Source organism: Furipterus horrens, unplaced genomic scaffold (assembly GCF_987537825.1).
Source record: "Furipterus horrens unplaced genomic scaffold, mFurHor1.1.pri manual_scaffold_2, whole genome shotgun sequence".
Taxonomy (NCBI): Eukaryota; Metazoa; Chordata; class Mammalia; order Chiroptera; family Furipteridae; genus Furipterus; species Furipterus horrens.
Window position 1 is genome coordinate 90,441,740 of NW_028327172.1, and position 143,174 is coordinate 90,584,913.

The 143,174-nt window shown below is 47.2% G+C and overlaps 1 protein-coding gene and 2 long non-coding RNA genes across 4 annotated transcripts; 2 read left to right on the plus strand and 1 right to left on the minus strand.

The window, feature by feature from the left end:
• Nucleotides 1-21,656: 21,656 nt before the first annotated feature.
• Nucleotides 21,657-81,650, minus strand: NECTIN1 (nectin cell adhesion molecule 1). Of its 2 annotated transcripts, XM_090266116.1 has the most exons (7): nucleotides 80,681-81,650; nucleotides 34,604-34,954; nucleotides 33,783-34,085; nucleotides 33,263-33,380; nucleotides 31,694-31,845; nucleotides 27,834-28,108; nucleotides 22,748-22,940 (listed from the first exon to the last, which is right to left on the minus strand). In XM_090266116.1, the coding sequence occupies exons 1-7, from the start codon at nucleotides 80,757-80,759 to the stop codon at nucleotides 22,818-22,820; spliced, it is 1,401 nt and encodes a 466-aa protein (XP_090122242.1). In that variant the 5' UTR covers nucleotides 80,760-81,650; the 3' UTR covers nucleotides 22,748-22,817. The 2 variants fall into 2 exon arrangements, with proteins under 2 accessions (XP_090122241.1, XP_090122242.1); XM_090266115.1 differs by lacking the exon at nucleotides 27,834-28,108 and having other exon boundaries at nucleotides 21,657-22,940; nucleotides 80,681-81,644.
• LOC150019077 (uncharacterized) lies at nucleotides 81,225-88,913 on the plus strand. The gene is made up of 3 exons (XR_016509031.1): nucleotides 81,225-81,885; nucleotides 85,661-88,631; nucleotides 88,760-88,913. It is a non-coding gene; the product is annotated as an uncharacterized LOC150019077 (long non-coding RNA).
• Nucleotides 88,914-91,913: 3,000 nt separating this feature from the next.
• LOC150019078 (uncharacterized) lies at nucleotides 91,914-107,635 on the plus strand. Its single transcript, XR_016509236.1, has 3 exons — nucleotides 91,914-92,036; nucleotides 102,891-103,149; nucleotides 107,337-107,635. It is a non-coding gene; the product is annotated as an uncharacterized LOC150019078 (long non-coding RNA).
• The last annotated feature ends 35,539 nt before the right edge of the window (nucleotides 107,636-143,174 follow it).

Below are 143,174 nucleotides of genomic sequence, written 5' to 3' on the forward strand. Positions count from 1 at the left end.
AGGAAAATCCACACAAAACCAGTGGTAAAGGGAAGGAAACCGGGGGTTCAAATCAGTGATTTGGAAAATAAGGAAGAAAAAAACAGTCAGCCAGTGCAGAATGAGGAAGCAAGAATTGAAAAAAAAAATGAGAAAAACTTCCCAAATTTTGCGAAGGAGATGGACATACAGGTCCAGAAAGCACGGAGGGTCCTGGGCGAGTTGGACCCAGAGGGGACCACACCAGGACGTATCATGACTGAGATGTCGAAGGTGAAAAATAAAGAGAGAGTCCTGAGGGCAGCAAGAGAGAGGCGGAGAGTTGCCTACAGGGGGGTGCCTATAGGACTATCAGCTGATTTCTAAGAGGGCAGTTTGCAGGCAGGAAGCGACTGGCAAGCAGTATTCAATGTGATGAAAGGCAACCTGCAACCAGGATCACTCTATCCAGCAAGGCTATCATTTGAAATGGAAGAGCAAATGAAGTGCTTTCCAGACAAGGTGAAGCTAAAGGAGTTCATCATCACCAAGCCATTATTATATGAAATGTCAAAGGGACTTACTTAAGAAAAAGAAGATCAAAACTATGAACACTAAAATGGTAACACTCACAAGTACCAACAACTGAATCTAAAAAATAAGAACAAAATCCAACTAAGCAAATCAGAATAGGAACAGAATCATAGGTGTGGGGATCATTTGGGAGGGGGGAGGGGAAAATGGAGAAATGGTGCAGGGATTAAGAAGTATAATCGGTTGGTACAAAATAGACAGGAGGGTGTTAAGAATAATATAGGAAAGGGTGAAGCTAAAGAACTTATATGCATGACCCATGGATGTGAAATAAGGGGGGTAGGATTGCTGGAGGGAAGGTGGGTACTGGGCTTAGGGGAGCAAAGGGGAAAACAATTGGGACTACTGTAACAACATTATCAATAAAATATACTTAAAAAAGAAAAAGAAAAAAAAAAAAAGAACAGATTTGATTTAGACCATAATCCCACTTGAAATCTTCTAAGAGAGATTTGCAGCCCTCAGAGAAGTGTCTGAGCTCTGAGGCTGTGAGGCCCTTTACAACCTGGGCCCTGCTCACTCTGAAGGGAGTGGTCCGTGCCTACCCCTGCTTGCCAGAGCACTTACTATTCCTGTCGATGAGTGGCACAGTGGGCACTGGAATCTACACCTGTGTGAAGCTTCTTGATCATTCCGCAGGGTGTTCTTAGTTCTCGTCTTTCATACAACATGGAGCCACCATTCCCCTCACCCTTCCCAGACTCATTCTTACCTACGCCCACCCCATCCTTGTTGCTTTGTCTCTGAGCTTTCCCTTGACAGCTGTGAGGAGGGGGCCCAGGGCAGTCCCCAGCTGGCGCTCTGGCATTGACCTCCAAATGTTCTCTGGTACACCAGGACAAATCCATTCCCCCAGCCCCAACTTCATAGGCTTTAGGGTTTGTCCAGGGCTGAGGGAGCTGGAAATCAGTGTGTGAGGGGGTGAGCCCCCTGTGAGCACCTCCTGTGAGCCAGGGTGGCTGCTGGGTTGGGCTTGCTCATGTTGGTCTTACTCTACTGAGAAGGCTCAGAGAGGTAAAGTCAGTTGTCCCACAGCCATAAATGCCATAGCTGGAATTGGATCCAGGTCGATTCCTAAAGTCCGTCTTTTCCTTACTCTGGCAGGAGGGCCTGGTCTCTGCATCCCAGGAGCGGTCTTCAGGCAGAGGCTGCATCTCTCCTGGCTCAGGTCTGCCCCAAGGATGGCCTTTGACCTACTCCCTCCTGCCTCTTTCCAGGGTCACACCAGCAACACTCCTTAAGCCTCAGGGCTCTCACCTGTCACATGGTGACAACACAACTGACTTTCCCCTCCTAAAGACTGAGAAAGCGAATTCCCTAGTTAGGAGGTTAACACAGACCTGGGCTCCAGTCCTGGGGGCAGGAGGGCTGCAGGCAGCAAGGACTTGAGTTGGGCACTCTGGGCCAACTCTCCTCTCTCCAGAAGGTCTGAAGGCAGAGTCCAGCAGACTCACTGGGTATGCTTCATCTCCAACTCCTAGATGGAAGCAGGGCTCCCAAAACCCATTTTAATCCTGTTATATCTAAATCCATATGTGAGAACTCAGGACCTGATCCACAAGTGATAGAGAGCTTCTTACTGCAAAGGCCAGAGCAGCCCTGAGGCTGGAGCTTTGGACAGTGAAGGGCAGTGGGGCCACTGGCACAGTCCTCTGTGTTTGGGGATCAGTAGTGGTGTTCCCGTAGTCCTGTGGCCTCAGCATCAGGACTGAGTCCTCAGCTTGTCCTCCAAGGCCCTGAATGTGCTCCCAGCCCAACCCTCGTCCCTTCCTGTGAGCGTCTGATTGTGTGTTCAGGCTTGCTCCAGCTCTTTAAAATCTGTCTCTCTTATTATTATTATTATTATTATTTTTTAGGACTCTCAGAGGGGTGGTTGAAGCACCAGCACATTTAGGGGTGTGGCAATCTGTTCTCCCCTGGCCCAGGAGTGAACTTAACCCTCTCTTTCTCAGTTAAGTCTATACCAGAGGGGACTCTTGCAGGTGCTTTCCTCTGACCCAGGATGGTGAGGGGAGCCCATCAAGAGTCACTGAGGAGTCACAGAGCTCTTTTCCTCAGCTGAACGCAACCAGCCAGAGACTACCTGGCCAGATGGCTCAAACTTGGCCAAGCCACTACCTTCTTTTTCCTTTGGGCTTCAGAGCTAGGAGGCCTGACTCTAGGAGCTAAAGCTGCTGGGAGCCTCAGACGGCCTCTTCCCTGGAGTGGGCTCCTGGTCAGTCCCTCAGCCCTGGGCTGATTGCATTTCAGCCTTGTATCTTTTCTGGTATATTAGTATTAAGTGCAAAAAGCCTTCTCTCTTTGGCTACAGAATTTGCTCTTGTTCTAAACTCAGGTGGAGGTCACTTTGTAGTCACCTTCTTCAGTCCTGGATGGAGGCTGGAGGCTCTGGGCTCTGCAGCCTGCCCTCTTTTCTCTCTTGTCCTGACTTCCATTTTATCTGGCAGGAGCAGACAAAAATTATAGAAAATGCTTAGCACAGTGCCTGGCACATAATTAACATGTAATAAATGGTTGCTATTTTTGTTATTAGTTTCTTAATAAAAGCAAACTGATAGTAGTGGTGATGTTGGTGCTTCTCCCCTCCCTGGAAGCTTGGTTCCTTCATTGCCTGTGGCCACATTAATATAATATCAATTATATCTTACATGTACTTTCACTTAAATTGCCTCATTTGATGCTTCCACCCATTTGCTCTGTTGGCAGATGGGTAACTGGAGGCTCAGAGAGGTGTATGAATGCTCAAGGTCACACAGTCACTGATGGTGTAAGTGAGACAGGAACCCAGAGAGCAAGAGCCTTAGTGCAGAGCTCTGAGCGGCTTTGATGAGGATCCCATCTGGATCCATTTTCATGCTCCCTGCTGCCTGCATTTCTCAGTTTATCTTCAGAGGAAGACAGGCCAGACTGCTCTGGAATTTGCCACTTACTTGGCTGTATAAGCTTGCAAAGTCACTCAAACCCTCTGGGCCTTGAGTGTCTTCATCTGTGAAATGGGAATAACAAGAAGACTGTTGTTAGGTGTAAATGAGGTAATGCATGTTAGAGTCCTTAGCACAGTGTCTGTGCCCAGTCAGTGCTTAGTAAGCATTGGTTCTAGAAGGGCAGGGCCATGTCTGCTCCCTGGGCAAATCCTGGGCTGCAGGGCTGGGACCCTGCTCTAATCCTTCCTACTGGCCGATCTCGTCCCTGTCCTCAGTTTTCCTTAGACTCTCCTGGTCATGATCCACAAATAAATCCCAGCTTGTTTAGGCCTACACGGTCATCAGGACCATGGGTCAAGGCGTGTGTGTGTGTGTGTGATTTTGTGACACTCCTTGGGGAAGTTAAGGTCAGTCACTCCCCAATTTGCATATAGTGGCCCACAATCTGGAAGTCTCTCCCCAGTGTCCCTAGGCTCCCAGCCTCTCCCACCTAGGCCTTTATACCCTGAGTTGTCATTATGAGGGAGAAGGAACATGATGGAGCCTGGCTTTCCCCCCACCGCCTCACCGCAGTGTTTGTGCTCCAGTCCCTCCTAGGTCAGCCCCAGCTGGAGGGAGTTACTGGGATTTCATGCACATTCTTGAGCAGAAAGGGACTATCTCCTTATTGGAGACACTACCAGGCAGGAACCTGGCCCCCAGCCCTCTCTGAGGGAGAGAGATGAGCAAGGATATTGCCCAGCCAGGTGGAGAAAGCTGGGGGGCACAGGGAAGCCATTTATCTGTCACCCACTGTGGGCTGGGCATTCCCTCTTCCTTCACCCTGACAGCTCCTAACTCTCTTCTATCCATCACTTTTTATAAAGGGTTGCTTTGAAGGGGAAAAGGACCAAATCTGAGCAGATATATAATGCAGTGAGAAAAATAATGACCTTGATTCTCCATCCTAGCAGTGTGACTGTAACTGTTCTGAGCCTGTTTTTTTCTCTGTAAAATGGTAGAAATAGGTGTGATGATGCATGTAGAGTGCCTGGAACAGAGTGGTCTCTATAAATCACAGTAACAACAGTGGTAGTATTCTAACATTAGTACTATTATTAGTACCATTATTACCAGTACGGCATCGGTGTAGGGGGAGATTCTTTCCTTTGTCTGGATGGTAGTGGTGGTTCCAGCAGCATGTGTATAGCTCCAGATTCTCCCAGCAAATTAAGATCTTTCTTCCTCACCCACCACTGCTGTCTCTGGAGCTACTGTCCAGCATCCAGCAGGAGAGCTGGGCATAACAAGGGGGCTCAGGCTCTGTCCCTGAAGAAACCAAATCTTACTGGCTTGGGGTCAGTGTTGCCTGAGGTCTCAGCCAGTTCTCTTGAGCACCTTCCCACTCTCAGCTGCTGGGCACTGCATAGAGACTCTCTGCACTGATAGAGCCCCTGTTGTCCCCTGGGAATTCCAGTGGGTCTAGGTGGCCATGAGGGAGACTTCTCTCTCTCTAACCTGGTAGGGGATCTTGCCTGCCTTCCTGGGACTGGGGTGCAAGGCTGGACGGTATGAAGGCAGATTACAACAGCATTAAAGCAGTCTAGTTTGACCGTGCCTCACTGTTGCATGGGGGTGTCAGCACTACACTTGGAGCAGAAAGAGGTGAAGTCAAGGCCAGCTGGGACAATCCCTAGGCATCTGAGAGTTGGACAGAAGGCTGCAATAGCCAGTGGATTCAAGAGTCAGCTGCCCTCACAGAGCATGGTCTGGAGCTGGTTGGGTATAGGTGGTGGGTGGAAGGAGGAAGGAACAACCTAATATCCCTATCCCCTACTCCAACATACACACTACCCAAATCTGAGGAACAGCCTGCCCTCTGAGCCACTTTCCTCCCTATTTGGGGGGCCCATCATTCTCTTCTAGTCTGGGTGGTGACCAAGCAAACCCTCACCCACCCCACACACCCTGGGACTTCTGCTGCATGGTTTAAGGAGTGGCCTGGGGAGGGACTGCCCTTAGAGCCTTTTCAGGCTCTTTTCCTGGTCCTCCCTCAGCAGGCTCTGGCTTTGAGGGGTTCTCAGTCCCCTTGTTCTCACCCCACCCTTGCCAGCCTGAACTTCTTGCCACAACAGTTACTACCCATAGTGACAAGCCATTCCTCTACTTTATTTCATCTGGGACAAGACGAGCATTTTTCAGAAGAAACATTGCTAGACAAATAAGAACAGAAAATATAAAAACACAGGAGTGGCCAAATTCACAGAGAACTTAGTTCTTCTCCTAATATAATTTACCATCCAGCCATAGACTTGCTAGAAATCTCTGAAGATCAGCACTGCTGGCAGAAAGCTTGGGCTTCCCTGGAAGGAAGTGAGGTTCCTGTCATTGGAAGTATTCTAGCAAGGCCTTAAAGTATTCTTGGTGGGGAATGACCTTGAAAGGTCATTACATAATGAAGATCCTTTACACTGAAACAGAACTTCAGGGTTGAGAAAGAGCTTTCATTTGTTTTCTTGGTTTTTGTTATAATCCTAGGAAACAGGCAGAGCGTAAATTAATATAACTATTTTATAGATGAGAAAACTGAGACTCAAGAGAGAAGTGCCTTTTCCAAAATCACCTGGAGGTAGTGACCACATTTGCTGGGGTTCACATTCTACACCCCCTGGGGCATAGCTGCTCCAAGTTAGAGAATCTACAGTTCTTTCCTTACTGAATACTGGGTGGGGAATATCCCACCAACTTGTCTCTTCTAGGTTGGCCCACACTTGCAGGGTACTTAGAAGGTGACAGAGGGGATTGTGGAGTTAATGGGCCCTCAGCAGGTTGTGTGGAAGTATCACTTTCCCACAGGGACACATTAGCAAGATAGACTCCTGGGGTTAGGCAGGGGAGGGACCTGAAAAGGCTAGAATTCCTAAAGCAGAGGCCAGAAACTGAGAGGGTGTTTGTCTCCTTGGGAATAATGGATGTTGATGTCTGTCTGTTGTTGGTCAGGGGACCCTCTGCCATCCTAGGTCCCCAGACCATTGTCTTTCCCTGTAGAAAGCCCCCTCCCCAATCAAGTATATATTGAGAGTTACCCCAGCAGGTCTGGAGTTATCAAAGTGGGAGGAGATATGAAAATTCTTATGTTAAAATGCAATTGATGTCAATGGGGTTTCTCTGGGCCTTGACAAAGTGGAAGCAAATCCACCCTCAGGAGGAACTCTGGTTCTAACATGGGATGTGTTGTTGTAGGTTAGGGAGTAGAAGCCTCAAGATATCTGGAGGACTTCAGGGCCTGGACACATTTAGGGGAGTGAGGAGGCATGAGCCTGTGTCTTGGGATAATGGTAATAATAATTCCTACATCCCAGGACTGAGGTGAAGATTTAATATTCTAAAGTACTTTGAATAGTGCCTGGTACTTAGTGTGTGATATTGTAAGTCTTAGCTATTATTAAAAGATCCTAGGCCACTTTGTAGTTTTCAAACATTGTATAAATGTGACTCTTGCTGTTGTTAGCCTTTTTGGGATCGTTTCCCCATTTGAGGGGTGGGGCAAATGATCTTTGAGGGTCTAATGGTCTGTAATTATGAAACAGGCAGATGAAAGTCTTGCTTGAGATATCTATTTCTCCTGTAGGGGCAAAAGAATAAGGTACAGGGGGTGACGCCTAAGGGTCCTAACTTTGGAAGGGATGACCAGATCTCTGGGAGGTAATGGCAGAAAACACCCAAGAGGAGGCACAGATTTTGGAGGGCAAACTTTCCCAATCAGGGAGGTCCCGTGTGCTTTTTATCCAGAGTACCAACCAGCTGGGTGCTGGGGTATCTCTTGAAAGAGCTGCATATAAGGGATCTACACCTTTCATTAATCAAAACCCCAGATCTACCTAAAGTGAACTTCTCCAGAGGAAAACCCTGGAGATAGATAGCAGCCACCATCTTGGGGGGTCTGGCCTCCCCCCACCATAGTCCTCCGTAAGTGAGCTGTCGGAAGAGACAGGGGGAGCCCACTCCCATCATGGTTTTCCTAGTTGGGACCCCTTCTCTGCCTAGCTCATATGGGGGCTTGGCTTGGACCTTTGCTCTGTTAGCAGGGCAGATCCTTCACTTCTCCGCAGAGGAGAGCAATGTGGGTTGTTCTCACCAGTAAGGAGGTGAGAACAGCCTGACTAGCTGCTGCCCACCCTCATGCAACACTCTTACTGCTGCAGCAAGCCAGAATCTCCTGGAAGCTGCCCTTTGCTACTATCACCACAGGCACCTGGTCTCAGGATCAGTTGCAGTAGACTGAGGTGATGGAATGGGGCATGGTGCTTCATCACTGTCAGTGATGCCGGGGAAGAGCTCCAAGGACCTGCCTGCTACCCAGCTCCACTTTGTCTTTGGGAGCAGCTCAGGACAGGCCTATAGGCTGCCTCTCCCAGAAGGTCCATCTGGAATCACAGAGGCTCAAGGTCACTGGATGAGAAGTGGCAGAGCAGATCCAAACCTAGCCTTTTGATTCCTAGTGCAGACTTCTTTTGATCATGTTACCTGCTTACCTGTGGTCCAGCCCTGACCACCAGCCATTCCCCTCCCACCCATTATAGTCATCAGTGAAAACGCCATCTGGGTGCAGTTCGCTGTCCCTTGCCCTTCTTGTGAAACCTTAGGAAATCTGCATTGTTGAGGAATCAGTCTTGAGAACAGGAAAGGTTTCCCAGCTAAACTTACCTAGTGTGGTCATTGTGACACCTCAGCCCCTCATTGCAGCCACAGGGCATTACTCGGTGTTTTGTGTTAGAATTCCTGTTTCTTGATTGCCAATTCTTCTCCCCTGCTACTCTGGGCCTCATCCAGAACAAATACCATCCTCCCCCTCCTCTGGCTCTACCCATCCTGTCCTCGCCTCCCTAGTGCCTCCTTGGGACCTGGGACAGGGGCCTGTCCCCAGAAGACCACAGGTGGCTGACTGGACACTAACCCCTCCTCCAGGGAATGCACGACAATGGGGTTTCAAACTTCTTTCTTTCTCCTTCCTTCCATTCTTTCTTTCTTCTTTCTTTCTTTCTTTCTTTCTTTCTTTCTTTCTTTCTTTCTTTCTTTCTTTCTTTCTTTCGTTCTTTCTTTCTTCTTTTTCTTCTTTATTTCCTTCTTCCTTTCTGGTCTAGGACCCTTAGAAAACCTCAAATACCTGATAGTTATATGAAAAAGTGCTCAACATCCGTAGTCATCAGGGAAGTGCTGATTATGAGATGCCATGATGCCTTTTCCAGATGGCTGAAACTCAAAGGGTAGGTGATATCAAATGTGAGCAAGGAGGTGGAGTGACCACAACTCTCACACACCCTTGGTAGAGGCATACATTGACAGTCACTTTGGAAAACTGGCTGCATCTACTAATCCTAATTTCACTTTTGGGTGTATACTAAATAGTAATGAATATGATGTGCCCCAAAGTTACATACAAGAAAGTTTGTGTCCTTTATTCATAATTGTCCCAAATTGGAAACCATACCTTTCATTAATGCCAGAACATTGTGACATATTCAAATTTGGAAAATTACACAGCAAGATAAAACATGGAGACATCTCAGGCATGATACTGCGTGAAAGAAGTAAGTGTACAATTCATACAACTCCATTTCTGTGAAGTTCCAGAGCGGGGTACAGCCTGGAAGGGAGCTTGAGAGGGCCTCTGTGCCTTGATTGGGGCTGAGGACATGAGTGTACACATGGAGCTGTACCCTGAAGATTTGTACACTTTACTGTTTGTATTCTTTGATAATATTTTAGTTAAAAATAACAAAGTATTAAAGCCTTACACAATATCCTGGGAAATAGAAACAGACTCAGACAAAGAGCAGGCTGACAACCTCAGGTTGGAGGGGTGTAGAGGGATTGAGCAAAAAAAGAAAAAGGACTCATGATGATTGCAGGGGGCAGCGGGAGGAGGTTGGAGGAGGGTAGAAGTGGAAGAAGGTATCAGGGGGATAACTGGTAACGGAAAAAATATAACAAAAAGTTATGTCTCAAAAACAATAACAACAGCGACAACAACAAAAGTAAAATAAAACAGATAAAATTTGTAACACTTCTTGCTTTCCGCCTCTGGAGGCTCCTGAGGCATTTCTGCAGATGCAACGGGGATATGTTGGAAGCCTTCACTCTGGAGTACACATGGCCTCATGTTCCCAAAGCTGGCCCAATCCCAACATGGGGGTGGCCTAGTGCAGGGATTCCCCACAAAGGCCATGCCCTTGAGGGACACATTCCAGCTCCTCCGCGCCTGTGTGGGATGATGCAAACCAGGGAGACAGAAGCTAAGGGGATGGTGGTCACACATAACCAGAAAGGCGCAGAGCTGGGACCCTACTTGGGGATTTTTTCAGAATAGCTGATGTCATTTCCATGATTGGTACTGTCTGGCTGCTGCAGTTTGCTGTTTAGGCCAGATAGACAGTGATGAAAATAACAGTAAGAGATGATATTATCCTAGCTTAACTTGACTGAACAATCACTCGGTTCTAGGCATTGTGTTAAGTACTTTACAAAAGGATGATTCTCCTTTAATTCCTAGAGCAGCCCTCTGTGGTAGATGTCACCATTATCTTCTTTACAATAACCTCTATAATACCACTATCTTTATTCATCCCAGCAGTCTAGGACTGAGAAATAATGCTCAGGGAAGGCAAGCAACTTGCCTCAGGTCCACACAGCTTGTAAGTGATAGACCCAGGGATTAAATCAAGGTCAGTAGGAACCCAAAACCTTGTCTTTTTTCTTTTACCAGGTTTTTAATAAATGTCTGTTGTGAACTAAACTAAGATTCAGCACCTAAAAGGGCCACAACAGGCTGAAATGCTGACCCTGATCATTAAGACAAATAGCCAGGTATAGGGTGAGAGAGATCTGCTTAGAGGTAGCACACATGAAGAAGACTCATCCATCCATTTCTCCATCCACGCATCCACTCCTTCCTCCAACCCCAAAATTTAACCACATGACGGAACCCCTCCGTGTTCCATGCCATTACCATGAGGTCAGCTGGGTTGGCCACTCCCACAATGTAAGAGGAAGAAGGTCAGGTTCAGGGAGGACAAGCAGATAATCTTCCATCCCTCCATATCTCCCATTTCCATCCCCTGATCATTGGTTTCAGTTACAGGGAACAGTATTTTATCCCTGGTCCTCAAAAAGAGAGGGAACTGTAATGTGGTTTTTTTTTTCAGAATAGCTGAATTAACTGGGATTTTTTTCCCTAAAAAGACTTTTTTAAAGCAGTTTTAGGTTCACAGCAAAGTGGAGTGCAAGATACAGATAGTTTCCACATAGCCACCACCCCACGTATGTACAGCCTCCTCTACTACCAAAATTTTACACCAGAGTGGTAATTTGTTACAATCAGTGAACCTCTATTGATATATTATGACCACGTAAAAAAATTTTTTTATTTAGTTGTTTGTTTACTTATTTATTTTTAGAGAGAGGGGAAAGGAGAGAGGGAGAGAAACATCACTGTGTGGTTGCCTCTCACTCGCGCCCCCAACTGGGGACCTGATGTGCAACCTAGTCATGTGCCCTGACTGGGAATTGAACCAGCGACACTTGGCTCGGAGGTCGACGCTCAATCCACGGAGCCACAGCAGCCAGGGTTGTGACAAGGATTTTTGATGTAGGTTTGAGAGCTTGCTCTCTGCTGGTAATTGTGATAATGCTTTTTCCACAGCTACTGGTCAGCTGAGCCAAGACTTGAACCCAGGTTTGCCTGACTTCCAAGTCCAGGCTCCTAACAGATGTGTTGCTAAGTGGCCTGATGACTGGAACAGAGGAATAATCATATTAAAAAGAGGTTTGGCTAGGAGTAACCATCTCTAAATATCAAAAAGATTGTCCTAGAAAGGCCAGACCATGTAGCTTTACAGGAATACCTAGACCAATGGGTAAAACTCAAGAGGAGGGAAATTTTGTTTGAATAGAGGAGTTACCCGACGATGGTAGGGCTTAACTCAGGAAGTAGTGAGCTGCCCATCACCAGAGGCAGTTGGGATGCTTGGAGGGAAGCTTTGCCTTAGGGAAGGTTGGGCCTTATTATCAGCAAGGCCTCTTGATGCTCGCTTTGATAAATTAAATTTGGTTCAACATTTCTTGAGTACCCACTCTGTGCCCATCCTGGGCTAAGTGCTTGAGATGAATAAGACACAATCCCAGCTCTCAAGGGGCTTATAGACTAGGGTGGAAGGCAGCTGGCGTGGTTCCATTACTTGCTGACTCTTCTTATCCATGGAGTCTTTCTTAGGGCTGAGGGGGTCCCAGGAATGTTGTAAAAAGAAGCTGGCCACTAACTGAAAGGAGTTGGGTGTGAATCAGCCATCCCCCAAAAGATCTTTGCTCTCTGCCCTGGTTAGTATAACTCAGTGGATTGAACACCAGCTTGCAAACTGAAAGGTCACTGATGTTTCTCTCCTTCTTTCTCTCTCTCCCTTCCCCTCTAAAAAATAAATAAAGACCTTAAGAAAAAATCTTTGCTCCCTGTGTACTACTAGAACACCTTCTTCAGGGAAGGCTCTCTAGGGGTTAGTCCTTAGGCAGAGAGGGAAGAGCTTACAGGGCACACGCCTGCCCCCTCCTCTCTGATTCTCTCAGAGGGCCCTCCCTCATTTGCTTAAAAGGGCTCTAAGGGGATAGTCACTGCCTTTCATAAAGCACATTCACTTCTTTCAAGGTGGCGAAACTATGGAGTGAGACTTTCCATTTGGGGAGAGCTGCAGGACTGCCTGCCTCGGCTTTTAACTCAGAATCTCACTTTCCCTTCCGGCAGGTGCCAGAGACCAAGAGCCCAGAAATGTCTAAAACCAGAAGGCCAGCTTCATTAGAATTGCAAGTATGGCTCCAGCCTGGTTTCCTGCTTGCCTTCAGGTTTTGGCTTCCATTGCAGTCACTATCAGCTAAGATCTTACATCTCAGAGGTGATGACGATGGTGTTATTGAAAATGATTGATGATCAAGACAATTAGTAGCATACTTAGCACCCAAGCTATCTGTGCATTAACTCTCCACATCAGCCAACCATGAACCCCTCAGTCCCAGCTTCCTATATCAGGATCTGCCTCTTCCTCCTGGCAGGGACTCTGAATCTGGCTATTAGAATCTCCTGGGTAGCTTGTGGAAAATACACCTGCTTGGGCCCCAATCTCAGAGGCTCTGGCTCCACTGCCCTATTTGATGTTTTAAATACCCACGTGATTCTGGTGTATGCCATGGTTTAGCTGTCTGGCCCAGTGGGGTCTGTGCTGTGTGTTGATGGTACCCAGAAGCAAGACTATTCCTGTGCCCTTCCTAGGGAGGGGCTCAAGGTGAACTTGAGTACAACAGGGCCAGAGGAGCCGGCTTACATGAGGCCTCAGACAATGGACTGTGTGTGTTCACGTACTGCATACACAGCAGAAAGAGTGGTTGGCAGAGGGAACGGAGGCAGGAGGGCAGTGCCTGCAGTTGCCCCTCAGGGAGTTGGTGGTGCGGATGGAAGTGGGAATTGGCCTGGCTCTGCCATCAAACCTGTAAACCAGGGGATAAAATAGGGCTTGGGAGACACAGAATATAGTACCAAGGTGGATCCCGTGGACTGCTCCCCAGAAGTGTCCAGCTGTGGGAATAGGCAGAGGTGGTTCCAGTAGTACGGTCTCCAGCTTTCACAGAGGCCTCTTGTCCTCCACCCACCTCCCTTCCATTCTTCAAAACCATCACAGATGCCACCTGTGATAATATGACTTACATAGAAAGTATGTGTTTGATCTTTGTCCTGGTTCCTGACACAGAGCTCCTAAAACCCTAGGAATTTACTAAGCAATAATAGCATAAAGGAGTCTTTTTTTTTAAAGTATACTTTATTGATTATGTTGTTACAGTAGTCCCAATTTTTTGCTCTTTGCTCCCCTCTGCCCAGTACCCCCCTTCCCTCCAGCAATCCCATGCCACTTAGTTCATGTCCATGGGTTGAGCATAAAAGTTCTTTGGCTTCACCCTTTCCTATATTATTCTTAACATCCCCCTGTCTACTTTGTACCAACCGATTATGCTTCTTAGTCCCTGCACCTTTTCCCCATTTCTCCCCCTCCCGCCTCCCAGCTGATAACCCTCCAAATGATTCCCATACCTATGATTCTGTTCCTGTTCTGCTTTACTTAGTTGGATTTTGTTTTTATTTTTTAGATTCAGTTGTTGGTACTTGTGAGTTTGTTACCATTTTAGTGTTCATAGTTTTGATCTTCTTTTTCTTAAGTAAGTCCCTTTGACATTTCATATAATAATGGCTTGGTGATGATGAATTCCTTTAGCTTCACCTTGTCTGGGAAGCACTTCATCTGCCCTTCCATTCCAAATGATAGCTTTGCTGGATAGAGTAATCTTGGTTGTAGGTTGCTTTTCATCACATTGAATACTGCTTGCCAGTCGCTTCCTGCCTGCAAAGTGTCCTCTGAGAAATCAGCTGATAGTCCCATAGGCACCCCCTGTAGGCAACTCTCTGCCTCTCTCTTGCTGCCCCCAGGACTCTCTTTATCTTTCACCTTAGGCATCTCAATCATGATGCGTCCTGGTGTAGTCCCCTCTGGGTCCAGCTCGCCTGGGACCCTCTGTGCTTCCCTGACCTGTATGTCCATCTCCTTCACAAAATTTGGGAAGTTTTCCTCATTGTTTTTCAATTCTTGCTTCCTCATTCTGTACTGGTTGACTGTTTTTTTCTTCCTTATGTTTCAAATCATTGATTTGAACCCTGGTTTCCTTCCCTTCACCATTGGTTTTGTGTGGATTTTCCTTCGTTTCACCTAGCATAGCCTTCACTTCTTCTCTTAGGTATTTGCCATACTCAAGCATATCTGTCAAGCCTGTGAGCATCTTTATCACCAGTGTTTTGAATTCTTCATATGTTAGGTTGTCTGTCGCCTCATCTGTTAAGTTGGCTATCTCCTCCTCGCTTGGTTCTCCCACTAGAACCTTGATCCATTCCCTTTTGGGCCATACTTCTCTGTCTCCTCATCTGACAGGCTCCTGTGTTTGTTTGCCTCCACATCCCAGGTAGAGCTGTCGGTCCTGTTACGTTGTAAGGGGCGGATCCTTAGGGATTCATCACTACAGGGTGACCTGTTTCACCACGTTGTGGCACTGTATGTGAGGGAGGGGTCCGAGAGGGAACAATGCGGCCAGCCCAGCACTCGCCCCTTTTCCAGGCACCTCTCCCACTTCTGCACTGGACTGGTGCCCCTCTAGTTGCTGCCCTGGCTGTTGTTCCCAGAGTGGGTGGGTCTGTGGATGTTCTGGGACCATGGGGGCCTTTCAAACAAGTGGACTCTGCTGACACCCGCAGTTTCTGTCTCCACTCCAATCTCCACTGGTTTGCACAGTCAGAAGCAATGAGGGTTGATTTTACCTGGTGCCTGGATCGTGAGCTGCAACGTCTGGTGAGGAGCTGAGAACGCTTCCCAGGTGTCCCTCCTGACATTTTAAAATGTGTGACTGCACTTTCTGCCAGCTTGCTGCTGCTGCCGCCGCTGCTGCTACTGCTTCCACCACCACATGGTGTCCTCTCTGCCTCTCTTACCTGCCTGGATGAGTATTTCTTCTTTATATCTTTGTTTGTTGGAGTTCCATGCAGTTTGATTTTCTGGAACTTCCGGTTGTTTCCAGTTTTGAGGTAGTTGTACTACTTCTTAGTTGTGGAGGGAGATGCAGCATGTCTGTCTACTCCTCCATCTTGGCCAGAAGTCTCTAAAGGAGTCTTGATAGTCATAAGAAATCCCTTTCAACCACATCTGAGTTTATGTAAATGAGGTGAGTTCTGGAAGCACCTTAGGCTGAAAATTGGTTGCCAGGGGAGTCTACAATTAAAAAGAAACTATGCACCCCAATGTTCATAGCAGCATTATTTGCAATAGGCAAGTGCTGGAAACAGCCTAAGTGCCCATCAGTAAATGAGTGGATCAAAAAACTGTGGTACATTTACACAATGGAATACTATGCAGCAGAAGGAAAGAACTCCTACCTTTTGCAACAGCATGGATGAAACTGGAGAATATTATGTTATGTGAAATAAGCCAGGTAGCAAAAGACAAATACCATATGATCTCACCTATAAGAGGAACTTAATGAACAAAACGAACAAATGAGTAAAATAGAACCTGAGACATGGAAATAAGAACAAACTGACAGTGACCAAAGGGGAGGGGGCAAGAGGAGAAGGGGGGCAGAATGGGAAGGATCTAATCAAGGAACAAACATAAAGGACCAATGGACATGGACAGCAGGGTGTTGGTTGACTATGTGAGAGGGGAGTGGGCAGGGCAGGGGAGAGCAACAGGAGGAAAATTGGGACAACTGTAATTGAACAAAAAAAAAAAGAAGATTGAAACTTTCAGCCCCACCACTAACATCCAGTGACTGGAGATTGATTTCAATTATCGATGACCAATTATTTAATCAGTCATACCTATATAATGAAACCCTCATATAAGCCCAAAAGGTCATAGTTTGGAGGCGATTGGGTGAACACATAGTGGTGCTGTGAGGGTGGTGTGCTCAGAAAAGGCACGGAAGCCCCACAGCCCTTCTCACATACCTTGCCCTATGCATCTCTTCCATCTAGTGAATAAACTGGTTACCTAAATTCTGTGAGGCACTCTAGCAAATTAATCAAACTCAAGGAGGAGGTTGTGGGGACCTGATTTATAGCCAGCCAGTCAGAAGCACCTGGACTTGTGACTGACATCTGAAGTGGGGGCAGTTTTGTGGGACTGAGCCCTTAGCCTGTGGCATCTGATGCTATCTGCAGATAGTGTAGAAATTGAGCCAAATGCTTGGCTATGTGGAAAAAAGCCACACATTGAAATTGGTGTAAGCAAAACAGCATTTTCAAGGAAGTCTTCTTCTCACCCCTAACCCTGACTCTGTGGCTTTGACAAGGTCAGTTCTGCCCATGGGGTTTGCACTTCTCTTTGCGTGGACTGAAACTTGTGTCGGATATACTGTCCCTAAGGAGTTAGGCTGGTGCCACCCCTCTCCCCTAGATTCCTGCCCCTCCTACTGCTCTCAGGACATGGTCCTGCCCTTGAGCATGTTTAGAATATGCTTTCTGATGGTCTGATTGCCAAACCTTAGTTTCCTCTCCAGGCTTCAGTTCATAAGCCAAATGAGCATGTTGGACTAGGATGATCTCTTTTAGAACTAATACAAGATGCTAAATTCTCAATTGGCCTGGAATACTCCTAACTTACCTCTGGTATGAAGAGCTCCTATACATTCTTCAAAGCCCAGGGGAAGTGTCATCCTATCCATCAAACCTCTCAGACCTTCCCAAACAAAAGTAGCTATTCCTGTTCTGTGCTACCATAGTGCTTTACGCACAGCTCTCTGCTTTAGCCCATGCCCAGCATGGCACTGGCTGTTTTGGAATTTGAGACTCCTGGAGGATCTGAGCTCTTTAAAAGTAGAGACTGGGTGGGACTGTCACAGTATCACATAGTGCCTGGTCCAGGGTGATCAAATGAATGAATGAATGCATAAGTGGATAAATGTATACCTCAATTCATCAAGTTCATTCCCTTAACCGTCTGCAACCAGAGTGGGTAAGCTAAGGAGGATGGGAGAGGAGCTTCCATGGTATATAGAGAGAAGAGCTCTGACCACCCGCTGTCTTAGTCCTGGGCCCACAGCTGAGGTAGGGTGATGGTGAGCACACCCCAGGTGGGTCTTGTCTCCAGACCATCCAGCATTCAGTCCTCTGCTCTGTTGAGTGTTGGTTGGGTGGTGGGGTGGGGACAAGATTTAAGATTTGAGTGGAAGGAGCCTAACTAGCAGGAAGTTCTTCCTAAGCTTACTTCAGCTAGAAGCTAGGTGTGCTCTGGACTCCTGGTGTCCTGAGGCAAGGGGCCAGGCCTGGATTTTCCAGCCCAGAGAGGCTGTGCCTGGGGCTAATTGGCTTGCCCTCTTTCCACTTCAGGAGAAAGTCTTAGTTAATTTTCTGGACTGCTCTAGTTAAATGCCAATTAGGACCTTCTGTCCACTGCTCTCTTCCAATATATTAATAATATAGTTAGCACGTATTGCCTGTGCAAATTAAAAATTAACTTGCCTAGAAAACTGAGGAAGTAACCACTTAACCAATTTGCATCTCATTCAAGTATCAACATCTAACCACAGTCTAGGGTGCTGGATTTGGCCTTCCAGTGAGGGGCCCTGCCAGCTGCCAACAGCTGCTGTCTTCTTCCCCATGCTTGATTTCACCTGCCCGGGGCTCTACCTCCTGTCCCAATCCTGGGTGTAGAGGATATGGCCTTGCCCCAGACTGGGAAGAAGGGCTTTCTGCCAAGCAGCCACCTGGGCTTCCAATACCCCCACCCTCTTTTCTCAGGGGTGCATAGTGTGAATTTCAGTGAAAGGAAATGCTACTGGGATGGGTGGGAGGGAGCAGTCACGGAAGCCCCTGCCACTCCCACCCCAGAATTGATTTTTCCTGCATTCCAGCCCAGGAGATGGGAAGCAGATGGTGCAGGAGTGAGGAGGGGGTAGGTAACTAAGGAACTGCAAAGGCTTCCCTGCAACTAGTCCCTTGGAGAGAGGGGAGCTGGGTCTTAAAGAGAGCTTGCAGGAGATGGGGCCTGGCAGTATCCTCAAAACAGATGTAAGGATAAGCTCCCATCTCTTACCTGTCCCAAGGAATCTAATGTAATAGGTGTGATACTGCTGGTTTTCTTCTCCAAAAGCCACAGGAGGAAGAAGCAGGACAGTGGGGAGTAGGGGAGTAGAGCGAGAAGAGGAAATGAGGTGGCCTCAGTGGGATCTCTGCAGCTCTGGGGCAGGAGGGGCCTAAACTTAGGAGGGCAGAGGTTTCCAGAGAGCACAGGGCCCTCTCTCTCCACTGTCAGCCCCTGACCTCTCAGGTCAGGCATCCTTAAAGGCCTCCCTGCCTATCCCCGAACAGGCCAAGTTCTCCAAGTGCTGCTATCCAGTCTTCGTTTGTGTGGAAGATGATTCAATGGCAACCATGAGTTGTGGGTGAGGACTCAGGCTGGACCCGTACATTCTCCCTTGAGGCTCTTGCAAGATCGTGGGTTGGGGGTCCTGCAGGGGTTTGCATTACTGGCCCAGAACCATGGAGTGTGGACACGGGGGTGGAGGCTCCCTTCCCTTCACTATGGTGCTGGGAAGGTCTCTAGGTCTGCTCTGCCCCCACTCCCGTGGCTTCGGAGAAGCAAGGGCACAGCCACTTCAGGGAGATAAAAGAAGTGACACAAGACAAGCAGCACTGTTTTAAACATTTATTATAAAAAAGTACATTTTTTTCCTCAGTACATTTTTCAACCCATTACTTTTTTAAAATTTTTTAACACAAGTAAAAGAGGGTGATGTAAACACCCCCGGGTCAGAACCAGGAAAATCTGCTGGGCCATCTCTAGGACCAAAGGCAAACATGGGGATGAAGAAACCGAAGTAAAGTATGTGCCCCACATTCAGAGGGAAGGGTAGCAGCTTCTCCTGGATTTTTTCATTTATACAAAAAGAAAACAATTTTTTTCCGGCCAAGAGTCCCATTCCTCACAGCAGTAGTGGTAAGAGCAGTAGCACCAGTGGGCAGGGTTCCTCTGGCCTTACACTTGGTCAGTGGCAGCACAGGCCTGCTTTGCAGGCACCTGTGGGAAAAGCGTGTCATGCTGTGGGTGTGTGGGGCCTGGGAGCAACCCGCCTGCTGCCCACCAGGGGAGCGTTACTGGTGGCCGTCAAGGCTTTGGAGGACTCAGATGAGCTGTCACACCCACCTAACACCATTCTTGGTTCTTCTGCTTGGACGATGGCAGAATTATTGCACCAGTAATTTGGGCACATGGTAGGGGGCTGGCAGAGTACATGTCTAGGAGAAACAACTCCTGTGAGTCTGTCTTATGGTCAAGCACTGGGAAATCATTCTCTGTCCTCAAGAGCTTTAGCAGGACCAGCCCATTGCCCTGCCATGCCTGAGTGCATGAGTGTGCTGTTCAAGGCGATGCCCCACGTGCTCATGGGCCTGGCCTCAGGTGACTGCACATGCATTCCTGTGCTGCTGCCTTTCAGATTCTTCTGATGGGAGGGACTTAGAAGGTTCTGTTGCACATTAGGACAACATCAACATCTTAAGGAAATAGGGGTCTAGATAGAGTAGGAGCTGGGCAAGGACAAGGAGGGCAAGAGGAGGCAGGATGACAACTGGGAAGCTCTTGGCACAATGAATACCAAGTTTATTTCTTTTTCAGCAAGGGCAGAAGCTTAGCTTGTGCTGGTGTCATGGAAAATGTCCTATTCGTTATGCTGGGCACACCTTCCCTTTGCCAGAGGCTGTGTCTGTGGGCCCAGCAGCAGTGCCCGCCTGCCCGCAAACTTGGGGCCCAGGAAACCCCGTCTCTCTGGCCCAGATGCTGACCCCTGCCGCATGCCCACTCTCGGCCCTGGGGAGCAGCTTCCCTGCTGGCAATGCTGCAGCTGGGTTTCTGGCTAGGCTAGGGCTCCCACGTGGCCCGTGCACAATTTGTGCTTTGCTTGGGGGTATATGTGTGGAGGTGTCGTAGGCGGACTCAGTGCTTTGGCTGGACCTGGGGCCTCCTAAGTCCACAAGAAAGTGAGAAATAGGAGTTGGCAGTGCAGGGTCAGGCCAACATAGGAGGGATTCTTTCAGCCTTACGGTTTCAAGGGGACAGAGAATGGCTCTATCAGGTAGGCCCTTGGGATTTCCTCCTGCCTGGGGGCAAGGAGACCAGGCACAGGAGTCAAGAGTGGCATGAGGTGGGATGGGGCAGTGATATAACATGGAAAAAGGTCTTCTGCCCTGGGGGGACACTAATAATACTGAGAGAAGCAGCCCAGCTCCTCTACCCCTCCTCTGCCCTGTGGCTAGAAAGACCTCAGAATTTTCTCTCCCAACTCCACTCCATCCAGTACCCTCAATGCCAAGAGGGGAGATGGCCCCAGGGCTGGCATGGATTCAGAATTCTGCTACGTGGCTACTGGGTGGCCTGGGTTGGTGCTAGGGCAATGGGGGCCAGGTGAGGGTGGGTCACCTGATCGGTGAGCAGAGATGCAGCTGGCTTGTGGGTCCAACAGCAGCACCAGAAGGGGAGAAATGGGGCAAGGGATGGAGCTGGGAGCTATCTTGGGAAGCCTATGACAGGGCAGGCTAGTGTCCATGGTGCACAGAGTGGCCTAATCCTCCCCTCAACAGCTGCCATCCTATAGAGCTCCTGACACCTTGGGCTGATTTAACCAGACTCCTAATGGGCAGGCATGAATCAGCCTCTCCCAGCCCAGGGTCTTTCTTATCTAGAGTGCCAGGAGTGGGGAGTGGGGGGCAATGAGTGAGCAGTTGGAGGAACTGAGGCACTGAGCTAGGGGAACTGAGATGGCTGGGAGGGGCCTTCCTCCATTGTAGAGAAGGGAAGACTGAGTCTTGGGTGACTGACAGGAACTCAGAAGCCTATTCAAGGGGGGAAATCTACAACTCAAAGGAAAAGCTTCTCTAAGGTGCCCCTCACCCAGAACAAAGACCAGGGATAGCTGAGGGGAAGTAGAAAGTGGTGAGCAGGAGCAAATAGGAGCTTCTGACTCAGTATCCCTGGCTCCCCTGCTCTCTTTGCACTTTCTGGCCTTCATGAGTGAGGTGCTACCTACACCCTTCAGAGTCTGTGACTGTATTGGCAGAGCTTCCACCACAGGACTTCTTCCCCATGTCCTCCACCTGGGTACTTGCTCACCTCTTAACTCCTGGAGGTATTTCCCTTCTGGGACCTCAGCCCTGGCCGCCCAAGAGAATCAAGAGTTGCTAGCATTGGATAGACAAGAAAAATCCAAGAAACTTCCATGCTGTAAGAACCAGTTTAGGCCCAGCCTGAGATCCTAGGTGGAGGCATTGGGGGCCTAGTCTCAGCTGTCCTGAAAGCTTCTGAAGGCTGCCGCACTGTTAGCTGGGAAGGGGGAAGAAGTGGAGCAGAAAGGGGCAAGTCTTGGGCAGTGTCCAGCCTGGATAAGGTATGTGACCCCTGGGGGTGTGCAGAAGCAGACAGGAGTGGTGCGTGTGTAAGTGTGCACATGTGTGTTTTGGGAGAGGTGTGTGGGAAGTGTGGGCCAGAGTCCACCTGGAGTCCTACCCTGTGGGAGCAAACTGGGGTAAAGAGGGGGGTCATGTAGGACATTACTCTCTGTAGGACGAGGAAAAAAAAAAGTAAAACCAACTTCACTAAGAAAACACACTGACGAAGGCCCCAGGTGGGACCTCAACTCTATTCACCTTGATTTACCCAGACAACCCTGGGCACTTCAGATGAGATCAGGTGTGTTCAGGGTGGTATGGCCGTAGGTCAACCCTGGGCACTTCAGAGAGGCCACACCTTGCACCCTACTTCTTGGGTGCAGCTGCTGTCTAGACCGGGGTTCAAACTTCCGGCTGCGTCAGCTCTGTGGGGGGTGTTGAGTTCCCTTTTCCTGGGAACAAAGGAGCAGCAACTGCAGGTAAGGCTTTTCCTCTGGGAAGCCCTGCAGCCTCCTGCCCCCAGTGGAGAAAACAGAGAGAAATTCCAGTGTTGGGTAGGGTAGGGCTGGCTCCCCAAACCCTGAAGGGACAGATGCCTAGGTATACAAGACAAGAATTGTCTCCCTGCACAGAGGGCAGGAGGCTGCAGTTGGAGAGGAGAGGTACAGGAACATGAAAGCCACAGTAAGCACAACACTATGTGGAGAACTGGGGACTGGGAGGAAATCAAAACAAAGCAAGTGGTATCTGCCCAGGGCTCTCTGGATCCCAGGGAGCAAGGGGCTGGCTTTGGGCAGCTGGGTGAGTCTCTGTCAGTTCGTGGAAAATTAGGTGGTGAGGGGCAGGTGGGGGACAGGCAGGGAGTATGTGGGTAGGGGCTGGAGTGAAGGGGTGAAGTCAGAGGCTCTGGAGAGGGGACTACACGTACCATTCCTTCTTGGAAATAAAAGACCCATCGTTCTGAGAAACCATGTTCTCAGCCAAGTCCAGCTGCTCAGGGTCATACTGGTAGCCCAGAGTCCGGTCCCCATAACTGTCCTGACGGGCTTCTGCCTCATCCACTGTGAAGTAGGGCCGTTTGGCATCCTCGTCGTATTTGGGGTGAGTGACTCCCACCTTGCGTTCGCCCCTTCCACTACCCTCCTCCTCCTCTTCCTCCTCATAGCTGCTGCCTCCTAGTGGGCCGGCCTTCTTCTCATCATCTGAGTCATCAGGGTACTGCAGATTCTGGGCCATGGGTGGGTGGTGCTGGGGGATGCCCGCCTTGCTGTAGCCATTGCCATACACGTGCTTCTTTGTACTATAGTCACCCTTGAAAGTGTGACGGCGCCGGCGCAGGGCCATCACAATCCCGCCAACCACAATAAGCACCAGCAGGATGCTCCCTGCCACGCCCCCAATGATGGCCGTGGGTACTGGCCCGGCCCGCCGCCCATGTTCAGGAGGAGATGGGGTGTAGGGGAATTCTGGGGGACGAAAAGAGATGGAGGGACAGTGTCAGTGTCTGCTCAGTGGCAGTGAGTGAGGGAGGCAGGGGAGGGAATGGCCAGGAGGTAAACCCATGGGCAGCTCCAGTTCCTCCACAACCCTCCCCTCCAGGGGCCCAATGTGTGTGAGTATTGGCAGCTGCAGTGAGAGAAGATAGGCAGAGACAGTTGCACAGCCCCAAAGCCCCCATACTGGCTTTGTCCTTAGATGTGCCAGCTCAGATCATCCTCACTAGAAGTGGAGAGAGGCACAGGCGCCACCTCATCCTTGACCTGGTGTTCACTAGATGCAGTCACTACCATGACACCCTGTGAAGTAAGTATGCTACGAATTTCCACTTAACATACAGTGAGCAGAGGCTTAGAGAGGATAAATAACTTGCCCAAGGCCATTAACCAATGATGCAATGTTGGTTCTTTTGCACGTCAAGCATTCGCAAATGTCACTACTGCCTCTGCCCCATACCTGCTGGTTACTGGGTGCCACCTGATTTCATCTGTTCCTAGGGTACCAGAAAGGGCACAGGTTCCTAGATGCTGACCCCATAGACCCCTGTGGGTGCCAGAAACCAGGGCTGTGGGTGTTGGTTGTGGTCTGGCCCTGCAGGGCAAGGTGGGGGCCAGGGGTGCCTCCAGCATGGCCCATGAGCATAAGATGCTTAGAATGGATGTGTAGAAATGGGGTATGAGAGCACAGAAGTATATAATAAAGATGACATGCATACACAGAGGGCATATGCACAGCACATACCCCTCGTGCTCACAGTGAGTCCATATGCCTGTGCTAATGTGATGAATGTGTGTGTACAAATATGTTCATACTGAGGACAGAGTGGAAACAAAAGGCAGGCAAGATGAAAAGAAAAAGGAAGTGGGAGAAAGGGAAGAGAAGGCTAGTTGGGTGACTTTCTTTGCCAGTGGGACCAGACGAGAAGCCAAAGGGAGCCAAGGTGAGGCTGAGGGAGGTGGTTCCCACCAGCACCACAGGGTGGCACTGGAGACCACAGCTATCCTCGGTCAGGAGGAGCTGATGGGCAGGTTCAGGGCAAACCTGGAGACTCAGCGCCCATGCTCTCATCCCTTTTCTTCAGGCTAAAGTAAAGGGTTGATTTGGACATCTCTTCAGCCTCTGGGAATTGGTTTATGCCAGCTCACTCCCTGATTCAGCCTCACTCAGTCCACAGAACTCCTGCTTCTCCTATGAGACATTCCCTTTTCCCAGAGGTGGGCCGGCCCATGTGTGGAGGGTATGCGGTGTTATCTGCAGCAGGGCAGAGACTCTACAAGAAAAGAATAAAGGCCTTCCAGTTCAGGCTGGAAGGGCTAATGAAAACACGGGCCAAGGAAGGGGAAGCTATTTGCCCAGGCACACGACTGAGCTGGGGCTACCCAGACACTCGTGTTCCTGGCTTCTCCACATACTTGGCAGAGAGAAGCTCAACCACTTGTTGCCACTGTATCTTTAGTGCAGCACCCCAAGGGGCTGCCAAATAAATATTTGTTGAATATTTGTCCTCACTGCCTACTTCCAGAGCAGTATCCCTGGGACGTCAAGGCTCCTCTGGTTCACCAGGTCTCATCTGTTTACTGCCTTTAAAAGGGATTCAGCCCTGCTCCCCAAGAGGTGGGAGTTGCTTCCATAAGGGGAACCCGAGAGGGAGCTGGCCTCTTCTGTAATTTCCACCTGCCTGTTACCTCTTCAATTCTCATCCCATATTGGAATGCTCTCTTCTCTCTTCACCTGCTCCATCCATTCACCACCCACCCACCCAATCAGCAAACAAGTACTGAGCATCTACTTTGCTAATTGTCACAGGATACAAGAAACTCACGGCCTAGTTGGGGAATCAAAGTACATTCTTAGAGACAAAGCCATCCGTATGCAGATATCCAGGGCATTGGCAGAGAAGTACCTCAGGAGTGAAGTAGAAGAGAGCATGGGGTCTAGAGTTAGAAAAGGCTTCCTTTGCCTTATAATATAAGAATTCTCTGACCTTGGCTTTCCTCTCTGAGTGTCTGTCTTTGGATGCATTGCTGGGCCTGTGGTCTGCTCCAGCCACCTGGCTGAAGACTCCATCAGTAGACCTTCAGCCCTTACTGTCTGCTTTCTTTCCTAGTGACAGATTCAGTTCAGGGTCACGAGTTACCTTTTTCCTGCTAGCTTTTCAAAATCTGGGACTTTATCTCCAAAGAACTCTCAGGAAATATTTCCCAAACTCTGGCCCATGGAACCTCAAACCACTGGCTTAAACATCAACAAAAATACTGGGGTTAAACACTTTGGAAAATGTTGGTTTAGACAAAGAATCAGACCCTTCATTTTTTTTATGATTATAAACTCTAATAGAACATGCAGGATGCAGAGTTCCCCAACCTACTGGAGCATGAGCTCCACCCTTCCTAACTCAAGGGCTGTTCTCAGGACTAGCATTTGGGTACATACTTTGGAAATTCTTCTTTAGCATTTAGACTTTTCTTCACTATCTCAACCCATCTGTGTCCACCTGCTTCACCATCTTCCCTCCAAACCCTCTCCATTCAACACCATAATTCCGACCACCATTTTTCCTGCTCTACCAGCTTGGAACCTCATTTATCTTTGACTTTTCCTATTCAACATCTTACACTTTATAATGTCAGATTTTAGTGTTGTAGATTCCTGAATCTCCCACCCCATTCACTCTCTGCCCCTCTTTAGCTATTCCATCCACAATCACCAGGCTCATTTTTCATTCTGTAGTCACTACCACTCCCTTTCTCAAGACTAGTAATGACTTCCTTACTACCTGTTACACATGCTAGTCTGGTCTTCAAAGCTTCCATCATGTAACTTGATCTTGGGCTTGGTTGACACCCTGTTCTTGCTGTCGATCTTGCCAGGAGCACTCTTCCACCCGCTGCCTATTATAATCCTCCAGCCCCTCTCTGTGCAGCCTTCTCTTCTCCAGCTCACACTTATCTTTTCTCTCTACAATTTTTTGTATTAATGGTCTGCACCTCTCATTCTGGTATAAACAATAGTTAAGTCTATTCCATTAGTCATACACTGACATATTATAGTAAAGCCTGTGATATCACACCGTGCAATAAATGCAAATTAGCCAGGATTGGCTACAGTCCTTCTGCCAGTGTTCAAATAGCTAAGGTTCTTCTCTTCTGCAGGAATGTATGGGATTGATTCAAGTTTGTGTGTTACAATTGCAAATAATGTGAATTCCACTACATTTACTTTCATGCTTTCTGTGATGGCAGAGACCCAATGAAAAATAAAGCTCTCCTACATTTTACTAGACTAGATTGAATTTCTTGGACCCCACTAATCACAATATGGTAGAGTTTAGAGTATTATCTGTTTCATGAGAGTGGCTGGTGTCCCAAACTAGTCTGTACATTTGAATTCAAAGTAAATCTAGAACCTGACTACTTCTTACCATCACCACACCCAGTTCCAAGCCACCACTATCTCTCACCTGGATTATTGCAATAGCCACCTATTTACCCTGATTCCACTCATTTCCTCTATAGACTGTTTTTTAACACAACAGCAACAGAGATCCTGTTAAATCTGGGGAGCTTGAATGCTCCACATAATCAGTGCCTCTGCCTTTCACCTCTGACTTCATCTCCTGCTCTTCTCCACCCCACGTATGCTTAGGGCCTTTGCAGTGGCTGTTCTGCAACCCTGTAAGGCTCTTCCCACAGGTGTCCCATACTCACTCCTTCAGTGCTGGGCACAAGTGTCCCATTCTCATTGAGGCCCTCCCTGACTACCCTATTTAAAGTTGCAGTTCATGAACCTCCAACCCCAACACTTGGGACCCGTTTATGATGCTCTTCTTCTTTCCCCCATAACAGCTTCAAAATAACTATATAATTTTTCAAATGTATTTTATCTATTGCTTGCTGTCTGTCTTCCTGTGCTAAAACGTAGGCTCCATAGGGACAGGGACTTTTCTGGTTCAATGATTTGTCCCCACACACCTAGATTGCCTGGCATGTGGCTAGAGTTCAAGAATTGGTTGAATAAACTGTTTAAAGGCAAAGTTATATTATATAGGTGAGCCTTGCCCTAGGCAGAGCAAATATTCTGGAGACACTCAAGTGCATTGGGAACCTCATTTCATTGGAGCAGGTGACAGGAGAGGGAGAGTGGTGGCTTGGGGATAGATGATACTGGGTCTCTTTCCCTTCTAGGCCCTTCCAACTTTTTTTTCTAGTCTTAATGAGGTTTACTCTACCTAGAGTAGCTAGGGAGCTTTTTGGACCAAAGGGAACCCTCATTGCTTTGGCTACTTTAGGACCAGGCAGGCCGGTGTAGAGGAAGAAGAATGGCTAAGATGACCTTCCAGCATTGCAGACTTCAGACTGAAGATACTTAGTGAAGGTTCAGGAGAAAGTAGTAGATATAGGGATCTAATTAATTCGTAAGCAGAAGGGGCTGTTTGATGTGGAATGGAGAACCCACCCCTTCCTGCTATGTCCCTCCAGATGTCTCATTCAGCCAGTAGCTGCTGCCTCTGTGCCAGGAGCTGCAGCTGGGAGGTGAGAAGAGAGCTGAGGAGCGGGCTCACTTGTGCTCGCTGGCAGCAGTGCCTGTGTCCTTCATATCCTCTCACAAAGGGGGCAGCTTGGCACCCATTTCTGAAGGCTTGCAGCCTCCCCTCTGAGGCAGTAGGGACTCTGCATTCCTGAGGAAGGTGGATGGTTGTGGGGGTTTGGATGTATTTGAGATAGTGTGAAGGGTTAAGAGTTTGCAGTCTGGATCTAGGATCTAGAGAAGGCTTGGGGTCAGAAAGAAATGTTTGGACTTGCTCCTAAAAGCAACACAGGCAGGCATCAGAAGATTAGGCTAGGAAGCTGCGAGAATCACACCTCCTGGAGGTCTGCAGCGTGGTGGGCCACGGGGAGGGTGGGAAGTCCTTTTTCCCCTTGCAGCTGCAGTAGGTGTGTATCTATCAGACCAGCAGACAGGGCCTCATCGAGCTGGTGGAGAACTGTGTACCCCCGAGGTGGAGGTGCTGCTGCCTCCTCACAGACTCTCCGGTGCACTGCAGTTTCCCAGCCTGGAGAAAGGCACATGTGCTCACTGCACAGCCACGGACTCCCATGTGTGCACTTAGCATGCAGATGGCCATTCACATGTGTGCCTGTGGGTACACATTCACTCGCTCAGAGGCACATACTCATACTCAGGACCAGGCACACACACTTGCAGCCTCACACCACCCCTCCCTTCTAGATGGACCTTGAAGCCCTACAAACCCTTGGTCTGAAGAACTCCTGGCCTAATGGGTACACTCTCTTACCTTCACCAGAAATGGGAATTGGGATCAATATCCTACCCGCCAGTGGCCTCCCTGCCCAGCTCTGGGAGTGATTTGGATGCTCTCCTCTTGACATCCCCAGTCCCAGGGTAATAGATGCTGCCTAATTTGGCCTCTTTAGTCTGGTCAAAACTATACCTTGAGCACCCCTCCCCACCCTCAGCATTACCCCCACAGGGAGCGTGAAGAAGAGCTCACTAGTTTATTTTGTGATTGTTTGGCCAACCCCATGAAATTGCTCCTCAGCAGGAAAGCCCAGACCCTGTGGAAATTCTGGTGAGTTTATCTCCTTTGCTGTCATCCGCATGGCCACAGCCCAGGCCTCTTATTTCTCACTAGGAAATACCTCACTGTACAGTCCCTAACTGGTCCCCAGGTGCCATCCACAAAGCCTCCCATGTGCTTGGTCTGAACCACCTGCCCTGCCACACTGCTTCTCTGCAGGAGCCCTTCAGAGGCTCTGCTGGGCCAACAGAGAGAAAGCCCTACTCCTTCCATTTCCTCTCACACACTTCCCCTGCCTGGGAACCCCACCCTCCACCACTGCCTACTCACTCACCCTTGCAGGAACAACTCAAATAACACCTGCCCCAGGATCTGAGACCTGGAGAAGCCTGTGCGAAGTGTGTCTGTGCAGGTGGTGCAGCAGCCATGGCCATGCATGGCCTATACCTGCATGCATCTGTGACACATTTCCCTCTGCACACCCTTTCCTGTCCCTGCCCCAACTTTTCTTCATTTTCCTCTCCATAGGCACCTAGGCCAAAGCTATTACCTGAATGGATGGACAGAATGAAAATTTAAATTTCCACTTATCTGTCTTGCTCAGGCATTCCTTCAGACCAGTGAGGCTCAGAGCATAGGGCATGGTTGTGCCCCTCAGAGTGGGCCCCCAGAGAATGTGACAGGTGCTAGTCAATGTGGGGTGAAGGCTGGTGGAGTTGGCTGCTGCTTGGAGATTGCCTGTGAGCACAAGAACAAACAGCTCTGAAAAGGCTTGAGCTGCCTGGCTGAGTTCTCCTGATGGGACTGTCAGACCTTTTCTCAGGACAGCCAGCTAAACAGCTCCTGGGCCCATCAATGATTCAGTGTATGTGATGCTTCCATGGCTCTTGCCTAACGGGGCTGCCAACAGCAGAGTCCCCTTATGCAAGGCCCTTCTCAACACCCATGTGTGTGTCTTTAGTCAGCACCTTTGTCCCACTCTGTCCCTCTAGGGAGCACAGGAGGGCATGCTGTGTACCCTGGGGAGCCCCAGCCTACCTGCCCATAAGGCCGGACCACCTGCCCATATGACTCCCAAGGAATTGGCTACCTCTCTTCTCTTCTCTGTAGCCAAGACCTGGGAAGTGCACCCTTGCCTTCCTCCTTGCTTCTAGATCTGGTGTGACTTTCTGATGAGTATCCTGCACTCACAGTCATCCTTATCCTCCTGAGCTTTTGGAAAAGGGAGGCCTGGCCTTCCTGCCCCAGCCTTGTCTCTGGCGCTGAGCAGTACCATAAGCCCCATAAGACAAGCAGGGCCTCTGACCTCTGGCCAGTCCACTCATGCTGGGGATTAGGGTAAGTGGAAGGACATTGCTCCTGGGTTTCCTGGCCTCCTTCTCTGATTTTCTAATCAGCAGTTTCCCTGGAGAGCCTGGATGATGGAGGGGATGCAGTTTGTATTCGTGGTATGGGTGGTCCACCACTGAAGGAGAGGTATCCCCATGTAGGGACTACCTGCCATGTGCCAGGCAGTGGAATATGGATTTGGTGTGATCATAAAAAACATGATTATCTCCATATTACAAACTAGGAAGCAGAGGCTCAGAGACGTGAAGGACTTGTTCAAGGCCACACAGCCAAGAAGAACCAGTATGTGAACACACTCAGGTCAAATCTGCACTATCCCTAATATGACACGCCTCCCTCTGGGGTGGTCATGCTCTCTTATCACTACTCCTCATCCTTGTCTTCCCCCACAAACCCAGAGCGAGAGTTCAGGCATCTATGAGGCTCATACTGAGCTTTGTTCAAATGCTCTCCAGGAAGGGTGAAGTGTATGACTCTGGCCTTCCTTTCCTTGACATCCTTTGGGAACAATAAACCCTAGCCTGGTGGAGGGGCTGCCTCAGCTTTCCCCAGGTTCTGCCTCTAATACTTCATTTCTGTTAAGCAGCCTGAAGGCCAAGGGAAGAGAGCTGAAGAAAAGAGCAAGTGACAAGTGGCTCCACAATCCCCCACTTCCCAGAGAGGTGAAAGAATCACCCTGAGGCTAATTAAGTGTAACTGCTGGATAGCTTTGGGCTGCTCCTTCTGCAGCTGTGTAAAAATACCCACAAATGAGATCTCATATTCCTAGGACAGGCCTCAGGGTTTGCCCAAGCCCTGCACTTGGAGCCCAGTAACCTCTGCCCAACTTCCTTTCCTGAGCCTGACCCAACTCCCTGAGGCCACCTCCTGTACATGAAACTCACCCTCTGATGTCACTTCCTATCATGTTAACAGCAACATGATGTCACTCTCTGATCACTTTCTCATGCTGCACCTAGCTTAGGTACAATGTTAAAGACACTCCCTCTTCCGGTTGAGAAGTTGTGATGACAGTTTATCCCTCTATTGGCTTGTTTTGATCTTTCCCTTAATGACAGAAGTCAAGGTAATCATAGAATATGGGCTATTTATTGGCAGACAGGTCTGTGCTAAGTACCTGGCCTATATTATGTATAATTCTGACCCTTTAAGGTACCTCATAACATCCCCCTTTTACAGATGACATCTTGTTCAGAGTCCCACCTGCTTGACATTGAAGTCTCCTGCTTATCCCATGTGAAGTCTCCTCCAGAACATCCTAGCCTATGTCCTCTCTTTGCCCTGAAAGATGAGTGGCTGAACCTCCTCATCTGCACTGACAGGGAGAAAAATGCAGGGAAAACAGCAATTCAGTGGCAAGGCACACTAACCGCTATGGCCTGGGCTATATGCTTGCTTTCCCTCCAGCATCCCTGCTGAGGCAAGCCTGCTTCCCTAGTCCATGAGGGTTTCCCGAGCTGCAGAAACAGAGCTTGGAGGAGATGAACTCCACCTGCAAACCCACACCCACCAAGCTAGTATCACATGTAGCTTCTATTGGTAGCTTCTATTGGCAGACCCGTGGGCAGGCTCTAACATCCCCACCACCAACAACATTGCTGTAAATAGCACTTACTTCCTCCCCTTGACTGGGAGGTTACCCTGACTGTCTCACACACAGCCTTAAACAGAAGAAGGACAAAGGCAAAGCCAGACCAATGGCCAGAATTTAAGAATGAGAGAAGCAGGAAAAGGAGACACAAGCTTCCTGCAACAGAACAATCAAAGGTGGGGGACAATGGCTATGGAGGAAGCAGTGAGTGGGGAGAGGCACGGAAAAATATAGCTTCCTACCTGTAATATTGATCTCCACCTGGCTTGAGCGGGTGCCAATGGGGTTTGTGGCCTCGCAGATGTAGGTCCCTGTTAGGCTGTAGTTGATAGGTCCCCTGAAGAAGAGGGTTCTGTTCTGGGCCTCCACGCCCTTAGGGAGAGAGCCATTCAACCTTCAGGGATTGGGAAACAAGGCAGAGGATTATGACTCTCCTGTGTCACCCACCTGGCTCCAAGCCCTCCAGCCACCCTTCTTCTGAGTTAATAGGTAGGGTCTACCTTGGAAGGAGTAAAGACAATAACAAGAACACTAATTTCTTGGATTTGGCAGTTTTATATTATTCAGCATTTCACACTTGGTCATCACAACACCAAAATGTAGACTGAACAGGCAGATAACAGATGAGGAACCTGAGGTTCAAGGCCAAGGAAACACAGCTAGTAAGCGGCAGAACTGGAGCTTTATCCAAACCTTTGAACTCCTGGGACAGTGCTCTTTCTAATACTCATGGTTCCTGATTGTTGATGCTTTGTTTTTTGGGCAGCTAGTGAACAGTACAGATGTCAGGGTTCTAACCCCAGTTTGACTGAAGCTGGACCAGTGGGGCCATGGCCTACAAATCTGTATTTTAAAAAGGTAATGAAATGTGATCCACGCTTAGGAATTGTTTGGTTTCACTATCTTAATGTCCTTGTTGGGCATGTCACAGGCCTTTTTCATGTTGGGAGCATCCTGAAGTTTCTAGAGCATAGGGAACTTTCTTCCTTCCTCCTGATCCCCAATGCCCCAAAACAATTATTTTGTGGGATTTAGTAAGTAGGAGCTGAAATTTGCAAGAAGGCCCTGCCCATTCACACCTTCAGAAGCACTTTTGATTCCAGAAAGTAGGGAGTAATAGCCAGAGTATCCTGTGCCCTCTACTTCCTGGAAAAGAGTGTAGATATCATCTGGACAGCTGTCTTCTGACCACCCATGTTAATCTTCTTGGCTTCACTTATACCCCTGTCTCTCTGTGTGCTCCATCCAGCCCTTCTCTGGGAAGAACATTGGTTCAAGCCATAAGTGCTGACTGGAAGGGAGATAGAACCCTTCAAGGACCAGGCCTAAAAAGCCAAGAATGGGATTATGGGACATGGAATGAGTGCTCTGTGAACACAGGTATTCTGGGCTGACTGCAGCCTCCTTCCTGAGAATCCAGGGGTGTTGATAAGACGGAAAAGGAACAAAGAAAAACCTAAAATGCTTCAGAAAGCCAGCTTTCCTAGGGACACCTTGATGAAATAAATTCTGGGGGTTGGTCAGATTGAATGACCAACAGAAAATGACAAAATTATTAGGGACCAGAAGGGAGGCAGATCACAAGGTAAGCCCCCTCTGGCAGAATGGTTTGTCCCACTGACCCTGATGCTATCAAACACGAGGGTGTATGTGTGTGTGGGGTCCCTCATGGCCCCTCCCCATCTCACTGAGAAACCTCAGCCTAGATCCCAGTTTCCTCCCTGCTTAAGGCTACTGGAGGTTGGGTGGGTGGACATCTCTGTGACCAGCAAGAGTACCTTGCAAGTACCAGCCAGTCCCACAGCACTTACGTGGTCCAGTGGTACCCGGTAGCTGGGGGGTTAGCATCAGCTTTGCAGATGAGCTTCACATCCATCCGCTGCAGGTACCAATTCCCATCAAATCCCTCGATGGTCACCTCGGGTTCATCTATGAGGCAAAGGATAATGTTTGAAAAAAATGAGGCCAGGAGAGCAGGATTTAGAGGCAAGGGAATCTCAGACAGCAAAGGGATGAAATTGGCAGTGGAATGGAAACAGCTAAAAGAGGGGAAGACAGAGAGGGATGGTGAAAATAACAGAAGCAACAAAGGGAACAAGGAAAGAAGAGAGAAAGGATGAACAAAGAAGGTGATGGGGAAGAGAGGAGGGAAGGACAAAGCACCCCCAGAAAGAGAAAGGGAGGAGGAAGAAAAAGAGGGGAGAAGGAAGGATAGAGTGACAGGAGATGAGAAGCAAAGGAGAAGGGAGACAGGTGAGAGTGGGGCCCTGGGGAGGGACAGTGTCTGGCCTAGGAGGTCCACCCGCCTGCTCCTCCATGGCCCCTGCTCACACTGCACGTTGATGGTGATGCTTTCCCGGAAGCGGTCCATGTGGTAGTTGACTATGCAGGCCAGGGACTGCTGATGGGCTTCCCGGTTGGGCACCAGGCGGTAGCGGCTGATGACAGTCACTGTGCCATTGCGGTTCCGGATCTCCTGGTACTCTGCCTCACCCTTCAACCGTGTTTCCCAGGACAGCACACTGGCTGGCTTTCCATTGGCTGAGGTGCAGGTGGCCACCAGGACCTTATCATCATGACCCTTCTTGGCTCGAAGGACTGCCTGGGTACCCTCTATCCAGTTGGTGGGTTTGGCTGTGGGACACCAAAGAGATCCATGGGACTGTCTCTACTGCCTGGTCAAAGACGCACAGGCCTTACTTCCGGTTACCATGATCACCCCTATCAGCTGTGCTTCACCAAAGACCCTCCTAGCACTCCTCACGTAACAACCACTCTCCTGCTCTACTGTTTGCATCCCCTTTTGGCAAGTGCAGGACTTCTTGGAGTCTTCTCATGATCAGGGCAAATGGCTCAAGCAGCCCTTTTCTTCACCATGCTTCAGTATGCCTTCTGGCCACCCAGATTGTCCCATAGTGGGGCTACAACCTGAATACCGATCTTCAGTTCTGTGCACAGGTAAGGACCTCCCCCCTAAACCCTAGTGAACTATGGGGTAGTCTGGCCAGAGGAACTGAAAGTGCCATGCTGGAGCTTTGGGGGCATGCCAACAGGAGAGTGCCAGGGGCCACTGAAACACACACTGAGGATGGCCAAACCCCCAGGCCATAGGCCTCGGTACAAGCAGGGATGGAGGGGTTGGGTCAGCTTACCCATCACAGTGAGATTAAGCTGGCTCTCTCGATTGCCAGCAGGGAAGGTGGCAAACTCACAGATGTAGACACCCTCATCCTCCAGTTCTAGGTGGGAGAGGCGGATGGTGCCATCAGTAAAGGAGGGCCGCAGGAACTCCACACGCTCACGGTAGGGAGCCAGCACGGAGACACCCATGGCTGGGTTGTAGATGGCCACGTTCTGCTTGGAGCCATTGGTGGCTTTCTGCCATGTGACCTGGGTGATCTTCACTCCGGGCAATGGGTTGGCGAAGCTGCAGTGCAGCACCACATCTGTGCCGATGAAACCATACATGGAGTCGTTCACCTGGACCACCTGGGTGTGGGCACCTGGTCAAGTGAGATGGCAGGGAAAGGTCAGCAACAGGTATAAGCCCCCTCCCAAACTCCCTGGGCACTGGTCTTGTATTTTCTAGCAGTCATTGTTCTTTTTATTCTGATTATAAAAAGGATAATTGCTTATTTTAAGAACACTCTGGGCAATACTGAAAAATACTAAGAAGAAAATGACAACAACCCATGATCCCATCACTCAGAAATATCACTGATATTCTTGTAGGAAATATTCTTTTACTTTTATCTCTATACCTACACAACCACCTACTTAAGTTTTTTTTTTTTAAACAAAATCAGAACCATACTCTATATATTGTTCCATATGCTGCCTTTCACCTGGTGGCATATCATCGGTGTTGCTACATGGCAAAAAGTATGTGTCCATCCCATTTTTAATGAGAGGGTGGAATGTACTGCTTTTGACCACAGCCCCAGCTGAAGGAGCCACCAGCTGCTTCACTTTCCTGGGCCTCCTAATTCCCTCTTCTGACAAATGGGGTGGATAATCCAGTGGTCTCTACCTCATAGGGTTGCTAGGAGGACCAAATGATATGATGGATGAGAAAGTGTATCAGGAGGCAGAAAACAATGGGGGAGCACAAGGGCCCACAGTGGCTGTCATGTGCCACCACTGCTCTCTTCTCCCTCACAGCTAAGTCCTGTGCCCTGGGGTGCACTGGTTTGACCCCTCTTACCCAGTCAGGAAGAAAGAAATAGGCACCACACTGAGAACATGCCAGGTTTCTGTGTTTCCCTCCCGCCTTTCTCCCATTTATCAGCACTTGAATTATATTAATAAGCAATTCAGCCCCAGCTGCCAAGGAGCACAGAGCCAATAGATGTAGGACTTCCTGGCTCTTACTCATGCAGTTCCCTAGAAGGCCCTTCCCTTCCTCCACCCTTCCTCCATCGATGAATAGTCAACTCAGGCCACCTACTCTTAGAAGCTTCCCTGATCCTCCCACCTGTATTAACCCAACCACCTTCATCACAGCTCTTTTCTGCCTTGGAATATGGATGTTCACACCTCTGACTCTTCCACCAGTTCAGGCCGGTATATCTCTGTATCCTCAGTGCCCAGTCCAGCCTCTGCTCAGTAAATACGTTTTAAAAATATTTACAAATCACGATGGAAGCAGTGAGAGTGGAGATTTGCAAGGAGAAGGGAATGATCAGTGGAACTAAATATATTCCTTATATTTATTCCTTATCCCTACCAGTTGTTATATCCCATGCCTTTTGTTTGAGCTTCCTTAACCCTGAACCTGGCTTAGCCTCCTTAGCTTGGGGCAGCCATCTTCTCTAATGGGTAGCTTCAGCTCTCTGGTCATTTGTACACATCATGTTCTGGCATCCTTACTTCACTCAGTCAATTTAGGAAGTGCCATCAATAATATCAGTGCCAGGCCCTGTACTGACCGGAGTGCCATCAATAGTATCAGTGCCAGGCCCTGTACTGACCCAGAGGCAAAGGAATGGTCTAAGTGGCTCCCCAAGGGAGTCTGGGGTTCAAGAGTAGAAAGCTGGAGCTCGCCCATGCCTCTGCATGGTGGGGACATCGGAGCAGAGCACCTCTGAGGGTTCCAAAGCCCATGGTCAGTGAAGCAGGCTGTGCCCCACCCCTCTCCTTAAGATGGTATAGGCCAGTTCTCTTTAGGTCACTGTGGTATTTCTTGTGCTTGACACATAGTAGGTACTCAAGAAATGCTTCCTGAATAAATATCTTTTTGGTCCTTCCAAGCCAGGCCCTTGCCCTGCTCTGAAAAATTCTTTGATGCTTTCCCTTCTCCATGCCTCCTCATATCCACACAGCTCTTACAGGTGCCCCTGGGGTACTCATAACCCCTCCCTACAGCCGTCTGCTGGCTGGGCTGTGGGGTCTGACATGTCCCTGAGCAGATGCACTGCAGGCTGGTGAGAACACGAGGGAGGAGCACCCACCAGAAAGTGAGGAAGGCTGGGTTTTAGCTGGCCAAGAACCTCAACCAGGCACTTCCCCCTCTGAGCTCTATTTTCCTTCTTCATGACAAAGCAGGCTTAACACTCCAATCTCAGTGGCCCTAGCTGTTTGAGTCCCTGAACTGCAACCCTGTACAGCTGTGGCTCTGCCCCAGATACAGTCTTACAGTGAGGTCAGTGGGCCAGATAGCCCAGTACTCCAGCAGATACGCAGCTAAGCCCTAGGCTCTCCCAGCAAAATAAGTGGGTGCTCCCTATACACTGCCCCTAGCCTCCACTCATCAAGCTTGCCCAGCAGCTAAGATAATGTGGTTATAATTGGGGTACTTTCACCACACAAAGCCAAGAACAGGAAAAGATAGTTGGGAGGGCTTGGGTCATGGGTGCAGGAGAGATGTGGGTACCAGGAACTATATTGGGATTGGTGTCAGAGCATGGTGGGGCTTGCAGTGGGACAAGGCCACCCTGTCTGTTGTGACCCCATCTCCTCTCCTCTCCCTGCAAGTGTGGGGGACAGGCAGGGCCCAGTGCCTTGCACATAGGCTGACATTCTTTGTGGCACCTTCAGCAGTGACCTCACCTTTCAGAGCTGTGAGTACCAGGAGATGACCGATAGCAGCCTGGGCATAGGGTAGGGAGGGCACTGCCAGGGGCTCAGGCGCCCCAGAGATCACATCTCATCCACTAATGCCTCACCAGGCAGAGGTGGCCCTCCCCACCCCCATGTCTGTTTTAGGGTGAGGCTTCTCTCTGGTGTAGCTCTCCCAGAAACAACCCCAGGGTGGGGCAGGGAGGAAAGTGCCTGGTGGGCCTGCTCACTGCATACAAAGCAACTTCTCTGGCCATCTGCCCCAGTGACAGGTGGGCAGGGCACAGTGAGGTGAGAGGACCTCTATTAAGGAGCAAGCAGATTCATTTTGGTGCTGACTCTGTGCCCACAGCCACTGTTAGTTAGTAGGGCCTGGGGATGTGACCCTGGGGTTGGGCATAAGGAAGCTCTTGAGTATGGACACTGGGATCAGTAGGAGTAGGGATCAAGAGTTATGGAACTGGGAGAGGCTGGGAAGACTGACAAGGTCTGAAGACCCTCTCTTACACCCTCCATGCTTAGGAACCCAGAACCCAAGCTTCTGGCTTGGGGCTTCCTGTCTTGGTCCAATGATGCAGGGTCAGGGAGAATGTTCCTCGTTTTTTACATTGGGCAGATTGGGAGGCTTTCAGAGAGGGAGGCAGACCCCTGGTGATTCTGACAGGCATGGTCAGAATGCTACTCAATGAGGGAACAGGGCTCACCACTGACAAGGGAGAGACAGGCTGATGGGGGCAGGAATCCAGAAACAAAACCCTCCTCTATGCAGAAAGATGTGACCAGTAAGCCTCATCTGGAAGCCTGGGAGAAGGGGTGGGAATTGAGGGAGGCCACCATCACAGTCCCTTTTCCACAGTGGTCCAAGCCTCTCCACCAGCCACTCTGGCTCTGACAACCAGAAAACTGATGCCAAAGCTCCCCCTACCTGCTGATGGGCTGTTCAGTCACCATACCTTTCAGGCAGTATGGTGGGATTGTGAAGAACCAAATAGTGTGGCTTTGCATTCTCCCTCTGCCACTTGCAAACTGTGAAACATTGGGCAAATGACTTAAGCTTTTTGTGCTTCAGTTTGCACTGAGATTGCACGTCTATAAAATGGGAATTATAACAACACATACTCTGTAAAATTGTAACGATTAAGTAAGTGAGTACATGTGAAACTTAGAGAAACACCATTTAGCAAAACTAAATGCTCAGTAAATGTTAGTTCCTGTCATCATCACCACCGTCATTGTCATCATCATCCTTTACTGTGACCATCACCATCATCATTACCAATACCATTATCATTATTATCCATCATTGTCATCATCACCATCACCATCATCACAATCATCTCTCCTCTGTGAAGCAGTAGGTTTCCCTTCCTGGAACTTCATTCAACAAATATTTATTGAGTACCTACCCAGTACTAGGTACTGTACTGGGTGCTCCTAGGACCCCTCTTCAGGGAAGCCCTTCCTGATTCTCATCCCTTCCTACTCAGCTGATATCTATATATATATATCCCAAACACACATAACATGAATTGGTACCCTGTTACTTTTTGTTTCTTGGCATGTGTGTCTAGTGTTCTCTGTTGTGTTATCTATCCTCTGTCTCCCAGCAGATTGCAAGTTCCTGTGGGGGAGCGAAGAAGCAAACTTGGCTTTGGGTTGAGTAGATCATGTCACAGCTGAAACTGGCAGGGTCCAGAGAGTGGAGAGGACCCTGCAGACTTTCCATGGTTCCCCAGGCAGTCAGGGCTGGTCCACACAGGGTACCATGTCTCCTTGCCCACAGGCTCCCTTTTACATGAGGAGCAGAGGGTGTCCCAGATGTGGGAATGGGATGACTAAAATGTAGCTCAGTGAATCATGCAATCCATCATTTTATCTCCAGGGTCCAGAGGGGTTGTGTCACTTGCCCAGACACACAACAGTAGCACCCAGCCCTGTTTTCTTCCCATTTTCCCATAAAAACAGACTCAGTTTCTCAATCTAACACCCCATGACCTCATTCTGGGTGGTATCCCTCCTGGAATGTAATTTCAGTGCCTCCATCATTCCTTTGGAGAAAAGGCAGATACTAGTTACAATACTGCACCCAATTCCAGTGATTGGGTGTCAGGTGGTGGGGTAGAAACAGGGACTTTTGAGAGCCCAGGTTGTGAAATACCTGCAAGAGTCTGCTATGTTCAGAGCAGAAAGGAGCCAGAGAGGTGGGAAGTGAAAGGTAGAGAGAGCCATGGGAACCCATGCCCTTGGCAGAGGGGTTCTTGCATCCTGGGAATATCAAAGAATGAATCTCTTCATTTCCTGACCTTAGGTATTGACGACTTTATTCTCCTTAACCATCCTGAGCTCCAGTATCTGGAACTCAGCCCTGGGGGCCTGTGCACAGGGCCTCAGTTTCCCCACTAGAACATGGGTAGGGCAGTTTGAGCAGCTTTCATGGCTTCCCAGAAGTGCTGAGCCAACAGGGCAGGCAATGGGCTGGCCCTCTGAGACGTCATGGACCTGCAAAGGCCTGAGCTCAGCAACAAAACACAAAGGCTCCTCAGTTGTGGCCAACAAACCTGCTCCCCAAGGCCCTGCCTGCCTGCCCTGCCCACCATGGAGCTAATCCCAGGCTGGGGCCATGAGGTTCCCACGCAGTAGGGTGCAGCCCAGAGTGTGGGGGGCAGTGCTCTGTTTCCCATAGCCACCTTGAGCGGTTTCTCTTCCCGCCCTTTGAAACCTCAAACCCCTCTTCCTGGCCAAGCAGGCTAGGAATGGGCCTGTGTGGGTGGGTGGAAGGGAGGACCCAGTGGATAGTGGGGGACTCAGGGATTTTTGGCATGTACCACTTCTTGTGCCCCACTCCTTTCCTGAGACTCTGCCTGGGTGCCCTCAGTTTGGTGGGCAGAAGTGGCAGGCCTGGCCTGGAGAAAAGTGAAAGTGCATTTGGGGAGGGGCACTGGGCTCCCCAACAAGGGCCTCTCTGAAACCAAAATCCTTTGGCATGGCATCCATCTCTAGGGCTTTCCAAGGAAATCTGCATAAAGGACGAGGATATCAGGTGAGAAACCAGCCAAGTGGTAAGTGGAAATGACTCACCATTGGGGGCGGGGGGTGGGGGCTCTCCAGCTGAAAACACAGTGACCTAAAGGTCCCTCCTCCCAGTGCAGCATCTTCACAAATGTCAATTCCTAGAACTGGCCAGTGAGGACAATGGTGAGGTCAGGAGGGAATCACCTTTCTAGGGTCCCCTCCTCTGAGAAGGTTTTGCCAGTCAATGTCGCTGGAATACAACTGTTCTGCCAGCAAGACCCACATGAGCAGGGCTCTAACTAAAGTCCTTTGAACTTGTCCTTTCTTATCTTTACACCCCAGGCATTATCAGGGAGCTCCCCAAGTGACCATGCCGCATCTCCAGCTTCCTCTGTGCACACAGGATGGCATCCAAGGTGACCAAGGTCAGAGTGAAGGAACAGAGGCATCAGCTGACTCGGTTCTTGTCCTGCACTGGGGGCTGGGGCATGAGGGTCAAGTCTGGGATGTGTGCCCCTGCCCCGTGCCACTGCTAACCCCGTGGGACTGCTTCCCTTGCCTCTTGCAATCAGGGCTTTGCTTTCTCTCTGAAACCAGTGCCTGCTAGACAACTCCAGGTGTCCTGGGGCCCTGAATCCCTTCCACTCCACCTTACCAGCAGAGGTGATAACATCCCATAAACCCACAGTCATGGACTAATTGCTACTGTCCAAACCCAGGCACCTCTGGCCCTCAGTTGGGGTCACAGAAACTGCTGATGTTTTTCTCTCGGCTGATACCCCTACCTCTAATCCCCACATGGAGCTGCTTAATGATGGGCTGTGGGAATGGCACCTGGTGCCTTAGGCGGGTGAGCATAGTGCGTGGGAGAGGAAGGGGTGCGGCAGCCTGGGAAAAGCCCCAAGAAAGAGCCAGAGTGGGAGTCCAGCATCTTCCAGACAGGCTGGGCTGGCCCTGCTCCCCGACAGCACAGAAGCCTCAGGGTGGTGGTGGCAGTGGGGGCTTCTTTGGCAAGTCCCATCTCTCTCTGAAACCTGGCAGGACCAGTTGAGGGAGAGATGAATCGGGGGTGGGGTGGGGGTGGGGGGCTGGGTTTTGCCTTCTCTCCCGGAGGAGCAAGTGGCCAGAGACACCTGGACTGCTCTCCTACAAGCCTATTTCACACTGACTACCCCATCCCCAAGGCCCAGGGCAGCGCTCATCATCAGCAGCCCAACTCTACCCACACTCCTCCAAGTTAACCTCTTGACGCTGCCTCTTTCCATTTCTGGCCTTCAGGCTCCACCTCTTGGTCCTCTTTGGGCTGCTTATCCTTGAACCTGCCACCTTTCCTCTGGCTAGGTGGTGGGGAAGAAGGGTGCCTACTGCATGTTGGGAAAGGCGAGCTCTGGTTCCCACCACTTGGTCATTTTCTTCTCTACGGACTTAGGCAAGGCAATTTCTCCTCTTTGGACTGTTTCCTTTTTTGCAAAATGCAAGTGTTGGAATATACTTTGGATGTTAACTGTCCAGCTGTCTCTGCCCTGGCTCTGCCTCTTCCCTGGATCAGCCTCTGGAACTTCTCTACCTCTGTCTGTGCCCAGCAACTCCAGGAAGACCTTCCAGATTTAGTGGTATGCCAGGAAAGTCCAGGCTGCACAATGGCAAAACTGGGATACACAGGACTCTTTCATAGCCACACCGTCACCAAGTGCAGCTGATGTTAGCTCCTAAATGCTTTTGGATTCATCTTTGTTCTCCATCTCCACTAGCCCCAATCCAGACTCCTCTTAAGTCCCCTCCCAGCAGCTCAGCCCCCCTCCCACTAGCAGTCTCACTTCCTTATTTTCTCAACATTCCTGGGCTGGGACTCTACCCCAGTTAAGTCAATCTGAGTCCCTTTCCTTTGAACCTTAGCACCCACCACCTCATCCCTCCCACCCTCTTCCTTCCTCCCTCCCCGTAGCTTGCCCCTGGTGCAGGCCACAATCATTTCTTACCTAGTCTACTGTAGTATAATGCCAAATGTACATACTAGCATCCAGCCCTGCTGCTCTAACCCATTCTCCACTCTCTAAAGTAGAAATCATTCTCTATCCCAAATTCTTCCATAGCTTTTTGCAGCCCTCAGGATCAAGTTCAAAGTCCTTTTGGGTTCTGGTCCTCATCTAGGGTATCCCAGCCTCCAGCCACCTCCTCCCTCTGCTCTCTCTCCTGCCACATGGAACAGTGCCATAACTCCCTATGCTAAAAACACATACCTTGTCACCTGCCCCAGCCCTCATCATCTGTCTTGAATGACCTCAATTTCTGGCATTCCTAGAACTCCCCATCCCCCCATGAGTTAGGTGTTCCTGCACCCTGAGGGCCCCGTACATCTGTCATAGCATTTTTCCTGCTGAGGAGAAAGTCCAGGTCTTTAGCCTAGTGCCTGGCATGTAGTAAGCATAAGAGGGTACTAAGTGGTTAGAGGAGAAGGCTGTAAGCCAACTGGGGTCCTGGGCCAGGGATAACCATTTCTCAGGTGTAACTGAGGCTTCCTGGAAATTGCATATTAGCCATGAGGCATGTCCTATACAGGAGGACACAGCACAGTGTGGGCAGGTTGGGTAGGATGTCAGAGACAGAAGGTGAGGCCTTGCATCTATATGGAAGGAAAGAAGGCCAGGATCAGGTCTTCTGATCTATGTACCTTTTACCAGGAGGGGCCTGTTGAATCACCCCAGTGCTCAGCTCTGTCAACTGCCTGTCCAGTTTCAGGCAGCTGCCTGTATGACAGTGAGGGGTGGGGTGGGGTGGGGGCTGGGCCTCTGCAGGAGAGGAAGGTGGTCAGGTTGGGGGGTATATGGTACCTGCTTCAAGGAAAGCTCATTCTAAGACAAAAGGGTTGAGTGGAAAACTAATAGGGAAGGGGTTAAGAGGAATATGGTAGTGGTGAATAAAATAATTCATCCATGAGCACTGAATTTGATTCAGATAGACCAGGGCTTGCACCTGCTAGTTAGTAGCAAGCTTCAACAATCTCTCTGTGCCTCAGTTTTCTCATGTATAATATGGGGTCAATTATAGTACTATCTCCTAGGGTTAATATAAGAATTAAATGAGATAATTCATATAAGCTTTTAGCATAGTGCTCAGCACATAGTTAGACTACGCAAGTAGCTAGCTGTATTACTGTTATTACTATAGTTATGAGGAAAGAAGTTGCCTAGGAATCAGGTAAGCTGTTCTCCATCCTGGCTCTACCGGTACTCTGTGGTCTTGAGCAAGTCCCTGGTACGTCCCAAGGCCACTTTCCCAGAGCAGAGGCCCTCAACCATGGCACTGTTGGTATCTGGGCTGGATAATTCTTGTTGGGCTGTCCTGTGCATTTTGGGATGTGTAGCAGCATCACTGGCCTCTGTCTACTCCATGCCAATAGCACCCTCTCTCAGTTGTGACAACAAAATGTCTATAGACATTGTCCAATGTTCCCTGGGGGGCAAAAGTGTCTCCAGTTATGACCCTTGACCTAGAGGAAGGGGATGAAGCTCAGGCAGGGTTCTGGAGTGCATAATGGATGGGGGGGGGGGGCAGACATGAGCAAGCTGGGTACAGGAGGGCAGTGGGAAGTGAGGCTGAGGTGCATTTGAGGGGGAAGAGGGTTTAGAGGTGGATTCAGGTCACAGGTACAGGCCTTTCTGTCTGGAGCACCTGCTCTGGGCTCTGTAGGAGGAGGGGCGGTGAGGTGTATGTGTGGGGAAGACTAGCAGAGGGGACAGGAGGACCTGGGGAGTTTGGACTGATGCTATTTCCATGCATTATGGAGTGGCATGCATGTCCTCAGAGAAAGCAGAACATGGGGAAGGGGGTGTAGGGGAAGAGACGCAGAAAGGGAGACACAAAGTGCAAGTGTGGCTAGAACCCTTCGAACCCTTAGGAAGGCAGGAGGCTGCGAAGACAAGGGGGGCTGTGTTTCTAAGAGCGGAAATGAGGTCAGGCAGCATCTTCCTTCGGCTGGCAAACTGCTATCTTTTTGGAAGGATTTTCACCTCCTTTGGTTCCTGCTTAAGTGAAAGCCACAACATGTGTTCTCTGAATTAGTGGAGCATTTGTGCTTAATTAGTGGCAAATTCTTTCATATTAAAGTCATTAAGTTTTGCGTTTGCTCTTTTCATTCCAGGCCTGGCTCACCTCTCTTTCCTTTTAATGCAGGTGGCAGACTGCAGGCCTTACACACGCACACCAGCCCCTCCCTGTGGCATTCGAACCCTACAGCCCTAGCCCTTGCTCCTGCCCTAGACTGGTATTTGTTGCTCTTAGCACCTCTGTCCAAGCCCCAGTTTCCTCTGCCTAGGGGCTCCTTCTAGGCAAGGTCTGCTAGTCAGACTTCTTCCTGTCAGGAGGGACTCTAGGGCTGGACTGGGAGGAATCGACCATGCAGGCTTTAGGGTGTGGGCTGGGGCACAGCTGCAGATGAGACAATGGAGAGAAGGCAGCTCTACAGCTCAGGATGCCATGGCCACATAGCTCAACAAAGTGGTAGGCCCAAGTGCTTGACTGTACTGCCAGTGTGGTGTTGAGAGTCTCTGGAGAGGTACTGGGATGGGATGGCAGAGATTGCCTCTTCACCCCACCCTCCAAGAAGGCCTTGGTCTCTCACCAGCCCCAAGTGCTGAAATTTAGTGACCTCTGTGAAGATGCTTTAGGACCACAGCACAATGGTGACCCTTGAACTCTTGGACAGAGAAGTGGGATCAGTGATTCGGCCTAAGGCAATCTGTCCTACCTTCTACCTGCTTCTGAAGCAGCTTAAGAAGGAAAAGGTGCCTGCTGCAGGCACCAAAACTGCTATTTTGATTCTGTAGAGGACTCAATGGTTTGGACCTGATGAGCGATACTACATATAGTCAAACTGCAGTCCAAGGTTGAGTTAGACATATGATTCCCAGGTAGGGCTGAAATGGCCAGGTCTTTCCTGAACCCCTCACTGTACACACACATGATGCAAGACCTGAACCAGACCTGGGGATTAGCTCCTGGAACTCTCTGCGGACTTGGCCAGGGGCAGTGCAATGGGGTGCTCTGAGGCCTGTACAGGGGCCTCCTCTGGCCATGGACTCATGAGGTGCTTGGAAAGGGAGCAGTGATGCACAGCCTCTCCTTGGTGAAGTCCCTCCCAAAATGTCTTAGTTGCCTCAGCCTGGTTTCAGAGTCCAGGAGTTCAGCCTTCCTTTCCACACCTCCTGGTTCAGGGCTGTTTTATTCCCCAAAAGTATGAGCTCTACACCTGCACTTCAGTGGGAGGGTAGCAGTCTTTATGCACTCTGGGCAGCATTAAACCCCTCTAACAGGCAGGGTAGAGCAAGCACACAAGAGGAAGAGGCAAGAAACAGGGAACTGGCAAAGGTTGGGGTCACATTTTCACTATGATTGGTTTTCCTCAGCTGGTGTCGCCCCAAGAGCCTCCTCTAAAGGGTCTCCAGCAGGGGGCCTGGAAGTGGGCCAGGAAAGCAGATTCCCCAGGCTCCAGAGATAAGGGGATCGGGCCTGCTGTGGTACAGAGAAGAGGCAAACCCTTGGTCCTTATTGTCCCTTGGCTGATGGGAGAACCCAAACCCCACAAAGGAGAGAACTTCTGATGTCTCTGAAATTCAGGCTGATATCTAGGTAGCATCTGAGTGGGGCCCGGGGTGGAATGGATCACAAGATGAGACAGAGGTGAGTGGAACTTAGGGAAAAGGGAAGGGAAAGTCTTTCAATAGTCCTATCACATTCAGAACCCACCTCCTTGCAAAGACCCACATTCAGCCTGCTTTGGCTTGGTACCACCAGACCCACGAATTCTCTGCCCTGGTCCGAGGCCCAAGTGAAAAACAAACATTTCTCCTCCAGATATAAGCAACAGGTGCTGGATCCCACAAACTCCTCAACCTTTCTGGACACACCCCAATGTTAACCCTGAAAAGCATCCTCCCCAACCACCAATGTAAACCCCAGTACTAACTTCAGCCCAGTCTCAATGTCAATATCAACCTAGACCACAAGACCTGGATTATGACCCTAATCCTAAGGCTAATATCTTCCTGGTTTTAACCACTAGGTTAAAGGTCCATGTGTGGCTATCATTTCAACCCTAATCTCAACTCCAGGTTTCAACTCAGCCGCAGCTTGGTGGCACCCAGAAGGAAGGCAGTCACGGCTCACAGTTTTCTTTCTACCTAACAGTCCTCTCCTTGTGATGGCCAGAGGAGATGAGGTCTTCAAATGGGGCCTCACGTTGTTTTGCAAGGAGACTGGTTGACCCTGAAAGCCAACCCTGTGGGGTGTGGGCTGCCTGACTGGGGGCAATAGGCTTCCCATGTTCTCTTGCTCCCTCCCCTTGTCACCCCATAGCAGGGCCTTGTGAACACATCCAGTCCCTGAAAAGCCCTACTTGGGCTGGCCCTTCCCCCAGTACCCAGTAGGCCGAACAGGGTATGGGAGGGCACATGCATTCTAGTCTGTCCTGCTGCTAATTTCAGCTTCAGTGCTTACTAGTGATAGGACCCAGAAACAAGCCGCACGACCTTTCCGAAAACCAGCCTTTTCACCTGTAAAATGGGCTGAGATCAGCCACCTCATTTGTTGGGGTGAGGAAGAGTGAGAAGGCATCTGTATAGTGATCTCCATGGTTTTGGGGTCTCCTAGGACACCTCCTGCAAGGCCTCACTGTGCTCTCAACACCTAGCTGCCATCTTCCCTTCCCCTCCTCTCCCTTTCTCAGCAGAACTGAGATCATCACCCTCTCCTTGACAAAATGCTGAGAGAAGCAAGTTTCTGCCACTGTCACAGCCTGTCCTCTTTCTGTCCCACCAGGCAGAAGCATGTGAGTTGAGAGGACCCAAGAGGCAGAAGGTGAAAACCCCAGGCCGCAGGTCACTTTCCCAGCCCTGCCTCCTGTCTCCCAGTTTCCCCTGCCATTGGCAGTGTCGAGAGTTGCCAGGGTGGGGTCTTTTCCAACCTCCCCACCCCCTCCTCCCCGCCATCCCTCTGCCCAACATGAATCTGTCAGGAGCCTCGCCCAGCCTTGCTTCCAGCTCAAACTTGTTGGGTTTCAGGAGTCACTGGGTAGGGGCCTGGCGTGCTGGGACCTGCTTCTTGCCCGGCCTTGCAGAAATAGCAAGCACGTAGGCAGCAGGGCACGATGCCCAGCTGCAGGGACGCAGCCCATTCTCTGGAGCCACCTGCTTCCTTCCCTTCCACTCCGTCCCTCTCAGTCCCATTCCTGTGCCCTCCTTGCCCTGCCCACCACATTGCCCAGAGTGACCTCTGAAAGCCCAGGAGTGGCTGGTGGTGGGGATGTGTGAGTAGGGGGAAGGGTGGGGAGAATAGCAGGCCCCATGTTCTTTGAAGTCTGGGAAGGGTGTTGCTTGCTTCACCACAGCATTGGGCTGATCCCCTTAGCAGCAAAAGCCAGGGCCCTCACTTGCTCCTCTCCCTTCCTATGAAAAAACATAAGGAAGGATGATATCCCCTGCTGGCCCCTGCTAAGGGATGGCAAGAACTTAGCTGTGCCAGGTCCAGGTCTGAATGTTTACATACATTAGCACAGTTAATTCTCACAACTGCAGGGACTCCAGTACCATTACTATCTCCATCTTGGAGATGAGGAAACAGAGAGGTCAAGCAATCTGCCCAAGGTCACACAGTATGTGAAGCTGATTGCACACAGGGCAGCCTGGCTCCAGAGGCTATAATCTCCACGACTACACCTGTTGCCCCTGCCTCTCCTGGGGAGATGAGTGGCTGACACATACCACCAGGTCCCAGAATCGTGGGGAGAGTGCACACCTACATGGACCCTTGCCATGCTGATGAGGCCAGGAAGGGTCCTTTGTAGGAGAGCAGATCATTCCCAGCCCCTGTCCCCACCTGACATCCTGGTTCTAGGTGAGGCTGAGACCCCCAACCTACTCCTGCAGGACTACAGGAGCAGCTGGCCCAGGGGGACAGTACTGCTTACTCCAAAAACACAAAACCTGCATTTTTCCCTTGCCCTCTTTCCCTCCTGGTCCAGGAGTTAGGAAACTTGATTTCTAGTCCAAAATCTGCCATTCTGGCTGTGCCTCTGTCCCATTTTGCCCCTGGGACTCCGCCTGTGAAATGCTGGTGCTCACATCTTTTCCTATTGCCTCTGCGGCTATGGGGCTGGAAGAATCAGGTATACTTAGATACTATGGAAACTGCAAAGGGATAATGAGGGATACCATTGATTAAGCACCAATGGTATATCAGTTATTTACATATATCTCAGTCTTCACAACCATCCCATGAGGGAAGTCCCCTCAGCTGCAGATCCGGAGAGGTGACTGCCAAACTCTGTCCTTTCCTAAGGCCCCAGAAATGTGAAGTTCTGTTATCCGTTTCCTTCTCATTTTTCATACTGCTTCTCTCGCCGGGTATGTACCGCCCCTACCCTAGCCCAGCTCTGCCACACCCACTCTGGGCAATTAGCTGCCCTGAAGCCCAGGAATGGGACAGCAGGGGCTAATGAGAAGTCTGTAGACTCTTCACTATCCCGCTCCCCAGAATAAAACCTGGAGGTCTGGAGGGGGTACTTTGGCTTGGCCCTTCCGGCAAGGTGAGCAGGGCACTCTGACACACCTCTCAGCCAGCTTCACTAGTAGTCTTCTCACCAGAGGCTGCTGGGATAGCAGGTCAAATTAGCTTAATGAGTGAGGCCCTCAGCTTTAATTGGGGCCCATGGCTTTGCAGTGCTGTTTCCTTTCATTGTAAATGCTGGGAACTGTGAGTTTTCTTTCTCTGGCTTCTGCTCATTTTCACCCTGGCTAAGGGCTCCTTGCTCAGAAAGACCCCTGCAAATGCTTATAATTGGGTTTAATTACTGGGGTAATTAATGATTCTATTGGAAAACTGAAATGTTGTGGGTGAATTTTATATATAAACAGATAGGAAACTCAAAGGGACAGAGAGCGCACAGTGAAAGCCAGGAAGAGCTTGGGGTAGGAGGAAGGCCAGGCTGAGAACCTTTCAGCTACCCCAGTCACAGGTGAAGAGAAGGAGGTGCTGAGAAAAGTAACAGATCCAAGGCTCCCATGAAGTTGGTGGGAATGGGGACTAAGTAGCTGGTAGAGCTGGGGCAGAAACAGACCCTGGCTGAGTGAAGCCTTCTGAGTCTTTGGAGGGCAGGTTGGTGTCCCATGCCCAGTGCTCAGAGACTAAGACTGACCTAGATCAAGGGAAAGATGGGCAGCACCCCACTTGGCCTCAGTATCCCAGGCTGGGCCCCTTGTAAGTATGATCAGGAGGAGCTCTGGAGTTCACCTCTGCTTGCTCTGTGGGGTGGAGGTGGATGAGGGAGGGAAGCCTGAAAAAGCAGGTCAGAGCAAACACTCCCACGTGCCTCACCCCCACTGAGTGTGGGCAGACCGGAGCCTGCAGGACCAGAACCCAGGCTCCCTGTCCTGACATGTCCTAAAGAACAGCCTGAGTGGAAAGAGAGGGCATGAGTCAGGGCTGGGTGAGGGGGTAGTGAAGGGGAGGACAGAGAGGGACAGGCAGGGGGCTGAGAGGTCTGTCCTGCCTCAGAGGCCATGGGGACTGTGGCTGGCAGAAACAGGGAAAGAGGGTGGGATCCCAGGGTCAGAATGAAGCAGTGTTGGCTCAAGGACTCTTTGGCCCAAGGCCCATGCCTCCCTGGTTACATGCTCACACAGGGCCTGGAAGCAGGGCTGTTGGCTGTAGGTAGGGGCAAGGTGGGAAGCAACATCTAGCCTCCATTGTCTGGAGCAGAATCTCACTGAGGCCTGATAAGTGAGACAGTAGCAGCACGTCCCCCTGACAATGAGCTACAATCAACAGGCCTGGAAAGCCAAGATGTGTGTGTTTGGGGTGAGGAGGTGGCTGCATTTATCTCCCATCTCCCAACTCCCTCCTTGCCTCCCATCAGGCCTACAACTCTGGGTGCTGTCCATCATGGTCAGAGGCTGGCCTGGGGTGGGGCAGTGCCCATGCCTTCTTACCCATGGTGGATGTGGGGGTAGGGAGGTCAGGATGAGGATTAGGGCAGGGAGATTCTTTGAACCCAAGAAACACTGGTGGGAACTGGTTTTGATTCACGGCAGAAAAAGTGTGTGTGGGGGGGGGGATGGCTCGGGCTTGTGCTTTATATTTTTCTTTTATGAGATGTGAACTCAAGCAATTAAAATATACATTTTATTTTACACACTCTACCCTGCTGTGTCCCTTCATCCAGCTCTAATGCCATCAGAATGGTTGGCATTTCACAGCAATTTTTTATCTTCAAAGTGACAGATTGAGTGTGCCCCTAAATTCTTATAAGGCTCAGACCTTTCCTTTTAGGCTCCCTCATCCCTAAAAATAAATAGTGGGGGATAGCATTTGTGCTTTCTGCCTCCTAGAATTCTAACAGCAAGTTATTTTATTTCTACCAATTATTGATTAAACAGCTCCTATTTAACAGGCATAGGATGTGTCTCCCATTAGGATTTATGTCATTTTTACTCCCATCCTTTGGAGCAAGTATTGATATTCCCATTTTAAAGAGGAGGAAACTGAGGTTCAGTGGCTAAGGACATTGCCAAGTTGCATAGCTAAAAAGTGGTAAGTCCAGAACTTGAGCTTCAGTATTCTGGTTTCTGTGCGCCTGTACTCACTTTCAAAATGAGACTACCTTCTGTTTTTCTCTCTGCTTAATTTGAACCGCTCCTAAAACCAGATTCCAGCTCTCTAAGCAGACAGTGCCTAATTCTCTGGCTGACTTTCGTAGGTTGTCCGCAGATTTGCTGAAGTGAATAGGATGCATTTCCCCAGAGGATAGGGTGAGTATTAGAAGCTGAAGCCCTTGGTGACCTGCCCAGTTCAGCTCTCCTCCCAGCCCTGTTCTGGAAGCCGAAAAGGGAAAGGAAGTAAATACTGGGGTTTTGGAGTGGTTGAGCTCTCACCACGGAGCCAACTGGTGCCTCAACAGGTAGCTGGAGACCATGCCTGCTCAGGCCCTGTCCTGCCTGACATGCTGCCCCAGGCACCAGTTGCTAAGGACACCCAAATGGACTTGGACAAGCAAGCATGTCCTTAGAAAGGTGACATCCATGCTCGATCCTCTGGGCTAGGTGGCAACAGTAGAGTGCAGTCATGCGCAGCCAGATTTGGGGACCTGAGCCTCTAAACTGCCCAACAAGAGGTTTGAGAGAGAGGGACTGTCATACACTACCCTCTGCCTCTAAGCAAGGTTTTACTCCAAACAACTCCACCCAGGTCACTACATAAATCTATACTTCTTTCAAGATCTTTGTAATAGGAGATTCTACCATTTTCCCTGGGAAATTGCTAAAATATTCTACACCCTTCACTGAGAAGTTCTTCCTGATGTCTGCCTTAAATTCTTGTTGCAATGGAAGTACACTCTGTCCTGTGGTATGCTTAGGCTTGTTGGATCAGGTACCAGAGCTAGAGATCAGAAAAGTCCTCCTCTTAAAGAGAGAACAGGGTGGGTAAGGAAGTGAACTTGGCTGGCAGATAGACCTGGGCTGAGCAATTCCACTCACTGGCAGTAAGTCCCAGTGAGCCTCAGTTTCCTTATCTGTAAAGTAGACTTAGTATTTTATCACGAAATGGCTATAAGAATGTGATAAAATAATGTATGTCCATGTTTAGTGTGACATAGGGTGATTGCTTAGGAGGTAGCAGCTGGTATGTAGGTACTTAGAGGTCGTCGACAGAGCCAACAAGCTGAGACCATCCTTTAAGGTGGGAATAGGCCCTTTCCTACACACTAAAATGGGCTCCAGGCTCTCCCCCAAAGGCCAAGGTTACCATTTGTGTGGATTCTAGAAGCTGCCCTGTCTTCTCATGCAGAAGGATGGGTAGCCTCAAGTTTCCATAATATGTCTCAGAGAGCCTGATTGTGCTCCCCCCCCTGGACACACATACATCAGCACCCTTTTGTCTGGCTTAGTCCTGGAGTCCTACAGCAAGTGCACTGGGGACCAGGCAGAACTTTACCAAGTGCTGGGCTGTGCTCTCTGCAGAGTCTCCACCAGCTGGCCTCCTGGGTGTGTGTGAGCACAGACCTGTATGCACAATGTGAGCCCCCAAGATGCAGAAAAAAAAACAAAAACAAAAAAAACCAGAGGTGCCACAGGTCTGATGTGGGCTGAGGGACTTCCACTAACTTCCTTCCTCGGTTCTGGGAGTCTAAGAAAGTTCTGAGTGTCCTCACAGGAACTCTGGACTCATTCCCACACCTACCAGCAGATGATAATGACTATGTCAGCTCCTCCCTCTCCCTGCATCTTTCTCCCTGCCAACCCAGGCCAGCCACACCCAGCTCTGTCAGTGCCCATCCCCGACACCTGAAGAGCAGAGGCCCCATCCTAGCTGCTCGCCACACCCCTGCACTTTGGCACTTCAGGCCAACAACTCTCCCTTCTCCTTCGTTACCCACAAATGTGTGATGGAAAGTTGCAGAAACTTGAGGTAGGGCCTTTTGAAAGACACTGGATGGACTCACTGGCATTGGCTCACCTACCTCCTAGGTCCTCAACATGATCTTTCAGAGCAGGCATTAGGAGACAGCTAAGGAAACTGAGGCTCAGTGGCACTGAGGACTGCCACAGTCAGTTGGTGGAGCCAGAATGAAAACCCAGATCTGCCAACTGGCTTACCACCCCTCTTCAAGGCCCCTGGAATAAGGAGACTGCTTTTCAGGTCCATGAAGATAGGAAAGCCCAGAGCCTGTCTGGATCTCTGCTCCCCTCTGTAGAGTTGGAATTACAAGCACCACCACATGAGCACTAGCAGGCTTGTGAGGTCATCGAATGAAACAAGCTGTGAAGAGAACTGTGGTGCTGGAGAAGTGCCCAGTGCTACAAGTTCATGATCTGAGTGTATGAACAGTACTATATATCCCATGGGGTGGGGGTGAGACCCCTCCTGAAAGCTTTTCAGAGAGGCCTGGAGGGGGTAGGGGGAATGACCTTGCCCCTGGACTGGGGCCTGTGGTCTGGGCCTACTGGGAATGTGTCCTATTCTCTGAGGACATTGCACTGTCTAATTGCCACCAGCCTCTCAGTCTGTTCTTGGCTCTGAGGGTCCCTGATGTGACAAATTGTTTGGTATGATGAACTTACCAAGCACCAACACCTACTTCATGAAAGGGGCTTGGGAGACCCAGTTGCTAATCCTGGTACTGCCATGAATCAGTGAAACAAGCATTGTGACTTTCTCTTTCTAGGCCTCAGTTTCCTCATTTAAAATATAGGAGATGGTAATATGATGCTTCCTGCAGGTTCCCTCCAGCTTGGCCAGTCTGGGAGTTGCTGCTCTGCAGCCAGCCCCCAAAAGGCTGCAGGTGCAGAAGGCAATAAGATCTCAAGACATCAGGGAGATGCTGCTGGGGTCAAGAGTGCTTACCTCCAGGTCCTCCTAGGGGTCCGGGAGCTGCAGGTGGGCAGAAATGGACTCTCTGAGATACTATCATGTCACAGCAGGATAGAGAATACACTGAATTCTGCAGCTCTCTGAGGCCTACAAATAATGTGTGGTTGATTCTCAAGGGCTTGTCATGTGCCTGGCGTGGAAAGGCGTTTCTTAGAGCTGGTCATCAACCTGTTCTGGGGCAGGGGTGGGGTTGTGGGAGGTGTGCAGAAGGGAAAGTACCAACTCTAGTCAATGAATCCAGGTTCTTGCCCAAGTCAAGTGGCTGTCTGCAGAAGCACCCAGACTTTGGTAGCTGAGAGAGGCTCCTCGGCTGGAGACCTGAACTCACAGCCAGGAAGTAAGGTATCTGTTAGTAACTGAGACTCTGGCAGTGAATCAGGTCTCTGCAGAACCAATGCATAGAGGTAGAGTGGGACAGGCCCAGGCCAGGGAGCAGAGTGCCTGCCGAGTAGTGTTCTGATCCTGCCTCTACAGCGATTCTCTGTGTGGTCTCAGAATGGACCTAATCACTCTGTGCTTCCATTTTGGTACCTGTGCAATGGGACTACCAATGACTGCTTTTTAACACCTCCTGAGATTATTATTAGGATCAAACCAAAATGACCTTGTGATTATGAAAGGAACTCTTAAGACCTTTACAGTGCTTTACTTAAGTTTTATCTCCCAAAGTCAAGTCCCAAAGAGCTGCAGGCAGGTTGCTTTACATTCTCCCAACATCCCTGGATGAAGCAGGCACTATCTTGTCTTCACTGATGGAGTGGTGGAAGCTCAGAGAGGTGAAGTAGCTGAGACTTGGCACTAGAGGTTTTCTGGGGCTCCACCCTCAAGATGTGTCATCCACGATGGGACCTGGCACCTCATTAAGTGCAGAGGTGACTTTGTGGGGTCTCTCTCAGCTTGCAGTCCCTAGAATGAGACTCTGAAGCCCAGTGTCTGGCTTTTTCCAGACTCTTCCCTTCCTCCTGCTCAGAGGGAGATCTGAAGAGGAGATAAATCTGGAGGAGATGTTAATTAGTTCTGACAAATTAATAGAGAGTGCCTAATTTATTCTCTAGATCTAATTTCCTTCCCCATTTTTCCCCCTGCCCAACAAACTGCAGCTAGGGAAATGGAGGGGAAAGGTGGTGGTGGTGGGTCAGTCAGGAGACAGGTTCAGCTCACATCCATGTGCCTTCTCCTCGCTGGCTACCTATACCCACTCAACCCTGCCACTACTTCTGGAAGCCAACCCTAGACATTGAGTTGTCAAATCACTCCCAATTATCTCCCTGTGTGCCTGCTGGCTCCAGGGGTGACAGTTGTAGCAAGCTGGTATTGAGTCATTCTGTCACAAGCCTGCCCTGCTCTGAGAAAATGCAATTTAATGAAGGTTGGTGTTAGGGCTGGGGCAGATAGGGTCCCAGGAAGACGGCGGGACCAACTGATAGTCTCCTCTTTCTATGAGACAGTGCCTTCCATTTGTCTAATATTATTTCACCTTCAGTGCCAAGGTGCAACCCAGCAAAAGGGGTCATCCCATACCTCACCCTGCTTCCATTCACCTCTTCTGCAGCTCTGAGCAACCAAGACATGGATCTTTCTCCAGGAGTGTCCCTACCTCCCTTGGCTGCCTGTTTTAATAGCATACGGTCATGACAGCTGGGAAATTCTTCGCGCTGTTTAATCTCGATCCCTTTTGCCAAAGAGCAAGTGCATTTCCCTGCTTTTTGATACAGAGCCTGGGAAAGGGTAAGCTACCACCAGATGCCATCCAGGCCAATTCAGGGCTCAGGGGAGAGGCATCTGTGTATGGCCACACCAGCTCTGCTGTTGGAACACAGTGTAGCTTCCCTTTTGATTTTGGCTGGGCTGGGCCTGGATCTGTCACTTGCCCCCCTCCTGGTCCAACACCCTCAGGAGCATTTGCTGAAGCCTACATTCTCTCTAGCTATATGGCAGAGAGGCTTTGGCTCCAGGCTCCTGGATTCAAACCCCAGTTCTGTCACTTGTTAGCTGTGTGACTTCAGACTTTCTGTACCTGTTTTCTCATATATAAAAATGAAGCGGTAGCAGTAACTTCCTTATAGATTGTTGAGAATACTAAGTGAATCTCTATAAGCAAAGCACTGAGAGCAGGACCTGTAGCAGTAGAAGTGCTCAGTAAACATTAAGATTGGGATACTGCTGGCTACCATGCCTTTCTGACCCCCAACAGCACCTGTGTCTTCTGTTGATGCAGGGCCTGAATATGAGCTCTTCCCTTTTCTTTTTCCCCTTCCTCCAGTACCCCCTTATCCTTCAGGGGCCCTAGACTATGTTTAACCTCATTGCTGCATGTTCCCACCAGGCCATCTCCTTTGACCCATAATAACTTGTTCGATGTCTGTCCCTCACAAGACCACAGGTCCATGAGAACACAAATGGCACCTGCCTGCTCAAGCTGGGTCCCAGCACCCTCCCAGGGCCTGCATGCAGGTGATCCATCACTTGAGAATTCATTGATGCCTCCATGACTGGAAGGCCAAGGTGTTTTAAAGCTTACCCATTTCAGTGGAAAGGGTCTGGGGCTCAGGCAGATTAGAGGGGCCAGTTCCAACCACAAGTTTCCCCTCCTGACTTTACTGTGTCCCACATACTGGAGGTCCAAAGGTAGTCAGAAAAGGCTTCAAGGTGGATGCCAAAGAGACAAAGAAATGTTTTACAGCAAGGGGACCAAGACATCTCAGAGCTCAGAGACCAGCTGGACCTGGTAAGTCCCATCACCTCATTCTCTTGTGCCTTTCTTGGTCCTTGAGCACCTTGGACGTGGCCTCGTGGTAGAGCACAGTCATCGGTCCTGTACAGCTCCACTGTGTACCGGGATGAGCCAGAAGAGACAGCACAGGAACAACTAATCCAACCCTCTGTGGGCAGACAAGACGCAGAGGCCAGAGAGTGCTGAGGGTGAGTTGGCCAGCAAGTGGCTGAGGCAGGACGCCTTACTCAGAGACTGATGTTCTTTCCCCAAAGCCCGCTTGGCCCACAATAGCAAACCTCCTTCCTGTCTGATTCATTTTTGATTCCCATCATCCTGGATTATTGTTAACGTAACTCTCCTCTTCAATGCTTAATGTGAGGTCTCAAAATGATCATGTAAATGCAAGGTAGCTCACTGACAGGTTAATTCAGTGTAGGCTTGGCCCTCCGATACTGTCCACTCCACTGAATCCATGCCTCTTCTCCAAGACCAGTCACTGTTCCTCTAGGAAGCCTGCTCCTGTAAGCCCCACTGACTCCCTGCTCAGGGACCCTGCTTTAGTACACAGAGACATTAATTGATCTGGGATGAAGGAAGTGCTCCTGGTGGCTTGCCCAAGGCCACATAGGTGCTATTCCCTGGCAGCCATCACATTCAGTTAAGTGCACCTGAGGGCAAGGCTGTCTCCCTGTTCCCTCTGAATCTTTGTCAGACTACCCCAGTGTTTCTTGAGAGGGAGAGAGCACAGAACTGTGAGAGAAGGGCTTCTATGGACAGAGGGCAACACTGAGCATAGTAAGCGGTCCCCCAGACCTTCCTATATTTTATTTTTCCATCTATAGCTAAGAGTTGTGAGGGCTCAGAGCAGGCCTGACTCTCCTCCTTGGGGTAAGAGTAGGTCATGGGGGCACTGAGAACACGCTGGCAGTGCCAGGAGTCTCTCCAGCTTGGTGGACAGATGCAGAAGGAGGCACAGATCAACCGCCTGTGTGCATGCTCACAAGATAGGGGACCCAGATGAACAGGAACATGGGCAAAACCCAGACTGCTCTTGGCTGTGGGTGGAAAACAGCTCCCAGGACAAGGCAGCATGCATCCCAGGCCAGGATATAAAACCTGAGGCTGGGGGAGGGCTTGGACATTCTTCCACTCACAGCTCAGGAGGAGCTTCTGTGGAAAACGTGGACAACTCTGGCTAAGAGCCTGCCACTCCCGTGTACAGTTCTGCAAGTCCTAAGCCTGTCTGAACTTTCCTTAAGTGTAAAACAGGGATAATGACCTTGATCTTGGGAGGTTGCTAGGACAAGGTGAGAGTGCTTTCTAAAGGCTGTAACGCCTGCAGGAAGAGGGGCACTGTGGGAAGCTGGGATGCTTGGTGGTGGCAAATGTAGCTCAGCCCCAGAGTGGAAAACCACTGGGAGCGTGGTGGCATACAGGACCCACTCCACACACCAGTTTTCCCGTGGGGAAGCAGGCCTGCATTTATATAATAGTTAAAAAACTTGCTTTCTGCTAAAGGACCCCCTCATCCTGGGCTAAGAACAACAGATGTTCAGCGTGTAACCTTGAACTAGTCTCTTACAGCCTATTCTGGGCCAATGTCTAAGAACAGGATATGGCTAGACAAGTAATACTTATCATCCATGCATGTGTAGCATTCTTTTCTCTAATATGCAAAAGTAATAATCATATAAGACAATGACTGGCACTATGATTCACAATTTTCTTGGATGTAATCCACCTAAGAAATCAATAAAAGCCTGTTAAGGCAGGGGCAAACTGCGCTTTCTCCTCTAGAAAGTGGCCAGTTCTGTCCCCTCCTCTCCACAGGATTCTTGTAGTCACTGTGCATTTATTCCCTCATCCACAAAACCGTGGACCCTGCTGGTCAGAGGTCCACGACAGGGCACTACCAGGGACAAAGCAGGCTGTGGCAAGCAGAATTGAAGGAGGGGATGTATGTGTGTGTGTGTATAGAGGACTAATTAATTTTAGCTCAAGGGTGGCCAGGAAGGGCATATTGAGAGAGAGGACATTTGAGTCAAGAACCAAACACCAACCATGTGGCTGTCAGGGAGAAGAACATCTCTTACAGAGGGAGTAAGAGGTGCCCAGGCCGTAAGGTAGGAGTGTGCCTGTAAGTGTGGCGAGTGGAGCTGGTGGGGAGAGGTGCAGGGGCCAGATGACGGGGGCCCAGGCTCCTCCTCTGAGCACGATGGGAGCCACTGGGAGCGTGAGCCGACGAGGAACACATCGACTGCTGAGACTGCTAAGAATATACACTGTGGGGAGTGGGTGGGCCCGGAGGCTAGTGAAGAGGCTGCAGCAATGAGAGCCAAGGCCAGAAACAGGGTAGAGGCTGGTGGGGTGGGCAGTGTATCTGGGTCTCAGGAGCCCAACTCTCCACCTCCTCTTTCTCTCCAGGTGGGACAGCTGGCAGCCTACTGCCTCTCCCAGCAGACAAGCTGTCTTCCCATCCCGGGCTTGAAAGGGAGGCTGGGAGGTGCAGAGGTGAGGAAGAAACCCTGCACAAAACAATGGCCTTGAGCCAAGACAAGAGAGATGCTTGTTCCCCTTTATTTATGATTGTTATTGGGAGAAATGAAGCTCTCCTCATGCCTCCCCTCGGCAGGATGGGAGGCAGGGCCCGGCTCCTCTCACCTACCTTTCCCTTCTGTCCCACCTCTTCCCTGGGCACAGGTTTTCCTCTGACACACAGAGATCAAATAACTGTTCGCTCAAAGGGAAAGATATTATCTTCCCTTACAATTCAGCACCAACAGCAGCAACTGACATCCCCAGATTAAAAAGCAATTAGATGACTTTGTTTCTGCAGGGGCAGAAGGTCTTCTTGGCACCCTCCTTGGGGACTGGATCCCACTGTGGGGAGGGCCAGTGTCTCTGGTGATTCCCTGTAGAGAAGGCTGATTGCCAGACCGTGGTCCCAGCCCCAGCACTTCACCCACCCGCTAGTAGCCGGAAGGATAGAGATTTCCCTCTGCTTCAGAGCTGCTGGGTGCCCAGGAAGATGCACCTGCAAGTGTGGGAGCTAAATTTGTCCCTTACCCCCCAGAAAATGCAGTACTGATTGCTTTCAAGCTTATTTCAAATAAATAGCATGGAATTGTCCCTGGCAGGGTTTCTAATCTCTTGGAAATGAGGAAAGAAAGAAAAGAGAAGGGACCATGGTGATTCTTTCAAACCAGAAACCCTGGGCCTCTACTTCCTTTACTCAGTTAATTTGTGCTGATAGCACATGTGAAAATAAATGCTCACACAGCCCTTTCGGAGTATTTGTGTGCCCTATCTCATTTAATCCTTATGAAAATTCTTAGGATAGGTATAATTCTGCTTTTATATTCAGTTTGCCAATATTTATAAGAGGAGAAACTGACGGCCAAAGGTAAATAGAGGGTCCAAGGCAAATCCATCCCTGTCCCTCAATTCTTCTCCATGGGCCTGGGTGAGGAAGGAGAGGGTTTTAGAATCCATATTTTGTCTTCTAGTAGTTTCCACCTGACAAGGACAGCAGGACCACTGACACCTTGGTGGCTGGTGTGATCAGGGAAGGTCCCTCCCTCCCTAAATGACCCTGGGAAGATGGGAGGGTTTTCATCAGACACAGGTGTAAAGGCCACCATCCTTACAATGGGCTCCTGCTCATCCCACCAGCCTAAGCTTCATGCTGTCCTCTTACTTTCCCAGGCGGGGCTCTCTCCTCCAGGATATTTTAGGTACTGGCTCTCACCTGCTTTTGGAAGCACCATCTTCTTCTGTGTCCACTACACCCCTTTTCTGGCTAAAGGTCATCCCTATTTTGCTACCCTTGCCACATTCTGTTCCCATCCCTGCCACTCCCTTTGCCAAAACTTCCACCCCATCTCTCATGCCAGTGACCACCTTGGTGCTCCACAAAAGCTGAGGGAATGACCCTTCCCCAACTCTTCTCATGTCTGAGTATCCACTGGGCAGCTCCTAGACTCAGCCATTCCCACCTAATATCTACTATGCCAGGTTGCCCAAGCCTCTCCTCCTTCTAGGTCCTTCTCCAGGGTCACATCTCCCAGATGAAATCCACTGGCTTTGGTTCTTCTATTCCTCTTGTTTTCATCTAGAGTATTACTGAGTGCAAACTATGTGCCAAACACTGCTAGCTTCATCTGGGTAGAGGTGATGATGGGAGTGGCAAGAGGTAGGAAGGTATAGGAATAAAAAAGAATAAGGTATTTTTCTTTTTCTCTAGAAGCTCAGTCTAGCATGGGACCCAGATATGAAAACAAATAATTACTAAGTAGTAAGTGCTGTGTTTTGTTTGCTTTTTAAAGTATGAACCACAAGCAATGGGAATTCAGAAGGAGGAGTGATTCTGAGAGCGATGGGAGAATCAGAGAAGAGTGAGATTTTTAGCTGGATCTTGCATAATAACAGGAATCCCTCAGAGGGAGAACAGGGAATAGGAAGAATAAAGTGCTTTTTTTCTCTTTTTATTTAATTTATTGGGGTGACACTGGTTAACAAAATTATACAGGTTTTAGGTGCAAAAGAAAGGAGTGTCTTTAGCCTTGGCTGGTGTGGTTCAGTGAATGGAGTCCTGGCATGCAAACCAAAGGGCTGCTGGTTCGATTCCCAGTCAGGGGACACGCCTGGGTTGTGGATCAGGTCCCCAGTTGGGGGCACATGAAGGAACCACATATTGATGTTTCTCTCCCTTTCTCCCTCCCTTCCCTTCTCTCTAAAAATAAATAATTTTTTTTTTTTTTTAAAGAAAAGAGTGTCTTTAAAAGCACGGATGTAGCTAAAGTGTTGGCTATTTGGAGCAGAGGTAAATGGCAAGAGAGGTGGGTACCAACCAGCCTAAAAAGGGCTTTGTTTTAGACAAGGGTCTGCCCTGCATGCTGCTCTTTAAGCAGGTTAGTGAGATGGAAAGGGCACTGACATGGAATGCTCAGTGAAAGACTCCAGTTACAAAAGACCATGAAGTATATGAGTCCACTTATATTAAATGCCCAGAACAGGCAAAGACATAGACACAGAAGCAGATCAATGGTTGCCAGGGGTTGGAAGGAGAAAAAAATGGGGATTGACTGAAAATGGATACATGGTTTCCTTTGGGGGTAATGAAAATGTCCTATATTAGGAAATGGTGCTGGCTGCACAACTTTGTGAATATATTCTTTAAAAGGGTGAATTTTATGGTATGTGAATTATATCTCAATATAAAATGAAGAGACACATTAAGTAGGACTGATAGTGGGGAGCTAGACCCCACCCTTAATGGAAGCAAATAGGCCACCAGGAGACCTCTGCAAGGCTGCAGCATTCCTCAAACGCAGGGTCCCCTGCTTAGCACAGCTGCTCTGAGTGATGACCATCTGAGTTCCGAGGCTTTGTCTTCCTCCCCACCCCCAGGAATGATTCTGTTGGAGTGGGGAGCAGTGGAGAAATCCTGGGACCCCCACCTCATGCAGGCTTCCTCCTGCCCCCATATCCAATAGGTGTGGTGACACATTATGCCTAAGACCAGAGTGACAGGTCATCTGACAAGCCACACCACTTATTTTTGAAGACAGATGGGTCCTCTGACAACGGAGTAGTTACGGAAGAGGCTTTGCCATAGATGGGGAAATTAGGGCAGAAAATAACACCATGTAAAGAAAACTGTCTGTCCAGAAACAGGAGAGAAAAAGCCTTGCTCACAACCAAGTATGTCAGGGCCTTTCAGAATGTGAGGCCAGGAGACAGCTTGCCCAAGGTGTGTGTGTGTGTGTGGGGGGGGGTGGCGTGGGTTCCAGGATCTTTCTAGTGCTCCCTACCCCAATAGGATCAGTCCTGGTCAGAAAGGGAGGAAGACAACAGGGAATCCAGGGACCATCCACTGCCACTTGCCAGGGCCCACTCTGTTCACTAGGGGTGGAGGGTGGGGGGTGAGGGGAGGAGAGTCTGGGACAAGGGACTCCGACAGTCCTTCATGTTCATTCCCATGGGAGGGAAGCAAAGGACACTATTCCTCAAGCCCTCTCACCCGGAAGGTCTGGGGCCTGGAGTTCCCTAGACACGGGCTGGGGAGGGGGGAATATATCAGCCATTACAGTGGGTTGAAATTTCTGATATTGTAAAGTGGAGTGTGTGTGACAAAGATCCTCGATTAAAGGCGATTTCGAGGTGCCTGGATGGAGTGAGGAAGTGGTGTGGAGGCAGGGGTAGCCGGAGCTCAAAAGTATAGGCATAAACCACAGTTTTCATGCCTTAAGGTTTCCCTTCAGTCTTAGGTGTGGACAGAAGGACAAGGCTAGCTCCCCAGTCTGCGTGGTGGCAAGAGCTTATGATCAGGGGACAGGAGTCATGTGTGGGATGCCCAAAGGAGCCTCAGAGAGAGCAGAGCTGGGGGTTGGGATAGGAGAGTGATGCTGTGGGACTCCCAACTCCCTGGCAAGCAATTAACTTTATTTTTACTCTGGGTTTAGTGGTAAGGACAGGGCAGAGAAGGTGAGGCAGAGCAGGTTTGAGGGGAGGACTTTACTGATTTTTCCAAGCATCCCCCAGGCCACTTTTCTCACTACAGACCTCAGTCTCAAGCTACTTCGTTGTCATGGAAACAGGCTGGAATAGAACAGATGGTCTCCACTAGCCAAATTTCAATTAAACAGGGCAGAGATGGATCAGAAAGGGGGTGTGATATGACTAGGCCACAGAGGACTCTGCCCCACAACCATACCTGCCCACACTAGCCTACCTGAGTGGACAGGAAGCCTCTGGTCACATCCAGCAGAGCAGAGGCTAGGTTAGATATTCTGGGAGGGTGAGGGATCTCAGGTAGGTGGAGAGAGCTGCCTGAGGGGTGGGTAGTTACCACCCAGTCACCCCTACCCCCACTTCTTCAATTTCCAAAGGTGTGGGGCTGGAGGTTGAGAGAATGGTACCTTGGAGAGGTGCTGCATTGGGGGACACACATATAGACCTACATGAACACTGAAATAGAGACACCTGCATGTATACATGCACACCCAAGCACATGTGTGCAAATAGTTCTGTATATGTAGATATGTATGAGTATGCTTGCATGCACAGAAACACATGGGATGTGCAAAAAGGTTAACTAAAGCCATTCAGCAGAGACACACTCTTAGAATAGTACAAAGAAAATGCTTTGGAAAACATAGTAATTTAATTAATTTTACTAAATAAACAACTATTGTGACTCTATCCAATGCCTGAAAGTACATAAGTGATAAGGTCACAGGCTCAAGGACACAGGATAAATTAACTAATAACATGGCAGGAAATGTATGACAATACTGGGAGGAAATGATGAATTTAGAGATTAGAGAAGGAAGAGCCTTAAGGCTGAGGGGGAGTTTGCCAGGCAGTGCAGTAGGGCCCTCCAAACAAAGGGGGCAGCAAGAGCACAGGCCTGGTAGAATGAAAGGTGAGAGATGGCGTGTAGAGGGGACAAGCCCAGTGTAAGTGGACTCTGGAGTGAAAAGTAGCTAGTGGAAGGGAAGACCCCAGAACAACCCCTGGTGTGGATGGCATAATGTGACTCAAATACAAACACCCACACATAGAAATGTGACAGCACACAACTGCCTGCAAAGCCACACACCCATGCACAATGTCACACACACAACCAGAGCCCCCGGTCCCCAGGGCTCAATGCATGGGAGGTACTTAGTAAATGCTGACTAAATGGAAAAAGATGCTTTTGTCTGCTGCAAACAATATGAGGGGGTATGGAATGTGTCAGGAGAGACAGAACTGTCAGAAGTTTTCCCATCCTGGCTATGGGGTTTAAACAAAGTGCCAAGAAAAGAGAGGTATGCAGAAGGAAACCTCATAGCTTACTGGGGTTGAGAAGGAGGGGAAGCCAGCAAGCCAGCTCCCAACAGTCTACTGTACATTTATGGAGCACCTACTGCGTACACAGCACTGAACTAGAGCTTGAAGAGATTTTAAGGTTGAGTCCTCTCTTTCAAAGGGCTCAGGGTCTAGAGTGAAAGGAGGAAATGAAGTACCAGACAACACAGTACTAGGAGCCAGGGGTTGGGGGATGGGGGTGGCGGGGACCGGCCTCAGGGGAGGGAGTCATTTGGGAACTAGGTATTTCACAGGTGGATATGCTGATGCTCTAGGCTCAGCAAGCAGCAGGAGCCAAGGCACAGGGGCAGGAGTGTAGGAGCTGGGAGCTAACTTTGGCTGGAATCCAGCAGTGGGAGATATATTTTTGGAAAAGTAGGTTCTGGGAACAGCAAGAGCCTAGTCTAGTGGTTCTCAACTGGGAGTGGCTTTGTTCTACCCCCTGCCCCTGCCAGGAGACATTAAGCAATGTGTAAAGAGGTTTTTTATTGTTATATGGTTGATGTGGGGGAGAATGCTATTAATATCTAGTGAGTAGAGGCCATGGATGCCACTAAACATCCTCCAATGCACAGGACAGCCCCACACAGCGAAGAATTGTCTGACTCAAATGTCAATAGTGCTGGACTAGATCATGGGTCTGTACTTAGTGAGCAGGGCTAGGGGGCCCACAAGGGCTCAGACAGAGCAGGACCACAATGTGTAATCTCCTTGCTCTGATGGTGTACAGGCTACACAGGGAGGGGGAGAGGCTCCAGGATGTCTCAGAGTGGGTTGGTGGTAGCACTGGAGAGGGGTCCTGCAGAAAGGAACCCATAAAAACAGGTAACAAATCAGATACAGAGGGCAAAGGAAAAGCAGTCACAGCTCCAGGGAATGGCAGAACTGGGGTTTTGAGCACAGAAAGGGAAGAGCCCATCATGGGCCATGTCCTGGGAAATGAAGGGTGAGGCGACTCTGGGATGCACACACAGCATAAGGCAGCAGTACACATCTAACTGGCTGTCAGAAAATCTGGCCTGGGGTGCAGGTCTGGCTGGAATTGCACAGAACAGATTGGGCAATTGTTTTCTTAAGTCCCAAATCCTCCACATGGCCATCCCAGTCTCTCCCATGGCCTCAGGCTCCCTCTCCCCCATCCAGAAGATGCTCCAGAAGATGTTAGTCTTCCTCCACATGTGCCCACATCTGGCCTGCCTCAGGCTGCCCTGGTCACTCTCCTCTGCAGCATCTTCCAGCCACTCCTACTCAGCCCCAAGGTCTCAGTATCAAGGTCACTGCCCCAGGCATGACCCTCCAGGTGAGGGCCAGTGTCTTCTTCACAGCCCTGTGCACCACCCAGGGACCAGTGATGGTACCTGATTTGAGAATAGGACATCGCTACTTCGACTCTTAGCCCCAGCTTCTGCAGAGGATTAAAACAGGCAAGAGGTTTCTGTTTGCCACACTTCAACTCCTGCTTCCTTTCCCTTTTGCCCTGTCTTTGCCACCTCCCCCTCCCCTGACCACATGACCTACAAAAACAGTTCTAGAAAGAACTATTTGGACAGACATCAGGATGGGATTGCACCAAGGACCCTGAGGAAGAGGCATGGGAACCTGGACATCCTCCAACAGAAAGGCCAAACCCCAAGGACATGGTGGCCCACTCTCCTCCTCACTCTAAACTTCCAATTCTGCTTTGATACAGGAGGGAGTTACCTGGTCTTCAGGTGCCTCCTGAGCCACAAGAGCCTTTGAATAAAGCCTTTAATCTCAATTTGCATTGCTTAAAGTACTTCTTCACACACAGTACCTGGCACATGATGCTCAAGAACATCTGTTGACTGACTAACCTTACCTAAAGGGTTTACCTGCAGGGTCACTCCAGGACCCCATCTGGCCAGCCTAGTGAGTCAATGGGGCTGTTGGCACTGGCAAGGAGAATAACTAGACATGCCCTTTGGGGTGGTTGTAGGATCTGTCACCCCAGCAGAAAATATCTAGGGGCAACCAAAGAGCCTATGGGAGGAGGCCAGTGAAAACAGGTCACTAATCTCTCTTGGTGATTAAATACCAGGAGGGCTCTGGAGGCCAGAAACCAGATGGGAGATGGGAAGAAGGAGGGGGTGGCCCAGGGGAGGGGTGGAGGTGGGGAATTCCTTTTAAGGAGATTGGGAAGAACCTAAAAGTCTATCCAGGGTTGGAGGTGGAAGAGATAAAATTGAGGAGAAAAATAAACACCAATGATTTATTAACCAGAGTTACCAATTATTAACCAGTTTGACTCTTGGACTTGAGGGCCCAATTTCTGGCTTCATCTTTCTTCACTGTTGAATCCCAAGCACCCCTGAAACTCCTCACCCCCACCCTGTCTCCCAGTCCGTCTGCCTCCCTGTAGACTATCTCCAGCCTGGCCTTGCTCCTTATCTCCCAGTTCCCCCCACTCCCCTCCCTTTCCTTCCCTTCCCTATGGCTGCTGCTCTGGAGTATCAACCCCTACTCCCAGCCCTCTGGAGTGTCAGGAGTGACTGAGATGACAATGATTAAAACTATTATTTGGGGCATGTCTTCATGCTTGTTTGGTCTCTGTGACCTGGAGGCAATCCTGGGGATCTCTCCCAGCTCCTATCTCTCCCTGCTCAGCCTCAAGGTTTCACTAGGGGAGGCTGGAGGTACCTGCTGGAGGAAAGAGGAAGCATAGGAGTATGTCACCCTGCTGGGCCCTGAATCCCCTGCTACGGAGGGGTCTGATGCCAGAGAGGGTGGCAAGGAGCAGCCTGGGGGACATGGGAGAAGGGGCTCCAAGCCAAGCCTCCTGGACTTTAGGGCAGGCGTGCTGGAGCTGAGTAGAGTGAAGGCACTTTGGGGGGGTGCATATCCTGACTAACCTCCTCTTTGGGGTTCAGGAAGGAGGCTTCTGGGTTACCCTTAGGACACAAGTAAGTCAAGACTCTCCAGGGATGAAAGATATTTAAACACTGGCCACAAAAATCCATGGCTAAGCCAGTATCACCAAAGAAGCAAAGCAGCCTTAGGGTTCTGCCTGGGAGTTATTAGTGTCAGGACAGTAATGAACTGACTGCAGATGGTGGACTTCCAAACATAGAATCTATATCAATGTCAGATAAGGGGTGCCTCACCCTGCCACATGCCCTGGCTCCCTTGCCCAGTGCTATGACATGCCACAGAGCTGCTGTATCATGTCATGAAGCACCGACGGGCGACATAAGAGGCTGCCAGATCACCCCACATATGACCTCCCACTAGGTGACCACACCCATTCCATTTCAGTTGGCCCCCACCCATCTCCACTGGGGCACAGTTTGCTTGGAGAATTAGGGGGCTGCCACCATTGCTTCCAGGGTAATGTGACTGCAGGAGGTCCTGCTTCTCAGGCCCCACCCCACCTCAATGTCCCCACTGTCTTTTCTATGCCTTGAATCTGGGCAACACATACACTCTCTCAGGCCTCTCTCTCCCCACACCAACTTAATTCCTTAATTCCCTCAGGAGGTAAATGGGTCTTTCACTGAAAATTATTGTTAATCCAAGGAAAACAGGGTTGGGAAGGGGAGAGATGAAGTGGGGAAGTGTGAAGGCAGCCAACCCACTCTGCCTCCTCCTGGATCCTTCCGCAGTTAGGAGGGATGAGGAAATCCTAGATCAAATCCCTGGGCTAGTCAGCCCACACTGGTGCAGCACATCTGTGACTGGGATCTAGATAATTTGGTTCTGAGGAGAACGTCTGAGATGGCCAGACTTGGTTGAATGAGCTAATGGGAGAGAAGATCCTGGAGAGAGGCCATCTTTAAAGACATCATGTGCAAAATCCGAAGTCCTCCACATGATTCCAAGGGTGTAGAAACAGGTTGGAGCCTCAGGAATATAGATTACAGCTCAGTGCAAGAAAAATTTTGGGACAGTCAGGATTGCACAGTCTTCCATGTAGGGTGGTGAGTTCTCCATCACTGGGGTTATTCATGCTGAGGTTGGATGATCAATAGAGGTTTTATGAAGTGAATGGATGGTACATTATTTGACTACCCTGCCAATGCTGAGACTCAAGGATTCTCTCACTTTTTGTATCATCTCTTACCTTCCCCTGTAGGGCAGGGAGGTACTCTCAGCTGAGGGCCTCACTGGGAGGAGAACAAGTGGGTTCAGATGTTTAACCCACTTTTTTTTTTTAGATTTTATTTATTTATTTTTAGAGAGAGAGGAAGGGAGGGAGAAAAAGAGGGAGAGAAACATTAATGTGTGGATGCCTCTTGCACTCCCCCAACTGGGGACCTGGCCTGCCCCCCAGGCATGTGCCCTGACTGGGAATCGAACCCATGACCCTTTGGTTCGCGGGCTGGTCCTCAATCCATTGAGCCACACCAGCCAGGGCAGATGTTTAACCCACTTTTAAGGGTGAAGGAGAATGCAGCCCCCTGCCTAGCCACACCTGCCACTTAAGTGTCGAAGCTTGGAGAGCTTTGGGATAGTGACAGAGTATGGAGACAATACCCCATAAGACCCAAGCTCCTTCTCTTCATCTCCCAGCCAGGCCACTGCCTGGTGGGTATTAAGGAGTGGCACCTTCAGGTGTCATCTGCTGTATGTGAAATCAGGAGGGCCGTTGTCAGACTGGGAGCTCCAGGAAGGGCAGGGACATCATGCTTACTGCTCAGCCCCTGCTCTCCACTCAGTGCCAGGAGCACAGGAGGGAAACACTGTCAAGTGAGTGCAGGAATGAAACTGTCTGTTACTCTCCCACCACACCACCCCAGGGAAGTGGGCTTCCCCCAAGTGCTGGCACCAGGCACTTATGGCAGCTGCAATCTGGGGTTCTTGATCAAGGGCGTAAAACTTTTGCTTCCAACTAGCCTGTAAGAAGGGAGCACAGGATGGCTCCAAAGGACCACCAGGCACCTTCCCAGGTGACCCTCTGGGAATTGGGGTGATTTTCGAGGAGCTAATGGGCCTGAGCCCCTTACATACCCTGCCAGAGTTGATCACCCTGCAGAAGTTACAGAAGCACAGCTGAGGGACCTGCCGCCCTGTCCTCCCTCTTAGCCCCCACAGCATGCTGGGTCAGAAAATGCAGGGAGGGCTCCCGGGCCTTGCTTTCCAGTCCCAGGGAACCAACCCTCTTCTAGATGAAGGGTCCCTGGGTGCACAGTAGCTAATAACAGCCAAGTGGTGTGAAGACTTGCTCATACTAGGCACTGTGCTAATCACTTGTATTATTTACTTTTTTGAAACCTCCAATGATCATATCCCCATTTTATAGCGAAGGGAATTCAAGTTTAGAAAAGATAAGACACAGATATATACATACAGGCACATGTTAGTAATAAGAGGAGACCATTGGCTCCAAAATATACCCAGTGGTTTTAGTCAATTTTCTGGGGAAAAATAGTCAAACCAGTTGCTGGTGATCTTGTAGACAAAACCATTATCTAAGATTGACCTCTCCATAGTCTAACTGGCTGCTGGGGGGCAGTGCAGACTCTGCCTCAGACAATCATTATCTTTGATTGCCTGCCTCTCTCCCAATGCCATGGAGCTCGGTGACAGCCCTTGCCTCCACTGGGGAGAAAATGGCGATCAGACTCTAATCAGGCACGGGTGCCCCCCCCCCCCCCCCGCCAAAGCATGTGACCTTGTACACACACACAGCACGTAGCTCATGTGTGCGCACGCACACACATTAACTATAAACCTTTTTCACACACACAGAGCACATAAAAACACTTGTAAAGAAACGCATAAACTGGCACAAATTATCATTACCACACAAACTGTAAGTGCCGAGGGATGAGAATAACAGAGTGTTTGGGAGATGGAGAGGAGAATTAGGCCATTCCCTGGGGGCTGATCTCCAGAGAAGCTGCCAGATGGCACTGTCTGTCCTCTGCCCCAAGCTCCCTAGAGGGAACGGGGGTACATAGAGACCTTTCCCAGCTATCCTAGAAGCAGTGCTAAGAAGTAGGTGCCAAGGATTGTCACCGCCTCCCCTATTCCATCACCTTCCCCTTCAGTACTGACCCCTGGAGGCCCATTATCTGACTCCTGGGAGAGGACAAGGGTGGGAGGGGTGCTGGGGCCTGGCAGGGGAAGGCACAGGGGAGCCAGGGGGCTGCCGAGTAAGTTCCCGGAAAGGCCCATTTATCAACTGAGTCGGGATAATCAGGGTGCTCAGCACTGATTACTGTCTGGGTACCATAAACACAGGGAATAAATCTGGGAAGGGGCTGAATAGGAGGGTGTCTCGGTAGCAGGGATGGCCACCCTGCCTGGGAAGGGATAGGAGGTCCAGCCATCATTCTGAGAGATGCAGCAATCTAGGTCAATGAGATCAGGACAGTTTAGGGGATGGGTAAGGTGGACGATCATAATAAAATAATCCAGTACAGTGTGTCTGATAGGCTCTGATTTTACCTATTTACACTGGAGAAAAAGCCTGTCCCTACCTCCACTCCAATTTTTACCCAGAAGCTGCTGTAGAAACCTCTGCCATTGCCTCAAAACCCTCAAAGGAAGCCTGGCTCAGAGGGCAGAGAAGAGATGCATGGAAGTGACTTAGCTCAATAGCATCATCCTGGGGCAGGCAGGCTCTGGGCAAAGCTGGTCCCTTTGTACTGAAAAGGCAATCCTTAGGTTTGGATGGAGGTCAAGTGTGTCTTAAGCCCTCCTTCCTCCTATTGCTTCCAAGCAGTTCCTGGGTGCAGGGCACATTCCAGTCCCAGGAATCGACTATGTAGCTCTGACCTGCGTCTGGGCCACAGGGCTGCACTGTAATTCAAGCTAATGGAGCATGGATAATCTAGAACAGCAGAGGGTCTAGGACGAATTTCTCCTTGGCGTTGAAACATATCAGATGACTATTTTGCAGCTGAGTTACCTTCCTAATTAAGCAATGGAGTTTGTGAGGCTTGAGCCCACATGGTGATCTGCAGGGCCAGCTGGAATCCACTCTTAGTCCTCAGCCACAACACTGTAAACAGTTTGATTTTTCTGCTCCCATGATCCTCTTTCCTAGGACAGTTCTCTACCCCAGCTGCAGAGGTGCTATTGCCTCTGTCCTCCAGCTCCCTATCCTGAACCTGCCTGGGGCAGAGGAAGCGCCAGTCCTTTCATTCCAAGATCAAAGCACCTAGCACAGGTGAACAATCAACCTAGGTCTTCTCTCTGCTAACTATCCCCCAGGTAGGGACCCCTCCCTTGCCATCTTTTGGGATTTTGGCTGAGAGCAAGAGAGACTGAGACCTTCCAGAAGCTTGGGACAGGCCCTGATAGGATCACCTTGCTGGGTCATGGGCCCACCCAGGATCTGGGGTCAGCCTGGTAATACCTTTGTGGGGCAGTGCCAGGAAGATTCTTTGAGAGAAGCTATTACACCCACCTCTAGTTTCACAGTGAAAAATGGTAGGAGGCCCCCAAATGGCATCAGTGATACCCAAAGACTCAGGAGATAAAATAATATCAAGACATTTTCTTCTAGCACAGCCACATTAATACTCCCAAGACATAACAGTGACACTGGAAGGATATACCAGGAACGAAATGATGGTGCTTGTCGTACTTGTAAGATATCCATAGGACACAGCAGTAATGACCACTGAGACTCTCTGAGAATAAGCACTAATAATTCCCCATATGCTTCAGGGATGCACCAGGTTATTTCTATAGCATTAAAGGGAGCAAGAGGGTAAGAGATAAGGTGCTATGCAGAGGTAGCACTATGTACAGGTTGTAGATGTTCTGGAGGCAAGATCTTGTATTACTTCAAGCTTAGTAAGCTGTCTTTCTCCATATCCTACCCACCCACCCACCCATAAGACAGACAGCTTAGCCAAGTGGTATGATCATGGACACTGAGACTGACTTCTCACATCTGAAGCCTGGCTCTGCCACTTACTCGCTGTATTACCCTCGGCAAGGTAACCTAACCTCTGCCTGGGCCTCGTTTTACCATATATAAAAATGGGGAGAACAGAAGTACCTTCCATGTGAGTTGTTGGTGATATTAAATAAGTTATTATATGTAAGATGTTTATAACACTGTCTGAGTATCCAAGAACTCTTGATACAAGTTTGCTAATAAGCAACCATGTAGCCACCTAGCTTGTACTACCAGCCCACAATGGGCTGATGCTGCATTAGGTCCTGAGGATACCAAGTCCCGTCAGTGATGGACCCTGTCCTTTTGGAGCTGTCTTATGGAGAAGATAAGTCCCAGGTCCCCAGAACTACACAGCAAGATGCAGAACTATATTGTAACTGGGGGTGGCATGGACAAAGTGCTAGAGTGGGGGCTTTGAGATGAGAAGAGTTATCTCCACCTGGGGGTTCATAATGGCTTCATGACAGAAGTGACTTCTGACCTCAGTATTTAGATATGAGAAATAAGGGAGAACTTGGGGGGAATGGCATGTACAAAGGCACTATAGTGGGAAAGCATGGGGCATGAACAGAGGAGCGTGTGGCTGTGTGGGCCTAGCCATGTTGGGGAGGGCAGTGGGAGATGAACCAGAGCGGAGCAGCCAACAAATGCCTCTAAGACTCTGAGTGCCTTTCTCGGGTGTGCTTTAGGTATATTCATCCAGGAAGCAGTGTGGGTAGATTGGAGCAAGAGAGCCAGGGTTTGGGGAGAGAACGGAACCAGGGGCGCTGCAGCAGCCCCACACATAAGGGTGTTGCTACCAGTCTCTCCTGCAGTGGGAGCCACATCAAGTGGCCACAAGACTGGCTTGTTCAGAGGTATCTTCTCTAGTTCCTTTGTCCTAGCAGCTGGCAGCATTTGCTCACAAGACACTAGGAGGGAGGGAGGGGACGTCTGGGGAGCTAGCTGATCACAGGCCAGAGAACGGGGGCCCGTGGAGGCAGCTTATCTAGTCCACTTGGGGCTCACACTCCAGAGAAGCTGTAGACAATGCCCTCACAGGGGGCAGTACAGGTCTCTCCCGTTCCTTTTATCCAGAGCAGGGGTTGACTCCTGCCTGCAGGTCCACACTCCCATTTCTGCTGACTCATTTGGTAGAATACCAGCTCATGCGCCAAAGTGTGGGCTGGCCTGTACGACCCCCCCCCCCCCCCCATGGGAGCAGACCAAGTCAGCCCATGAGTGCTAAGAACCAGTTATGTGGAACTGGCATTTACTTTCCTCCCCAGGACTGACGCACTGAGAAGGGGCAAACTTTCATTTGCTCTTGCCTCATTTTTCTTAGCAATATCCACTGGGCCCTGGTGGCTGTCTTGTACTCTGACTCCCTGGGCCCTGGGCTCCAGCATGTATCAGGTATGCAGGATTGCAGGGGAAGTAAAGCAGAGAAGGGAGGATACAGGCAGAGAGGAGCCCCTGGTTGTCAACAGGCATTTGAATCTGCTAAGAAAAAACAATTTGGCCTTTGGTAAAAGGAACCCCAAGATGAAACCCAAGGCTCCATCACAGTGACTGTGGGCAAGTTATTATACCTGTGGGAAGGGGGTGGGACCAGAAAGCCCTTGCCAAGGCTTCCAGCTGCTGAAACTGTATCTATGGGGGAGGGACAATGCTTCTACCATGAGGTCCCCAGGCCTCTCACCCCAACCTTTTAAACAGAAAGGTGAGCAAAGATCGAGGCCAAGGCCATTGTGAGGACGCCAGACTCTATTTCTGCTGGTAGGACATGTCTCTCAGTGTCTCCAGACCTATGGGTATAGGAGGGCATGCTATCCACCATCCCCAAAGACTCTCCTCCATGGAATGGTGACTTGCTGAGGTTCTCAGCAGGCTCCTTCCAGAGAAGACAGACTCCCATGAATAGCCCTGGAGGGAGCAGCACCCTTGTTGCTTTCAGGCAGAGAGCAGAACTGAGGATCCAGGTGGACAGAGGAACCCATATTTCCCACTCTGGAAGCTTGAATTCCAGGACTGGGGAAGGAGGTTCGAGTGGGGAGGGGAAAGGGCTCCATTTAAGCCCATAGATCAAACACAAACTCCCAATGGGACGTTCTTGTGACCATGGTCACTGGCCTGTTTTGCTGCCTGGGCCATGCCTGCAGCTGTGTCCCAACAGTCACCAGCCAGTGGAACTAATGTTCTCTAATGAAATCCAGGCCAGAGTGGCAGGGTGGGTTTTATTGTCTGCGGCTTGGTAATGAGAATCCTCATAAACTGGGGATAAAACTGGGGTCTGCATAGAACAGAGTGAGGTGGGAGGTGACCCAGGAGAGGGACTTGACTTTGCATGCCAAATCTCATCCCCATCCGCTCTCTGCCACTCCATCAGCACTGTTCTTTGCCCCACGGCCAGGCCCACACCCTGGTCCTATGCCTGCCTGTGCCCTGGGGCTGTGTGCTCATACCTCAGGGGCCCTGCCTGTCTCAGGAGATAACATGGGGATGACACTCTAGCTTCTTGAAGGGTACCCTCCCTCTTGGACGCACTGCCATTCTGTTGGATGTCTTGTACTTTTGACAGCCTGGCACCTGGGCTCCATGGTCAGCTCTTGTTGGATCACCCTCTGACCTATGTCCTCAACTGACCCCTTGCTTCCCCAAGGAGCTGCCATTCCCTGGCTTGCTGTGGGAGGAGAGTGGTGGTGGCTGGTGAAGCAAATGTCCATCTCACTGGACATGTTCTATCATGGCCTGGCTCAACCTCTTCTGTATCTGTCCACCTAGCCCATTTCATTTCCTCATTTACTAGACTTAGAGTCAGAAGATCTGGCATCTAATTTGGCTATACTGATGTGAGATCGTCAGCAAATTACCAAAGCTATCTCACCTTCCTCCTCTGTGAAATGGAAGAATTAATACCATTTACTCAGTTACTCAGAGGCTCAGCTGAAAGTAGAAGCTGTAAAAAATGCCACAAACATTTTTACTATTGGCAAAAGGATTCAATTTGCAACAGGAGAAACTGAAAGGCCTTTCTGCCAGTGAGCAGGAGGTGATTCTGGGAGGATTCTCAACCTACCTGGCTGTACGATCTCACTGAATGAGATGGTACCATGAACTGCTGGAGTCTTGTTGCCCACCTTTTCTCAAAATGTATAAGTTTGAGGGAAAGCAGGGGCTGGTCTCAGGCCCTCCCTGAAAGCCCCAGGCTGCTGCCACAGCAAGCGCTCCAGATGGGAAATGGTGCCCAGCTGGGCCACAGCCAGGAGAAAGGTGGGTGCTGGGGAGAGCCCTGGTGAAATATAGAACAAAGGCCACACAGCCCCTGATGCTCTGCAGTGACTAACCCCCGGGGCACGGTGCCTGCAGCCCACCAGGCCACTCCAGCCCCTCAGGGCTACTACAGCCTCTACCATAATTTCCAGGAAGGGGCAGCAGCACATTGCCCAAAGCACCTGACTGGAGATCAGGGAAGTGAGGTAGTAGTGGGTAGGCAGCCGAAAAGCTCTTTCTCAAGGTAGTGCAAAGTTAGCACTGCCCCACTGGCAGATGTAGAGGGGACCAGAACCACTCAGAGAAAAGGCACAGGGAATAGAGGTAGTGACCACTTACTGAACACTTATGTGCTAAGCACGTTTCATGTATTATTGTCAATCTAGTCTTCACAAACCTCTTTTGAAATCTGTATTAACAAAAACCCATTTTACAGGCCTCATTGGGGCCTACCAAGTGACTTAACCAAGTCCACTCAGCTGGCAATTGGTAGTGTTGGGATTCAAGCCTAGTACACCTGGCCCCACTTTGCTGATTCACTATGCTGGGCACCCAGATGGGGTAATCTCCAGGTTGCAGGGAGGGAACAGAGTTATCTGTTTTTCTCTTTTAACTAGGGCCTAGGCCACTGCTGCTCTGCCCTGGAAGACCATGAAAGGCACAGATGCCATAAGTCCCTGAGAATAAATACCTTTTGCTTCTTCCCCTACCCTAGGATAAACCTTGGAATTATCCATTTCCCTGAAGAGCCTCCAGTCTGCTGTTGCAGAATTCATCTTTCCTTGTGGAATGGGCCAGGGTTCGGATATTAGTTAAGATATGTTTTCTCCTATTTCTTCCCTTTCCCCATCTCCCAACTCTAAACAGCACAATAGAATCCAGAGCTTAAAGGGTTAACTGGTCTAAGGGTGTTATCTTCAGCTCAGGGCATTTCCTTTGCAAGATGATCCCTACTCAGATCTTAAGTTACCTCCTGCCCAAGCCAGCACATCTGCTGCTGGCTTTGCAGACCTGGTCTCTACGGAGAGGGGTGGGCATCATGGGGGATAAACACTTGCCAGCTGAACTTTAGTACAGGGCTCCCAGGACAGCTATCCTTCCTACTCCTTGTCCCTCATTCCCACTTCCTTTTCAACAAAGGGGCTGCCACTTTCTGCTGCATGGACCAGGGATGCTTTCAGGCACATGTATGTTGCCCACCTGGACACACATATGGTTCTGCAGGACTGTTCATGGAGAACCGAATCCCATATTCATACCCCTTTTTAAATGCCCAGAGTATGCTACCCTTCTCCTCAGATGATGCTTTTCTCCAAGTATCCATGCAGGAAGCAAAGCTGCTAAATTAGTAGTTGAAAACCTATCTTCTGAGGTCCCTCCCAGCCATTCAGGGATCCTGAGAAGTCTCAGAGCAAGCCAGTTAACACTAGGTTCCAGTACAGCTATGTTGGCTGGGGAGGCTGACAAGAGAGGAAAGTGTCTCTGGGTAAACATGTCCGGCAAGGATGCAGAGGCCCAGTCCAAAGCCAAGGGAAGAGCACAAAAAGAAAGTAGTGTCCAGGCTTTCTACTCTTTAAGGACTTGGCAGCCTAAGTGAGAAGGAGCTGGCTAAGGGCACGTCCTAAGTCTCTTCCCAAAGTTATTCTCACTGACACTGACATAAACACAGACATTATTAAGGCTCAGAGTCACTCACAAAATCCTAGCTGGAAAGACATAAAAAATCATTTATATGAGAGTATGCATTTAATTTATGATCGTGGTGACTCACAGATACCAGTGCTCATACCTCCTTGTCCTAGTGCCCATGGGCCTGCACATGCAGTGCGGTGTAGGTAACTAACTCAAGCACAGAAAGCGTTGCACATGTGTGTTCATGCACCCACTCTATACTGAAGGTGAGACTGTATGTAAACTGTCAGAAATGTTATAGCCTAAGCCACACAACTGGCTAATGTACAGTCTATCCTGGCACTCTGGCTAACTTTCAAAGAAAAAAAAAAATCAGAAAAACAGGAACATACAGACACCATCTCTGTCCCTCTCCCAGTAGGAGCCATTCAATTTTACCAAATTAACCAGGAAAGAAACAATCAGGAGAAATCGAAGGTGCAGTCACACCTCACTTCGGTGTTTTGTTTGTGATGAACAATGAACATTAGTCAGCTGCTAAACAATGGCAGTATCATAGATACAGCAACTGGGGCTTACCCTCTGCCCCCCAGCCTGGCCCACTGGCTTAGTCATCAGCACAAGGGTTCTGGTCTGTGAGACCATCCTGGCAGCATACAACTGGGTCCTGGGTCCTGGGTCACACAGTGGCCAAGTACACCACTGTGAGAAACAGGGAGAAAGGAAAATAAGCCAACAACCCTGACACTCCTAGTTTCAAAGGAAGCTAACATAACAGCAAGCTCCGCACAGGTGCAAAGAAGGGGTATGCTGTGGGCCAGACAGGTCTTCTGAGGGTGTGCATGACACCTGGGGTGTGTGTTTTCTTTTGACTAAAGGTTTGGGGAAGCCAATTAGGGAGGGTGTGGTAGAAGTGGGACACCAGCTCTGCACTTGCTTCTTAGGCAGGTTTCTCCTGTCCCTCTTTTGGGACATAGCCCCTATGCCTCACTGGCTCTCTCCTCTGAGTTAACTAAAGTGAGGTTGTCATCTCAGAGGCCTGGGGGCTTCCTACCACCCTGCCTGGTAAAGTCCCTATTGTTGAAAACATACTTCTGTGTTTACACTTCAATAGCCAGACTGGGAGTGTTCTGAAGTCAGGGGGCCATCACACACCAGGGGCTCCCCGACCTCCCTACCCCTCCATGATCAGGAGAAGCCAGAAAAGAGCATCAGGCTGGCAAGTCCCCTGAGAGAAGCAGCAACAGGCAATCAGGAGGGAGCCTGGGAGTGCTGGAGAGGCGGTCTGTGGGGAGCAACTCCTGGGCCTACCAGCCTATCTGTTCAAGCATCAGAGAGGCACTATCATATCCATGTGCCTCCCTCACAGAGGCACCAGGAGCACAGGCACTGGGTGCAGGAGCATGGTGAGTCCAGGAACTTCGGCAGCTGCTTATGCTACCCAGACATAACAATTACAATTAATCAGCAAGCTCTCATTAAGTGCCTTTCTGGCTGTGGTTACTTCCCTATATCCCTCTCCCTCCATCTGGATTTTGGTGGGAATAGTCTCAGTACTTGAGCCAGGTGACATCTCTCTGCCCCTACTTCCTAAGTGAGGTGAAGCAGGGCAGGCCTCCAGGCCCCCAAAGCAGGAATTAACCACCAAACATGCCAAAGCTAGGGGAAGAAATAACCAAAGAGGGGAGAATGGGTGTGAGTTATGCCCACTCCCCCAGACCTCTCCATCCCTTTATCTGACCCAGGATTACATTAACCCGTAGTGTGCCAGCCCAACTAGAACTCCAGGAAAGCTCTTTAGCTCGGTTCTGGGTATGGGCAATATGGAATTGAAGGGTTTCCAGAAGTCCAAAACCCGATTTCCTAAGTATTTCCTGCCAACTACCCAAGGAGCCCAGTGGGAGACCACTCTGCTTGGGAGTGACTCAGTCAAACCGCTTTGAAATGGGCGGTGACACCAATAAGCCCTGGAATTTTCCTTTCCCCCACACATCTAGCAGGGCAGCACCCACAGGCTGCAGGAGTGGGGGGACTGTGGTGCCAGCTTCCACAAAAGCGCTTCAGATACTACTGGGCGCTCCTTGAGTGAGATTTTCGAAGCTCGGATAGTGTGCTGGCAGCAGATGGGGTATATAGACTTGAATGAGGCCAGGTTCCTGCCTCCCAGACTCGAAACTCGGCAGCCAGGATGGCCTCTGAAAACAAACTGCCTGGCGAGTCTGCTGCACCGCAGGAATCTCATTCTGATCGCAGCCAGTGGTGCCCGCTATCTCATATTATTCAGCCACCCTAAGGTCACGACCACGTGCTTCAACCAAGTCCCTACCCTGCCCCTGAGACCTCCATCTAGCTAGAGCCGGAGGTAGTTTCAGGTTTCTTCCCGGAGAAACCCCCATCCCTCTCCGTCTCGCACGGTTGTCACGGCAGCTTCCCCAGAGACACAAAGGGTTAAATCCAGACAAGGGAACTCGGTCGGATTTGCCTCTTAAACACATTTTCCAGGCCATTTCCCAGCACTAAACGCTGGGACTGGTCCCAGGGTCCGCCCCCATCCTACCCATGAGAGAGGCCACCGCAGGCCACCCTGGAGTCGAGCGTCCGGTTAACTCCTCGGTCGCCAGTCCTTCAAGGAAGGGCACCCTCAAGAAAGTGGGTCATGCAGCCACCTGGCTGGCACGAAGCCCGTGGCGCCTTCTCCGGGGAGAGACCCCCAAACTGGGAGCGGAGTTCGGAGAAGCCCCGCCCAGCCACGCCAAGGCGGGGAGGTTGAGCTTCTGCGCCCGCCCGGCCTCACCGCCCTGGAAGGGAAGCGCAGGTGAGCGACAACCTGCCCGTGCGGCAGGAGCGGGCTCTACGCGTTGGATGTGGGGCGACTTGGTCCGGGAGGGGCCCGAACGCCCGACAGTCTAGCAAAGGGGCCTGAGAAAGAAAAGAAGCACCCCTGCCATCCTCCTGACCTACAGCCCACCAGCTCGGAGACTGACGCGCTGCCCCCTGGGGCTGTTGTCTTACTTAGCCGAGACGGTGATTGAGGTGTTATTCTGCATTTACCTAACAAGCAGTGTTTCCAAACTGCTTCCCGAGCAAAAATCTGGTTATTAAACAAGTAGCGCGCTATTATATATTATTTGTGTGTGTGAGTGTGTGAAAAACCGAGAGAGGTGCTCTCTTGCTACGTAGCGATTTGCATACGACTGCCTCCCTGCAGCGCAGGCTGTGTGGCTGCTTTTTTCTCGGCCGTGCCGCCCCCCCAATCCCGCCCCCCCCCCAAGCCCCTTACCTAGGCCGTGACCCAACTTTTCTCGTTCCTTCCACTCCCTACAACCCAAACGTGCCCGCCATGCAGCTCCCGCCCCGGAGAGGCATTGGATAGGAAACAATAATACAAAGGCATAGGCGGAACTCGCTCACCTGGGAGGAATAATGCAGTCAAGCCGAGAGCGAGTCCCCACCAGCGTCCAGGGGCGCCCGCTAGCCCCATCCGAGCCATTGGGGACTGCGGGTTCGGCTAGAAGGGCCTCGAGAAGAGCGCTCCTCGAGCCCCAGAAAGCAGGCGGAAGACGAAGGCAGATTACTGCCGGCCTGCGCGCGCTCCGAGGATCCAGATCAGCCGCAGCGGTCGGCCGGGTCGGGGTGGGCTGGGTGGGCGCGGTAGGCCCGGCGCGGCAGCAGTCTGGGCTCCGGGCTGCCGGCGGCTCAGAGGCTTGGCAGATGCACGCCGCAAGTTGCACGAGTCATGCCCTCTTTCCTGCTCGGTTCTCCGCGCCGCGCCGGTCCCGCCCTCTTCCACGCAGAGCGGTCTGGAGAGAGGGATCCACCCCCGATGCGCCCGGCTGCCAGCTGCGCTGTCTCCCGGCCCCGGCGCTCTCACGCCCTCCCGCTCGTCTCCAGCTTGCAGGCTTCCATGGCTCTCTGTCCTCCGAGGGTGAGGGGCGGGGGGACTGGCCCAGGCAGCGGACGGGCGGCGCGGCGGGCTCGGGGCCCAGGCAGTGGGCGCGCGGCGCGGTGGACCGCTGCCGAGGCGGCTCGGACTGTGCGACTCCGCGCGAGGAGAGCCAGCCGGGTGCGCCGCACGTCCCCGCTGCCGCCGCTGTTCGGCCGGGCCCAGGCGATCCGCAGCAATGGGAGCAAAGCCGGGCACTGAGTGGAAGCGCGACCCTTCCTCTCGCTCTTTCTTTCACTCGCCTAGCGCCAGCCTCTCCCTCGCTAGCCCCGTGATGTCAGGGCAGGGGAGGGGTTAGCGCCAACCCCCTCCCGGGTTGGCCGTCAGACCCGCGCCCGGCTGCACACACCTTCCGGCTTCGGGCAGAGGCGGATCCCCAGCGAGGCCCTGGGTGTCTCGCTCAGGCCAGCTGGCTCGGGAGATGCCCCTTCCGTCGCTTGGCGGCCCGGGAGAAGGCGGGAAGCCCGGCAGCTCTCCGCAGCTGCTGGTGAAGGGAGGCAGTGCCCCCTAGCGGCCGGCGTCGGGGAGGACCTGCTCGGTAGGGGTGGAGCTACGAGCGCGCAGTCTGCGGAACACTGAATCTATTAATGTCGGGGCTGAAAGGGCTTCCACAGGACCTCCACTCCAAAATTGGCCCTGTTTTACAGATGAGGAAACAAAGGCCCCCAAAAGGGTAAGGCGACTCGCCCAGGGGCACAAGGGCAGAGAGGGTAGAGCCGGATTAGAACCCAGAGCCCGAGCTCCTTCTCTGCATCATCTGGATGCCAGATGGAGAGACAGTTATGCGGGGAAGCTGCTAGAGAAGTCAGCGGTGGGCAGTAGTGGGTGAGATGGGGCCACTGAGGTTTCTTGTCTTTTCTAATTCCCGCTCTCTTCAGGGGTTCTTTTTCTAAAAACTGAACTCCCCTCCCTACATAGAGCGTTAACGGGAGCTCTGTTCCCTTTGATGGCATCTTTGTTTTGAGTGATTTACGGGAATCCTGAGAAAGTGGTCCATCCCATCAGTGTTCGCGGCAAGGCAGGCACTCTCTGCCCCATCCCCTTCACCACCCACCACATCCCCCTGTTGCTGGCTTCTTGCCAAGGCGCCTGAGCCCTAGGGGTCCTTGGCAGCTAGAAGCCTACCCTCTCCTCTTTTCCTCTGGACCTCCTATCCCCATCCTCTCCCCCAGGAGAGGGCAGGCAGACAGACACAGACAGACAGACAGACAGGGTTTCTCACTAAGAAGAACCGAGACATCTGGCCAAAGGATGCTCCGTTTGCCCATCGCTGCCCTTTGCCCATCCAGCAGGATCAGAGGGGAAGTGGCTATTCCTCACAAAATGTAAATTCTACTTCCAGGGAGTAGGTGGAGCAGGAGGGTGGGCAAGCAGGTCACCACTTTTCCACTATCTTTATCTGGCCTTGGAGTGTCCCTTGGTTTCCGACTGAAGCAGTTTAATTCTGCACTCACAGGAACTGTCCCACACTCATGTATTTTACCTTTAACAAATTTAACCATGCATTCTTGTTAGCAAACACTGTGCCAGGCTTGGAGATACAGAGATATCGTCATTGTCCTAAAGGCACTCAGTCTAGTTGTGGGGTAGAGGGGAAGATAGACATATGGTGTGTCCCAGAGATGTGCATGCAATTCAGCACGGAGGTGGTTGGGAGGTCTCCACAGGGGCTTAGTCAGTCATCTGTCAGACAAAGGCATGTACTGAAGGGGGAAGGCAGTGAAGAGACTGGATTCAAGGTAGATCAGTCAGCATGACAAAAGGCAGGAAGGCCAGCAACAGCTGAGTGAGTAGGGCCTCAAAATGGTTGTTTGCAGCCTGAGCCTGACTTGAAGAAAGGAAAGGCCTGCAGATCCATGAATACCAGGCAGCCACCAGCAGGGTTTTACACTGGGGATCGCCTAATCATGATTTGTGGTAGCTCAATCTGGCAGCCAGGTACCTCTCCACTGGCCTCTAAGTACTTTAAGGGCCAGGGCTGATTGTGTTCATTGCTGTGGTCTCAGATTCTGACTGGCATATTGTAAAAGTTGAATGGATTGATTTGAGGGGGCAGTGCCAGGTATACCAATGCCCATTCATTTCTTGTTCATGCTTTCCCACCTCTTCATTCTTGGGTAAGATTTCTTTGATCTCTGCTAATAGGCTTCCAGAGAGGGTGGGTCTGGATGTTGCCGTGGTTGCCCAGGATGGATTGGATGGAGAAGATGGAGGCAAGTAAATGAGATTACCTGAACACCAGCTCAGCATCTTTAAAAACAAGCCCCTAAAACATGCCGAGCTCCAGCATGGGTGGTGTGTGTGTGTGTGTAGTGGGTTTACTCAGAAAGTAAATAGATGTCTTTTTGAGTACCTACTGTGCTAGGTGCTGAGAATACAAGAGTAAGCAACAGCCAATACCCTCCTCAAATAAATATATTATAGGATGGGAGGTTGCTGCCAAAGAGAGGCAAAACATTCTAGCCTCTAGAGGAGAGAGTGAGTGCTTCTTACGGAGAGCAGGGGAGGCTTCCAGAAGAGACTACATTTTAATGCGCCCTGAAGTGTGGATCAAATTTGAACCAAAGCAGATGGAGGAGGGAATTTTGGTGAAGGAGCAACTTGTACAAGGTCATGAAGATAGGAGAGATCAGGGCCTATGTGGGAACAGCAAGTGGTCCAGTTTGTTTTGCATTCTGGGGATGTGTAAGAGAAAGGGACAGCCAGATTGTGAACCATCTAGGTTTCCTTCAGTGGCAGGAAGAAGTATAGGACCAACTATCAGGATACTAGGTTCTGGTCTCTACTCTTAAGCTGGAAATCCGGGAGTCATTTTTGCTTCTTCCCTCTTCTTCAACCACCATGTTTCAATTTAAAAGGTAATGCTATTGATTCTGCTTCCAATATATATCTTACGTTTACTGTTATTGCTCCATTTCTACTGTTATCACCCTAGCCCATGCCCACTTAATTTCTACTTGATCCTTGCAATATCCTCTGGCATTATAACCTGTGCACACTGAAGGAAAGGAATAAAATGCACTGGTCAAGTACCCAGGACTCTGGAGCTAGACTGCTTGGATTCAAATTCTTAAACCCCAGTTCTTCCACTCAGTAGTGACTTAATCTCTCTGTGCTTAGGTTCCTCATCTGTATAATGAGGGGAAATAATATCACTTACCTCATGGAGTTGTCAGAATTAAATTAAGTGCTTAGAACAATGCCCAGTGTACAGGCAGAACTATTTAAGTGTTAGTCATTATTATTACTGTTATCTTTCTCTCCATATCCAGTTTTGCTTCTCTTTGCCATGATGCCAGAGGAATATATGTATTTTTAAATTCTTTATTTTGAAATAGTTTTGGACTTACAGAAGAGTTGCAAAGATGATACAGAGTTTCCATATGCCCTTCATCCAGCTTCTGCTAATGTTAACCTCTTATATAACCATGGTACATTTGTCATATTTAAGAAATTAGCATGATATGTAACACTATTAAATAAACTATAGAACTTATTCAGGTTTCTCATTTTTCCCCTAATGTCTGTTTTATGTTCCATGATCCAACTCACAATTCCACATTGAATTTAGCAATAGATTGTTTTCTAATGCAATGATCAGATCGCAACACCTGAGAATCCTTCCTTGGCCTGCCAGCCTCTGAGGCTGGTGTCAAGTCCTCAGAAAGACCTGTGGGGCTGTCTGTCTCTACAACCTGTCTCATGCAGCTCTAGGGCTTTGAGTAGGAGCTGCTGAACTTCTCTGAGCTTCTAGCCATCAAACTTATCTTCTCATTCTTCACCTAAGCTGTTCCATCTGCACACCATTGCTCTTCTCCTTCTTTTTGGTCAGCTACTTATTTACCCTTTATGGCTCAGTTTACACATGTTATTTCCCCAGGGTGGCCCACTCTGCCCTTCAGACCAAGTGAGTCTCTTCCTACATGCTCTCACAGCTGCTTTTGCATATTTGTAACCACTTCAGTAGTTGTTTATAATACTTGATTAATTCTCTACTGGACTGTCAGCCCCTCCAGGGTAGGACCATGTTAGTCTAGTTTGTGCTTTATTCCTAGCACCTAGAACGTGCTTGAAACTTGGTAGGCACTTAATGAATATGTGTTGATTGACTGCCTCACATCTTTCTCTGCTTTCTACCAATCACTTTCCCTCTAGGGTCTGTTTTCTCACCTGCAGACTGAGGAATTTAATTTGTTCAGCAGTTTTTCAATAGTATTGTGAAAGCCCTAGAATTTCCTGGGTTCCCCACTCCTCACTTTCGTAGGAGCCATGTTTAAAGAGCATGTTGTTTTCATGCTCTTTAAACATTGAGGTGCTGAGAAAAATTCTTGTTAATGGGTTCTGCTGCTTAAAAATGTTTGAACCCCCCGAATATATTATTGCATTATATATTATGTATTGCATATAGTTTCATTATTTTATAATTCTGTGATATTTTTTCCCTGCAGGCAGTGGTGAGCCATTGAAGTTTTCTGAACAGAGAAGCATTTATTGGGAGCTGTCGGAGCTGTGCTTTCAGATGAATCTGGCAATAATATATGTAGGACCGACAGATGAGGATTGGTTAGTGAGGGAGGAGGGAAGCAAGGAGAGAATGTGGCCATGGAAGCCAAGTGAAAAGAGAATTTAATGGAGAAGGAAGTTGCCAACAGTGTCTGAAACTGTAGAATGCAGATGGGGATCAGAAGGGGTCTTTGGAAACAGTGGCAAAAAACACTAGTGGCTTTTGAAAGGGTGGTGTTGGTGGCTGAGCAGTGCCAGAACCCAGATCAAAGTGAGAGAAAGACCAAATGGAATGTGGAAAAGCAGAGGCAGCAGGTGTCCACCCTACTTTTGAGAAGTTTGGTGGTGAACAGAATGAGCAAAATGAATCAGAGGCTTGGAGAGGGTTAGCATAACATAACAATATGGAGCTTATTTTCTCCTTTTTGATAAGAAATCAAAAGCTACTGAGTATCTTGTAAGCAGAGAGAAAGGTGGTAGTAGACTGAGATGATTGGAGAAACAGTGCAGGAAGTGACAACGTATGCTTCATGAATCAGGCCCTGGAGGAGGCCTTGATGGTGAAACTAGGGTGAAGGAGGGGCCAGCCTTGGAAAGGAAAGGACTTCTTTGAGCCTGGAGGGAAGATGAAGAGAATAGTGAAGATAGAATTTGGGGGTAGAAAGCAAGGAAGTTAATAATAAAGTCATTGAAGTAAAGTAGGAATTGAGGTTTTCTGAAGAGATAGGATAGAAGGTGGCTTCACATCTTGTAAAGGGAACCAGAGGAGGAGGAAGGGAAATATATTTAGCAATCTTCCAAAACTCGAAGGGAAATGGAAGCAGTGCAGTCTATGTGCCTTCACAGAGAAGAATCAGGATTAGTGGGGACATGTGATGAGGAATTAGATTTTAATTTGTTCAAGGGAAGAATATTTAGGGAACTGACAATGGACTGAACTCCCTGTCCCTTTGCAGACTGAGGCCCAGGTCCATTTATCAGGGATACTTGCCCTGGCATGGAGAGTCGACCAGATGAATTCCACATTCTCTTCTGGTTCTGGAACTGGATGACTGCAGGAATGGCAGCCCATTCAAAGGACAGGCACCTGGACTCAGCTTTCTCATCTGCATCATGACCAGACAGAGGTCAACCCTGTGGGAGGTGCCACCCCCAGGAAACTGTCCCCAACGCCTTCCCTCAGTTTCCAAAGGCTCTTTCAGAGAGGCAGCTATTAGGCTTGGAAAAGGCCCGAAGTTAATACAGTAGTCACTTCCTCTCCAGGCCATATCACAGGCCCCTCTCTATTATTCAGTAATTGGCTAATAAAGCTCACTTTGATGTGAAAGAAACCCTACTGAGAAGTCCCCAAGATGCTCCAACCCCCTGATATCTGTTGTTAGGAGAAGATGAACTTGAACATATATTAGAGTGGTATGCTGAATGGGGGTCACCCACTCCTGTGTCCCCAATCTGGGCAAGGAGAGAGGACAGTAGGAGGCGAAATCCCATGGAGGGAGTATGGTCAAAGCCCTACCTAGCTAGCACGAGAGAGGACCCACTGGAGTGGCATGGGTGCCCCCTTCTCTAACCTGATAGGCTAACCTCACCCCTGGCAGTGTTCCTGGGGGTAGCTGAGAAACCACAGCATCTAATTACTGTTATCACCGTTCTGGTAGCTGTGATGATTATGATGGTGCCTCTGTATCCCACAGTGCTATGCAACGTTTAATTATTGTTATTCTTACAGAGATTATTGCAGAGCCTCCCTATTGCCATGGCTGCAATGGTGCAGCTAAACACAGCTGCCCCCCAAGTCCAATGATCTACCATTTCAGAGTGGTACCACGATGGCAAACAGGCAGCCAGCCTCTCAGTTGTGGGCCATGGTGTGCTAGGGATCTCTGTAACTTTGGGAGCTGGAGCTCTGAGCAATGAGAGGAAGACCTCAGCTCTATCTTGAACCACCCAATTTTGCAAAAAGAAGGGCGTCCAGAAGGTAACTTTGTCTGCACCCTGCATCTGGTCATAAGGCCCTCAATACATTCCTGCAAATCACCATATCCAAAATCCTAAGGAATTCTGTATGTGACTGAAGGTGATATTCCTTCCTGACTTGGGGTCGTGATACTTAAAACGCAATAGTGGTACTGAGAAAAGGTTTTCATTTTCAGTGAGGAACCGCATGGACCAAGAAGCTTGGACAAGCAGGTAGGATAGGGCTGGCTATGGCTTTAGCCTGGAGCATGCCCAATATAGAAAGAGGCAAAAGGGAATAGGACTTAGAAAGAAGAAGAAGACACTCAACCTCCCACACACACTCTTCCTTTCGGTGGTGCCTTTAGATCCAGGATGAGGGGGTGGGTGTTGTGGTTAAAATAATTATTAGGGTGGACTACTTTCTAGAGGAACCTGATTTTTTTTTTTTTTTTTTTGAGAGCTGTATGGAAGCTGAGAAATGGAATTTATTGTAAGAGAGAACAGAATTCCTAGGTCAGACCAAATCCAATAGAGGAGGCAGCCCTGGAAGCATAGAGATGAGCCTGCACATCCTTCTGCAGGGGTTTATGGATCTTAATTAATTTCTTTGGTCTGCAGATCTTTTTAGGATCTGATGAAAGCTATTGTCCCTCTGCCCTGCAAACAGCACACATGCAAAAGGACAGTGTTTACATGGCAACCTGCAGAAGCCCAGCCGGGGCCCTGAGGAGGGAGTCCTTCATGAAGCAGGCATCCCTGAACCCAGACTCCCTGTGATCCAGGCTAATGAGGGATGTTCGTGATGTGGAGAATCCAGAATGAGGAAAATCAAAACCAGATTTCTATAATGTGAAGTGGAAAGAAAACAAGCATGACATATACATTGCATTACAATTGTTTTAAAAAATGTGCACCTATAAAGTGAAGGCAACATGGAGAAATGAAAACAATTTGTGGGTAAAGGTTTTTTATTTTAAAATTTACTTTAATATTATGAAATTACTGTAATAATAGATTTAATTTTTTCTATATTATGTAAAGTGCTTTTCCTCCAGAAATCAATCTCTGAATTATATTGAATTTAGGTTGATACGAATGCCCAGTACTCCTTGAGCACATGCTTCTGGGGAGACATGTACCAGGAGGGTGCCAAGTGGCCTGAAAATGACATACAAAGGGTAGACAATGCCCAGGCAGGTCACTGAATTGTGAGAAACCTCAGGAGGGAGTTATGCAGAAGGAAGGTATGTGATATGAAGTCAGGAGTCTTGGATCTGCCCTTACTAACTGTGGACAAGAAGGGTGACCAACTGTTCCGGTTTGCCTGGGGCTGAGGGGCTTCCTAGGACATGGGACTTTCAGTGCTGAAACTGGTCAAGTTTTGGCCAACTAGAATGAATTGGCCACCTTATTAATGAGCCACATTAACCTCTTTGTGCCTTATTTTTATAATTTGTAAAATGGTATTGATGACTTCCAGGACGCTTGTACTTTGTAAACTTTACCATTTTTATACCTGTTGGAGATGACTATTACTATTGGTGGGGTGGGACAGAGGAGAGGGAGTAGGGGAAGGGGTAGTTCTCCCCAGCCTTGAGATCTGAGAGATCAAGAGCCTCTTCAGATGCACACCATGATTTAGACATGAAGTGCTTAACCACTCTCATACAACAGGCTTTTAACAATAATTCATTCAACAAATATTTGACCAGATACTATACCAGGCATCGGAATAAAACCATGAATTACTGAGACATGCTCCCTTCCTTCATGGGGCCAAAGTCTAAAAAGAAAGAAAGGATCTACCAGGAAATAGGATAAAAGGGAAATCTAGGTGCCAATAGGAACTTCCTGTGTGTATGGACCCTTCTAGTCTAGGAGGTAAGGAAGGATCAGGGAGACATTCCTGCAGAGGTGATCTGAGCCCCAAGGAATAAGGACTGGCTAGCGAGGGATGTCATGTAGAGAAATCAGGCAGAGGGAAAAGCAGTGTAAAGACCCAGGGAACTGGGTGTATCACAAACTGAGAATAGTCCAGTCTGGCTGGTGCAGTACAAGAGCAGAAGGAGAGAGTGGCTGAGGAGGCGTGTGGCCAGGTCGTATGGGCCTTGCATGCTGTTGGGGAGTTTGGACTTAATCCTGAGGGCAGCAAGGAGGGTAGGATGTTTCACATCTGGCCACTCAGCAGCCCGAACCCCTGCTGTGTTAAGATGGTATTCCTGGGCCAGGCACCAGGTTTAGCATGTTATGGTCATGTCCTCTGGACCTGAAGGTGCCAGCTCTGTTTGTCCTGCTTCCTGGGCCCCTGAGCCTAGCCCATCTGCTTAGTGCTCCTGTGGCTCCAAGCCTGGTATAGCCAATCTGAACCTTCCCTTGGCAGGGGCCCTGCTGCCTGGCACAGACTGTGCTTCCAGAGAGCAGAGTGGCACCCACCTCCTCTTCCAAGCATTCTGCTGTCTCTAGTGTGTATGTGGGCTTGATGGCTGCATGACAATTAACTCAGGGCATCCCAGGCAGCTGATAAATAATGAAAAATTACACCAGTTGGTCCAGGTACAGGGAGGTGGGTGTATACCCATTTACATTTATTTGCACACATGTGCATGTGTGCACACAGATTCACTGACACTTATGTCCACACTTTCATTGAAACTCAGGTAAGCACATGGGGAGATTCCTTGCTACCATATGAGATGAATGAGCACACATTCTATCAGATGCCTGTTCACCCAAGTGGGCCCACACCCCTATATTAAGTGTTTAGCAAATTGTCTGGAACATAGATTATTATATTATTATTTTTTAATCTGATACTATATTAAAATACTCAAACGGGTGCACATGTACCAATATAGATTCATATACCTTTCCCCATATGCTCCTTTGAAGGCAGGTGCTAACACAAGAACTCCATCCTTCCATGAAACTGTATATGTACTTCCATGTACACCAGCAAGCTCACTCTCATCGACATACAGAATGCCACAATTTGCTCTCCCAGTTGTACCTACACACAATCATGACAGTTATAATAATAGCAAATCCAGGTTGGGTGATTGCTTTATATTTTTCAAAGGGCTTTCAGGCCAAACACTATTTGATCCTCATAGCATTCCAGTAAGGTAGGTGGAGCAAATATTACTGAAGAGGTCAAATATGCCATCTGGGAGTTGGCCTGGAACCCAGATCTGACTTCCCCATGTGAATGTCCCATGACCACTTACAGCTCTCTCAATGAAGAGCAGGGACAAGGATGGGGATCTGCTACTAGGTTCTGGATCTCCGGTCAAATGTTTCTGAGTCAACCTTGGCTGAGAAGTGGGGATTAGAGGCTGATAAAGGAATGCTGCCATCAGTAGAAATCCCATAAATTCTCATTTACAATTCTCATCAGAAGAAAGTAACAATTGACTACTTTGGAGGGAAAAGCAAATTTTGATTTCATATAGGATTGCATGGCCACAGTAGCTGATCCTGGGAGAGCCTGGAGGTCTTGGACAGGGATTGGGATGGGGATCCTGTCCCATCTGGGTTTTCTCCCCAGCTGCATGCACTCTAGTTCTCCTTGTTCTGGGTTGGCTTTAAAGTCTGGTTCTAGGAGAAGGGGAGAGAAAAGGACAAGGGAAGTGCCCCCTCCCTCAGAGCCCCTCTTTTGCTCAGTGCTGAACCTTTAAGACCTATTGAGTACCCTGACCCCTCCCAGGCTCAGGCAGAAATGGGGAACAGGTTGCCAGGCCCCTTACCTCTGGCCTGCTAAGTCCGTAGAGGCCCGGGCCTTAGGCCTCAGAGCCAACAACTTTGAAAGAGGATGAGACAGCTTCCTTCAAAGGCCTGTGCCCTGTAGGGTAGAAGGTGACCTGATGGTGAAAGAACAGGCAGAGAGATCATCCCTTCCTTTGCTTCTGATGCTGCTGCTGTTTCACTCTGGATTTATCATCATTGTGTGCCTTAGTTTCTGCACCTGCAAAATGGAGATAGTAAGACCAGCCTTACAGTGCTGCTGTGAGGACCTGATGAGATGAGTTGTGTAAAGCACCTCTCACCCTCTGCACTGTGCTTGGCACACTGCCTGGCCACTGTCTCAGCTGCCTGAGGAGGCCTTCACTGCAGCACCAGAGGGGTAGCAGGGCAAGAGGTGCTTCCTGGGTGTGCTGCTCTGGCTGGGATGGTAGGAGGGAAGGGATATCTGTTTGACACTTTTGTCAGCATCCATTACCTGGTGTGTATTTTCCTAGGAGCTGATTACATTACAGCATGTATGGATAAATGTTTGGAGTTGAAGCAGAGTGAAAACTGAGCAGAATGTTAAGCATGTGGTTGTTTGGCCAGGAGATGCTGAGAAAGGGCTGGCTGTGGTGAATGGTAAGTGGTGAGAGGCACAGTCTGATGCTTCTTAGCCTGCCTGTCCCTTTCTTTTTCCATCCCTCTCTTCTCCTATGCTCCCTGCTTGGGCCCCCCAGCAGGACATCCCAACATAGCCCCAGACGCAGCATATTACAGAAGAAAAGATGTGGGGTTTGGACTCAGGCAGGTATGGGTTCCAATCCTAGCCCTGCCTGAAGTCTCTTGGCACCTGGGGCCTGTCTCTTTACCTCCTTGAGACTCAGTCTCCTCTTCTCTCAAGTGGGCTTAACATACACTTCACAGAGGGAAGTGAAGATTGAGATAGCATAAACCATACCTGGCATGTAGAACTCAGTACTCAGTAAATGTTGGTTCTTTTCCCATTTTACTTGGAGAAACAAGTCACCCTAGCCTTGATTGTGCTTTGGATGTTAGCAACATAGTTTCTTAGGCCTACTTTGGACTAAGAGAAAGTGGGCTCATGTTCTGCACTACATAAGATTCCCCATTTTCAACCCTGGTTAGTACTGGAGCAGGTGACCAAGAGTGCATGTGCAAACTTCCTCCCTAAATCTTTACACACCTGTGCACCTATGACAGCTGTAGTTAATTATTTGTGTAGTTATCTGCCTGATGTCTTCCTTCCTCACTAGGCTACAAACACTCTGAGGGCAGGGACTGTGTTACCTGATCACAGTTGAATGCTCAGGGCATAGCCCTGTGCCTGGCATTGGAAGGAATGATGAGTCTCACCCATCTGATTGGTCCAGAACAGAATGGTTAAGATAACCGGACTCAGATTTCTGTAATGTCTTATTTCATGTTGTTCCTGAGCTCAGAGCACTGGCTGTACCTCTCACTTGGCCTTTGCAAAGATTACCTTGGATTAGCTCTTCCTGCATGTATCTTTTGTCTCTCTCAGTGTGGGCTTCTTGAGGACCAGGAGGGTATTTAGGCCATCAAGAGAAGGACATGCAAACTGAGTGTTGATGCTTTGGGAATGCAGTGGACGTGAATAAATGAAGTAGGGAATGCTGCTCCTATCTCTCTCCCCCAACCCGTGGGAGCCTCCGTGCTGTTGGGGCTGCTGCTGGTGCGAGGTGCATGACTGCTCAGCACTACTTAGTAGGCATGGAGCTAGGGGCCACTGTGCTCCCTGGAGTGTGGGACAGGGGACTGCCCCGTATCACGGAGTCTATGGAGGCTCCAGCCACTGCTTCTGTTGACTCCATCTTCTATGTTTAGAGTGTGGAGACCCTCCAGAGCTGCATACTGCATCTGGGTTCTGGGGATTCCTAGGCCCCTTGTCCCAATGGCAGCAAGTACCTATGAGGTGGCTCCCCCTACACTTTCTGTTGTTTCCTGACCCTCCTCAGTTTCAAAGAGGGACAGGGAATGATTTGGAAGAGGCCAGATTGTGGTAGGAAAGATGGAAGGGTTACACAGACAGACAGACAGACACATATGCACACACCCCTGCCTCCTGCAGCAGCCAGCACTCCCAGTGGCATGGGGCTGGATGTATAGTCCTGGAGAAAGCTCTGCCTCTGAGGCCAGCTCCTGGTTCCCCCCACCTCTGCCTAATTTTTGCATCCATCTTTGGGTGAATCTGCAGCAAATGGTTCATCCAGGCTGGCCTACCTCCCCCCACCTCCTGGTGTGTGGTGTCTCCCAGCAAAGATGTTGGTGACACTTAGGGACCCCTTTTAACCAGGTGAAACCAATATTGTTAAGAAGGAAGAACTGCTGTCAGGGCTATTACAAAGAGAAACAATAATATGCAATGATGCATCTTGGGCTGATGGGAAGGTTTGAATATGCTGCAGCTCTGGTTTATCAGTGCCAGGTGCTCTCCACAGAATGGCTAATAGAAGGGACAGGGCGGGGGAGGGGGGGTGGGGGTTGCTGTGGGAGGTGGGAGGAGGCAGGAGCAGTAATAGTTTAGGCAGCAAGGATTTCCTGGTCTCTTTTCTTATCCTACCCCTAGAAGTGGAGCTGGATTTCACCTTTGGCTAGAGGTGGTACTTCTGAACCTTCTACAAATTCCTACTTCATCACTTCTGTGATAGGAAGTCATTACCTCTCTGGTCACTCTGACCCTTTAGAGTCCAGGGCTACCAGGACTGCCCCAGGTTTCCTATCTGTCCACCTACATCAGAGGTAAAACCAACACCTTACTACCTTGCCCCAGTCATGTCCCTGCCCTGACCCTGTCTTAGAATTAGAGTGTAGTAAAGGGGTGGGGCTGGCAGTTGCTGCCCGTAAAAAGACAACTGGAAGTGGTAAGAAGCATTTTACTTGAAATCCTGCTCAGTGCCTGCCTCAAAGCTCCTGCTTGCACCTGGATGCCTGTGTGTACACAGCACTTGGCTGGGTGCTGGGGGAGGGGCTGAGTGGGGCTGCTGACTTGCCTGGTTTAAAACACTCCTCCCTGATCCTAAAAGCCAGTGTTGAGAGTGTGCCTTTGTATATGTATCCCCATTTGTGGGCAAAGCTGTGCCAACATGTGTGCTGGGAGATGTGAGTTTATTCACATTCACAGTCTCTGGGGCCTGGAAGGGATTTTGGAAGAGATCCCTCACTCCCACCCATTTCTGCCATACCCATGCCAAATATTCATCTAGATTCTGCTTGCTTGCTCCTGGTGACAGGATGCTCACTACTTATCAAGGCAGTTGACCTCAACTCTGATTATTGGAACAATGAGTTTGAAAACTATGCTAGGTCCTGGCTGGTATGGCCCAGTGGATTGAGTGCTGGCCTGCAAACCGAAGGGCCACTGGTTCAATTCCTAGTTGGAGCATATGCCTGGGTTGTGGAGCAGGTCCCCAGTTGGGGCCCACAAGAGGCAACCACACATTGACGTTTCTCTCCCTCTCTTTCTCCCTCCCTTCCCCTCTCTCTGGGAATAAAGAAAATCTGGACAATGCACTCCTGTCCCCACTGCAGAAAAAACAAGGCCAAGATAAGGTGTGAAAAAACAGCACCCCAATATAGTTATAGCCAATGGTTACTGAGTACCTGCTATATTCACTGTCATAATCTTCAAAAACTATGAAGTCATGTTTGTTTTTGTAGTGAGGAGGAAACTGAAGCACGAAGAAGTTAAGGCACTTGCCTGAAATTTCACAGTCCAAAATGGCAAAGCCAGGATTCAAAACCAGGAGGTGTGAGTCTGCCTGTGCTTAGTCAGCACATTGTATTGCAGACATAACCCAGAGAGTGACAGAGTGGAAGTGTGTGTATGTGTATCTTTACCACCTGTCTGAGAAGTAGAACTCAGTGGTATTATTGGCAACTGGACAAAAAATTAAGACACCAGAAATTGCCCTCTTTTCACTCTTCTTCCCCTTTCCCTTCCACTTCCCTTTTCCTTTCTCCCCTCCTCCCCCATCGCCATTACCTCATCTTCATCTGAATTAAAAGTCACCTTCTGAGTACTTGTTTTATTCAGAGGTTCTGAAGCAAGAAACTCTGGGAGTTTCCAGGCCAAGACAAATGTGCTGGCCTATGCTGGTTGGTAGGGGGGTAAGTAAATGAGGAAGATCTGTATTTCTGTTCCACAATAGCCAAGGGTTAGGCAATACAAGATTCAGAGAGTTTTATGTTCAATTTTATGTCTGGACAGTTTGGGATGAAGTTATCACTTCTAATCAGTGCATGAAGGCTTCCCCAGTTGCTGCTCTTGGGAGCTCTCCTACTGTCCTGGCTTTGCCTTCTGTTTTCAAGAGTGAGGCTTGGGTAGAGGAGGGCAAGAGAACAAAAACCAGACTGGGAGTCAGGATACCTGGATCTTTGGCCTTGGGTCTGCCACCAGATTGGTGAGTGACTTTGGATAAATTACCATGCCCTTTTGGATCTCTCTCTACTTCATCACTTGTAAAATGAGGGGTTAAGACTTATTAGTCTATCAGGCCCCTTCACTGAGTGTACTCCCTGAGGTCTGTCAAATAGGGCTTCTGTGTGCATGTGGCAGGCCGTGCGCTGTGCAAAGACACTTGGCCAGGAGGTGGGTGGGGTTGAAATCCAGCTTATGCTCTTCTCACTAGGTGTGCACCCTGGCAGGGCCTGCATCTACCCCGAGAAAGAGATTTTTTTTTTTCTAGTTTGGATCAGCAGCAGACCTGCAAGGTCCCCATGCAGACCTGAGGGTGGTGGTAAGGGGAATTTCTTTATCAGAAAGTGAGGTGAGGGTTCTAGGATGGAGCATAATAACTGTGGTGGGCAGACCAAGGAGAGGCTCCGCTATCCATGAGCTGCCCAAGAATGCTGGCTGAGCAGGGAGCAGTGGAAGAACATCAGCTCAGAGCTCAACTTCAGAAAGGAAGGTTGGGGGAGGGGGAGGGAGGGAGGCTGGTCTGAGCTGACAGTGGGCAACTCCCTTGGAATGGGCCCTTGGGCTGAGGTTAAACTACACCTAGATGCCATGGTTCCACTTGTCCTCTCAGCATAGCTCATTCCTGTCTCCAGTCACCCCAAAGCGGTTTTTCTCTTTGGAGTGACTTTCTGCTGAGCTTCCCTTTAGAGGGAGATGGGAAGGGCTTGTGTTTTTTTCCTGGGCCCTCTGAAAAGGCTGTGGACTCTTTTAGAGGTGTTCCATCATTCAACAATTGGTTTTGGAGGCCTGCTCTGTGCCAGGCCCTGTGGTGAATAGACAGGCGTGAACCCTGCTCTTATAGTCTGATGGTGCTTTTATCACAGTCCTGAAGGGAAATGGCTCTTGTGTCTTGAGATGGGGGAGGTCTAGTGTCTATGTTGGGCTCAGTCTGAGGTGAAAGGTATTACCTGAACACTGAGGACTACGAGAGACTGCCAATTTGGGCCTCATTGGCTCTTGAGAAGTAGATGATCCAGTGGGAAACAGATTTCTGAGGCCCCCTACTATTCAGGGAGGATGGGTGGTCACTGAAGAGGAAAAGGGGGCAAAGGGCTCCTGGAAGGGAGAAGGGAGAGATGGGTGGGCTGGAGGGTTTCTGTGGAGCAAAGCTTTACTTTCACTTGCTCAGGAGAGGGACTGAGAAGGAAGGGGCGTAGGAGAGGGGCTTATTCTGTGAGGGCAACATATTGCTCATCACAGGCTGGGCCTCTGGAGACCATTTCACCTCCCTCCCCATCCTTGCCCCAGCCCACAACTATTTAGAAGAAGTCCCCCTTCTCATTCTTTTGGAACTTTCCAGTAAATCCCACATTACCTGGGATTCTGTGCTTTCTCACAAGAGAAAGTCTCCGTTCTGTCTAACTCTAGGTCCTTCCTGCTGCAGATTCTCTTCACTTCCGTAGACTCTATGGCATAGAGCACAGCAGGTACAAGTTTGGGAATGCCAAACCCTTGGAAGAGTCCAACTTTTCCTGGACACTCTATCTTCACAGTAGTCCCAGTTATGTAGGGTTGGAATGGAGCACAGTTAGGCTTCAGAATTGTCATCTCTGCAGTGACAGCCATAGACATGCTCTTGTGCCTGGGCCAGGCAGGCCCATCCTGTCCTCCCAGGGTGCCTCCACTCCTGTTCTTTAAAAGAAAAGGACTGCAGGAAGGCTGGTCATCTGTCTCTCACTCCCAAGGTGCCTGGACCAAGTGACATTTTGTTTTGAGTATGTTCTCTACCCCCATTTGCCTTGCACTCAGACTCTAGCACCCTGTGAAGAGAGATACAGGCTCTGAGCAGTTCATGCTGCAGGAACAGCTGCCCTGGGATGGAAGCAACAGTGTGTCTGTGTCCTCTACCTGATATTAAAACAATGATGCTGATGATAATGATAATCATACTATTTATATTAAAGAGTTAACATTTACTGAGCTCTTACTATGTGCCAGACACTGTTTGGTCTAAGTGCTTACACATATGTGGTTAGTTTCCGATTGCTGCTGTAATAAATGACCACAAACTTACTGGTTTAAAGCAACATAAATTTATTATCTTACAGTTCCATAGGTTAGAAGTCAGACACAAGTCTCACTGGTTAAAAACCAAGGTGTATGAGGGGCTGTAATCCTTTCAGGTGATCCTAGGGATAATTTCATTTCCTGACATTTTACAGCTTCCTGAGGCCTACGTTTATTGGCTTGTATCCCCTTCTTCCATTTTCAAAGCCATCTACGCTGCAACTCTGAATCTACTTCAATGGTCACATCTCTTTTTAACACGGCCAGGAAAGGTTCTCTGCTTTTAAAAACTCATGTGATTAGTTTGAGCCCACCTAGACAATCCAGGATAATATTTCCCATCTCAAGGGCCATACTTTAAACACATCTACAAAGTCCCTTTGCCATGTCAGATAACATATTCACAGATCCCAGGAATTAGGTCATGGGCATTTTTAGGGCCCATTATTTTGCTACCACCACATATTTAAACTTTATTTTTTAAACTTGGTGGTATTTAATGCAAGCAATAAAATTTCATTTTTTAAAAATATGCTTTATGGATTATGCTGTTACAGTTGTCCCAATTTCTTTTCCCTTTGTTCCCCTCCACACAGTGACCACCCTCCTTCCAGCTGTCCCCCCTGCTTAGTCCATGTCCATGGGTTGTGCCTATAGTTCTTCTCAACATCTTCTTGTCTACTCCACTCCCTCCTACTATGCTTCTTAATTCCTGTACCATCTCCCTCCCTTTCCCCGCTTCCCCCTCCCTGCTAACCTCCCCCTATGGGGAAGAACATTATGATGTTCCCCATACCTATAATTCTTTCCCCACTCTCGTTGTCTACTTACTTTGCCTTTGTTTTGGTTTTCTAGATTCTGTTGTTGTTTGTTGTGATACAGTTTTCATTTTAATGTTCATAGTTCTGATCCTCTTTCTCCTAAACAAGTCCCTTTAACATTTCATATAACAGTGGTTTGGATCTGATGAACAACTTCAGTTTTACTTTGTCCTGGAAGCACTTTTTCTGCCCTTCTATTCTGAATGACAGCTTCTCTGGATGGAGAAGGTCCAGGAAGCACAGAGTGTTGCAAAAAACTGGATCCAGGAAGAACCACACCAAGACACATTATAATCAAAATGTCAAAAATTAAGGATAAAGAGAATCTTAAAAGCAGCAAGAGAGAAGAAGAGAACTACGTACAAAGGGGTCCCAGTTAGACTATTAGCTGACTTCTCAAAAGAAACTCTGCAGGCAAGAAGGGACTGGCAAGAAATATTCAAAGTAACAAAAAGCAAAAACCTACAACCACGATTACTCCATCCAGAGAAGCTGTCATTCAGAATAGAAGGGCAGAAAAAGTGCTTCCAGGACAAAGCAAAACTGAAGTTGTTCATCAGATCCAAACCACTGTTATATGAAATGTTAAAGGGACTTGTTTAGGAGAAAGAGGATCAGAACTATGAACATTAAAATGAAAACTGTATCACAACAAACAACAACAGAATCTAGAAAACCAAAACAAAGGCAAAGTAAGTAGACAACGAGAGTGGGGAAAGAATTATAGGTATGGGGAACATCATAATGTTCTTCCCCATAGGGGGAGGTTAGCAGGGAGGGGGAAGCGGGGAAAGGGAGGGAGATGGTACAGGAATTAAGCAGCATAGTAGGAGGGAGTGGAGTAGACAAGAAGATGTTGAGAAGAACTATAGGCACAACCCATGGACATGGACTAAGCAGGGGGTACAGCTGGAAGGAGGGTGGTCACTGTGTGGAGGGGAACAAAGGGAAAAGAAATTGGGACAACTGTAATAGCATAATCAATAAAGCATATTAAAAAATAAATTAAATTTTGGATTTCTTCAGACAAATATCTGGAAGTAGAAATCCTGGGTCATATGGTGGTTCTATTTTTAATTTTGTGAGGAATGTCCATACTGTTTTTTCTTTTTTCTTTTTTTTTCTACAAACTTTAAATGAAAATAAACTTTAAAGGCAGTTAGCTACACTAGTTTTTAGTCTACCACTGAGCATTGTGATTTTCTTTGAATCACGATATTTCTCCTTAAGATTACCCTCCTTGTCATTAAAGGGACTGCATTAACTCCTGTTTAATTTATCCTGTTTGTTTGCATAAACACAACAAGAGCAGCAAATGATCACATTTGATCTTTAAGTCTGCTTTGCTGGAACTTACACAAGGAATCTTTAGGGTGACCTTCAGTTTGCTCTTCAGGGCACAGGAGCTGAGCCACACACCTTCCATTCAGCCTTGCCTGTAAACACCTGTCTTTTCCAAGTCCTTCAGACTTTCCATTGTGCCTTAATGTTCCTTCTAGCCATCTTTCAGGAAAGCAACCTTCGTTCCTTCCCTGGAAAGATTGCCATGAACTGCACAACCAATCAAGGTACCAGGCCTTTTTTCTTATGGGTTTTTATTACCTTCAAAAGTCAATCCCAGTTCCTCAAGGCATTTTGGTAACAACCAGAGCCCAGGCCTGCCTCCTTTAGGCATGACATTCTCGTCAAAGTCTTAGTTAACAAAACCTCTATCAACAACTGGTCTTATTAGTTTTATGCAAAGAACCTTATGTCATTACTTACTTCTTCAGAATGCCAAATTCTGGAGGGAACAGGTTGGGAGAAAAATATACACTGTGAAGGAAAATCCTCGTCCTAATATTCGGTAAAATTGCATTTCCATACTTTACATTTTCTTTTGTTCACTTTTCTACACTTTTTTTAGGGCGGGTGTTGAGAAATTTGCTGCCTCATTTTAAAATTTATTTTGCTTTCACTTTTTTTCCACTAAAATTTTTTGTTTGTTTCTATTTCTATTAGAGTTGTCCCACTTTTTTCCCCATTGCTCCCTCCCACCCTTCCCATCTCTTCTCCCACAATCAATCCCCACCCCATTATCCATGTCCATGGGTCATTTATACATGTTCTTTGAATAGACCCTTCCCCTTCTTACCCCCTTCTCTCCCTCCCCCTCCCCTCTTGTCACTGTTAGTCAGCTCCTTGTTTACATGCCTCTGGTTCAGTTTTTCTTGTTCATTTGTGTTGTTTATTAGTTTCCTGTATTAGGTGATATCATATGTTACTTTTCTTTCATTGCCTGACTTATTTCACTAAGCATAATTCTCTTTTGTTCCATTCATGTTGTTGCAAATGGTAGGGGTTCCTGTTTTCTTTCTGCTACATAATACTCCCTTGCATGGTTGTACCAGTTTTTTGATCCACTTATCTACAGAGGGGCACTTAGGTTGTTTCCAGCACTTGGCTGTTCTAAATAGTGCTGCCATGAACATAGGGTTGCATATCTTCTTTTGTTATTATTGATAGGTAGTTATTCATTGTCATTTTCCCCCTTTGTACTTGTGTTCCTCTCTGTCCCTCTTTGTTTCTTCATCTTCTTAAAGCAGACCCTTTAAGCATCTCTTGCAATGCTGGTTTGGAGGAGATGTACTCTTTTAGCCTTCTTTTGTCTGGGAAACTCCTTATTTCACCTTCCATTTTGAATGAGAGCCTTGCTGGGTAGAATAGTCGTGGTTGTAGGCCTTTGTTTTTCATTGCTTGGAATATTTCTGCCATTCCCTTCTGGCTTGTAATGTTTCTGTTGAGAAATCTGATGACAACCTTATTGGACCTCGCTTGTGTGTTATTAGCTGTTTCTCTCTTGCTGCTTTTAGAATTCTCTCTTATCTTTGAATGGTGCCATTTTAATTATGATGTGTCTTGAAGTGGGCCTGTTGGGATTCATCTTCATGGGGACCCTCTGTGCTTCCTGGGTTTGCGTGACTTTTTCTCTCATCAAGTTACGGAAGTCTTCTGTCATTACTTTTTAAAACAGGTTTCTGTACCTTGCTCCTCTTCTTCTCCTGGTATTCCTATGATATGGACATTATTATGTTTTATGTTGTCCTGCAGCTCTCTTAAAACCTCTTCATTCTTTTGTAGTCTTTTCTCATTTTGTTGCACTGTCTGGAAATTTTTCTCTATGTTGTCCTCCAGCTCGCTGATCCTATTTTCTGCTTCCTCTAGCCTGCTTTTAATTCTTTCTACTGTGTTCTTCAATTCAGAAATTGTATTCTTCATTTCCTCCTGGCTCTTATTGATAGCTTCTATGTCCTTTATCATACTGGTGAAATTCTCAGTAAGTTCCTTGTAGTTTCCCTGGAGTTCTTTGTAGTTTTTTTTGAGCTCGTGGAGCTCATTGAGCTTCCCTGTAATCCATGTTTTGAATTCCATGTCTGATAGTTTGCTTTCCTCTATTTCATTTAGCACTCTTTCTGGGTATTTTTCCTTTCCTTTCGATGGGCGTTGTTTCTCTGACTCTCCATATTTGTGACTCTTATTGTTTGTTGTTACTTCTTAGATTGATCTGCACTTCCTGGATCTGCCCATGGTGGCCCATACTGTTTTTATATTTTTCTTTTTGCATTTTAAGTATATTTTATTGATCATGTTGTTACAGTAGGCCCAATTTCTTTTCCCTTTGCTCTCTTCTTCCCAGTACCCACCTTCCCTCCAGCAATCCCACCCCCCATAGTTCATGTCCATGGGTTGAGCATATAAGTTCTTTGGTTTCGCCCTTTCCTATATTATTCTTAACTTCCCCCTGTCCATTTTGTACCAACCAATTATGCTTCTTAATTCCTGCACCATTTCCCCATTTCTCTCCCTTCCTCCTCCCAGCTGATAACCCTCCAAATGATCCCAATGCCTATGATTCTGTTCCTATTCTTGTTTGCTTAGTTGGATACTTTTCATTTTTTAGATTGAGTTGTTGATAGTTGCAATTTTGTTGTCATTTTAGTGTTCACAGTTTTGATCTTCTTTTTCTTAAATAAGTCCCTTTAACATTTCATATAATAATGGCTTGGTGATGATGAACTCCTTTAGCTTTACCTTGTCTGGGAAGCATTTTATTTGCCCTTCCATTCTTTTTTTCTTTTTTCCAAGACAGTTTATTGAATAATCTCTCTTTTCCCTACTGATTTGAAGCAAGTTTTGATAGGAGCTGCCACAGTTCTGAAACAGCATCAACACGGGGGCCCAGGACTTGAGTAGCAGCATGTGGTGCAGCCATGGATGTGACTCTGGACCGTGGTGCAGCCATGGACTCGACTCTGGACCGGAAGCACCTTCCTCCACGAGGCGTGTTGGTGATCAGCACTGCCCTTCTGAATGAAGGAGGATGTCCCGGGGGCGTCCCACACCCTCCTCACTGGAGCTTCACACCAACAGCAAAAGGTGGCTCCAGGTACTGTTTGGCAGCTGGGGAGTGCTCCCAGCACCAGACCAGACCCCACAGCTCATGGTTCCAGAGCCAGGGACAATAAAGCCTCATTGCTTCTGACTGTGTAAACCAGTGGGGTTTGGGGCGGAGGAAGAAACTCTGCCCTTCCATTCTAAATGATAGCTTTGCTGGATAGAGTAGTCTTTTTTGTAGGTCATTGCTTTTCCTCACATTGAATAATTCTTGCCAGTCCCTTCTTGCAAAGTTTCTTTTGAGAAATCAGCTGACAGTCTTATAGGCACCCCTTTGTAGGTTACTCTCTGCTTTTCTCTTGCTGCTTTTAAGATTCTCCCTTTATCTTGAACCTTTGGCATTTTAATGATGATATGTCTTGGTGTGGTCCTCTTTGAGTCTAGCTTGTTTGGGACTCTCTGTGCTTCCTGGATTCGTATGTCTGTTTCCTTTGCCAAATTTGGGAAGTTTTCCTCTATTATTTTTTTCACAGAAGCTTTCAATTTCTTGCTCTTTCTCTTCCCCTTCTGGCACCCCTATGATTCAGATGCTGGCATGTTTAAAGTTGTCTCAGAGGTTCCTAAGCCTCTCCTCATTTTTTTCAATCGTCATTCTGTACTGGTTGACTGTTTTTTTCTTTCTTATGTTCCAAATCATTTATTCGAACCCCAGTTTCCTTGTCTTCACCATTGGTTTTGTGTGGATTTTTCTTTGTTTAAGTTAGCATACATAGCTTTTACCTCTTCCCTTATGGGTTTGCCATACTCAGGCATATCTGTCAAGCATGTGAGCATCTTTATCACCAGTGTTTTTAACTCTGCATCTGTTAGTTTGGCTATCTTCTCGTCTTTTAGGTTGGCTATCTCCTTCTCGCTTAGTTCTCCCACTGCAACCTTGATCGGTTCCCTCTTTTGGGCCATGCTTCTCTGTCTCCTCATCTTGACAGGCTCTTGTGTTTGTTTGCCTCTGTGTCTTAGGTAAGCTGTCACTCCTATTACGGTGTAAGGGGCAGAGCCTTAGGCATACGTCAGTACAGGGCGACCTGTTTCTCCATGCTGTGGCGCTATGTGTGGAGGAGGGATCCAAGAGGGAACAATGCTGCCTGCTCAGCATTTGCCCTTCTTCCAGGCACCTCTCCTACCTCTGTAAAGGACTGGCACCTCACTAGCAGTTGCCCTGGCCATCGTTCCCAGAGTGGGTGGATGTGCAGACATTCTAGGACCATGGGGGCCCTTTTCACAAGTGGACTCTGCTGAGAGACCAGCAGTTTCTTCCCCTTTCTCAACCCCCACTGGTTTGCACAGTAATAAGCAATGGGGCTCTATTTCCCCCAGCACTGGGACCATGAGCTGTTTGACTTGGTCTGGGGCTGTGAATGCTCCCCAGGTGTCCCTCCTGACTTTTTAAAACATGTGACTGCATTTTCTGCTGGCCTGCCGCTGCCACTACCACTGCTGCCACTACCTCATGTCCTCTCTGCTCTGGCTCCGCCCCTTCTACCTGTCTGGATGAGTATTTCTTCTTTATATCTTTGTTTGCTGGACTTCCATGCAGCTTGATTTTCTCGAACTTCTGGTTGTCTCTAGTTTTGAGGTAGTTGTATTCCTTCTTAGTTGTGGAGGGAGATGCAGCGTGTCTATCTTACCCTCCACCTTGGCCGGAAGTCCATACTGTTTTTCATAATGACTGCACCAATTTACATTTCCACTAACAGTGCACAAGGGTTCCCTTTTTTCCACATCCTCACCAACACTTGTTGTTTGTTGATTTATTAGTGGTAGCCATTGACAGGTGTGAGACGATATCTTATTATGGTTTTAATTAGCATTTCACTGATGATTAGTGATATTAAGCATTTTTTCATATATCTATTGGCCATCTGTATGTCCTCTTTGGAGAAGTGTCTATTTGGGTTCTCTGCCTATTTTTTAATCAGTTTGTTCAGGGTTTTGATGTTGAGTTGTATGTGTTCTTCATTTTATACTGGGTTGGCCAAAGAGTTTCTTTGTTTTTCTGTAGAATGGTTCTAGTAGCGCTTAGTTGTCTTTAACTTCACTTAAAACAATGTTGTTAGATTGTATTGTGACAGTTGTCATATCAGTGTGCATTTAAAAAAATATCAAAATTGCTGAATTGTGTGCAGCCATTTTAATATTGAAGATAGAAGATAATATGCAACATTTTTGGTGGATTATGCTTTCTTTATTATTTCAAGAAAGGTAAAAATGCAACTGAAACACAAAAAATGATTTGTACAGTGTGTGGAGAAGGTGCTGTGACTGATCAAATGTGTCAAAAGTTGTTCGCGAAGTTTCTTTCACTATTGACATTTTGGCCAAATAATTCTTTGCTGTGGGGATGTCTTATGCTTTGGAAGATGTTTAGCAGCACCCCTGGCCTCTATCCACTAGAAGCCAATAGCAGAAGATAGCCAACATACTCAAAATATCCAAATCAATAAAGTTATTGGTAAAAATGAAAAATGTGTTTTTTATTTCATGAAAAAAAAATGAAATGAATTTTTTTGCCAATTCAATATTTTTACTATTAACCCGTTATCGTATATATTATTTGCAAATATCTTCTATTCAGTATGTTGCCTTTTTGTTTTGTTGATACTTTTCTTTGAGGTGCAAAGTTTTTCAGTTTGTTGTAGTCCAATTTGTTTACTTTTGCTTTTTTTGTCTTCCCTATACCCCCTCAAGAATATTACTAAGAGCAATGTCAAAGAGTTTACTGCCTATATTTTCTTCTAAGAGTTTTATGGTTTCAGGTGTTATATTTAAGTCTTTAAGTCATTTTGAGTTTATGTTTGTGTATGGTGTAAGAAAGTAATCTAATTTCATTCGTTTTACATGTGTCTGTACAGTTTCCCCAATACCATTCATATTTGAACTTTTCTCATCTAATGGACCAGTGAAGGTTGGGATAAGGTTATTATCTCCATTTTTAAGATATGAAAACTGATGCACAGAAAAGTTAAATATCTTATCCAAGATTACCTTGCCAGTAGTAATGACTATGAGAGGCTACCAATTTGGGCCTCACTGGCTCTTAAAAAGTAGATCTAGTGGAACCAGATTTCTGAGTGCCCCCCCTCCTCCATCCACCCCCAGTATCCAGGGACAATGGGTGGTTACTGAGGAGAAAAACTGGAGGCAAAGGACTTCTTCAAGGGAGGAGGGAGAGTTTGGCAGGCTGTATTTGGTATTCAAAGTAAGGCAGGCTGACTATAGAGTTGTACTTTAGTCATTGTGACAAAGGCAGAAGCAGAGAGCAGGAGGCAGATGAGGTCAGGTTTCATGTGGTTTGAGGCCGAGTACACTTAGATCAGTCAAGCAGTGGCGCAACATTTGTTTATTGAACACCTACTATTTGGCAAGTCCTGGGAGGGGCTCTCCAAAAGATGTGACAGAATTCCGGCTTGAGCCCCAGTGCTAAGTTCATTCTCTTTCTACGTCCTGCTGCTGTTTGGAGGTATAGGAAGATTAATTGCAATGGTTAACCGGGAGAAGGTGTTGTGCTCTTGTTAGCTTAGGGCTCTGGGGTGTAGGTGAATCTGGATGGAAGACTGGGTTGACTTGCACCCCATAGGATCCTGCTGGATCAACCCAGAGCTTGTGAGGGCTGACTCACAATGGGGGAATGACCCTCTTTGAGCCGGGCAATTGCAAATCATGGAAATTAAGACAAATTAGAGGGGAACCAGCAGCCCCTTGGCAGGGCTTCTGGCCATGCAGGTGGCACAGGAAGTTTATGGATGTTTCTTCCCCTTCTGTGGTCCAGCTGGGAGGCAGACACAGGCTAGCTCAGCGCAAGACCTCATCTAGGTTCTTCTGAGAAACTAGGAGGGAGGGAGCCCCCTCTCCAAACCCACTGCTGACCCTGTTTTCCCACCCATGGGGACCACCAAGACCAACATCAAGTCAGCTAGTGGGGCTTGCTCAGCCTCACACTGTGGGTTCCTTTCTTTTCATGCTCTGCTCTGTCCTTCACACAGACCTGTGGAGAGTAGAGCCCAGGTAGCTAGAGGAGGGAGAAAAACTATAAGTCACCTTGCTGGCCTACAGGCTGCCCACTGATCCCTGCTCTTGAGTCCTCTCCCTCTGTGCTCCCATGTCAGCCAGCCACTGGAAGGGCTTCCCACTTTCCTGCCAGGGAAAGTTCTGAACAAATTCTTCCTCTTATTTTTTTCCCAGGGAAAAGGAGGCTATTGGAAGGTGTGCAAATCATGGTGTCCTGCAGGATGGTGCCACAGGTGCAAGGACAAAAACACAATTCTCCAGCTTCCCCGGTTCTTTACTGCCTTTAATCATAAGGTCATTCCCAGCCCCACCATTCTGTGACTCTTTCATGGTAACTCTGCCTCATGAATCATTTAATTGGCCTTAACCTCTCTGTGCCTCGATTTCTTCACCTGCAAACTGAGAATAACAATAACATCTACCTCATAGTGTATTATGGGGCGTAAAGGATTTAAATATATAAAGAGTATAAAATAGTACTTGCCACATAGAAAGTGTTATATAAGTATAGCTGTTATTATAATTATTATCACTCATGTTATTAAAAAGACCATAGTATGTTGTTTTAAGACTGCAGTGTCTGGAGTCAGGCAAAGCTAGGTTGGAGTTCTGGCTGCACAAATAAAGATGAGTGATCTTTATGTGGCAAAGGACCTGGGAAAATGGCTTTACCACTTGGAGCCTCAGTTTCTTTATCTGTAGAATAGGTATAATAATGATAATACCAACTTCATAGAGCTGTTGTGAATTAAATGAGACAACTGTATAAGTCTGCCAAACTAACTGAACAGTACCTAACACAATAATTACTTCATCCTTCTCTCTGGAGATCAGATTTAGGATAGTCTCTAAGGAAGCAGATGGGACTTTGACAAATAATCATGACCTTCAGAGTGGCCAAATTTTGCCAGAATATTCCATAGGAAGAGTGCCCACTCTTGATTAGACAATGGGAGGACTTGGAGCAGTACTCCTGGTTCATTCTCAGGCCTCCCTAGGTCCAGAAGTGGGGTGGTTGTGGGCAGAGGAGATAGTGGGATCTGGGCTCTGCCCAGGCTTCTCATACTGAGAGTGAGCAGACATACTGCCAGACCTGTTAAGGGCACAGATGGGCTTTGCCATTGGCAGGCACTTACCTGTCTGGTGATGGCATACCCACGGTGGTTGAACATAATGATGGGTTGGGGAGAACAAGATAAATATTACACTCTCTAGAGCCTCCCCTGACCTGGAAATTTCTTAGGTCCCCGGTTATAAGCTCTCAGTGCTCTCTATTCTTTGCCTTTATAGCTCTTATCACAATCATAAATATATGTTTTTAAATTTTTTTAAATCACTTTTTATTGTTATTCTATTAGAGTTGTCCCACTTTTCCCCCTTTGCCCTCCTCTGCCCATCCCACCCCCCTCCCAGCTCCCACAGTCAATCCCCGCACTTATATATATGTCTGGTCTCTTCCCCTCTTTCCACCATTATCCCCCTCCTCTGTCCTCTCTGGTCACTTTCAGTCTGTTCCATGTTTCCATGCTTGTGGTTCCAATTTGTTCCTTAGTTTATTTTGTTCATTAGATTCCCCTTATGGGTGAGATCATATGGTATTTATCTTTCACCAAATGGCTTATTTCAGTCAGCATAATAATCTCCAGTTCCATCCATGCTATTGTGAAAGGTAGGAGTTCCTTTTTCTTTCTGCTGCATAGTATTCCACTGTGTAAATATACCACATTTTTTGATCCACTCATTTTTTTAAAGTATATTTTATTGATCATATTGTTACAATAGTTCCAATTTTTTTCCCCTTTGCTCCCCTCCGCCCAGCACCCCCCCCAACAATCCCCTCTCCAAGTCCATGCCCATGGGTCGTACATACAAGCTCTCCCGCCTCACCCTTTCATGTATTCTTCTTCTTCTTTTTAAAAAATAATTAATTAATTAGTTAAATATTTTAACAATAAAAAATAACAATCCCTCCCTCTCAGACTTAAGACCCTTTACAATCTTATAAAGGACAATGGACGAAGGTCTCGAGCTCCTCTAGCTGCTTCAAGCTGGACATGGTCGTCATCCTACCTACCCTTGGGTCCTGAAATCCCTAATAAGAGTGGGGGTGGAGGGGAGGGTGGCCTTCCCACAAGGGGAAGGATCATGCAGACTCCAGGTTGGTTGGCTGTCTCTGGACAACGGCGTGCTTGGTTTAACAGGCTGGCATCCTTGTTGTATTCTGGGGGCAACAGGGTTAAAGGACATCATTCAATTCGTAACCACTAGATGACAAAAGACAGGTATTAATTTTTCAATGTCCCACATTAGGGAAAAGAAGGGCTTCTTTGGAGGAAGGTATGCCAGGTACATCTCACCTGTCCAAAACCCTTTTGCCCATTATACTTAGTTTGGACTGAGGGAAATATTTTAGGTTTCCCCCCTCTCAGGCCTCTGGGTTCTTTCTGTCCAAGCCATTAGGATAGAAAAGAGAAACCAGTTTTAAAGTGAAGCCCACAGACCACCCTGTTCTTCACCAACCCAGACACTTAGTTCAGCCAAACCATTGAGTCTCAGGAGGCAGCGATGCAGACAGGATTAAGTGAGGCCTATACGTACAGACAGTCACTCAGGTAATGAGATCGTAGGCTTATGCCCTCTGGTTCAATTTTGCTCATTTGTTTGTGTTGTTCATTAGTTTCCTGTAACAGGTGATAGCATAAGGTAATTTTCCTTTGTTGCCTGGCTTATTTCGCTAAGCATAATTCTCTCTAGTTCCAATCATGTTGTTGCAAATGGTAGAAGTTCCTTCTTTCTTTCAGTACTTATTCATTGTCATTTTCCCCCTTTGTACTTGTGTTCCTCTCTGTCTCTCTCTGTTTCTTCATCTTCTTAAAGCAGACCCTTTAGCATCTCTTGCAATGCTGGTTTGGTGGAGATGTATTCTTTTAGCCTTCTTTGGTCTTGGAAACTCCTTATTTCACCTTCCATTTTGAATGAGAGCCTTGCTGGGTAGAGTATTCTTGGTTGTAGGTCTTTGTTTTTCATTGCTTGTAATATTTTTTGCCATTCCCTTCTGGCTTGTACTGTTTCTGCTGAAAAATCTGATGATAGCCTTATTGGAGCTCCCTTGTATGTTATTAGTTGTTTCTCTCTTGCTGCTTTTAGGATTCTCTCTTTGTCTTTGAATGTTGGCATTTTAATTATGATGTGTCTTGCGGTCGGCCTGTTGGGGTTCATCTTCATTGGGACCCTCTGTGCTTCCTGGACTTGCATGATTCTTTCTCTCCTCATGTTAGGGAAGTTTTCTGTCATTAGTTTTTCAAAGAGGTTTTCTATCCCTTGCTCTTCTTCTCCTTCTGGAATTCCTATGATACGGATATTATTACGTTTCATGTTGTCCTGCAGCTGTCTTAGAGCCTCTTCAGTCTTGTTCAGTCTTTTTTCATTTTGTTGCACTGTCTGTGAGTTTTTGTCTACATTGTCCTCCAGCTCGCTGATCCGATCTTCTGCTTCCTCTAGCCTGCTTTTAATTCCTTCTACTGTGTTCTTCAATTCAGAGATCGTATTCTTCATTTCCTCCTGGCTCTTATTGATAGCTTCCATGTCCTTTTTGATGCTGGTATAATTCTCAGTAAGTTCCTTATAGTTCTTCTGGAGTTCACTGTAGTTTTTCTGGAGTTCTTTGTAGTTTCCGCTGAGCTCATTGAGCTTCTCCATAATCCATGCTTTCAATTCCATATCTGATAGTTGGCTCCCCTCTATTTCATTTAGCACTCTCTCTGGGGACTCTACCTTTCCTTTTGATGGGGTGTTTTTTCTCTGTCTCCCCATTTTTGTGACTCCTATTGTTTGTACGATCCACTCATTTTTAGATGGCACTTAAGCTGTTTCTAGCACTTAGCTATTGCAAATAGCAAGCACCATTGAACATAGGGATGAATAAGTTCTTTGGAATTAGTGACTCAGGACTCTTAGGGTATATTCCTAGCAGTGGAATTGCTGGGTCAAAAGGCAGTTCCACTTTTAGTTTTTAAAGGAAATTCCATACTATTTTCCATAGTGGCTGCACCAGTCTGCATTCCCACCAACAGTGCTCTAGGGTTCTCTTTTCTCCTCATCCTTGCCAGCAGTTGTTGTTTGTTGATTTATTAATGATTGCCATCCTGACAGGGGATATCTCAGTGTGATTTTAATTGCATCTCTCTGATGGCGAGTGATGTTGAGCATCTTTTCATATGCCTATGGGCTCTTGTATGTCTTCCTTGGAGAACTGTCTATTCAATATTTTGCCCATTTTTTAAAACTATATTTTATTGATTGTGTTGTTACAGTAGTCCCAGTTTTTTTACTCTTGCTCCCCTCTGCCCAGTACTCCCCTTCCCTCCAGCAATACCACCCCCCTTAGTTCATGTCCATGGGTTGAGCATATAAGTTCTTTGGCTTCACCCTTTCCTATATTATTTTTAAGTTCCCCCTGTCTATTTTGTACCAACCAATTATGCTTCTTAATCCCTGCACCATTTCCCCATTCCTCCCCCTCCCAGCTGATGAGCCTCCAAATGATCCCCATACCTATGATTCTGTTCCTATTCTGATTTGCTTAGTTGGATTTTGTTGTTGTTGTCTTGATTCAGTTGTTGATAGTTGTGTTTGTTGTCATTTTAGTGTTCATAGTTTTAATCTTCTTTTTCTTAAGTAAGTCCCTTTGACATTTCATATAATAATGGCTTGGTGATGATGAACTCCTTTAGCTTCACCTTGTCTGGGAAGCACTTCATCTGCCCTTCCATTCTAAACGATAGCCTTGCTGGATAGAGTAGTTCTGGTTGCAGGTTGCCTTTCCTCACATTGAATACTGCTTGCCAGTCGCTTCCTGTCTGCAAACTGTCCTCTGAGAAATCAGCTGATAGTCCTATAGGCACCCCTCTGTAGGCAACTCTGCCTCTCTCTTGCTGCCCCCAGGACTCTCTCTTTATCTTTCACCTTTGACATCTCAGTCATGATATGTCCTGGTGTGGTCCCCTCTGGTTCCAGCTCACCCGGTACCCTCTGTGCTTCCTGAACCTGTCTGTCCATCTCCTTCGCAAAATTTGGGAAGTTTTCCTCATTTTATTCAATTTTTGCTTCCTCATTCTACACTGGTTGACTATTTCTTTCTTCCTTATGTTCCAAATCATTGATTTGAACCCCGGTTTTCTTCCCTTCACCACTGGTTTTGTGTGGATTTTCCTTCGTTTCACTTAGCATAGCCTTCACTTCTTCTCTTATGCATTTGCCATACTCAAGCATATCTATCAAAGCCTGTGAGCATCTTTACCACCAGTGTTTTGAATTCTGCATCTTTTAGGTTGTCTATCTCCCCATCTGTGAGGTTGGCTATCTCCTCTTCGCTCATTTCTCCCACTGGAACCTTAATCCTTTTCCCCTTTTGGGCCATACTTCTGTCTCCTCATCCTAACAGACTCCTGTGTTTGTTTGCCTCTGCATCCCAGGTAGAGCTGTTGCTCCTGTTAGGTTGTAAGGGGTGGAGCCTTAGGGACTTGTCAGTGCAGGGTGACCTGTTTCACCACGTTGTGGCACTGTATGTGGGGGAGGGGTTTGAGAGGAAACAATGCCACCTGCCCAGCACTTGCCCCTTTTCTAGGCACCTCTCCTACTTCCACACCGTACTGGCACCCCTCTAGCTGCTGCCCTGGCCATAGTTCCCAGAGCGACTGGATCTGCGGACATTCTAGGACCATGGTGGCCCTTTTCACAAGTGGACTCTGTTGAGAGACCGGCAGTTTCTGCTTCTGCCTCAACCCCAACTGGCCTGCACAGTAAGAAGCAATGAGGCTTGATATTCCCCGGTGCTGGGACTGTGAGCTGCGAGGGCCGGTGAGGAGCTGGGAACTCTCCCAGGTGTACCTCCTGACTTTTTAAAACGTGTGACTGTGCTTTCCATCAGCCTGCCACTACCGCCGCTTCTGCCGCCACCACACTTCGTCCTCTCCACCCTGGCTTCGCCCCTCCTACCTGTGTGGATGAGTATTTCTTCTTTATATCTTTGTTTTCTGGACTTCCATGTAGTTTTATTTTCTGGAACTTCTGGTTATTTCTAGTTTTGAGGTAGCTGTATTCCTTCTTAGTTGTGAATGGAAAACGCAGCATGTCTTTCTATGTCTCCATCTTTGCTGGAAGTCCCTATTTTGCCAATTTTTTATTTGGATTGTTTTCTTCCTGGTGTTGAGTCTTATGAGTTCTTTATATATTTTAGAGATCAAACCCTTTTCTGATGTATCATTGGCAAATATATTCTCCCATACAGTCAACTGCTTTTTCATTTTGATGATGTTTTCTTTGGCTGTGCAGAAGTTTTTTAGTTTGATATTGTCTCCTTTATTTATTCTTTATTTTATTTCCCTTGCCTAGGAGATATGTCAGTAAAAATATTGCTACATGGGATATATGAAATTTTCCTGCCCATGTTTTCCTCTAGATCTTTTATGGTGTCATGACTTATATATAAGTCATTTACCCATTTTGGTGATTTAGTTTCATTGTTTTGCGTGTACCAGTCCAGTTCACCCAACACCATTTATTGAAGAGCCTATCTTTAGTTCATTGTATGCTCATGCCCCCTTTGTCAAATATTGATTGACCGTAGCGACTTGGGTTTATTTTTTTGAGTTCTCTACATTGATCTATATGTTGTTCTTGTGCCAGTACCAGACTGTTTTGATTACAGCGGCTTTGTAATATAGTTCGATATCAGGTATTATGATGACTCCTACTTTGTTCTTCTTTCTTAAGAATGCTTAGGATATTCAGGGGCTTTTTGGTTCCATACAAGTTTTTGAAATATTTGTTCTAGATATGTGAAATATGCCATTGGTATTTTATTTATTTATTTTTTTGATTTTATTTTTTGGTTTTTCAATTACAGTTGTCCTATTTTCCCCCGATTGCTCTCCCCCACCCAGCCCACCCCTTCTCCCACAATCATATCCCTCCCCGTTGTCCATGTCCACGAGTCATTTATACATGTTCCTTGATTAAACCCTTCCCTTACTAATCCCCCTTCTCTCCCTCCCTCCTCTCCCATATTGACTGCTTTTCTGCTCCTTGTCCTATTTAGTTCATTTGTTTATGTTGTTCTTTAGCTTCATGTATTAGGTGATATCATATGGTATTTTTCTTTCTATGCCTGGCTTATTTCATGAAACATAATTGTCTCTAGTTCGATCCATGTTGTCACAACTGGCAGGAGTTCCTTCTTTCTCTCTGCTACGTAGTATTCCATTGTGTAAATGTATCACGTTTTTTTGGTCCACTCATCTACAGATGGGCACTTAGGCTGTTTCTAGCACTTAGCTATTGTAAACAGTGCTGCTATGAACATAGGGGTGCATAAGTTCTTTTGAATTAGGGTTTTAGGGTTTTTCGGCTATAATCCAGCAGTGGAATCGCTGGTTCAAAAGGAAGTTCCATTTTTAGTTTTTTGAGGTAATTCCATACTGTTTTCCATAGTGGCTACACCAGTCTCCATTCCCAACAACAGTGCACCAGGGTTCCCATTTCTCCATATCCTCGCCAGCACTTGTTGTTTGTTGATTTGTTGATGATGGCCATTCTGACTGGTGTAAAGTGGTATCTCATTGTGGTTTTTATTTGCATCTCTCTGATGGCTAGTGATATTCAGCACTTTTTCATGTGTCTATGGACCTTCTGTATGTCCTCTTCGGAGAAGTGTTTGTTCAGTTCCTTTGCCAATTTTTTAATTGGGTTGCCTGTTTTCTTGATGTTGAGTCATATAAGCTCTTTATATATTTTGGAGATCAGTCCCCTGTCTGAGATATCATTGGCAAATGTGTTTTCTGTTATGGTTGGTTCCCTTTTAATCTTGCTGAAATTTTCTTTTGCTGAGCAGAAATTCTTTAGTTTGATGTAGTCCCACTTGTTTATTTTTTCCTTAATTTCTCTTGCCTTAGGAGATGTATCTGTGAAAATATTGTTTCGTGGGATATCTGAAAAATTCCTGCCTATGTTTTCCTCTAGGACTTTTATGGTGTCACAGCTTAACATTTAAGTCTTTGATCCATCTTGAGTTTATTCTCGTGTGTGGTGTAAGTTGGTGGTGTAGTTTCATTTTTTTGCATGTCCCTGTCCAGTTCTCCCAGCACCATTTATTAAAGAGGCTCTTCTTACTCCATTTTATGTTCCTTCCTCCTTTTTCAAATACTAGTTGACCATAGAGGCCTGGGTTTATTTCTGGGCTCTCTATTCTGTTCCACTGATCTATATGTCTGTTCTTATGCCAGTACCAGACTGTTTTGATCACTGTGGCTTTGTAGTATTGTTTGATGTCTGGTATCGTGATTCCTCCTGCTGTGTTCTTCTGTCTCAAGATTGCTTTTGATATTCGGGGTCTTTTTTGGTTCCATATGAATTTTTGTAGTATTTGTTCTAGGTCTGTGAAATATGTCATTGGTATTTTAACAGGAATTGCATTGAATCTGTAAATTGCTTTGGGTAGTATGGCCATTTTGATGATGTTGATTCTTCCCATCCAAGAACATGGTATTTGCTTCCATTTATTTGTATCTTCCTTAATTTCTTTCTTCAATGTTATATAATTTTCAGAGTACAGGTCTTTTATCTCTTTGGTTAAGTTTATTCCTAGGTACTTTACTTTTCTTGTTGCTATAGTAAATGGTATTTTCTTTTTTTGTCTCTGTCTCTGATATTTTATTGTTGGTATACAGAAATGCTTTAGATTTCTGTATATTAATTTTGTACCCTGCTATTTTGCCAAATTCACTTATTATATCGAGTAGTCTTTTAGTGGAGTTTATAGGGTTTTCTATGTATACTATCATGTCATCTGTTTATAATGATAGTTTTACTTCTTCTTTCCCAATTTGGATGCCATTTATTTTTTTCTTCTTGTCTGATTGCTGTGGCTAGGACTTCCAACACTATGTTGAATAGGAGCGGAGCGAGTGGGCAGCCTTGTCTTGTTCCTGATTTCAGGGGGAATGCTTTCAGTTTTTGTCCATTGAGTATGATGTTGGCTTCAGTCTTCTCATATATAGCCTTAATTATGTTAAGGTATGCTCCCTTTATTCCCATTTTGCTGAGTGTTTTCATCATAAATGGGTGTTGTACTTGATCAAATGCTTTTTCTGCGTCTATTGATATGATCATGTGGTTTTTGTCTTTCATTTTGTTTAGGTGATGTATTATATTTATTGATTTGCGAATATTAAAACATCCTTGCATCCCTGAGATGAATCCCACTTGATTGTGGTGTATGATCTTTTTGATGTATTGCTGGATCTTGTTTGCCAATATTTTGTTGAGGATTTCAGCATCTATGTCATCAGTGATATTGGCCTGTAGTGTTCTCCCTTTGTTGTGTCTTGACCTGGTTTTGGAATTAGGGTAATACTGGCTTCATAGGAAGAGTTTGGGATTTTTCCCTCTTCTTGGATTTTTGGAATAGTTTGTGGAGGGTAAGAGTTAGTTCTTCCCTAAATGTTTTGTAAAATTCACATGTGAAGCCATCCGGTCCAGGGCTTTTGTGCAGGGAGATTATTGATTACTGTTTCAATTTCCTTCTTTGTTATTGGTCTGTTGAGACTTTCTACTTCTTCTTGATTCAGTTTTGGAAGGTTATATGTTTCTAGAAATTTGTCCATTTCTTCTAGGTTGTCAAATTTCTTGCCATATAGTTGTTTGTAGTAACTGCTTACAATTGTTTGTATTTCTGTGGTATCAGTCATGATTTCTTTTTTTTCTTTTCCGATTTTGTTTATTTGGGTCCTCTCTCTTTTTTCTTGATGAGCCTGGCTAGAGGCTGGTTGATTATTGTTTATTTTCTCGAAGAACCAGCTCCTAGTTTCGTTGATCTTTTGAATTGTTTGTTTGGTCTCTATGTCGTTTAATTCTGCTCTGATCTTGATGATTTCCTTTCTTCTTCCTGCCCTAGGTTTTGTTTGTTGTTGTTGTTCTAGTTCTTGTAGCTTTATGGTTAGGTTTTTTATTTGAGATTCTTCTATTCTTTTCAGATATGCCTGTATTGCTGTGAACTTCCCTCTTAGAACTGCTTTAGCTGTGTCCCATAGGTTTTGGGCTATTGTGTGTTCATTATCATTAGTTTCCAGAAATTTCTTGATTTCTTCTTTGATGTCATTGTTAACCCATTCATTATTTAATAGCATGTTATTTATTCTCCATGAGTTTGGGTGTCTTTGATTTTTTTTCTCTGAGGTTGATTTTTAGTTTCAAGGCATTGTGGTCTGAAAAGATGCTTGATATGATTTCAATTTTCTTGAATTTGTTGAGGCTTGCTTTGTGTCATATCATGTGGTCTATTTTTGAAAATGACCCATGTGCATTTGAAAAGAATGTATATTTTGCTTCTTTGGGGTGAAAAGTTTTATATATTATATATATATATATATATATATATAATCAGTTAAGTCCATGTGATTTAGTGTATTGTTCAATGCCTGTATATCCTTGGTGTTTCTTTGCTTCGAAGATCTGTCTATTGTTGATAATGGAGTGTTAAAGTCCCCTACTTAGTGTGTTGCTGTTAATATCCTTCTTTTGGTCTTGTAGTATTTTCTTTATGTATTTGGATGCTCCTATTTTGGGTGCATATATGTTTATTAGTGTTATATCTTCATGATAGATTTGTTCCCTTAAGTATTATGAAATGTCCTTCTTTGTTTCTTTTTATTGCCCTTGCTTTGAAATCCATTTTGTCTGATATGAGTACTGCTACCCCGGCTTTATTTCCTGTCCGTTTTCTTAGAATACTTTTTTATATCCCTTTACTTTCAGTCTGTGTTAATCTTTTGTTTTGAGGTGTGTTTCTTGTAGACAGCAAATATGTGGGTCCTATTTTCTTATCCATTCCGTTACCCTATGTCTTTTAATTGGAGCATTTAATCCATTTACATTAAAGTTATTATTGACATGTATTTATTCATTTCCCTTTGTACCTGTGTTCTCGCCTCTTTTTTTTCTTCTTTTTCTTAAAACATTCCTTTTAGCATCTCTTGCAATGCTGACTTGGTGGAGATGTATTCTTTTAGTCTTCCTTTGTCTGGGAAACTCCTTATTTCACCTTCCAGTTTGAATGAGAGGCTTGCCGGGTAAAGTATTTTTGGTTGTAGGCCTTTGATTTTCATTGCTTGAAATATTTTTGACCATTCCCTTCTGGCTTGTAGCGTTTCTGTTGAGAAATTGGTCGATAGCCTTATCGGAGCTCCCTTGTATGTTATTTGCTGTTTTTCTCTTGCTGCTTTTAGGATTTTCTCTTTGTCTTTGAATGTTGCCATTTTAATTATGATGTGCCTTGGAGTGGGTGTTTTGGGGTTCCTCTTCATTTGGACTCTCTGTGCTTCTTGGACTTGCATAACTTTTTCTCTCATCAGGTTTGGAAAATTTTCTGTCAATACTTCTCCTATGAGGTTTTTTATTCCATGTTCCTCTTCTCCCTTTCTTATTCCCATGATCTTGATATTGTCTGTTCTCATGCTATCCTGTAATTCCCTTACACCTTGTTTATATTTTTTCAATCTTTTTTCATTTTGTTGTATTGTCTGGGAATTTTTTTCTACATTGTCCTCTAACTCACTGATCCGATCCTCTGCTTCATTTAGCCTGCTTTTGATGGATTCTACTGTGCTTTTTAGTTCAGAGTTTGTATCTTCATTTCTCCCTGGGTCTTGTTAATAGTTTCTATGTCCTTTTTTATGGTGGTGTAGTTCTTCGTAAGTTCCCTGTAATTTACTTGGAGCTGTTGGTAACTTCCTTGGAGGTTGTCGTAATTGTTTTTGAGGTTGTCGAGTATATTGAGCTTCTTCACCACCACTGTTTTGAATTCCATGTCTGACATTTGGGCTATGTCTATTCCATCTACCTCTCTTTCTGGGGATTCCTCTTTCCTTTTCATTGAGAGGTTGTTTCTGTGTCTTACCATGTTGGATTCTTGTTTGTTTTTGTTTTTTAGATTTGTCTGCTTTGACTTCCCACCTTTGTGGTATGAGATTCTTTATAGGAGATCTGGGCATTTCAGTGGTGCAGTCTCTTTGATCTCCTGAGCCTGATGTTCTTAGGGTACCCTTTATGTCATTTGTTTCTTCTGTCTGGTTATATTCAGATGCTCTTTCACAGGGCCTTCCCTCTGGCTAGTTGATTGAGAGTCACTCTGTCCACTTTGCCTTGAGTTCTTTTGTGGAGATGCTGTTAAAACATAAACACACAGCCCAGGCAGGAAACCCACACCCTCAAAAATATCCCCCACCCTCTGTCCTGCTATTGTCAGCCAATGAGCCAGTGTTAATATAAATGTAGAGAGATTAGAGCTTTTATGCTATAGGAAGAATAGGTAAGAGTTGTTTTTAAGAGGGAAAATATAATTTTTGAGAGAGGAGATGATAGAATAATAATAGTAGCAAATAGTGTTGAGACTAATCAAGGCAGTAGGTAATATTTACATTGTATGTTAATAATAATAAAAGAAAAGTAGGGAAGAATGCAGAATATAGTAAGAAAGTGGGATTGTTTCATATTAGATTTATATAGTAGTTATATTCTATTTATTTAGTGTGAAAGGGAGGCTAAACTAGACAGACAAGCAAATAAACAGAAATTTAAAGAGTAAGGATGAGAAGGAGAGATGGTTTGAAACATATTAAGGATATAGGTTTTTAAGGAAAAATATTTAAAGTAAAAATTAAAATTAAAATAAAATACAAATAAAAAAACTGAAATAGAAATAAATATTTAAAAAATATGTCAGTTCAGCCTTTGTGTGTCCTCTTCTTTTTCTGGATCCACAGCTGGTCTAATGAGGCGGGTCAGAGGTTCCTGTTCCTTGCAGCAGCGGTGTGCCCCCACAGTGGCCAGTGCATTCCTTTGGCGCCTGTTGGAGCCGGTCAGGGTGCTTTTGCACATGCGCTCATGCACACGCAAGGCAGCCTGAGCGCTAGCCTCAGGCCTGCCGAGCCGCGCTCTGGGAGTTGGTCTCTCGCCTCTTGGGGTGGGGCCCCAGACACTTGTGCACAGTGGAAGTGAGCGTCTGTGAGTTGCCTCCGCCCACTGCTCCTGCACCCACCTGAGCGGGCATGAGCAGAGCCCGAGCAAGTGGTCTGCGCTCCGGCCTGGTGCCCACTGGAGCTGGCCAGGGGTGTCTGCGCACGGTTTCTGCGTGCCCAGCAGTCCCTCCCTGTGCCTGTTCGGGCATTGATCTTATGTCTGTTGGGGTGTGTCCGAGGGGCACCTGGACGCACGACCCCGCACACCTGGGCCAGTGAATCGCCATTGGTATTTTAATAGGAATTGCATTGACTACAGATTGCTTTGAGTAGTATAGATATATTAATTATGTTAATTCTTCCAGTCTATGAACATGGAATATGCTTCCATTTATTTGTATCTTCCTTAGTTTCAGTGTCCTATAGTTTTCTGAATACAGGTCCTTTACCTCCTTGATTTAGTTTATTTGTAGGTACTTTATTTTTTTTTTTTTTTTTGTTGCTCTAGTAACTGGGACTTTTACCCCTAGTTTCTCTTTCTGATATATCATTGTTGATATACAAAAGTGCCTTTAATTTCTGAATATTGACTTTGCATCTTGCTATTTTGCCAAATTCACTTATTTTGTGGAACCTATAGGGTTTTCTATGTACACTATCATGTCATCTGCAAATAATGATGGTTTTATCTCCTCCTTTCCAATTTGGATGTCTTTTATTTCTCTTTTTTGTCTGATAGCTGTGGTTAGAACTTCCAATACTATGTAGAATAAAAGTGGTGAAAATGGGCACCCTTGTCTTGTTCTTGATCTTAGGGGGAAAACTTTTAGTTTTTGCCCATTAAGGATAATGTTGGTTGTAGGTTTCTCATACATGGCCTTTATTATGTTGAGGTGTGCTCCCTCTATTCCCGCTTTGCTGAGCATTTTTATTATAAATGTGTGCTGTACTTTATCAAATGATTTTTTGGCATCAATTGATACGGTCATGTGATTTTTGTCTTTCATTTTGTTTATATGGTGTATTATGTCTATTGATTTGTGAATATTATACTATGCTTGCATCCCTGGGATTAATTCCACTTGATCAGGGTGTATGGTCTTTTAAATGTATTTCTGAGTTCAGATTGCCAGTATTTTGTTGTGGATTTTATCATCTATGTTTATCAGTGATATTGGTCTGTAGTTTTCTTTGTTGCGTCTTTACGTGGTTTTGGAATTAGGATGATACTGGCCTAGTAAAAGGAGTTTGAGAGTCTTCACCCTTCTTCAGTTTTTTGGAATAGTTTGAAAAGGATAAGAATTAGTTTCTCCTTAAATGTTTGGTAAAATTCACCTGTGAAGCCATCTGGTCAAGGACTTTTGTGTGCTGGGAGTTTTTTGATGACTGCTTCAATTTTAGTCATTGTTATTGGTCTATTCAGGGTTCTCTACATCTTCTTGATTCAGTTTGGCAGATTGTGTGTTTCTAGAAATTTGTCCATTTCACTCAAGTTGTTAAATTTCTTGGCATATATCTGTTCATAGTAATTTCTTACTATAAATCCTTTATATTTCTATGGTATTGATTGTAACTTCTCTTTCATTTCCGATAATATTTGAGTCCTCTATTTTTTCCTAATGAATCTGGTTGAAGGTTTATCAATTTTGTTTCTTTTCAGAGAACCAGCTCCTGGATTTATTGACCCTTTGAATTGTTCTTTTAGTCTCTTTGTCATTTAATTCGCTCTGACCTTGATGATTTCCTTTCTCTACTTGTTCTGGGCATTGCTTGTTGTTTTTCTTCCACTTCTTTTAGATGTATGGTTTGGTTGTTTATTTGAGATTTTTCTACTTCTTTAGGTAGGCCTGTATTGCTATGAACTTCCCCCTCAGGACTGCCTTTGCTGTGTCCCATAGGTTTTGGGTTGTTGTGTGTTCATTTTCATTTGTTTCCAGATACTTTTTGATTTCTTCCATGATTTCATTGTCGACCCCATTCATTATTTAGTAAGATGTTATTCAGTCTCCATGTATGTGAATGTTTTTGAGTTTTTTTTCTCCTTGAGGTTGGTTTCTAGCTTCAATCCATTGTGATCTGAGCATGTACTTGATATGATTTCAATTTTCTTGAATTTGTTGAGGCTTGTTTTGTGTCCTGTCATGTGGTCTATTTTTGAAAATGTTCCATATGCTTTTGTAAAGAATGTATATTTTGCTTCTGGGTGAAAGTACCTGTATATATTAAGTTCATTTGATCTAGAGTATCATTCATTGTCACAACATCCTTGCTGATTCTTTGTTTGGAAGATCTACCCATTGTTGACACAGGGGTTTTAAAATCTACTATGATAACTTCGTTGTTTTCAATATCTTCCTTGAAGTCATTTAATATTTTCTTTATACATTTAGGTGCTCCTATGTTGGGTGCCTATATATTTACAATGGTTATATCTTACTGTTAGATTATTTTTTAAATATTATGTAGTGACCTTCTTTGTCCCTTTTTATGGCTTTTGTCTTGAAGTCTATTTTGTCTGATATAGGTATTGCTACCCCAGCTTTCTTTTTGTGCCTATTTGCTTGGAATATTTTTTCCATCCCTTTACTTTCAAATAGTGTAGATCTTTTGTTCTGAGGTGGGTCTCTTGTAGACAGCATATATGTGGGTCATGTTTTCTTATCCATGCAGCTAGCTACTCCATGTCTTTTGATTGGAGAATTTAATCCATATACATTTAAGGTTATGATTGATAGGTACTTACCATGTCCATTTTTTTCTCTGTACCTATGTTCCTTCCTCTCTCTCTCTCTCTCTCTCTCTCTTTCTCTCTCTCTCCCTCTTTATTCTCTTAAAGCAGGCCCTTTAGTATGTCTTGCAATGCTGGTTTCATAGAGATATATTCTTTTAGCCTTGTTTTGTTTGGCGAGCTCCTTATTTCAACTTCCTAATAAGAGCCTTGCTGGATAGAGTAGTCTTGGTTGTAAGTCCTTGTTTTTTATTACCTGGAATATTTTGTGCCAATCCCTTCTGGCTTGCAGTGTTTCTATTGAAAAATCAGCTGATAGCCTTATTGAAGCTTCCTTGTATGCTACTTGCTATTTCTCCTTTGCTGCCTTTAAGATTCTCTCATTGTCTTTGAATTTTGCCATCTTAATTATGATGTGTCTTGGAGTAGGCCTCTTTGGGTTCATCTTGATTGGAACCCTCTGTGCTTCCTAGACTGGCATAACTTTTTTCCTCACCAAGTTAGGAAAGTTTTCTGTCATTGTTTTTTCAAACAGGTTTTCTATATCTTGCTCCTGTTCTTTTCCTTCTGATATTCCTAGGATACAACTTTTGTTATGTTTCACATTGCCCTGAGCTCCATTAAATTATCCTCATTCTTTTTTAGTCTTTTTATTGTTGTTGCTCTGACTGGGTATTTCTTTCTACCTTATCTTCCAGCTTGCTGATCTGGTCCTCTGCTTCATCTAGCCTGCTTTCAATTCCTTCTAGTGTATTTTTCATTTCAGATATTATATTCTTTTCTTCCTGGTTCTTGTTCATAGTTCCTATGCCCCTTTTAATGCTGCTGTAGTTCCCACTAAGTTCCTTATAGTTCTCACTGATTTCCTTGAGCATCCTTATAACCATTATTTTTAATTCTATGTCTGATAGATTGCTTGCCTCGATTTCATTTAGCTCTTTTTCTGGGAATTTCTCCATTCCTTTTGATAGGGGATTCTTTCTTTCTCTTCCCATTTTAGGTGACTTTTTTTGTTTGTTTCTGCCTCCAGGTTGCTCTGCTTTGCATGCCTGTCTTTGTGGTATGGACTTCTGTGGTAGGAGTTCTATGGGACTCAGTGGTACAGTGTCTTTGATCTAATCTGGATGCTCTAGGGTTGCCCTTTATTTGTATTATGTGCGTTCTCTTGTTGTACTTGTGCTTTGATTATTTATGGCTCAACATTGGTGAGTTCTCCCCTCCAGCTGGCTGACTGGGGGTCACAACTCTCACCACATTTTGCATGCTGTTGTACAGGCGCACCCATTGTGAAGTGTCTTCTGTGCTCCTTGGTTTCCACACTTCATATCAGCTAAGATTCCATTGATTGTTCAGTTTATTTTTCAGAAGATCAGCCACATGTCTGAGTTGGGTACAAGAGCAAGTGGACTCAGTTTTCACCTACTTCGCCACCATCTTTGTCTGTAAATATGTAATTTTAAGTGATTATTGACTATTTGTCTCTCTCACTAAAACATAAGTTCCCTGAGAGTACAGACCATATCTAAATGGCTCAGTGTGGGATCCTAGGGATTGTAACAGTACCTAGCATGTAGTCAGTGCTCAACAACTTCTTGATGACTGACAGTAGCTAGATCTTATTTATTTTCTATTATGTATCACCCATTATACTAGGATCTTGATGTATGAGGTTTGTTCAGAAACTATCCAGCCATGTACTCTGAAAAACAGAGACATTTATTGAAGAAGATACAAGATACAAGAAACATTGTACATAGGACAATGATGTTTCAGTCTGCCTTCAAGTAGGCACATTGGGGCTTCATACAGTTCTCCCAGTTTCCATCACCTACCCTGTTGTATTTTCTGAATCTCATTGATGGTCTGAAATCTCTTCCTTTTCAAAGGTGACTTTAGTTTTGGGAAAAGGCAGAAGTCACAGGGCACCAAATCTTGGCTGTAGTTACCTGGGTGATTTGATGCTTCACCAAAAAACTCTGCGTGAGATGCAATGCATGAGCAGGTGTGTTATTGTGGTGAAGCTGCCAATTGCTAGTTGCCCATAGCTCTGGCCTTCTGAATCATCTGAGTAGTTTCCATGGAGGAATGTTCCAGCTTAATGCAAAATTTAATGCAGATTTATTGCTCTACTTGCAGTCATTTTGAATGTGACATCCACACAGTGTATATGCTTGCTCAGTGGTGTCTACTGCCCCCACTAATTAGTACAGTGAAGTCATCATTGTTCACACATGCACATTCTAGTCTACTCTCCTTGGCTGGCAGGTTACATTGATGTCACCCAAACCGTTCTTATTATATTAACAACGAATGGGTTTTTTCCTGACAGACCTATTTAATATTAACCCATTTGAGCCTCACAATACTCCTATGAGGTAGTTATTAATATGGTCCCTGTTTTACAGATGAGGAAACTGAAGTACAGTGAGGTTAAGTAACTTGCCGAAGGTCACACAGCCATCTGCTGGTGAAGTTGGAATTCAAACCAGGCCGTTTAGCTCTAGAGTCTAAGCTTTTTGCTGTTGTGCTATACTGACTCTTCAAAGGAATGAATGGATGAACCACATTAGATATTTGTGATGAATACTGCATTTAGACAAATGAGTTTTGAGTGAAGGAGTGAATGGAATGACCCCTGTAGATCAGGCTACATGGTAGTGATGAGCAGAACACAGCTGACCCCTCCTTATCTGAGGAGGGGTAGGGAACCCACGACGGACCTTTTGGAAAAGTCTCTTTCCCATTGCCCATGCCTTTCACAATCAGGGGCTGAAGGGTACTGAATAAACTCTGGAATATCTAACATACTGTGGTTCCTGAATCTCTCTCTCTAGGATTAAGTAAGTGCATGGTTACAAAACACCTCCATTTCCTGTCCTGTGTCCCTTCTACATGCTTCTAGCACCTGTAGATGGGGTGGGGTAGGTGGATTGCTTTGTCATTGGAGGAGGAGGTTTCTGCCACATGGGTCTCCAAGTTGTACCCCCTTATTGCCTGATATTCCTGCAACCCCCCAGTATTTCTCTTTCCAACTGTTTGGTTCCTGGCATGTCCTGCTCTCTCTTCTGGCCAGATCTCCATCTACTGCAGTCACCTCCTGCCCATGTACTAGCCTCCTTTCCCAGGAGCCTTCCCTTTATGTCTGGTGAGCAAACACAAGGAACATGACCTCTGTTCTCTTTTCAGCAGCCAGCTTTCTCTCCTCCCCTGGGATTCCTGTCCTCCAGGAAAGGGCATATTTCAGCACAGTCTGGCAGTCCTTAGTTGATTCTGTTGGCTATGATTCGAGTGTGATAAGCACACAGAGCCAGGATAAAGAGCCAGGTTTATAGGCTACATGGCCTGGTCTGTGTTACAGAAGTGTTATTTCATGGAGAAGTGACTTGAGATCTTACTTTCAGGGAGAGTACAGCTTGTGGTTGGAGAAATCCTTTGTTCACTTACTATGAGTGGGGTCTAATCTCCAAGGTACATATGAGAGTGACACAGTAGGACACTAAACTGCCTTCTAAGTGGCAGTGGGGAAAGTGGGGATAAGATTGATTTTCTGCAGAGCTTTGGCTTTGCTAAGTGGGAATGCAAGTTTAAGGCCAGAGCTGGATTGCTCAGGACTGTGGAGGGAGATATGGCTCTGTCCTTTGGAGTTCTCTGACCTCTGTTCCAGCCCATACCTCAGGGCTCAGTTTCACCCCCAAACCAAAGGGAAACAAACCTTCTAAGAATATCACTATGAATATCCTCTGGCTCTGGCTGAAGAAGGAAAGCTAAAGGCTGTTGGTAGTGAAGCAAGAGATCTGTATTCTGGTATCAGCTTTTATTTATTAATACAAGTTATGTCTTGTATGTACAAGCCTCATGTCTTCACTTAAAACATGAAGATGAGGTGGGACTTGGACTTGTGACTACTAAAGGCACTTCCAACTTTAGAAGTTCAAGAAGATAGAGCTATTTGGGCAGCTCCTGGGGCTTTAAAACAAAAACTTACCCCTGGGAGTATAAATTAAAAAGACTAGAAAGGAGACCTACTTTGTGGTTGGTACAATGCCAGGGGCTTCACATATTTATCTCATTTTATCCTCACTAGAACTCTTTTTTTTTTTTTTTAAACAGAAGAAACTAGGGCTTACAAAGACCTAAGTATTCCTCAAGATCACACAGTATAAGAGGTAGAGACAAAATCTGAAGTTGGGGTATATAACTCAAAATCTGAAGTTGGGGTGCACTGCTTAGGGACAGAAGTGGGTATAGGGGAGGTGGGCTAGGGGTGGGCAGGTATTTGGTCATTGCTGTAATAAGGGAGAGAGACTTGTCCAGGGATTGAGACTCATATTGCAGGGACATTAACTCCTGGGGAGGAAGAAGGAATCTCCAGCAGAAGGGTGGGTGGCAAGCATGGAAGGTGAAGGCTGGAGAGGACTGTGCAGCAGCTGAGGGTGGCTGTCAGCAGGGTCCTAGGGAAGGGAACACTGTGTCTGTTGGAGGGTGCTGCCTCACCCCTAGAAGTGTGAGAGCATGTCTGGGAGGGGTGTCCATTCCTGTGGGATGCTGACTGAAGGAACACACATGGCCTACCAGCCCTCACTCTCTCTCCAGGTTCCTGGGGCATGGCCCATACCACACACATGCTGACATGCTCTGTCATTCTCTGTCACAAAGCCCATCACTGACATAAGCAGACCTTTTCCCTAGCTCACTCTGACAGCACTTCATCTCCTGGTCCTCTCCTGTTTCCAGCCCGACCCACATCCAGTGTGTGTGTGTGGGGGTGGGGTGGGGTGTGGGGGTCTATCTGGTCTCTCCTGGGTTTGCACAAACACAAATTCACAATCTGATACCCTTCTGTTATGTTGTTTGTGCACGTGCAAACACACACACACACACACACACACACACACACACACACACGTCTATCTTCTTGCTTATCTGTTACTTGTCTGTTGGTCTTTCTTTTTCTTCAACCATATGTACAAGTCTGGGTCCCAGAGAACCCCGTTAATGTTTAAAAGGTATTTTTCCTCTTGTTTTTCTTCTCACTGCGTGTTTTGCAGGTTCTCCCAGCCCAGTTCTAGGCTGGCAGGCCCCCATGGACGTGGTGCCCAGGAGAAGCTGGCTGGTAATGGCTGTGGGCGTGGGGCAGGCAGGGCTGGGAAGGTATCTGTTTGCCTTGAATTCTTCTCTGTGTACATTTTTGTCTGTTTGCCATGGTGTTTCATTGTCATTGATCTCAGCCAATATCATCCTGATGAGTGACCAGGATTTCCCATTCACATAGAGTGGGAGCAGTAAGGACCCCCTGGTGCAAGCTCCAGAGGAACTTCTGATTTGGAACTCATGATCTTTAGTTCAGTTCTAAAACGTAGAGAAGCTAGGAGCCTTCCATTTTATTTAGAATCTGTCTGTACTCTCATCATTCCAATTAAAATCTTTCTCTCTGTGTATTTGTATGCACAGACATCATACATGCTAATGTGCACACACACACATACCATTCCTTACCATCCAAATGCAGTTTAGCTACTCCCTTTTTTTCTAGGAACTCTCCAACTCATCCTGGCTCTAGGCCCCTTCTCAGGGTGGAGGCTGCCAGCAGAGGGGTGTGTGTGCAGGTGCATATCCATTTCACACCATTCTGAGGGACATCTCTGTCTTGAAACTGCCTCCAGATGACAGACAGTGACTCAGGAACTCACCAGCCTCTTCATCCATCCCCTATGAGAAAAGACCTGAATCCTCTGGCTTGCTCTTGCTGCCCTCCTTTCTTGGCTACAAAGAAGAAAAGAGGTAGGAGAAGCCCAACAAGGGGTGTGGAATGAGCACGGGACCCTGGAATGTCAGAGCTGGCAGGGACTACCCTAGTCTAGCTAGACAGGTTTCCAAACATTTCACTTAAAGCATGGAATCTTGGTTCTGACCAACTCTTACATGAAAACAAATGAAACCCATTAGAGCCGAACTGATGAGAGTAAAATGGGTGGGGCTGGTGGCCATCTACTCAGCATCCCCTTGACCCCATCGCCATTCCTACAGGTCCCTTGAGTGAGCAAACTTCTTGCCGTCTTTGGAGCTTTGATGAATACAGCTTAAAAGCCTCTCAACTAGCCCATTGCTTCTCCAGTGTGGTGCCTTGACCAGAAGGTGCAGCATTGTCTGCAGATTTATTAGAAATGCAAATTCTCAGGTCTCACCCTGGATCTGATGACTCAGAATTCTAGGGGGTGAGCCCAGCAGTCTATGCCTAGGTCCTCCAAGTGACTCTGATGCAAGCTGCTCCTTGAGAAGTGCTGGACTAGAACAACCCCCTTGCTATACAGATGAAGAGGTAAGGCCTAGAGCAGGGTGCATATCACCAAAGGTCTCAGAAAGTAGTGTTTTTTATCAGGCTGGGACTCTAGGTCAGATTGCCTGTCTGTATGAATCCATGTGTGAAGTGTGGAGTATTCCTGCCTTGGTGTCCCTCTTCTCCCTGGGCTGGCATGAACACTTAGGGACAGGCTAGGTTGGAGCTCCTTTCCTGCAGGAAGGCAGCACTGAGTGGTAGCCACTGAGGGCAGCCTTTGGTCTGCACATGAGGAGGGGCGTGCATAAGGATGCCATTGAGGGCAGAGACTTGGAGTGTGGCTGGTACATCTAAAGGGTCTTCTTGGAAGAGCTAGACTCCAGAAGACAAGACTTTAGGAAACAGAGCGAGATTCAAGCACAGGTTTGTGTGAGGGACTGGAGAGGGCAAGTTGGGTGTAGAGGAGGAGATCTCAGAGGTCCCAGTCTGGGAGCATGGTCTAGGATGTGTGTGTGTGTGTGTGTGTGTGTGTGTGTGTGTAAAGCAGTGTAGTCAGCTCTCCAGCCCTGCTGCCAGTCCTGCTACCAGTTTCCCAGAAGCCTGGAGACTTCTCTGATAAACTGGGGAGCAGTTAACATTTCCAGCTAATTGGTTGCTGCCTGCTACCTATGAAGAAGGAGAGGGAGACTGGAGCCAGGCAGCTTTGAAAGGCAGTACTGCTCCTTGACAAAACCGGTCTGGGGAGGTTTCAAAGAACTTCTGAGCAGCCGGCACGTTTCATATTCATTAGATCCTGGCTTCCCAGTCTCCAAAGACCAACAGAGGGATTTAAGAGTTTTCTTCCCTTTTTGGAGACCTTTCATTCTGAGCTGTGAACTTACAGCTGGGGAGAAGGCAGAGTTGGCTGAGCTCCCTGCTCCTCCAAATCCACAGCCTAAACAGAGCCTGGCTCCATCCTCTGCACACTGGAAGCTTTCCAAGGCCCCCCAAAAGGTCTACAACAACCGCCTCCTCCAAGGCTGGTTGAACAAGTGCCCATGACTGGCTGGGGGTGGGTAATGGGAGGTACAGTACAGGTACTGATGGACTTTAAGATCTGTGAAGACAGGACCCAGAATTATTTGTCATTGCCTCCCCAGAAGTTAGGTGCTCAATAAATGTTTACCGAATGAGTGAGTGAAAGCGGGAATCAGTGTACTGGTATTTATTTGCCTTTGCTCCCAGATCCATTTCCTGACTTTCTCTGCCCTGTTTTGAGGGATAGGGGACTACATCTCCCAGGCTCTTTTACCTACAGGTGTCTGGACTGGTTCAGCCAATCAGAGCCACTGGAAAAAGGTGGAGCTTGGGAGGAGTGGGAAAGCCATGGTATTTCTTCCCTTCTCTGTTTTCAGCAAGGTCTTTGCATCATGGCTCCTGACAAACAGCTCTTGCTTACATGGCTTGGTTCCTGCTCCCTCTGGCAGGTCCGCAGTAGTTCTAACTTCAGTCTGGTAGCCTCAGCTCCAGGAACACTACTTCCTTCTTCGAGCCCCAGGAAGGTGACAGCTTCCTGTCATTGCTAATCTCTGGGTTATCCTACCTCTTGTCACCTGTAGGTTCAAATCCTTGATTTAAGCCCCTTGGCTCAAAAGGGCTAGAGTGGTTTTTGTTTTCTCTGGGGACTGAGTGGGATGCATGAGTGAATGTGCTGCTTTCTCCTTCAGAAAGAAGACTGTGTATGAGTGGCAGATCTGAGCAGGTTTGATCTGCTTGGGACCTGGAGTCAATGGGCAGCCTTGTTCTGGGCAGGACACCCCATCCCACCCCCAAGGTCCATACAGTAGCACATAGATGCTATTGCAGCCCAGGGGACATCTCCCTCTTAACCCAGAACTGTTCATCCCTGCTGAGCTTGTTTCTGCTGCATGAGAAAGAGATAGACACCAAGAAACAGCAAGGTGCAAAGAAGAAAAAGCCATCTACTGTCTTCTAGACCCGTGTGGCCTTTCTAGTCTTTGTCTCTGTGAAGGCCACAATGACCTTGTTGGGTAGATAACTTATCCTTTTTGTAAGGAGGAGGAGACTGAGTCTAAAAGCTGAAGTGACTTCTTTGCTCTTTCATAGCCAAAATGTCATTCAGTTTTGTCCTTCTGGTTTTACTTTTATGCCTCTTTTTACCTACCTGCCCATCCTCACTGTTTCTTCTCACTTTAAATACTCACAGTTCTTCACCAGTCTCCAAACTTGTCTCCAAACGAGTTTACCTTCTCCACACCCTTGCCAGGGCCATTTTCTAAAACAAATTGAACCACATATGCACTGCTTAAAACCCTGCCAGAACTCCTTATTGCTTAAGTAATGAGACCCAGTCTCCTAAGAATGGCAGTCCAGGCACTCTAAGATCTGATCTGGTACTTCTTCTAGCTATGTCTCTTTTCTCCCTCCCCACTCACACTCACCTGTAATTCAGCTTCATAAACCCATTTAGAGCTTCTTCAACAGAGCCGGTGGGTCATACCTCTGTGTCTTTTCCAGGGCTGTGCTCTCAGCTTTGAGCACATCTACCCCTGCCGCATGCTCTTCTCTCCCTAGGAACTTTCTGCCCTTTCTTCAAGACCTGGTTTCAGCACCTCCCTCTCTGGGACACCTTTTCCAGCTTTCCTGCTGCAGTTGAGTCTGTTCTCCCTGCTTCCAATGCACTTTTTGTCTTCTTGTTCTTTTGCACTTATCACCCTGTATTGCAACCACCTGTTCACATCACTATTTCCCCTCTTACACCAAAGTTTTTAAAGGGCAGGAACAGTTTTATCCATACACTTACTTAAAATGCACACTGAGCACTAACTTTATGCCACGCCCTGAGCTAGATGATGGGGTACTTGGTCTGTGTCATGGAGCATGTGGTCTAGGGTGAAAGAAGCCATCACACCAGTAACCATAACAATAAAGAAACACACCAATACATATTTAATTATAGATTATGAAGAAAAAGTAAAGGGTATGATATCCTTGGTGTCTGGTACTAGTAGATATTTAATAAATGTTACAGTCTTCTCCACAACCTGGCACCAGGGTGTGTTTATTGCTGCTTTTATAGCACTGCTTTCACAGTGGACATGTTGGCTCATGCTGGTCTTTGAGCTCCCTAAGGGAGGGACTCTGTTTCTTCAACTCATGTCTCCAGGGCCTGGCACATAGCAGGTGTATGATAAATGTGGGTTCAGTTAAAAATGGAATTGTATCCCTGGGTGTGAGTTGAGATGGCCTTACTTTCTGGAGGAACCCAGACCACTGGGCAATGGGGCCAGAGCTCTGGACATTGATGTCCTTCTTCCTGAACAGCCACTCCCCTGTGGCCATGGAACACAGGAAAAGAGGAGTCCTTTAAATTCTGTTACTTACTAGCTGTGTGGTCTTGAGCAAGTCATGTGACCTCTCTGAGTCTTAATTTCCTCACCTGTAAAGTGGAGATAATAATAGTACCTATGTCATCAGTTTGCTGTGTAGGTTTAAGTTAATATGCACAAAGTGTTAGAGCCATGCCTGGCATAAAGTAGGTGCTCTGTGAATATGCACTATTATTATTATTATTATTATTATTATTATTATTAATATGATGATTATTACCATTTCTACTGCAGGTTCCCAGCAAATGCCTTACTGTCATCTGTATCCCACACCTGGCCTAGTCCCTTCTGGCCTGGCGTGTGACTAGAGTCCTATCCTTTCCTCTTGCTAGGAAGTTGTGGGTAACTGGGGCTTAATTAAAAATGCATGACTGGAATGTGATTAGCAGCTGCTGTGAGTCAGCTGAGGGCCACCGTGGGGAGAAAACTGAGGGGAATGGAGAGAGAATGGAGCAAAAAACTTCTGGTGGCTGGGGCTATAGTTCTAGGCTCAATCAATCCACTACAACAACTGAGGAGGACAGGGTGAACAATCCTTCAGTTCCTCCAAATTTCTCTAGTAGGTCTCATCAGCCACTCTACCCTAGTACTCAGAGCTGTGGTTCTGTAATTACATTCATTCATTCAGCAAATACAGTGGTGGGCAAAGTAGGTTTACATTTGTGAGTATGTGAAACAATAAAACTATTGTAATAACAATAATTTGCATGTCTTTTTCTATTTGAACAACTGTAAACCTACTTTTGCCCACTCCATGTTGCTTGCTTATACTGCCATGCATTGCCCAAACACCTGCTAGGTGCTTGGATGGTGTAGTGAACAGCATGGACATACATCATTGTCCCCATATAACATATAGTCTTGGGGGGTGGCATGGAGAAGTAAAAAGAGATTAAAATATGCTGTGATGCCTGACACCATACGGGGCAGCACACAGGAGACCCCAGTAACAGCTGGCTTCTCCCTGCCCTTGGTGTCCTGTCCTGCATAGCCTCCAATCATGTGGTAAGGTAACATTATTTCCTTACCTGTCTATGTTGCCCATCAACTGCAGGCAACCCTAGGACATGGATGATGTGATATCATTCTCTGTGCCTTTAGCTCTTGGTTCAGGGCTCAGAACATAGCAGGTGTTTAAAGAATTGGTTGTTTGATTGAATTAAACCCAGCTTAGGAAGCAACTGCCTGCATGGTCCCTTAGAAGAAGTGATGGCAAACTATAGTCTGTGGCCCAATCCTACCTGCAGCCAGCCTGCTCTTGTGGTCCTCAAGCTAAGAATGGCGTCTACATTTATAAAGGGTAGATTGTAAAAAAAAAAAAAAAAAAAATCATAGACTAGTATGGTAGGGAGACATTTATGGCTACATGCAAAGCCTAACATACTTACTCTCTGGTATTTTACAGAAAATGTTTGTTGACCCTGGTATAGAAACCACTGTCTGCACCTTGCACTCCTCATCCATGAAATGCAGAGTCTGAGTTAGGCACCACAGAGGTTCCTTCCTGAAGGGAAAAGATGTGATTCTGCATTCTATAGTTCTTGTCTCTGTCTTTGAGGTTTCAAGTTGCACTCATCTTTGTGTCACCAGCAGCCCCAACAATGTCCACAGCTAACAGGTACTCAGGCAATATTGGCTGGCTGGTGCTATGGCTGGACAAGAGGGAGCTCAGAGCTTGGATCTGTCACTGAACAGCTCTGTGAGCCTAGGCAAGTACAACTCTCTGAGCCTCAGTTTCCTCACCTGAAAAGTGGGGATAATAATTTAGCACCTACTTCCTGGGGTTGCAGTAAAAAATAAAGGAGATAATTAAAGGTGGGGGTGCTTTGTGTATTCTACAGTGCTATGAAAATCCTAGTAATTATAGTTACTGTTATACTGGACATATGGATACTTAGCTTTGTAACTTAGTCCTACTTGATACAATTTAACTCAGAGGATGGGTTCCACTGGATCGTATGGTTCTTGAAGATCAAGGCACATTCTAAAGCTTTCCATCAGAGGCCCAGGGTGAGTGGGCTCAGTGATGGGGATATCTGTGGCCTTGGGGTACCTCCTGTCTAGTCTCTGCCTGCACTTTCAGTTATAAGGGCTGATAGACTGTGGGAAGGAATTGTTTAAAATGATGGTAAAAAACAGTTTATTAAGGCTTTGGAGGATGAACTTGCAGAATCTTATTTCTGACTATTCTCCAGGGCCAGAATTAGAGCCAGACCCACACAATAGTCTCAGGTGATGGCCTCTCTGTCATCTCTGTTCACTGGGAGAGAGAAGTTGGCATTCCTGCTGTCAACCAATGGTTGGTAGTGCTATTTCAATGTCAACAGAAATCCCCAATTTGGGGTGCTGTGAAGAACACTTTATTCAGTGTGAAACAGCTCAACTGTGATACAGCATAGTTGTGAAAATAGCATGGCTGTGAAGCAGTCCAGGAGCCAGGCACCTCTCCTGCTAGACAGCTCTGCTAGTTGATCTGCCAGCTGACCTTTGATGGTCTGCTCTGCTTTGCTGTGAGTTGATCTTCACTTTACTTGGGCAAGACAGCTTCGGGTCAACCACGGAGATGCAATATTTGGTCTTCGGAAAGGGAAAGCACACTTTTAGAGCCAGAGGGGGAGCTGGCTTATATGGACAGAAGTTCCTGCCCCTGTCCCTGATTGGTCTGTCCCCATGCAAATGAGGACTCCAAATCCTCACAGTTTGACTGGTCCAAAAGATGCTGTGCTGATTGGTCAGAACAGAGCCGCTCTGACTGGTTGGAGTTGCACAATTCTGATTGGACCAGGAAAGCCTCAGTCCTATTGGTTGAAATAGGACTCCAGGAACTCCTTTATAAGGGCTTGCTCAGCTGGTGGAAAAACAGTACAGACTGGCAGTTCAGTGCAGAGGCAGGTATTTCAAAGCAGGCTTCTCTGTGAAATGCAGTTTGTGTAAGAGGCCCCCATGCAAAAATGGTTGCTAGGCTCTATTTTTAAAAATTTGAACCCAGCTAGCCACCAGGCACCCTTCTTAGAACAGTAGTCCCTCTCTATATTGTGATTCACTTATCGCGGCCTCACTGTATCGCGGAAAATATATTTAATTATTGCAAGTTTCCTGCTGTATCGTGGGATTTTGCAGTACTTTATATGTATGTTGTTAAAGTTACTTAGGTTTAAGAATGTATAATATGTTTAAGAACGTAAGCAGTATTTATGAAAGTGTAGAAAAGGTTAATAAGGGACTGGGAACAGTTTATAAGTGTGTGGGAAGGGTTTATAAAGCCTTAAAATATATAAAAATACTAAAATAAATGTAAGGTTTCTACTTCGTGGATTTGCACCTATCACGGGGTGTCTAGAATGTAATACCCATGATATCCTTTTTTCTTCTCAGCGTTCACACTGCCTAGCCCTACCACACCTTCGTGCTGCCACAGACTTTACCCTTATCTCTCTGTACCCTTGAATGATCTTTGTTTAGCATTTTCTTTTCAATGAATTTTTCCATATATATTATTTGTTTCACACACACACACAAAAAACCCTATGCTGTAGGGATATGATTTCCCCCATTTACAAAGATACTGAAGCTCAGGGAGGTTAAATGGCTTGCACAAAGAGTGTCCCAGCTGGGATGAGGTCTAGGTTGCTTACTTCCAGAGCTCTTTCTATCATATCAAACTTTCTTTCTTCACCTGCCTCAGTTGTATCAATGAATCTGTCCTCTCCTTGCCCCTTTCCCTTGCTTTTCCTGCTCTTCTCTTTGCCCAGCTGACTGAAAGGCCTGGGAGAATCCACTTCTCTTTCTGTCCTGTGCTGGTGTATGGACAGGCCTGATCTTGCTGTGACAGCAGTGGGGTGTGGAGCCCTTCCTTCCTTGGCTCTGACCCCCTGGGTCTGCCAGTAGAGATGGCTGGGAAAGTGCATGCCAGAGGTGCCAGGAAGAAATGTCAGATTCAGTTACTCTGACATGGAATATTTATGCTGCTACAGGGGCCTAGGTATCACATTGCATTAAGTGGGCACTTAAAGCTTGTTCCCTCTAGCCAAAAGATTAACTGCCTGCCCCTTTCTCCTTTTCTTCTGCTGGATGGCATGCTTGGTGACATTCCTGAATCTTGGGGTTAGAGTTTGGGTCTCCTGGATGCCTGGCCTTCAGGAGGTGCCACTTCCTAGGAACTCAGTGTTGAACTGGGGGCAGAAAGCTTTGACCCCTCAGTAGTCTCATCTGGCCTTCCCTGGGGGTCAGGCTCCTGTTTCCTGATTTGGTGGGAAGAGTCTAGGCTTTAAGGATCTATCAGTCTTTCTCTGTAACCTTCAGCTCAGAGGGGATGCCCAGCAGAGCCTAGATACAAGAATAGATTGGAAAGGAGAAGAATCTCAGGCCTTCTCAAAAAGAGAAGACCCTGTTAGGCTGGTACCCTTCCTGCCTTGCTCATCTTCAGTTTTATCTCTGTAGCTCTCCTTCATTCCCTTTGTACACATCATTTGGTGAAGATGGCTGGGTGGGTAGCAAGGGTTAGCAGAAAGGGTACATGTCTGCTCTCCAGAAGAAGGAAGTGTTTTTTGGCGGGAATCACATGATTCTGTGGGGTACCCAGCATGAAGAGTCAGAGGTGGGATAGAAGTGAGCCCCAGAGTATAGGGGCTCAGCTGTGTCTATCCCACTCCTCCCAGGGCCTTCCTGACTAACCCCTCAGGGTCTGGCCTGAGCCCTTCCAGCTCCATTACCCGACTCCTGTTTGCTTACCCAGACTGTAGTCTTCCCAGTGCCCTGACTGACAGCAGCCTGACCCCCCACCCTACCCCCACTGCATCTGTAGGCTGCTGACACCCTAAGTGCTGACCATGTCTTCTCCCTGCTCTGTATCCTTCAATAGATCCCCATTGCTAACAGGACCACACTGGCTCATCATGGTTCAGCCCTGCTGCCCTCTGCACCCTTCTTCTCCCTAGTCCCTGTGCTAAGGCTGTGTCCTGGCTGTGTGAACCAGTGCAGCCCCAAATGCACTATGCTTGCTCTCATCTTGGACCTTGGTGTATGCTGACCCTTTACTTGTAGGACAGACTGTTACTCCTTCACCTAGAAAGATTCTACTTATCCTTCATGTCTCCTCTCAAGATCCACCTCACTGTGATTCTTCCTCTGGCCTCTTTTCCTGTGAAATGCTACCTAATGGGGCATACATCTGCATTGTAACTATTATCTGCTTATATTGTAGCTGTTTGATATTTTTCTCTGATTCTTGAGCAACTGAGTGTTGAGACAATGTCTTAATAACCTCGGGACATTGGTGATATTTTAAAATGCTTGTAAAATGCTTGAATTAATAAGCAAATCAATGTCTAGGGTCATGGGAGAGGTGCTCAATGAGTCTTCTCCATCCTATGTTCCTTTCCAATGTCCCCAACACCTCCCATGGGACAGGGGAAGCAGGGCTCAGGGCCCACAGTCCAGGATGCCCACAGAGGGCTCCCAGAAAAAGAGGAGAATCTTCAAAAGCCTCCCCCAGGCCCTGGCTAGTGTGGCTCAGAGGATTGAGCACAGGCTTGCGAACCAGGGGGGGTCACTGGTTGGATTCCCAGTCAGGGTACATGCCTGGGTTGCGGGCCAGGTCCCCGGTTGAGGGCACGCGAGAGGCAATGACACATTGATGTTTCTCTCCCTCTTTCTCTCTCTCCCTTCCCCTTTCTCTAAAACAAATTAAAAATCAAAACAAAACAAAACAAAATTATATATTAAAAAAAGCCTTCCCCAGTTCTCTCCTCTACCTATCATTCTGGGATATCCCCCCTGGACAGAACTCTATCTAATTTCTGGCATTTGATGCTAAATCCAGCCTCAATGCCAACATACTAAGCTGGTCTCAGGAGTTGCATTTGCCATAATGTTGTAAACCTCAGTCAGCTCCAAACTAAGTCAGGCCCTGCTGCTTATGGAAGAACTAGCAGTGACTTCATGGCAGCCTGGCTGTGGGGTTGCCCCTTTTGGATGATAAGAGCAAAAAGGCTGTTGAAGTCAGGAGGTCATATCTAGGGGTGCAGTAGGGCAGGGGGTAGAGGAGAAGGCCTAACACTGAGGCCAAGGGAGGTTAAAATGTTCTTGCTTTACTTTCACAAGTTAATTAAAGAATTAGCTGTTCATTATTTCACTTATTTATTTAACAGACATTAATTGTGTGCTTACCTTGTGCCAGGCACTGTACTAGGTGTTAGAGTAAAAAGAAGAGGTTTTTGACCAGACAGGGAGGCAGACACATAACCAACCATAGTTAGATGAGCCCGAGTGATGCCAAGGTTTGTACTGGATGCCCTGGGATGCCCAAGGAAGGAGACAATTGAGAGCTGGAGATCAGAGAGCCACCATGTCTTAAGGGCCAGCTGCTTACACCTATGCAGGAACCAGAACACCCCATACCCACCAAAGTGTGCTCTCGACGCCATCCCCAAATCTGATCCCAAAGACAGCCTTTCTACCTGCATGTCTATTGCCCTGATTTGAGTATTCTCCTCTTACCAGGTGGCTGCAATTGCTTTCTAATGGGACTCTCATTTGCATTCTCTTCTCCATATAACAGCATAAATGGACTTTATACATAATTTTTTAATAGGCAATACATGCCCATGGTACAAAATAGGATGATTAAAAAATATAAGTGTCAGATCATGTCGCTCCTTTGTTTAGGATCTATCCAATGATTTCTCATTTACTTATAACAAAACCCAACCTCCCTGACTGGCCTACAAAACTCTCCTTGATCTGGGGTCTGTCTGAATCTCTGACCCCACTTTGCACTTCCTCCCGCAACAGTGAACCCATCTGTTCCACAACAGGCTAGTCTCCTTCTCACCTCCTGAGGCCTTTGCACATACTGTTTCCTCTACAATGCTTTTCCCCAGACCTCAGTTAGCTGCTTCTTCTCATCAATTGGGTCTCAGCTTAATGTCACCTTCTCAGAGATGACTTCCCTGATTTCTAATCTGAAGTAGCCACGAGACACTCTATCCTACCACTGTATTTAAAAAAAAAATAGCTTTATTGAGATGTAATGGACATACAATAAAATGCACACATTTAAAATGCTAGTTGGATACATTTTTGACATATGTATACTCCCATGAAACCATCACCATAATCAAGGTAGTAAATGTATTTATCATCCCCAAAAGTTTCTTTGTGTATCTTTGTAATCCCTGCCTCTGGCCTCTCCCACCTGTCTCATCTCCTGGCACTATAAATTCGTTTTCATTTTCTAGAATTTCTTTCAAATGGATGCACTCTTTCCTTTTCTTTTTTTTTTTTTAAGAGTCTGGATTTTTTTTATTCAGCATTATTATTTGGAGACTTATACATGTTAATTTATCAATAGTTTATTGCTTTATATTGCTGAATAGCATTCCACTGCGTAGGTGCACTACCATTTGTTTAACCTTTTCCCTGTTGATAGACATTTGGATTGTTTGCAGGGGTTGGCTATTAAAAATAAAGCTGCATAAATATTTATGTACAGATTGTTTATCTTTGATAAATACTCAGAAGTGGAAAGGCTGGATCATATTTAAGTTTTCAAGAAGCTGTCCAAAATTTTTTCCAAAGTGGTTGTACAATTTTACATTCCCACCAGCAGTGTGTGAGAATTCCAGTTCTTCCACATCCTTGACAAAAATTAGTATGTTCAGATGTTCAGTTTTTTTTTAGCTACTTTAATAGCTATTTAGTGGTCTCTCGTTGTGGTTTTAATTTGCATTTCCATAATGATTAATAATGTTAAACATATTTTCATGTGCTTCTTTGCCATTTGTAGATATTCTCTGGTGAACTGTTCAAATCTTTTACACCTCCTTTCAAAATTGGGTTATTTGTTTTCTTATTATTGAGCTGTGGAATATATTTCCTATATTTTGGATACAAGTCCTTTACCAAATATTTGCAAATATTTTCTCCTAGTGTCTGGTTTGTGTTTTCAGTCTCTAAATGTCTGTCAAAGAACAGAAGTTTTTAATTTTGCTGAAGTCATATTTATCAATTTCTTCTTTTATGGCTCATGCTTTTGGTATTATATTTAAGACATCTTTGCCTACCCCATGGTCAGAAAAGTTTTCTCCTAGATGTTGCTTAGTGTTAAGTTTTACATTTTGGTCTCTGGTCCATTCTGAGTTAACTTTTGTATTTTACATTTATTTTACATAATAATTTTGTATTTTGAATATCTGGTATGAGGTATGGATAGAAGCTCTTTCTCTCTCTCTCCCCATATGATATTCAATTATGCTAGCACCATTTATTGAAAGACTCTCCTTTCTCCACTGAGTTACCTTTGCACTTTTGTAAAACATCAATTAACCAGACATGTATAGGTCTATTTCTAGTCTGTTTCATGGGTGTATTTTCCTATCTGGATGCTGATGCCACAGTAGCTTAGTTACTCGTCGGCAGCCGTCCGTCTCGAGAGACGATGGTGTAGCTTCTTAAGAGTCTATCTGCACTGCCGAGAATGGCTGTGCAGTCCGACTCGGGAGTGACACGGTATCTGTCTCCTCCCGTGTTGAATCGACATCTTGCGATGACGCTGGAGTGTCCTCTCCAGTGAAGCTGAAGCTACAGAGCCTGGGCAGGGTGATATGGATGGAGGGTCTGCTGTTGCCCATGCAGCAGACCCCCCCTCTCTTCGCAGCTGAAGGGCCCAAGGGAAAGACGGAGTCAATACAGCTTGGCTTCAGGTGCGCCGCAGGAGTTGCCGGTGTTGACTACAACGTCGAACCGCCTTAGGGACTCCGGCTCTGGATTTTCTGTCGGGGTTTACTCCCTTAGCCTTTCCCCTGAAGAGGTATGCCGCAAGGCAGCGGAGGTTTTTTGGAGTCAGAGTTTCCCTTCTCTGATGTGCCCTGACTGGAAGATCGAACCAGCGACACTTAGCTCGCAGGCCGATGCTCAATCCACTGAGCCAAACCAGCCAGGGTATATCTCTGCATTTACTCAGGTTTTCTGTACTTGTAGCAATATTTTATAACTTTCAGTGTACCAGTCTTGCACATTTTGGTTAAATTTATCCCCAAATATTTAATATTTTATAATGCTATTGTAAAAGGCATTTTAAAGGTTAATTTCCAACTGATTGATTATGTTATATAGAAATACAATTGATTTTGTATATTAAGGTTGTATTCTGAAGCTTGCTAAGCTCTTATTAGTTCTAACAGCTTTTTTTTGGTAGATTTTACTGTATTTTCTGTATAGCTCATCATGACATTTGTGAATAAAGACTGAGTATGAGCTCAGTTAATAATTGTGGAATAAATATATGTTAATCTTTATAAGAATACCACGACATGGATAGTCCCATTTTATATTTGTAAAATTGAGGCTTAGAGAGGTTAAATCAATTGTCCAGTAAGTACCACACAACCTAATAAGTGGATCATACATACAATCTTGCCCTTACATTGTTTTCTCTCTGGATAAGTATTTATTTGGTAGCAAAATGTCAGAATAATGACATTAGACAATGGGTCTCAAATTTCAATGTGCAGGAGCCTCACTTGGAGAACTTATTAAATGGGTGAGGAATCTCACCTTTAATAAGCTCCCCTGGGAGATTTTGGTATGCATTATCAAAATACCACACTGTGAGAGGCTCTGACTGAGCCTGAGCAAATGCAGGGGAAGTGAAAAGTCTACTCTGCTCAGTAAAGGATGGGGATGCTTAGTGTGGATAGACTCAGGAGCACTGGAGGGAATAGTTATAAGTCCTGAGTGTTCAGTACCCCAGCTGCAGAGGGTAGGGCATTTGTAGATGTGCACAAACAAGCTCCAAGGGTGCTAAATCAACTCCATCAAGACCTTTTTCAGGGTTAGTGGCTTATTTATAAACCAATTCTTTTTTCCCTCTACTTGTGTGGTTTTCAAGTGCCCAGAAATAGGACTAGTGCTATTTTCTGCTTTTAATCAAAGGATAAACTATAGAGGTCTTTCAGTCTCTTCTTGAATAAGGTCCCAGAAAACTCACTGCCCATTCTTGCTCTGTTCCTCATTTCCTGCCTGGTCTGTGGGGTGTGGGGACCAGGAAATGTGGGAAGGAGGACAGGGAAACAGAAGTCCAGGCTACTTACTAGGGAAAGCTTAATTGGCAGATGCCTCTGCTTGGGAGGTTGGGGATAGCTTCTTAGCATATTCGGGGCAGTGGCATGGGACCGATGAAGAGACTCTAGGCCCTGGGACTGCCCATAGGATTTACCCATCTCTGGAAGGGCTCACCCTTAATCTGTGTGGATCAAGAAAGAAATGGAGTACATGCAGAGGGGATGAGAGGAAGTTGGAAGGGGTACTTGGATAAGGGGATAGGGTATGTGCTCCACCCTCATCTCCTGGGCCTTGGTATGGCACATTCCAAAGCCTCAGCTGGGTTCCCAGTCCTCCTGGTCTCCGGTGTCACATTGGATGAGGCTTCTGTTGCAGTAAGGCAGAAGTGTCAGGCAGAGGCAGTGAGGGCTGGTGTCCTAAGGAACAGGCAGAGGGCAGGACAGGAGGAAATATATGGAAAAGGAAGGGCAGAGGGCAGGCATCTGCACTAGGTGCCAAAGTGCTCTGTTATGGAGGTGGGAGTGGATACCATCCTGGAGGCAA

Coding starts and splice junctions, on each gene's coding strand:
- NECTIN1 (XM_090266115.1), bottom strand. CDS start 80,759: ATGGCTCGGATGGGGCTAGCGGGCGCCCCTGGACGCTGGTGGGGACTC. Junction 34,955..80,680: donor GACTGCATTATTCCTCCCAG/GTGAGCGAGTTC, acceptor TCACTTGACCAG/GTGCCCACACCCAGGTGGTC. Junction 31,846..33,262: donor ACCGGGTACCACTGGACCAC/GTAAGTGCTGTG, acceptor CAATCCCTGAAG/GTTGAATGGCTCTCTCCCTA.